Source organism: Rhinoderma darwinii, chromosome 3, assembly GCF_050947455.1.
Source record: "Rhinoderma darwinii isolate aRhiDar2 chromosome 3, aRhiDar2.hap1, whole genome shotgun sequence".
NCBI classification, from domain to species: Eukaryota; Metazoa; Chordata; class Amphibia; order Anura; family Rhinodermatidae; genus Rhinoderma; species Rhinoderma darwinii.
The window spans coordinates 257,185,861-257,307,713 of NC_134689.1; the positions used below are offsets into that span (position 1 = coordinate 257,185,861).

The following is a 121,853-nucleotide window of genomic DNA, read 5'->3' on the forward strand; positions in this document are numbered from 1 at the left end:
AGTACTTTATGTCATTCTAGAAGAAAAATGTACAAGGGTAATTGCAAGCAGTACAATCTTACACATGCACAAATACTGAACGCATTCAATTCTGTGATTTGATCAGTGGTATATATATATATATATATATATATATATATATATATATATATATATATACACATTAAAATATATGGCACTACAATACTCGTGTCGTGTTCCAAATTATATTGTTAATAATTCTGCCTCAATGTAGAACAGTGGTGACCTGCCTGAAGCTGCAAAAGTACCAAACATTGCAGGACTATAAGGGTATGTTCACACGCTTAGCAAAAAACGTCTGAAAATACGGAGCTGTTTTCAAGCGATAACAGCTCCTGATTTTCATACGTTTTTGTAGCAACTCGCGTTTTTCGCGGCGTATTTTACGGCCGTTATTGGAGCTGTTTTTCAATGGAGTCAATGAAAAACGCCTCCAAAAACGTCCCAAGAAATGACCTGTACTTCTTTTGACGCGGCGTCATTTTACGTGCCGTATTTTGACGACGCGTAAAATTATGCATTGTGGGAACAGAACACCGTAAAACCCATTGCAAGCAATGGTCAGATGTTTGGAGGCGTAATGGTGCCGTCTTTTCAGGCGTAATTCGAGGCGTAAATGGCCCGAATTACATCTGAAACCACTGCGTGTGAACATACCCTAATAGTCAATAGTCAAGAGACTTGCCATATTTATTGTTCAGGTGAGTCTCGTGAGTGTTCCCAAACACTTCTCTACACCATAAATTGGGACAGGGCACTGACTTTTGCAGCATCCGTGGACTCCTACCAATTAGATCATTATGGCATATCCAGTCACTCTGCCATAAAAGTCAGTAGTGGGGAAACCCTCTCAACTACAATTAAACACTGGATTGAAGTTACAGATTGGCACAAAGACTTGACCTGGTTAAGTAGAGTCTTGTGTTGAATGCGTCACTTACCTCTATTCTAAAAACCCCCCCCTTAACTCCCAGAAAAACACACAGGAAACGTGGTTTGATTTAATGGCCACAGCAGCCGTTTATTTATAAATAACCTGAAAAGGTAAATATATCCAAACATTATAAAACCTTGGGAATTCTCCACACTAGAATTCCCTATAATAAATCACCTGACCCTAGCTGGGTCAGGATGTTTATAAACATAAATAATAAACATCAATAATAAATAACAAATGTAAATAACCCATATTAACACACACTAAGGCCTCATGCACACGACCGTATTTTTTCCCACCCGTAAATACTGGCGTAAATACGGGTCCGGTGTCACACGTATTCCACCCGTTTTGCACCAGTATTTACGAACCCGTGCCCGTAAATATGGGTCCGGTGTCACCCGTATTCCACCCGTATTTACGGGCACGTTTTTGGCGGCAAAATAGCACTGCACTAATCGGCAGCCCCTTCTCTCTATCAGTGCAGGATAGAGAGAAGGGACAGCCTTTTCTGTAATAAAAGTTAAAGAAATTCATACTTACCCGGCCGTTGTCTTGGTGACGCTTCCCTCTCTTCACATCCAGCGCGACATCCCTGGACCGCTGCAGCCTGTGATTGACCTGTGATTGGCTGCAGCGGTCACATGGCCTGAAACGTCATCCAGGACGTCGGGCCGGATGTCGAGAGGGACGCGTCACCAAGGCAACGGGCGGGAGACCGGACTGGAGGAAGCAGGAAGTTGTCGGTAAGTATGAAAGTCTTTTATTTTTATTTTTTACAGGTTTATACTGATCGGTAGTCACTGTCCAGGGTGCTGAAAGAGTTACTGCCGATCAGTTAACTCTTTCAGCTCCCTGGACAGTGACTATTTACTGACGTCGCTTAGCAACGCTGCCGTAATGACGGGTGCACACATGTAGCCACCCGTCATTACGAGAGCTCCATAGACTTCTATGGACTGTCCGTGCCGTTATTACGGCCTGAAATAGGACATGTTCTATCTTTTTCAACGGCACGGGCACCTTCCCGTGAGAAAACGGGAAGGCACCCGTCGCCAATAGAAGTCTATGGGCCCGTTATTACGGGTCGTAATTACGACCCGTAATAACGGGAGTTTTTACGGTCGTGTGCATGAGGCCTAAGACAGGGGAAGTCCTTGAAGTTATTCCTTTTGTTTAATTGAGATAGCCATCTGCAAACCACCACCTTTTTTTTTACCTCCAGCCATAACCAGGCTCGGAGGCACCGCTCACCTCTGCAGATGGCTCTGACCAAAAACCCACTTTAAAGGGATAACACCCTAAAAAGTCTTCCACCATTATTCCTTTTTTGGGGGACGCATACCCCCGATGCGACCCCCCCACCAGTTTGTACTGACCAACCTCAAGGACTCCCCCCGCCACAGCGAAACAGGCCCTTGACCACCTCAAGCCTGTGAGTCCCGCCAAACGACCACTGCTCTTTCAATACCTTCCACCAGCGCCAGACTCCACAGATCCATACCAACCTCGTTGAGGTGCACCCCGTCTCCCCTCCAATACTCCAATAATTGCCCTCACCACACTCTAAATCCCTGTGGCGAACGCAAACACCCCCGTTCCTGGCTACAAAAGCCGAAACAGCCCTGTTGACCTTTATACAAGCCTTATTAATCCAGTCAACGGACCGCGCCAAATGCCAGTGCTTCCTGGGAACAATGTCTGACCATACCATGACCAGGCCCGGGTGGACACCCACAAACAAAGTAAATCGTGCCGATTATCCTGGACCAGTTCGCGAAAAAGGCGGACACCCAAATCATTCCCGCCCACATGTAAGGCCAGAATCTCAGAAACCCGGTCTAACTGGGAATACCGTTGGAACTCAAACAATACCCCGCTCCATAGCAAACCTCAGAATCCCAGCCAATGCAGTACTGCGTCGACACTTGGGATCCTCAGTTGACAGCCGTCAGTGCGAACATCCGCCCTCAGGATCTATAATGAAAAGAAACATACACGCACATCCATCAGCAAACACTCCGGTAACCAACACATCAGAACCCACCGCCACACAAACTCAAATACAATTTGTCAAGTCATTAATTACAACAAATGAGGCCGAACATAAGACCTAAACCTATTACATTCCCATCTCCCAAAGCGTTGGACTCCCGCTTCATCCAAACCCCAGCATGATGCCTCAGTTGCTGCGCCAATGCGGAAAGAATGCAACGCATAGCCATCCGGGCTAAACCCTGCCGCCGACAAACATTTTTTAAAAACTGCGCCAAACTGGAATCTGGAAAGAAAAGTACCATCCTCGTGGCGTAGCAAAGGGAAATCCGACACGCCGCCAGTAAGCCTGAAATCGCCAATGCACCGCACCGTGCAAACCGTAACCGCTGAGATAGCAAACAATACTACGCACTTACTCCTGCCCAGTTGATCAGTTTTTGACCGACGCAAGAAAATTTCCAACCTGTCCTCGTACAAATCCACGTCATCCTGCCTAAGCCCCCCGCGCGCGAAGCGCTAGGAGAGACGGGCTCACCCAGCCGGAAAGCTCAACAAAACGCCAGAGAAAAAGCAAGCCTAAACAACCGTACTTCAAAACTTGAGCAACACACCACTTCAACTGCCGATTCGAGCGAGCAAAGGAGGGAAAAAGAAACAGGCCGCCTAGAGTCTAACTCTGCCCTGCCCCGCCGTAAGCCTTTCAACGCCTGCCGAACTAGAAAATCCTTAGTGACGTCCACTAACCCCGCAATTTTAAACCAAATGCTAACGCCGAGACAAATTTATTAACCTTTGCCACCAAATATCCTGCCTCATACGCCTCCCCTAACCAATACAAGAGAGATACCATCCCGTCCCTATCCGTATTGACATCGCCTAAACCTCTCACCCACTCTTCCCACTGACTCCAGCTGGCTGAGTAAGAGGACCAGGTGGACCCAGCCAAAGACCTCTCAATCAACCTGCCTGCTGAACGGAAACCAGCTCCCAAAGGTGATCCGGGCAGACCGTGCCGATCGGTTCCACACCCGGTGCCAGCTGACGAAAACGGTCCCACTGTGAGTGAGAAAGAGCATCAGCAATACAGTTATCTACCCCCGGCACATGAGCAGCCACCACCCACACATTCAATGACAAACATAACAACACCAAATGCCTTAACAATTGTACCACAGGTGGAGAAGATGCCGTAATGTTGTTAATTGCCAACACGACCCCGAGATTGTCGCAGTGGAATCGAACCTTCTTGTCCCTGAGCCCCTCCCCCCAAATGGTCATGGTGACCACAATAGGGAACAACTCGAGCAGGGCCAGATTCTTTGTCAGACCGCCAACCACCCAACTCGATGGCCAGCCGCCCGCACACCAGGAACCCCCTCAGTAAGCACCAAAACCCCCTGCCGCATCCGTGAAGAGATCCAAATCAAACGTGTTTAACACCTGTGACATCCACAGGGACCGGCCATTGTATGTCTCAACAAATTCCTCCCACAAATCGGCCCTATGATCCGCACTCAAGCGCACAAAATGGTGTGGCTCCCGCACGCCTGCAGTAGCAGCCGCCAACCTCATACAAAACACCCTGCCCATTGGCATGATCCGGCAGGCAAAGTTCAACTTTCCCAACAGGGACAGTAAACTCTGCAAAGTAATTTTTTGCAAATGACACGCCCGCCTAACCTGCCCCTCGAGATCCCGCAACTTATCCTCAGGGAGTCTACATTCCATTGCAACAGATTCTATCTCAATCCCTAAGAAACATATGGTTGAAACCGGGCCCTCCGTCTTTCCGGGTGCTAAAGGAACCCCGAAATCCCTCGTGACCTTTTCCAATGTAAACAACAAATTACCGCACACGGGAGATCCCCGGGGGCCCACACACAAAAAATCATCGAGATAGTGAATCAAGGAGTCCACCCCCGCTACTGCTCTAGTGACCCAGTCAATGAAGGTACTAAAAGCTTCAAAATATGCACAGGACAAGGAGCAACCCATAGGCAAGCAACGATCACTGTCAGGACGCACTTGCAACAGTCGAAAAGCCGCTTCTATATCGGTTTTCGCCAAAAGAGCACCGCGCCCCGCCCGCCTCACGATCTCCACTGCTTTTTCAAACGACGTGTAAACTACTGAACTCAACTCCGGAGCGATACCGTCGTTAACTGACAAACCTTTTGGGAAAGACAAGTGCTGAATTAAGCGAAACTTATTATGCTCCCGCTTTGGCACGACTCCTAATGGGGAAACTACCAAATCCCCTACCGGGGGAACAAGAAAGGGGCCCGCCATCCGACCCAACAATACTTCTTTCTTAAGTTTAGAAGAAACCACCTCGGAATGCTGGTAAGCAGACCTAAGATTACGGCGCGTACTTGGCACTACATGCGGGGGGCGGGAATAACAAAACCAAAACTAAAACCCTCGTAAATCAACTTAGCCGCGGCCCTATCTGGATAATCATTTAGATAGGGGGCCATCTTTTCCAGCCTCACTCGTGTTACTCCCTTGACTAGCTGAACCAAGTTGTGTACCTGCCTGCTTTCCCTTGCGCAAACACTTAGAAGCTCCGTGGGAGGACCCGTTACAGTGCGAGCAAACATGCTTAAATTTACAATTGGAACCGAACTTGCACTGGCCATCATTAAATTGCCAACAGAATCCAAGTTTTGACCCTGCACCTGTGCCTGACTGACTGACCTGCCCGGATGAGCCGCCGCTCCCGGGAAAGGACTGACCCTGTTTTACCGGAGCAGTAACCCGCAACCACAAGGCGATATCCTTTTGATCCCACCTAATGGTTCGACACTAGCGAGAATACCAAAGGCCTGGAGCCAATTCACAAACGTCTGCGGTATAAGCTTATACCGCCGACGTTCCTCTTCCTCTTTCTTACTCTCATCCCGCTTGCTTTTGTCCAAATTAAACCTCGCAAGCGGCAGAAGAGAAAAGATTTCCACATACTCGTCCTTCCATATGCGCTCACGTACTTCCTGTTTGAGATGAGCCCCCAAAGCAGACATAAACCTCGCCACGAGCCCGATCATCCAATCGAATCCTATCCCCCTCCCTCATCTAATTCGTCTGGACTGATGCCTCAACCGCCCCCGCAGGAGTTGTCACCGTTTGGACAGAAAGCGTGGAACCCTGCGTAATTCCCGCCCTGTTCCCTTCCCAAACCACCGCCGGAGACACCACCGTCACGACAGGAGCAGGAGCCCTGTCCAACCGCCCGACTAACTCGCGCAAGCAGCCCACTAAATCCGCCAACCCCTGGCACTCTGCTCTAGCCGGACAAGTCTCAGTTGCAGATGAAGGCACGCCAGTTACCCCCCCCCCCCCCATTACACCCAACATAAAAATAGCAGGATACGGTAAAGAAGGAGAACCATACTCACCGGGCTACTCAGGTGCTGTACTCCCGCCAGCCGGAACCTCCTGCCCACGATGGAACTCAATCACCTCGCCTTCCTCCACTTCTGCCGCGTCCTGTGGCTGCCTTTCACATTGGCAACGACGGCAGGGCGATCTGGAACAATTGCCCATCCCGACAGATGGCAGCGTCCCCGCCCTGGCACGGGCCATGCGGTGGGAGGGGTCCTGTGAGGTGGCCAGGCCAGCGACCTGCTGCCCGCCAGTTATGGCATAGACTTCAGACTGCAGACAGTGGGTTGTTGCTGACGCATCTCCAGAAGATCCTCTCTGCCGAGAAGCATGCCCCCTGGCCGGAACATCACCAAGCGAGGCTGCAGACGTCATCAAACCAGGCCTGGAACTGGATGGAGGGGGAGTGGCCATAAATCCAGGCCGAGATGCCTTATTCACCGCCAAACCCCACCGCGGTTGAGGATTCCTGCCAGACCGAGGCCTCAGAGGAGGAGTAGTCCCCGCCGAAGCCCGACCTGCAGCGTCCCGTGAGGGGCTCCTCCTGTGCCGCCTGGCCCGCGGGATAACATCCGGGCTGAGTCTTTCCGGTGGGCGAGAGCGCCGTGGCTGGCGAGTCCCGCCGGCTACACGAGCCACCGACCCAGCTGTGCCAGGAGAAGCACAAGCAGAAGAAGAAGCAACAGGCGGCAGCTGCGCTCCAGTCACCGTGCCTCCGGAAGTGGAAGGAGAGCCGGGAGACTGCACCGCGGCGCAACCCGGGCCTGTAACCGCATGCCGGTACCTCCGAGGCAACACGTCCGAGGAAGCAGGGCTTTCCGATTGTCTTTAATGTTGCTCTTCTCCCTGCTTCCCTCAGAATGAGGAAAGCAGGAAGAAGGCAAAGGATATAACGTCCCACCCACATGCCTCCACCCTGCCTCTAACCACAACACTGACCCCCTCCATTTGACTGCTCATTGAACCCCACGATGAACTCTTAACCTACTCCCTCCTAAGCCTGTCATGGAGGCCTCCCCTTACTGTCTTTTTGGCGGCAGTGCGGCCTCTGCTAGAACTCCACAACTACTTTTGTTTGTGCAATGGTTGCATTAAAATCACAGGATTATTGGGACATCACACAACCTAAACGTTTCCCTGTGGGGAGTTCCAGCTATATGAAAAGTTTGTGGTTATTCAAGGGATACCATTTTACTGCAAAGCACTCGGAAACACGGACATATAAACAATTACTGGTAATAACCATCTTTTAGGTCTGAATGGATTTTCAAAAGTTTCCAGTTTTGCAGTTAAAGTGTAACTGTAATTTAATTATTTTCTCATAAATCAATAGTACAAGTGTTTATAATAAACTGTGTAATAAAGCTTATTATAGATAAATAAATATAAATTCTTTTTGCACTTATCAGACTTCTTCATCCTTCCTTCTGCCTCATGCACTGATCATTCACTCTCAATTCCCTAGTAAAATCTGTATTCAGTGAGGCAGAGATGAAGACAGACTATTAGCTCACTAAAAAATTAGGTTACATTTGCCCATGATAATTTATGGAGAGGGGGGGGGGACAAAGTGAAAGATAGACACACAGAGACGTTGCTGCAGCTTCTAGTGAGGCCAGATTCACACGACCGTGTGCGTTTCGCGCGCGCAAAAAAATGCGGTGTTTTGCGCACGCAAAAGGTCCATAAAAGCTCCGTGTGTCAGCAGCATATGATGCGTGGCTGCGTGATCATTATGACACTGTTTTTATGTTTGTAAAAAGAAAAGCATGTGGTGCTTTTCTGTTTTCATTCATAGTTTTGACTACTGTAGCGCGCATCACGCGCGGCACCCGGAAGTGCGCGGTTTTCACACACCCACTGACTTCAATGGGTGCGTGATGCGCGAAAAACGGGCAAATATAGGACATGTCGTGAGTTTTATGCAGCGGACATACGCTGCGTGAAAATCACTGACAGTCTGAACGGCCCCATTGACTAACATAGGTCCGTGCGATGCGCGTGAAAATCACGCGTGTTGCACGGACATATTATACGTTCGTCTGAATAAGCCCTAAGTGATATATTTTACCCCAGTGCTGGATTTATAGCTATATTGCTCATTACTGCTGTATGATGTCATCCATGCTGTTGTCTATATATGTGATACATAGAGATAGACAGTGGCGTAACTATAGGCGTCGCAGGGGTCGCACTTGCACCACATCAATGAAAAGTTACTGTAGTAACTGGGACCTATGTAATAAACTACACGGCCTCCCGTTACTATAGTAACTGACAGTACATACATTCCTCCTTCCGGAGCACAGAAGCTGTCCTGACATGATATGCGCTGCGTACAACATCCCGACCCTGGATGGAGTCAGGACCTCCGCTGCGGCCGAAGAGGAGGGTAAGTTTAATACCACTGTCTGCTGGAGCTGATAGGTCGGAGTCCGACAATCAGCTGTTTTGAAGGGGGTGCAGTGCTTGTACGAGCGCTACTTCTCCTTCATTCCGGTCACTTTCTCACACTTTGAATCGCCGACACCCACGTGACAGCGACTCAGAGTCTGAGCAAGTAAGGAAAATTAAGGGGAAGCAGTGCATGTATGAGCGCTGCACTCCATTCAAAACAACTGATTGTTGGGGGTCCCGGGAGTCGGACCCCGACCCATCAGCTATTTATGGCCTATCCTGAGGACAGGCCATCAATGTTTAGGGACTGGACAACCCCTTCTAAGCCTACCATGTGGTAGGCTTAGCTACAGGGCGTCTCCGCAGACAGTAATCTTATACTGTATAAGATTACTGTCTGCTGGACCCTGTATCTAAGCCTACCTTAGGCTTAGATACAGGGTCCAACAAACAGTATCACACATACACATGGGTCCTGTATCTAAACCTACCATATGTGTTTGGTTGAGTTCACATCACCGTTGCCCTTCCATTGAGGGGTTCTGTTGGAGGTTTCTGTCGGGTAACCCCTCAACGGAATGGCAAACTGAAACCTCAGCTTCCATTTCCCTCACCGTTGATCTCCATGGTGATGGAAACGTTGCTAAAGGTTTATGTTTGCCATCGTTGAACAGGGTTCCGTTGTTCTTGGCGCAAGCAATAGCGCAGTCGACTGGATCGTACCCGGCTCTTCCCGGTACCCCTGGTGGCGGTGGCTACCAGGGTAATAATGGGGGTTAGTGTTAGCCTCTTCATGTCTAACATTAAGCCTCGCCTTAGTAATGGATGTTGTCAATCAGCCAGCGGCCATTACTAAGGGGGTAGTAATAAAATTTAGAACAATACAAAGACATAGAAAAAATATTTTATTGAAATAAAAACCCCACAAACAACCCTCGTTATCCAATGTATTGAGAATTTTAAAAAAATGCGGTTATCGAAGTAGTCCTCGAAACCGAAGTAGTCCAACAACCGAACTTGTAAAAAAACACAAACATAAAAATAATTAGTAACACATACAAAAGCAAAACAATTATTATTATATCATATTATAAACCTAGAAACGGAGTCCGACACACCAAGGTTATTGAAAAATAACAAGTTTTATTAGAACACATAACAAAACAAACATTTAAAAATTAAAGATGATGGCCACAGTATGGAAAGGATGGCAGACAGTGATATATGCAATGTTATAGTTAAATGCATTAAATAACAAAGTGACAAAAGGAAAAAATGACAATTCCTAGTTCATGAATGATTAAATAAATGAGTAAGTAATGAGTAAACGCGCGTCGGGGTTGATGCCAGACAGTGCTGATTGTGACATGGGTAAGACGTCCTACTTCATCTTTGAGCTTTCAATTGATTTGTTTTGCTGTTACTTTCATGCATATATCTATTGATGTCTATATGTGTGTGAGTGGATTGGTGCTGTACTTAAACTCCTGCATCTGGCTGTGACCAACATGCACCGTTTGGTGTGGTCTTTACCCACTATACTGGATGCAGGACTCCGTGCACTATGACTACACTCACATATATTTACTCATTACTTACTCATTTATTTAATCATTCATGAACTAGGAATTGTCATTTTTTCTTTTTGTCACTTTGTTATTTAATGCATTTAACTATAACATTGCATATATCACTGTCTGCCATCCTTTCCATACTGTGGCCATCATCTTTAATTTTTAAATGTTTGTTTTGTTATGTGTTCTAATAAAACTTGTTATTTTTCAATAACCTTGGTGTGTCGGACTCCGTTTCTAGGTTTATAATTCATTTAGTGTGTATCCCCACCGATACCATCATGTTCATTCAGGGCTTGTAAGTCCAGCCCCCCTTTTTGCTTGTCCCCTCAATTATTTTATATGTATACAAAAGATATTTATCTTATTAACGGTTTATTTTTGGGACTTGGGTTTGGCTGGCACTGTTCCTTTGGTGCTCTCCACATAGGTATAGTACAATTATTATTATATCGCCTCATGCACATGACCGTGTGCGCCGGCCGAGTCCCGTCAGTGATCCGAGGAAAGATAGAACATGTCCTATCTTTCCTCGGATCGAAGACTCGGATCATTTTTCTCAGACCCGATTGACCTGCTAAAGTGAATGGGTTCATGAAGACTATCGGGTGCCACTCGGATAGCGTCAAAAACGGCCCGAGTGGCACAACGGTCGTGTGCATGAAGCATTACCTTTCCTGGGTCCAGCGCTGGAGCCGCAATGTCAGTGAGCTGGGCCCTATATCTAATCCTATCATGTGTGATACTGTCTGCTGAGCCACTGTATCTAATCCCATCAGGTGTGATACGGTCTGCTGGGCCTTATATCTAATCCTGTCGTATGTGATACTGTCTGCTGAGTCACTGTATCTAATCCCATCATGTGTAATAATGTCTACTGAGCCACTGTATCTAATCCTATCAATAGCTGTAGGGTCGTTTTGGGGGGGGTATATGTATTTGGGCTATTTTCCCTGGCGTTTCAAGACCTTAGCGACACCCCTGGCTGCTAGTGCTGCATCGTTGGGTTACTTAGGAGACCCAGCGATGCAGCTGAAAGCTGCGGGCCGTCGGCCTTGAGAAGTTTTGGGGGTTGGCCCAAGATAAACCTTTGCACTGGGGCCCATGAACATTTATCTATGCCCCTGGAGATAGGATAGCAGGATTCTCCTCTTTTCTTTGTGCTGTGTATGGGAGACATCTTCGTATCTAGTCTCCCCCTACTTGAGCTGAGTTCAGAGAAAACTGACAATTAGAAATAGAGCCTGGTCATCAATGTAGATAGAAGTCACATTATGGCCGGAAATAGTGTTATTCCCCATGTACACACATGCGACTGCTTATTCTGAAAAATCACCTAAAACAGCAATTACACTTTAAACACATTTACATAAAGCATTTAGCTATAAGTAAACACAAAGATGTAATATTGTGCTTTTTGGTAAATGTCTGTGTATATACCTAATAAAGTTCCATGGACGGGACATTATTATAATTTATATAACTGGATGCAGATGTGTAGCTATAGGAGGTGCAGTGGTAGCAGTTGCACCCGAGCACTGGTGCCTGAGGTGGCTGGAAGGGCCCTCTGCCATGTAAGAGGACATTAGCATTATAAATGGCACATGGTAAGTGTAACATCCATGACCACGGACCGTCAGGTTTACTCACCCCCTGACGGCCGCAGCCATGGTCCTGTGAGCGCTGGCCCGCATCTCCTTCTCAGGAGACGCCACTGCTCACATCCGCTTCACTCTGATGTGTCCCATAAGGTGCGCGCGCACGTTCGTGTCCAGTCTTAAAGGGCCAGCGCGCGCACCTGAGTCTGTTAATTAATTAGCCCATGATCCTGGACTATAAGAAGGGCCCTGCCCCTTTCTGCCTTGCCTGAGCTTTGTTGTCATTACCTATGTTCGTCTATGCAAATTGTCCCTTAAGTGTCTTCCAGTTCCCAGTGTTCCCGTTCCTGAGTCTACACCTGCTCCGCTACACCAAGCCTGGTGCCTGCCTTCTGCCAAAGTCCCGTCTGAGCCTATCCAGCTACTGTCTGAAAGTTACAACAGGTACACCTATTGAACAATAGACTTTGTCCTGTGTCCTGTTGGCCAGCTGCCATACCGTCAAGGTGGTATGACCCAGTGGGTCCAGGTACTCAACGTGACAGTAAGTAAGTAACCCTGTTATAGATTTTGCATTGGGGCGCAGAAACTTACCCTTCTGACGTACCCAATGTGACAGTAAGCTCAGGCCATGGACGCCGCTGGTCCGCCTAAGACTATGTCGTTGTCTCAAGCGTTGCAGGCAGACCTACGAGATCTGCGTTCATAACAAGACCAACTCCTTCTGGCAGTGAATTCCATTGCACAGCGACTGGCTGCACAAGATGCAGCCGCCTCAGCTCCTGTTCCGACTGATCCTCCTGCAACACCTCATGTCAGCACCAGTGTTGATCCCCGATTCTCGCTACCACTACCACCTAGTTATAACTGACACTCAAGTACCTGCAGAGGGTTTCTCAATCAATGCCAGATCCACTTCTCTCTACATGCCAGAGCGTTTCCATCTGATGGCGCCAAGATTGCCTTTATTATTCCTCTCCCGGTGCCCGTTATGTCCGAGGTACCAGCAACTGATTCTGCTGTTAGGGACTTCCTGCATATCTGGCAGCAGACTCGATCCTCCATTCTGCTGGTGGTCGACCGCATGAAACGGAAGGCAGATACAAGGAGAAGAGAACCTCCTCAATTTCTCCCAGGTTCTGTCTGAAAGTTACCACAGGTACGCCTATTGAACTATAGACTTTGTCCTGTGTCCTGTTGGCCAGCTCCCATACCGTCAAGGCGGTACGGCCCAGTGGGTCCAGGTACTCAACGTGACAGTAAGTAACCCTGTTATAGATTTTGCATTGGGGCGCAGAAACTTACCCTTCTGACTGGATGATGAATTTAATACGGTTATCAGTGCTAGTAATGGTTGAGTTCTAAACAATAATCACTCTGGGTCTTGTGCATAACAATTGTTCTAAAGAAAATGTGTCAGCAACCAATCAAATTCCAACTTTTTTTTTTTCAGACTAGAATTGAAGATTTGAAGATAAAGAAGTGATCTGATTGGTTGTTATGGTCAACATTGATCTTAGAATTATTTTTATGCAGGAGCCTTTGTGTAAACAGGTGTTCAACTACTAGACTGTGCTTTATGAATAATTATTTGTGCATTAACTTGATGATGTAGCAAGGTCATAACAAGATGCATTCCTAGAAATATTCATGTGTATGCTGGCTTAACTGCACGTAGGTTACAGGTGAACCATAAACATATTTACAATGTAATACATTTCAATACAAAACGCTGTCTATGGAGTGACAAAAAAAGGTTTGCTAGGAAAAATAAAGTCTATTGTACAGTAAATGTAGTTATATGGCCATATACTTCTTCTTTATATCATTGTGCCCAAGTGTTTACCTTGTAGCTAAATACCATCTCAGCTATGGTTGTCAAAACTTACAATGGCATTTCTTTAAAAAATCTAGATGTGATAAATTACAATTGGATCCTGTGTGTCAGAGACAAGTAGGACCCGCTTTCACTGAATCCGTCAGTCCCACAGACTTGACGGGAGCAGAATTTAGCGAACGATACAGCTGCTCTATATAGAGAAAAAAGTGAAAATAAAATTATTATTCAGGAAGTAATTTATATAACATATACATACAGGTGTTTGTGATATCTCGTTGACTTTACAGTACAATATAACTTCTGATCAGTGGCCTGTTTTTGGAACTTCACTATATTCTATAGTCCCCTTATTATATGAGGGAACCAGGATTAGTAGCTCAAATGTACCTCATCAGTAACTGAATGTTCCATATTTAAAGGGTAACTAACATTTCATAAAACATATATTATCATAGAGAAGTTTTGATTGGTGGGAGATGGGGTGCTGCAGCCTCCACCAATGGCTTGAAGAAAAGAGGTAAAAGACCCCTGATTCTTCGGCACCCATGAGAATTTGTTGGCACTCTTCGGAGTGCTGTATAGAAATTTGCTCTTTTGTCCAGCTCAAACTAGGTTCACACTTTGTGAAAACACATGCCCTTCAAATTGATACACATGGATGCATTTTGGCAATATTTTGTATTTTTTGGAAATTAATGAGATCCATTAAAGATAACTTTCATTTCCCTTTTTCTTTCTTACAAAATGCTCATCAATATAAAGAATAATGCTACTGTGAATCAAGTCTAAAGCCTGCCATTTCACATGCAGTAGCTGTCAGCCGAACGCTCTGTTTGCCGACAGCTATTTCACCCGACTCCTCCATAAACATGCATGCTTAGCTCTGCCTAGCTCCGCTTCCACTTCATTCTAGCAATTGCTTGGGGTCAATTGGATCACCACCGATCGGACATTGGTGGCATATTCTGAATGTCTATTCACTGTCAAGACACTTCAGTAACGTTAATGTGTCAGTATATGACAGCACATAGTGAACAACGCAGTGTCTCTATGCGCTGTGTAAATGAATGGAGAGAAGTGTATGACGCTGATTGGTCAGCGTCATACACTCCTCCGTACAACGCCCACTTGGTCTAAAGTAAAAACACGCCCAGTTGGGCATTAAGAAAGTAATTAGCATAAAGCTAAAATTGCTAATAACGTGGTAAAAATAGATCATTTTTCAAAATAAAAAGCACTGTTGTCACTTACATTATAGCGCCGATCTCCTTATGTAGGAGATGGGGCACTTATAATGTGGTGACAGAGCCTCTTTAAGTCTGGTCTGGGCACCCTGGTGGTCACTGCGGAACAGGACGGCCATATGTGCAGACATCTCTGTAGAGAAGGGCGTCGACTGGATGGAAGGAGTTCGTGGTCAGCGACCACGGACGTTACTTATACTAATTTGGCTATACTTGCCAAATGGGAGGTAACTCTTTGTTTTCTCTGTGGGCGGTGTATTATTTTCTGTATGACACTGTCCAATCAGCGTCATGCAGTTCTCCACTTCCCAGCCCAGCGTGATCTCAGCTTCAATTGCGAGATCACGCTGTGTTGTCACTTCGGGCAGCAGGTCCTTCAACACAGTGACTCATCGTTCCTCCAGGAAGACGGTCCCTGAATCGCCTCCAGCTGTGCCAGGACAACTCTCATCCACAGCAGCAGGTGTGACCGTCTTTTTGGAGGAGCGTTGAGTCGCTGTGTTGAAGTACCTGCGAAATATTCAGCAACTCGGAAAGATTTCTCAATTTCTTACGTTGCAAAATATTTTTCTCATAGACTTACATTGTTCAGTTTTCCATAGCTTATTTTATGCTGCATAAATACAAGGCAAAAATGCCACATGTGACTGTACCCTAGGGGCGATTTCACATTCGCAGACTCACCCAATCATCGCCCCATGTAACAGGGCCTTAACTGTACATGGATGTACATAGGAGCACATGAGCAGTTGTTCTGAGCATGATGCAGTCACATGACTATATTACATGACCACATAGATATGATGTCACAATGTCAATGTTGTATATAACTAGCCAACTATCCATATTACTATCCGAGCTCATGGATGGATGGATAGATGGACGGATTGATTGATTGATGGATAGATGGATGCATGAATAGATGGACAGAAAGATGATGATAGATAGATTAGATAGATAGATAGATAGATAGATAGATAGATAGATAGATAGATAGATAGATAGATAGATAGATAGATAGATAGATAGATAGATAGATAGATAGATAGATAGATAGATAGATAGATAGAATATCCAAAAATGGTGACAGTGTAGGGACCCACCTTACAGAGGTTACCTTATCGTGATCTGCAGCCTTTCTGTCCGGTGTGAATCCAGCCTAAATCTTAGACAGCATTAGTCAATCTGCCCCACAATCTTTACCTTATGAAAAATGTACCCTAGTTTACTTAGCACTTATTATCACCACTAGAATTTGCCAAAGCAAAGTATTTGTTGATAGATACTATTCATTTCTATAAGATGTAACAATTGATGAGTTTGCATCAATTTGGAATAGTTTAGTCAAGACCTGTTTTTTTTTATAAGATCCAAAACACTGAAGCCCCTTCCCATATATTCGGCGATCTGGCATAGTTTCCCTCCGATGTGGTACAGAAACTATGGAGGAAATCTGATCCCATGCTTTCCTGTGGAATCCTTGCATCCATTTTAACGCCAGTTGTATATCTTTGCCGGACAGAAAAACGTTGTATGCATCGTTTTTCCGTCCGTCTATAGCCTGGCTATGGTAGCCAAAAACGTCATCAGTTCTGTCTGGCTCAAGCTAAAAACAACTGGTCGGACGCAACTGATACATGTGAACCTGCCCTTATTTTATATTTATGGGTCCTGTCAACATGATAAAAACAAAACTGATGGAAGCAATTATGCAAACTAATATCATTTTAGACATATTTTTAATCAGTTGCAAAAAAAATACAAAAAAGAAAAACACAGTAAAACAACCCTAATATGAATGTGCCCAGTGACTGCATTTTGTAGATGCTGTATTTTTTCCTAGTAAATCCTGGGAGAAACCCCCATGAACTGTGCCATTCATCTGAATAGGGTTTTCACACAAATTCATGCACATTCAGAGGTTTGGAAGGGATTTTCAGTCGCCAACATTTTTGCAACATACCTACCGCTTAAACATACCGTAAGGGCACGTTCAGATGTGGCGGAATTTTTCCGCTGCAGATGTTGGTGCAGATTTGGGGCAATTACGCAACGAATCTGAACCAACATTTGCATATTTGCCAGGTAATTCAGACGTTGCAGATATCACAGCGGACTTGCCACAGATTTCAGTTTTTGCATTGCAAAGGCTGAAATCTGCAGTGAAATTCCGCTTCTTCTCTGCAACATAATGTGCATGCTGCGGAGGGGAAATTCTGCACCGCAGCCTGATTTCCGCACAGTTATTTTCTGCAACGTCTGAACTAACTTTCCCAAAAATGTATAGAAACAAATGTAAAAAACGGCTGCTGCAGAATTCCACTGCGGACTGTCCGCAGCGGAATTCAACAGCAATTCCGCCACGTGTGAATGTGCCCTTAAAGAGGCTCTGTCACCAGATTTTGCAACCCCTATCTCCTATTGCAGCAGATCGGCGCTGCAATGTATATAAGAGTAACGTTTTTTGTTTTTTTTTAAATGAGCATTTTGGGCCAAGTTATGACCATTTTTATATTTATGCAAATAAGGTTTGCAAAAGTACAACTGGGCATGTTTAAAGTAAAAGTACAACTGGGCGTGTATTATGTGCGTACATCGGGGCTTTTTTACTTCTTTTACTAGCTGGGCGTTGTGAATGGGAGTGTATGATGCTGACGAATCAGCATCATCCACTTCTCTTCGTTAACACCCAGCTTCTGGCAGTGCACAGACACAGCGTGTTCTCGAGAGATCACGCTGTGACGTCACTCACTTCCTGCCCCAGGTCCTGCATTGTGTCGGCCACATCGGCACCAGAGGCTACAGTTGATTCTGCAGCAGCATCAGCGTTTGCAGGTAAGTAGCTACATTGACTTACCTGCAAACGCCGATGCTGCTGCTGAATCAACTGTAGCCTCTGGTGCCGATGTGTCCTCGCTCGTCCAACACGATGCAGGACCTGGGGCAGGAAGTGAGTGACGTCACAGCGTGATCTCTCGAGAACACGCTGTGTCTGTGCACTGCCAGAAGCTGGGTGTTAACGAAGAGAAGTGGATGATGCTGATTCGTCAGCATCATACACTCCCATTCACAACGCCCAGCTAGTAAAAGAAGTAAAAACGCCCCGATGTACGCACACAATACATGCCCAGTTGTACTTTTACTTTAAACACGCCCAGTTGTACTTTTGCAAGCCTCATTTACATAAATATAAAAATGGTCATAACTTGGCCAAAAATGCTCGTTTTAAAAAAAACAAAAACGTTACTCTTATCTACATTGCAGCGCCGATCTGCTGCAATAGGAGATAGGGGTTGCAAAATCTGGTGACAGAGCCTCTTTAAGGTAATTTGTTGATTGACCAATTATATTTCTATTTTGAAATTTTATTAAATACTAATAGCAGGGTGATTTTATATCCTGTTGTTCTTTTGAAAGATGGTGATTCCACGGTGAATTTTTTTTTTTTTTTAACTAGAGCTGAAAAATGTAATAAAAATCGAATAGCAAGGCCACTTTCACACGTGGCAGAACTTTTCCGCTGTAAATGTTGGCGCAGATTCTGGGAAATTACGCAACGAATCTGCACCAACATTTGCATATTTGACAGGTAATTCAGACGTTGCAGATATCACAGCGGACTTGTAAAAAAACGGCTGCTGCAGAATTCCACTGTGGACTGTCCGCAGCGGAATTCAACAGCAATTCCACTACTTCTGAACGTGGCCTTAAAGGGGTTGTCCAACTTATGACAATTAATGACTTATCCACCGGATAGCTCATCTGTATGTCATCGGTGCAGGTCCGACACCCGGACCCAGTGGCGGATTAAGTAGACCATGGGCCCTGGGCTGTTACCCAAACTTGGGCCCCCCTTCCTCACCGCCGCCCTGCCGCGCTGTAACTATTTTTAACACTACCTTTTTGGGCAAGCATTAACAGTGTTACGATTTCCCTTGTCACAGGGCTATGTCCGTACATACTGACAGTATCACACTGTGCAGGGACACATCCTCCTGACAAGGGGAATTGTCTATCAGTCCTGGACTGCAGAAATACTTTTTGTGAAATACAAGGATTCCTATAATAAACATGTCAGGAGAGGTGACAGATTCTCTATAAATCTAGTGACTCACAGGTGACGACGTCTCAGATTCTAGTAGTTTTTTTCCTCTTTTCTTCTCCATCCGGTCCAGCGCTCATGACGACTTCTCCCGGCCATGACTCATTTCTGCAGAATTTGCCACTCAGACGTCTCCTCACTTTTCCAACATTTCCACACCTATAAACGAAAATAAAGTTATCATGGTGCCACATACTGTGCCCCTAAATATAATAGCACCAAACACTGCGCGCCTGAATATAATAATACCACACACTGTAAAACGCCACATACACACAGCCCCCTGTACATAGTGCCACACATAGCCCCTGTAGATATTACACACCCCCATAGATATCCCCATACACAGCCCCCTCTATATATCACACATCCCCCCCGTAGAGAGCGTTACACACAGCCCCCTATAGTGGCATACAGCCCCCCTGTAGAGAGCGCCACACAGCCCTCCCCCTCTTGTAAATAGCACCAAAAAGCCCCCCCTATAAAGAGCGCCACACACATACCACTGTGGATAGCACTACACAGCCCCCCCTTGTATATAGTGCCACACAGCGCTCCCCCTTGTATATAGTGCCACACAGCGCTCCCCCTTGTATATAGTGCCACAGGGTTATGTACACATTCAAAAACTTTATAATATATATATATATATATATATATATATACATATATATATATATATATTAGTATGTGTGTGTATCAGTGTGATTGATTGATTTTATTAAAAAATATTTTTACTTTTTGAGATACAGGTGCTTTCTTTCTGACAGGATTAGTGACACGCAGGATCCACCTCAAATCTATCACATCTAAGATTATAATTTAGCGCAGGGCCTGTTTCACTGATCCCGTCAGTCCTGCTGACCTGACGGATACAGGATACAAAGCAGCTGTATCTCAAAAAGTGGAAATATTTTTTAATAAAACGTAATTACAAAGTAGCACCAAACACACATTTTTATTTAAAAAAAATAAAACCAACGTGATTTTTGCAACGTTTTTCCGTAGACAATGCAGGTTTCATTTTTTATCGTTTTTATACACACCTTTTTTGCAATTTTAGAATTTTTATTCATAAAGTTTGAAAATAATAGTAAAAAAATAAGCTTTTTTACATTTTAGCTATTTTTTTTTTTGGTAATATAGTTTTACCCTAAAATAGACCTTTTATTTGTAATCGTCATTGTGTACCGTAAATGTTTATATATTACATGTCTATATTAGGGTAATTGGGTCAGCGCTAGCGTTTCAACAATGATTGGCGGGGGGGGAATGTTTTTTTTTTGGGGTGGGTATTTTGTGTATTTATTATTTAATTTTTTTTTGCACTTTACTTTACAATTTTTTTATTACTATGGTCTGATCCTCAAAGGTCAAAAAAGACCTTTGGGGAACTTTATATATACTTTTTCTTTCTTTTACACCATGTTTTTCCACTGTAACTGGGGCTGCACAGCAGCCCCAGTTACAGGGGAAATCAGCCCTCTCATAGTGATGATTGTCACTAATAGGGCTGTGCTGGGTCTAGTAAGACCCAGCAACAGTCTGCCACTAACGGCACCCGGCGATCATGTGACCAGTCACATGATCACCGGGAGGAATAGAGACAGCGCCGCTGCTGCTGTCTCTATTCCTGTACACAGCGCGCATTCAGCGCTGTGTACAAGTGATCAGAGAAGACAGAAGCTGTGAAAGCTGATTCTATCTTCTCCTCAGGGACCCCGGCAGTCACTGACAGCCGGAGACCCGACATTCAGCTGCCCGATCGCGCGGGCAGCAAGTTAAAACCCGAGCCATAGAAAGTCTATGGCTCGGGTTTTAACGACCCGTTCCTGACCCCTGGCCGTAAAAATACAGCCAGCGGTCGGGAACCAGTTGGGCAGGAGGTTAAGCAAACTAACCTCAGCGCCGGTGACCGCCCGGCTCTTCTCTTGCTGCTTTGGAGTAACAGAACAGCCGTCCATCGCTGTTCTGTTACTCAATGGCAGCGGCCCGCACTTGTCAGGGAGGCGTGTCCTACCCCTTTCCCGGCCAATTCCCTGCTCCTCCTCCTCATCTTCGGCAGTTAGCAGCGCTAGCGCGCTGAATATATTTATAAGATGATGTGCGGTTCGGGCTGCCATGGGCCCCCTGGAAGCCTCGGGCCCCGGGCGGCCGCCCGAACCGCCCATATGATAATCCGCCACTGCCCGGACCCCGCACCGATTAGCCGCTCCGGTGGCCTGCAGGCACCGGATGTTGTGGCACATAATGCTATGTACGGAGCCCGGAAGCAGTTGGCTCTGTACATAGCGTAGCGGCCATGCTACAGAACTGCAGGTCTGCTCCTATTCACTTGAATAGGAGCAGCGCTGCAGTACTGCAGCTCGGCCGCTATTCTGTGGCCGAAGCTAACTGCTTCCGGCTTGTACGTCCGGTGCATGGAGGCACCAGACCAGCTGATCTGTGCGGGGCCCGGATGTCGGACCCCGCAGATCATTTACTGATGACCTATCCGGTGGATAGGTCATTAGTTGTCAAAAGCTAGAAAACAGGTTACATGTCCCTGATATTAATTCTTATCATAAAAACTTTGCAAAACATTCTACATATTGTATGTCACCACAAAATAAACAAATTATATATAAGTAAAAATTATTGTAATCTTAATTAACAAAACTTTCTATATGATCATTAGCAAATTACTGGAGTACACGAAAGGTGTTTGCACAATTGACAACAGGTCCATTTACACGAGCATATATTCACATCTTCAATACGACCGTTGTAAGCCATCTCATAGCCATTCCAGACAAGTATTTGCACACAACCTTTAGTTTCAATAATCGTTACAAATTTGTTGGTTGAGTATATAATAATGTCACATGTCAGCTATCTATCAAACGATTCATGTTTACGTACCACAATGTCAGAACGACCAACGATTATTTTTTTGTTTGCATAATTGAATATTTGCACATTCAACAGATGTTTTATCGCTAGTTAATCAGTCGTTACATCTATTTCCATTAAACAATTATCGTGCACACTCGCTCATTAGCGCTGGAATCTGACCGATTATCTGCTCGTCTAAATAGGCCTTTACATCCACATTGTAAAACAAATTTCAAGGACTGCACACAATAAATGAAAAACTGATGCAAGCCCATTATTTTATAACTGTTTAGATCTGTCGCTAATGAAAAGGTACTCTTGGGTTGTGTCATGAAGACAAAGTAGAAATATTATATATATATTTTCAGTAAGGAAAAAAATTTAGAATTATGTTTAGATACTGTGATACTTTTATTTAACACCAGCAATAGCAGAAAATGGCTAAATAAATAATATATATAATAAATAACTAAATAAATATAAGTATATATATATACTTGCATCCAGTCTGCAAAAATCTGAATCGTTATTCTGGACATTACAGGTTAAATTATTACCCATCCATATCCATTAAGATCATTTATATTTTCACAGAATGTAATATTGTCTAGGCATTTACAATATGTACCATTATTATGGAATGTCTCTTATTTATTAGCAATATTAGGAATAATAAAATGTGCAGGCATTTTACAACGTTTTATTATTGTCATGGAGATTATGACAATTATTAATAATATTTTTCAGGGATTTACATGTACCTTTATTATCATGGACTGCCTCGCAAATATTACACTATGGGTGTAAACACAGCAGTGGCCACAAGTGGACATGGCATATTACCGTATACTAGTGTAACTTCATAATCTCAATCCATCTGTATGGATTAACATCATTAAAGTGATAAAGCACAGCAAAATTACCCACCATAGTCGGTACCAGCATCGGGTTCCATACCACCTTAAACAGTTAAGGTGGAGCTCGACGTACAAAAAGTGTAATCTCCTCCTTTGCTGCACTGTCTCTTTAAGTCCGCCCATTGCGTGACTGACCCAGGAAAGTTTGGCAAGTTTTGTCCTGAGAGTTAAACCATCTCCCAGTCCCCTTGTCACGCAATGCCCCAAACACAGTGACCTCTCCCCTTTCCCTGCCAGCACCTGGAGGGAGCCCTCTCCCATCCCCCATCTAATGCAATGCAGAGACACAGCTGCAGGCACAGGGGCTTCATATACACTCACACACATAGATATTAAAATAAAGCTATGTAACCTATTAGTAACCTAATACCATCAGACCAGTAAGAACAACGATACATTGTATTCACAAGCAGACAAGAAGGAATCAATAGAGAATCCAATATAACTGCAAAAATGAATCAGAAATATGTGTGATTTATATTTTAATAATTAAATGTATTCTTATTAATAACTACAATAATAATAATTCATGATGATAATCATATTAATACTACCATCACTACTACTACTACTACTACTACTACTAACAATAATAATAATAATTCATGATGATAATCATATTAATACTACCATCACTACTACTACTACTACTACTACTACTACTACTACTACTACCAATAATAATAATAATTCATGATGATAATCATATTAATACTACCATCACTACTACTACTACTACTACTACTACTACTACTAACAATAATAATTATTATTATTACTATTATTATTTCTTCCTTTTTTGTAAACCTTTTTCCCTGCATAATATTTGATCTTCGTCTAAGAAGCTGTGAAAGATGTAATATACATGACATATATTTATTTCTGGAGAGATATAATACAGTAGAGACTACACACATAGTAAAATGTGCTGAAGCAATGAATATAAAGGGTAGGAGGTATCATTTCTATATACAGGCAGTAGGATAAGCAGGAGATTGCTATGTACAGGTAATGCTCAGCTGAAGGAATGTAAAGAAGTAACTGGCATTGATGTATTGTTAATAGATTTATTATACAGAGAGCTTGTATTATACCTTTTTAATTATTAACGGTATGTATGTAGCATGTCATATTTATTTGCATTGTCACTTGCTATCTTCAACTAAACGTTTGTTCAGTAATATTGTCGGCAATTTTTTTCATTTACATTTGGGGGGGGGTGGGCAAATAAATAATAATATACTTGTATATTGTCACGGCACAATTTGTCTATCAAAGTTCAGTTGTATGATTAAATTCTATATATCATGTTGTTACACTTTGTCAGGCAGGCTGGCAGTGCCGCACTCATACACGTGTGCCACTCAGGAGTAGTTTACGTAAAGCAGATGATAGTGAGTGTTTCTGACAATGAGTGGTGCCAGGTCTGTGCCCCCTGTGCCATACAGTGCGGTTAACTGGCTGCAGTAACGAAATGCGTGCTACTCACTGCTTATACCCTATTCCATAAGTTTTACATTAAACCCTTTCCCCTATGCGAGACCCTCTCCCCCTTTTCTAATATCTTGGATACTCCCATACCTCCATGCCAGGACACCAGACCCTTATCAGACCTTAACTTGGCACTGCTGGACCCTCAGCTAAGTTTCCCTGTCACGCATATTGGCCAATCTTTAGCAGGGTAAACGTTAACCAGGATGCCTCTGGCTCTGATACTGGAATAACTATCACTGGCCACCTATTGCCCAGAGCCCCACAGCCACTACTGCCACTTCAACCACCTGCAGTACTGGAGAATAGAAGGAAGCCAGTTCTCAGAACACTGTACATGAGGCATATAGAACCACACCAGCACAATACACCACAACACACATGCTGTTCATAAAGGGGTTCCCAATATTCCAGTACAGCAGTAAAGACAGGAGTGTTGGGGAGAACTATGAAGTAAGGAGACTAAAGGTGAAGAGAGGAAAATGTGTTCAGAACCCAGCTCAATGATCTCTAGCCAGTATTACTATAATTAGTTGTATAGTATACTATTAAAGTGATAAAGAAATAGTATGGTATAGTATGGTATTGTAGTATAACATAGTAATATAAAATTGAATAGTATAGTAATAGTATTTTATAGTGTATTAGGAAGTATAGTACAGTACGGTATAGTATAGGGTAATGTAGTATGGTAAAGCAAGATGATAATAATAATAATAATAATAATAATAATCTTCTGGTAGTATGCTATAATGTAGCATATTGTGCAGTATAGTACAGAGTTTTATAGTATGATATAGTAGTAGAGTATGGTATAGTAGTACAATATAGTAGTATAGTATGGTATGGTATAGTAGTAGACTTTAGTATATTATAGTACTATAGTATACTATGTTGTGCTGAATAGTACTAAGGTATTGTATATGGTCTAGTATAGTACAGTAAAGTATGGTATGGTATAGAGTAGTATAGTAGTAGAATATAGAATTATATAATACAGCTAAGTATGATTTAGAATAGTATAGCAGAAGAAAATAGCATTATGGTATATTATAACAAGTTGTGCAGCATAGTACAGTATAGTATAGCAGTATATTATTTTAGCATTGTATAATGTATTATATTATTAGCAGCATTATTATGACAACAGCAGCAGTATAATATAGTGTAGAATAGTCGTTTTTATAGTGGTATAGCTCAGTATATAGTACAATATAAAAGTACAGCAGTGTTGTGTATGGTCCAGTATAGTATAGCCTGATATGGGGTCCTCATTGTGACCCAATGTTCATGGTCATATACTTTAGATAGAGGTCAACTGTGCTTCATATAATCCCAACAACATTTTGCAGGAATCGATTCAGCGGTTATCCATATACCTCTTATATGTACGGTTCATCTTCTTTAAGAAATCAAAATTATAAGTAGTGGGCAGACTAATAATAATGATAATAATAATATTATTATTATTATTAATAATAATAATTATAATAGTAAAGACAATGTAAAACAGGAAAATATAATCTGTCATTCGTTCCTGGGATCACACACACACTAATGTATAACTATTTAACTGCGTTTTAAATGGAAACCTTTGGGAACATTGACTAATTCGTTATCACACTGTGCTTGTTGTGCTGTATGGCAGCTTATTGACGTTAATTTGGTAAAATTATCTGTAACGTAAACGAAACAATCCATAGCAAATCGTTTATTTCGTTATGGAACGAATAAATATAGAAGTAACTCATGGAAAGGCAATACCAAATTATATTAATAAATAAAAAAATGTGCTTATTATAACTACAGGAGAATATTGGTGGGAGAAATAGTTTTTGGCAAGTGATTTATAGTTTTACATTACTAGAATATTGGTGGAACAAGAGAATGTTAACAACATTAATGAAGGAGGAACCACAAGCAAAGTCCCAACGTCTTGAAACATTATCCCGACATACATGGGGAAGCTGATAACACAGGGATCTGCCCTTATACAGTCTATACATTGATGGGATGAAACTCCACAGGAAATAATGTTTCCTGTTTATTACTGAATAATGAATATACAATATTGAATGTTGTTATTAATATAGAATGAGGAAACGGAGTCCTGTAATTATAAGCAGCAAAGAACTCTGCCCTGTACCAGAGGGATGAGGTGGATGCTGATATCACATTTTGATGTCATTCTTACATTAGGTGACATTATAGGATATGAAGGTGTTCTGACCATTATAGAGTATATACTGACACTACAGAGCTGCATATGTCCCCTGTTCAGTACTGTTGACGAATATTAAGCATAACAGATGTGAAGGTGTCCTTATCATAAAGAGGTATGTGTACTGATCATACAAAGCCGCATACGGGTCAGCATGACGTCATCATTTTTAGGGATTATAGGGGAGAAAGAAGGATATATGCTATTGTTCGGGGCTATCTCCAGCTACGTATTAGTTCTGCAGGTATTCTGACCATCCAGCGGAATATGTGCTTACATATGTCCAAGTGTTTAGCATTACATTCTTATATTAGTGTTTCTATTCTTCTATTAGGGACTATAGGACTGAAGATGCCCAGGAGAATGTATATTACTAAAGCGATGAAGTCATTTTCCTACAATAGAGCAATATATTCTACAATCTAACAGAGGACTGCGTGCTGATATTACTGCGATGAATCATTACATAACAGAATCATAGTATCTATATGACATCTGGTTGTTGATTACAAACATGACATCTTCCACTATTGCATAGAAGTATAATAAAGAACTATAGTATCATTATCTTTCTGTTTTCAGCATCAGATTAGGATTATACAATCTAATATTACATATAATATGTATATAATTACACATATGTCGTGTCTTCTGTAATGTAGGCTACAGAAAGTTGTTATTATAATGATGATGACTATAGTAGATGCGTGCTCTACCTCTGATCCTTGAGCTGTATTTCCTAGCACGGTATAATAATAATAATAATAATACGCCTAGCCTGTAATAAGTATTAGAAGTAATTGTGTACTTGGTAGGCTCCCTGTGTGCAGGATGTCAGTAGCTGGCAGCCTGTACGTTATCTGGCTATTAGATCTTTGCTGGGAATAGTTGGCTCCAGGTTCTTCACGCAACCCTCTGCACTGGTGCCAGGAATTTCGGTGAGCGCAAGCAGCAATTCTGCACTGTTGTCACATGAAGAGGAGCTCTGGCCAATCAGGAGTCAGGGAGGAGTATATAAGAGAGTGCAGGGAGCGCACACACGATGGTACTCCTGTGGGTACTCTCTAGCGCTGACTCCTGTCCACACACAAGTGCGTTATCTCACATCTTACAAGGGATATCATATACTGAAGGTATGTACTGAATGCTGCTATTCATTATTTTATCCGATCAGGAATTGTGAGGCATTCATCATGCATGGTACATTATAGCTGTCTATGTCTTGGCTTGTAGTGATGTATGTCATAAGCATAATGTGCATTATTCTGTACTGTCCTGCTGTATTAGCTTGTTTAATGAAATCTAAAAATATCTATCTATAGCTATGCAACAGAAATGACAGTACAGTATACAAATAGCACATGTCTAATGTATGTCCATGACTGTAAGGCAATGTTAAAACTAATTGTTGCTTACATACATTGATATTGGCTTTACTTATTTATTTTTTGTCTTATAGCTGCTTCCATGGGGCATGAATATGTGGCTAAATTATTAACTGCATTCTATTTATTAAGCAAATCTGCATACATCCCTTGGCAATAAAATATCAGTTTAAAGCATAAATTCCACACAGCCTGAAGTGCAAGTAAACCCAATGTTTTGTGCATTTCATGCCACACTCAGGTACGGGCATAGGGAAGATGAGATATGGCAAGTTCTCTGGAGATTTTTCTTCCCTATGACTTCTGAGTCTGTTTAGGATTATCTTTGCTAACTTCAGTCATTATAACACAATAACTGATTCAGAAGATTAACTACCTTATTTTTTACTATTGCAATTTTAGTTGTAGTGCTTGCAATCATTATTGTGCCTATATATATATATATATATATATATATATATATATATATCTATAATGTCTTATAATATGCAACCTATTCACTAATTGCATTGAATAATATATTGCAGAATCCTATATACTGGTGTTTTCTGCTCAATTACACAATTATTAAAAGTGTTAATGTCATAATCTCATTAGCTTAGTTACCTAGTAGGTATAATGTAAGAATGGTCTATTATTTACAGTAAGTTTTCATTTATGGAAAGGTTATCCCAAAGACATGGATACCGTGGCAATCACATTGTCTTCTGCACCCACTCCAGCAGCTGGGTGTGGCATGGCTACTGTTAGTGTAAGACTAGGTGCGTTCAAAGTATATAGGGTGGTGTATCCCCTTCAGAAAATCACATGAATATACCGCTACTTCATTTTTTTTTTTTATTTTTTTTTTAAGGATCGTGCAGTATATTTCACTGTATAATAGTTGCATTCTGATATTATTTACAGGTGATAACAGATATTTAATTGATTAAATTGCTCTGATCGTGGGCAATCACGATTGGCATATATAAATTCAAATTATAGCACACAATATGGGTCAAATGCCATGATTAAAGAAAAAAGGAAATATGTATGGCAGACTGTCTACACTAGTTACTAGTCATTTAGAAAATTCTTGTATACCAACATGGTGGCCATTGACCAAGACACACATTTCTCTATTTCTTACTGGAGATTACGCACACACACACACACGTATATGTATATGTGTGTCATTGAAGAACCAATGATTACAGAAAAATACATCTTTGTGTAAACATCAAAGGCCTGAAAAGCTAATAATGCTATAAGGCTTGGGAATGGGCTTCACATTACTTCATAGGATTTCCTGTCTTTGATGAATGTACTTTTCATGGCTTTACAACCGTAAACTATAAAGTCCTATTGCAATTAAAGTAACATGTATTAAACGACCCACCTTGTCCAGTTACAACTAGCAGAACCATAAAATACCAACATCTGAAACGACTAGCATTTGTATGAATGACTGTAATATTATTGAAATGACTTAGGTGAAATAAACAACATTCTTTATAATCCGGTATGGCTTTGAAATTACACTGCCAACTTGATTTCATTCCAAACCTGAGGCTATTACTACATAGATTAAAGTTATGTCATAATCAAAATCACTTAATTGACTGATGGCTGCATGTTTAACAAATACTGTATAACATGTATTCTATAAAAAATCATATGTTTCCCTTAATCATACTTTTTAATATGGGTATTTGTTTTTATTTTTTTAGACAAAATGATTGATTTGGTCAGCTCCTTTGCTGGTATATCTGCCACAGAGGTACTTGTTGCCTCTGTGGTCTTCTCAATTGTCTTTCTGCTTATCAAGACCTCCAGAAAGAATGTCCCAAAAGGAACAATGCCAGTGCCTGGGCCAATGCCTTTGCCACTAATAGGAAATTTGCTTTCACTAAGCAAGAATCCGCACCTTAGCCTAACCAAGATGAGTGAGACCTATGGAGATGTGCTTCAAATCCAGATTGGCACAAAGCCTGTTTTAGTGTTAAGTGGACTGGAAACACTCCGACAGGCCCTGTTGAAGCAAGGTGAAGTGTTTTCTGCACGTCCCGACCTCTTTACCTTTCGTCATGTCGGTGATGGGCAGAGTCTGACATTCAGTCACGATTCTGGTGAAGTATGGAAAGCACGTCGTAGACTGGCACACAATGCCCTTAAGGCCTTTGCCATCTCTCCCTCCTTGGCATCTTCAGGAACAACTCTAGTGGAAGACCATATATCAAAAGAAGTTGAGTATCTAATAAGGAAATTTGCAGAGCTAATTGAAGAGAAAGGTGAATTTGACCATTATAGGTATGTGGTTGTTTCAGTGGCCAATGTCATCTGTGCAATGTGCTTTGGAAAACGATACAGCCACGATGACCAAGAGTTCCTGGACTTAGTCAACTTGACTGATGAGTTTGGAGCAGCGGCTGCATCAGGAAATCCAGCTGATTTCATCCCTATACTTCAGTATCTACCAAGTCGCACCATGAAGAACTTTATCAATATCAATAAGAAGTTTACATCCTTCACACAGAAAATTGTTCATGAACACTACAGAACATTGGATAATGTAAGTACTTGTAAATGCCAGCTTATGATGTGGAGCTTCTACATTTATTTAGTACATTAATATGCAGTACACAAGCTCTGCTAGATGTGGCTACTAAAATAGTCTATTACAGTTCAGGAAATGTATCATAAAATAGACTGTAGCAGCATAAAGTTCCAGGTTTTTTTTTAATACTAAATGCTTTGGTTTTTTTGGGGTTTTTTTAGAACGTAATTCGGGATATTACTGACTCCCTTATTCAACATTCTCAAGAAAAAAAACTGGATGAAAACTCCAATGTCAAGTTATCAGAACAGAAAATTGTGAACATTGCAAATGACCTTTTTGGAGCTGGTGAGTGTAAAGTCATAGTATGTCATACAATTTGCCATAGAATAATTCTTCCATAAGTATCATTGTAGTACCGGATTAATACTAGGTCAATTTTAATATGGTGTGATATCTCATTTATGCTCTATCACAATTTCCAAAAGTTGAGTTTGGAAACAGATGTTAAATAACATATTTACTTGCTTAGATACATTACAAAACTTTGAGCAGTGTATTGTTTCCTCATAGCCTTACACTTCTATAGCTACTAGACCATGGTGGCTTGCTTATTCTAGGTAATGGTGTATATATATGGTGAATTTATGCAATTTCACTAAGTCAGTTGTCCTAATTTGTTCTGCAAAGTACTTTATTTAGTTGTGATATGTTTTATAATGATCATCCTAAGAGATATTTTTCTTACAAGCTAAGATTTTTAAGACCTATTTTAATGTTTTTGTAGGCTTTGATACAATTACAACTGCTTTGTCATGGAGTCTCATGTACCTGGTGGCCTACCCAGAAATACAAGAAAAGATTCAGATAGAACTTGGTGAGTAATTCTCAGCTAAATGACTCGTGTTACTAAAAAAAAAGAGCAATGTAAAATCATTATTAATTTAGCATATGAAATAGTTCCAGAAGTCACATAGTGGCACATTTATAAAATGTATAGATTAGAACATTCAAACGGAGAATAATTTTCATGGCCCCCCATGCATAAATTGTTCTTAAACACTTGTAACAATAACTAATAGTGAGGCTGTTAAGCTTTTCCATTGTTCAGTAACGACAACTTGGTCACCATACAAACAGTCATTAATATAAGTGTCAATATTGATCACATTGTCTAGGCCCCTTTAGAAGATTAAAGGGGTTTTCCTATCAGAGACATTTATGATATATCCACAAGATATGTCATAAATGTCAGATAGATGCGGGCCCCACCTCTGGGACCCGCACCTATCTCTAGAACGCGGCCCCCTAAACCCCGTTCTAGCTTTGTCTGTCTGATCTCGATAACTCCCAGCCACTTCCTGGTTATATGGTCGGGAGTTACAAAAAAAGTGTAGCTCGCTGAGCTTCGCTGTTTCCGTAGCTACCATAGTAGTGAATGGCAGTTATGGAAGCAGCGCTACCATTCAGTTCTATGGGACTTACGGAAACAATGTAGCTCAGCGAGCTACACTGTCTTCGTAACTCACGACCATATAACCTTTTTCATGGTCGGAATTCATCTCATTCAGCCGTAACACAGAATGGTGTTTAGGTGGCCCCGTTCTGGAGATAGGTGCAGGTCCCAAAGGTGGGACCCGCATCTATCTGACATATCCTGTGGATATGTAATAAATGTCTCTCATGGGAAAACCCCTTTAAGGAAACTTTGAGCATGTAATTACTTTATCTAAAGATATTGTTGTTGTATAATAGATCAGGTCGTTGGTAGAGAGAGAAGGCCAAAGTTATCAGACAGAGCTCAGCTGCCTTACACCGAAGCCTTCATCTTTGAGATGTTCCGCCATTCATCTTTCCTTCCCTTCACAATTCCGCACTGGTAAGTGCTGATGTCAATTACATTATGATGTTTAGATATGCTGCATTACAATGACATGTAGAACATATGTGTTAACTATATATTCACGTCTACGGTTTATATTAAATATTTGTTTTGACATCTCCAAAAAATTACTTTCTTAAATAATTTAATGTGATAATTGAAATTGTTTAATTTATTATGAAACCTCTACAGATATATTAGTATACTTAAAAGCTCTGCTGCCCATGGATTTTCACTATACTGGAGTAAAACATTTGTATTCATGTTACAGCACAACTTCTGATACCGTACTCAATGGTTACTTCATCCCTAAGGACATATGTGTGCTGATCAACCAGTGGCAAGTGAATCATGACCCGTAAGTATCTGGATATGCAAAAGTATATTAACATACTTTGAAGAATAACTCCACTAAAATTCTAAGAAGAAAATAATATGTATAAAGAGGATGACCACTGTTAAAACCCCTTATAAAAAGTCCTGTGAGAATGTGGTTACCTAAAAAGAGTAAGTTCGAGAGCCATTGGTTAACTGAAGCAAACCGGCTTAATCATTGTCCAATTATGGAGGTCACACTAAAATGTGTGAATATCAACAGATTTGTTGACTGTCCTTGATGTCTTACAGTATTTCATAATGATTTAGAACATTTTTTGTAACTATATATAGTTTAAAAGTTTACATGATGTTATCTACTTACTCTTCTTTATGATTATTTAATTGCCTAACAGAATGTCATGGATTTAATATGAATGTATTATGATAATTCCATCATATTAAAACATCAGAGTCTCCTGTTAGGCCTCATGCACACGGCCGTGCCCGTAATCACAGTGACTACGTGTACGGCCGACCGCGACCCGCATTTTTGGCCCGCGCTCCCATATAAAGTATGGGAGCACAGTCCGTAAAAAGCAAAAGATGGGACATGGTCTATATTTTGCGAAGGCTTTCTAAGGCCTGGACACCTTCATGCAAATATACGGGAAGGTGTCCGTGATCAATGGAAATAAATGGGTCTGTAATTATGGATGAAATCTTTGGTCATGTGTATGGGGCCCTAGAGTGAGAAAATGTTAAATTGTTCTTTCTGGTTACGTATATTTTAGGTATTTGTGGTGTTGGCTGTAGTTCTGAGAATCTAAAGGCAATTTTATAATTCCAGGAAACTATGGAAAGACCCATTCTGTTTCTGCCCAGAACGTTTCATGACTAAAGATGGCATGTCAGTAAACAAAGAAGAGTCTGAAAAAGTCATGGTATTTGGTTTGGGCAAGAGAAGATGCCTTGGTGAGGCCATTGGGAGAATAGAAGTGTTCCTATTCCTCACCACCATGCTTCAGCAAATGCAGTTCTCCAAGCAAGAGGGAGAGAAACTGGACATGTCCCCACAGTATGGGCTGACAATGAAACATAAGCGGTGTCATCTTAATGCCAAACTCCGTTTCCCTATGATGGCTACCGATTAGAAATTCTATTACTGTCTACCTGGACGGGCTCAGAATTGAATTCATATGAATATCCTGAAATATGATTTTATTTTTTTTTACTTGACTTTAAAGTCAAATACGGAAAAAACACAACATTTAAGCTATAGTCTCTGGATGACACATCAACACACAACGTTGTACAGATACACGAAACATTGTGTGCGACCTTGCAGAACTGAACAGAAACGTCCTTATATTACAGATAGGGAGAATCCTCTGAGAAGTAAAGTTTGTGCTAATTGTCATATATATGAAGGAACCTATACATTTGAACAAGCTAATTTTTTTTATTAAGCTATATAATGTGCTTGGGTATTCTTGCATAGATGCCCAACCATGCATATTAACCAAATATTACACAGTACTTGCCTTTGTTGTAGAACATTCCTAAGGCGTCCAAGAGCTTAAGAACAAAGCAATAAATTGTTATATATATATATATATATATATATATATATATATATATATAAAGCTATCTAACTGGCACCAGCTACATAACTAGTAATAAGTGAGTCCCAAAACTTGGAATGGGTCCTCCCAACTCACTCTCTGCCATTTGCCATCCAAGCCGATCACTTGCCTCCCTTCCAGTTCTGGCCCCATGCACCGGGACCACTCACCATTCCTTACAGCAGTATCTGGTGTGCATCCAATTTTTTTTATTTTTTTTTAGGCAGGCTATGTATATAAAGATGCATTATTTAATACTATTGTAGGGTCTCCTACTGATAAGAATCCTTGAAGCACGAGTACAACTGAATGCTTATTAACCATTGTATATGAAAATCATGTGAAATCTTGCCATATATGCTTGAGACAAAAAGTGAACCTTTTATGGACTTGTATACTCGCAGATCCAATGTAGCTAAGGCTAAAGGTCTCCTAGTCGAAGTACCCAGGCTAGTTAGGTATTAAATACAAGTCACACATAATAGCACATTTATGCTCTGTTCACACCTGCGTTCCTTTCTGTCAGGCTTCAGTTGCTTTTGACGGTCAGAATAGCGTGGCATGCTGCAGTATTGTATCCAGCAAAAAAACTGATACCTGACAAACATGATTCATCTAAGTCAATGGAGAAGAAAACGGATCAATCCTAACTAATCATCATGGAGCCATCATATCAGTCATGGCTCCTATAAAAACGAAAATCATAACGCAAGTGTGAACAAAGCCTTAGTTGATTGTTTGTTTTGTCCTTTTTGTAAAATACTGAAAAACAAGCTTTATTTGAATGGTATTTTCGTGTAATATAATGAAATACTTTGTAAATATCTGTATAATTGTATGATCTCTGTGAGATAATAAAACATGTACAATAATAACAGTTCTTTCTGATGCAGTCGTGTGTGTGTGCTTTGTCAAATGATTTTTTTTTATATTTTAGGGAGCTCTGCAGTATAAAATCAGAGGCATACAGAGTTTTCAGTGGATTTCGTAGGAATCCGACAAATAGAAATTGGGGCATGTTCCATCAGATGCCATATTAAAGAGGCTCTGTCATCAGATTATAACTTGACTATCTCCTACATAATCTGATCGGCGCTGGAATGTAGATACCAGCATTGGTTTTTATTTTGAAAAACGATAATTTTTGAGCAAGTTATGAGCTAGTTTAGATTTATGCTAATGAGTTTCTCAATGGACAAATGGGCGTGTTTTTACTTTTTACCAACTGGGTGTTGTACAGAGGAGTGTATGAGGCTGACCAATCAGTGACTAATCATACACTTCTCATTGTTCCAGCCCAGCATGATCCACAGCACAGTGTGATTGTGCAGTGAAAGAAGTAAACACGCCCAGTTGCTAAAAACACAAGACACGCCCAGTTGGAAATAAGAGAAAACACGCCCAGTTGTCCATTAGAAAGGCTCATTTGCATAAATATAAAATTGCTCATAACTTAGCCAAAAATGATCGTTTTTAAAAAAAAAAAAAAAATGTTTACTGTTCTCTACATTGCAGCGCCGATCACATGCAATAGGAGATAGGGATATGATAATCTGGTGACAGAGCCTCTTTAAAGAGCTATTCTGTAAAGGATCTGCCAGGCACTGCTTCGGGGTTAACTCCCAGAATTAATCAGTCAACACCTGAGTGTACATCCCTGAGACAGACACCAGCTTCCTCCACTCAGGCTGGCAGGCTTAGGAGTGGGAGAGCCTATCGCAACCTGGCCAGACTCAGCTAGCTCCCGCCCTCGGCCTATTTAAGCCTGCTCTTCCTGTCCATCTGTGCTTGTGAATTCTTTCCTTGAGGTTTCCTGGCCCAGCTACAGCTCCTGCTACTTTTTGATCCTGCTCCATACAGACCCCGGCTTACCGACTACTCTTCTGCTTTTCGCTTTGTACCTCGCACTCTCCTGGCTTGACTCGGCTCGTTCACTACTCTGTTGCTCACGGTGTTTCCGCGAGCAACTGCCCATTTCCCTTGCTTGTATTCCCTTGTTTGTTTGTCGTGTTTGTCATGCACTTACTGAGCGCAGGGACCGCCGCCCAGTTGTACCCCGTCGCCTAGGGCGGGTCGTTGCAAGTAGGCAGGGACAGAGTGGCGGGTAGATTAGGGCTCACTTGTCCGTTTCCCTACCCCCCCCACCATTACAAATTCACAAGCCGTATACCTAGTCTACCCTGGTCCCTGACACCATTATGGAACCCCGTGAAACCCTGGCTCAGCAAATGCAGGGTCTCTCCCTACAGGTCCAGGCCCTGGCTCAGAGGGTCAACCAGCCTGATGCTACCTTGGTAGTTCCCCTCACCGCACCCCTTGAACCCCACCTCAAGTTGCCCGACCGGTTCTCAGGTGACCGGAGGGCTTTTCTCTCCTTTCGGGAGAGTTGTAGGCTTTACTTTCGCTTAAAGCCTCACTCCTCAGGTTCTGAGAGCCAGCGGGTGGGTATAATTATGTCCCGGCTCCAGGAAGGGCCCCAAGAGTGGGCCTTCTCCTTGGCTCCTGGCGCCCCTGAACTTTCCTCCGTTGATTGTTTCTTTTCTGCCCTCGGACTTATTTATGACGAGACTGACAGAACTGCCTTTGCCGAGAGTCAGCTGGTGACCTTACGTCAGGGTAAGAGACCTGTTGAGGAGTATTGCTCTGACTTTAGGAAGTGGTGCGTAGCTTCTCGGTGGAATGACCCTGCCTTAAGGTGCCAGTTTAGGTTGGGTCTGTCGAATGCCCTGAAAGACCTGCTAGTTAGTTATCCCTCTTCTGACTCCTTAGACCAGGTTATGGCTTTAGTGGTACGACTTGACCGACGTCTCAGGGAACGACAACGTGAACGTTTATGTGTTTTTTCCTCCGACTCCCCCATGATGCCTCCCGAAGTCCCGTTGCTTCGTTTCTCCCCTAAAGACTCAGAAATACCTATGCAACTCGGGGCCTCCGTGTCCCCTCAACAACGTAGAGAATTCCGCAGGAAGAATGGTCTCTGCTTCTACTGTGGGGATGTCAAGCATCAAGTAAACAACTGTCCCAAGCGTAAGAATGCTGTCAGAGAGCTCCCGCGTCTAAGTGATCATCGGGGAGGTCACTTGGGCGCACAGGTATTTCCCGTAAATATGAAACGTACTAAGATATTGCTTCCCTTTCAGGTCTCTTTTGGTGGTAGGTCTGCTACCGGCAGTGCCTTCGTGGATTCAGGGTCCTCTACTAATATCATGTCTGTGGAATTTGCTATGTCTCTCGCTATGCCTCTGATTGATTTGCCTAAACCTGTTCCGGTAGTGGGTATCGACTCCACTCCTCTTGCTAATGGTTATTTTACACAGCATACCCCTGTTTTTGAACTCCTTGTTGGCTCCATGCATTTGGAGCAATGCTCTGTACTATTGATGCAGGGATTATCGTACGATTTGGTTCTAGGTCTTCCCTGGTTGCAGTTGCATAATCCTACGTTTGACTGGAATACTGGGGAGCTAACCAAATGGGGTAATGAATGTTGTACGTCATGTTTTTCTGTTAATTCTATTTCTCCCCCTAAGGAGGTGAATACGCTACCCGAGTTTGTTCAGGACTTCGCTGATGTTTTCTCTAAAGAGGCCTCCGAAGTATTACCGCCTCATAGAGAATACGATTGCGCTATCGAATTGGTACCAGGAGCTAAGCTTCCTAAGGGTAGGATATTTAACCTTTCTTGTCCCGAACGTGAAGCCATGAGGGAGTATATCCAGGAATCCCTGGCCAAGGGTTACATTCGTCCCTCTTCTTCTCCGGTAGGTGCTGGCTTCTTCTTCGTAGGGAAGAAGGATGGGGGTCTTAGGCCATGCATTGACTACCGTGGCCTGAATAAGGTCACGGTAAGGAACCAGTATCCCCTTCCTTTGATTCCTGATCTCTTTAATCAGGTTCAGGGGGCCCAATGGTTCTCTAAATTGGACCTACGGGGGGCGTATAACCTTATTCGCATCAAAGAGGGGGATGAGTGGAAGACTGCGTTTAACACGCCCGAAGGCCATTTCGAATACCTCGTCATGCCCTTTGGGTTGTGCAATGCCCCTGCGGTCTTCCAGAACTTCATAAATGAGATTTTGAGAAATTACCTGGGGATATTTCTTGTAGTGTACCTTGATGACATATTGGTGTTTTCCAGGGACTGGTCCTCCCACATAGAGCATGTCAGGAAAGTGCTCCAGGTCCTTCGAGAAAACAAACTGTTTGCCAAAATCGAAAAATGTGTATTTGGGGTACAGGAGATACCATTTTTAGGTCAAATCCTCACTCCTCATGATTTCCGCATGGACCCTGCCAAGGTTCAGGCTGTGGCTGAATGGGTCCAACCTGCCTCCCTGAAAGCGCTACAGTGTTTTTTGGGGTTCGCTAACTATTACAGGAGATTTATTGCTAACTTCTCGGTCGTCGCTAAGCCTCTTACGGACCTCACTCGCAAGGGTGCTGATGTCCTCCATTGGCCCCCTGAGGCCGTCCAGGCTTTTGAGACCCTCAAGAAGTGCTTTATCTCGGCCCCCGTGCTGGTTCAGCCCAACCAAAGGGAGCCATTTATTGTGGAGGTTGACGCGTCCGAGGTGGGAGTGGGGGCCGTCTTGTCCCAGGGTACCAGCTCCCTCACCCATCTCCGCCCCTGTGCTTACTTTTCTAGGAAGTTTTCGCCCACGGAGTGTAACTATGATATTGGCAACCGCGAACTTTTAGCCATTAAATGGGCATTTGAAGAGTGGCGCCACTTCCTGGAGGGGGCTAGGCACCAGGTAACGGTCCTTACCGACCACAAGAATCTGGTTTTCCTAGAATCTGCCCGGAGGCTAAACCCGAGACAAGCTCGATGGGCGTTGTTTTTTACCAGATTCAATTTTTTGGTTACCTATAGGGCCGGGTCTAAAAATATTAAGGCGGATGCACTGTCGCGTAGCTTCATGGCCAGCCCTCCTTCGGAGGAAGATCCTGTTTGTATTTTGCCTCCAGGTATAGTCATTTCCTCTATCGAGTCCGATTTAGTCTCTGAAATTGCTGCTGATCAAGGTTCAGCTCCTGGGAACCTTCCTGAGAACAAGCTGTTTGTTCCCCTGCAATTCCGGCTAAGGGTACTTAGGGAAAATCACGACTCCGCACTATCTGGCCATCCAGGCATCCTGGGTACCAAACACCTCATTACCAGAAATTATTGGTGGCCTGGTTTGCCTAAAGACGTTAAGGCCTACGTCGCCGCCTGTGAGGTTTGTGCCAGGTCCAAGACTCCCAGGTCCCGACCAGCGGGCTTACTGCGTTCGTTGCCCATTCCCCAGAGACCTTGGACACATATCTCCATGGATTTTATCACCGATTTGCCTCCATCCCAAGGCAAGTCGGTGGTGTGGGTGGTGGTAGACCGCTTCAGTAAAATGTGCCACTTTGTGCCCCTCAAGAAACTACCCAACGCCAAGACGTTGGCTACCTTGTTTATCAAACACATCCTGCGTCTCCATGGGGTCCCCGTCAATATTGTTTCTGACAGAGGGGTACAATTTGTTTCATTGTTTTGGAGAGCCTTCTGTAATAAGTTGGGGATTGATCTGTCCTTCTCCTCTGCTTTCCATCCCGAAACCAATGGCCAAACGGAGAGGACTAATCAGTCTCTAGAACAATACTTAAGATGTTTTGTCTCTGACTGTCAATTTGATTGGGTTTCTTTCATTCCCCTCGCCGAATTTTCCCTTAATAACCGGGTCAGTAACTCGTCAGGGGTCTCTCCCTTTTTCTGTAATTTTGGGTTTAATCCACGGTTCTCCTCCGTTTCACCTGGTTGTTCCAACAATCCCGAGGTGGAGGTCGTTCATCGGGATCTGTGCACAGTCTGGGCCCAGGTTCAGAAGAACCTAGAGGCGTCCCAGAGCATACAGAAGGCTCAGGCCGATAGAAGACGTTCTGCTAACCCCCTGTTTGTGGTCGGGGATCTGGTGTGGTTGTCATCCAGGAACTTGCGTCTCAAGGTTCCGTCCAAAAAGTTTGCTCCCCGGTTTATTGGGCCGTATAAGGTCATTGAGGTCCTCAGTCCTGTCTCTTTCCGGCTGGAGTTACCCCCGTCTTTTCGTATACACAACGTGTTTCATGCCTCCCTCCTGAAACGCTGCTCCCCGTCCTTGGCCCCCTCGAGGAAACCTCCTGTTCCCGTCCTCACCCCTGAGGGGGTGGAATTTGAGGTGGCCAGGATCGTGGACAGCAAGATGGTCCAAGGCTCCCTCCAGTACCTGGTCCATTGGAGAGGATACGGGCCCGAGGAGAGGACTTGGGTACCCGCCCGGGATGTTCACGCTGGGGTACTGGTCAGGAGGTTCCACCTGCGTTTCCCCAGTAAGCCAGGTCCACTTAGAAAGGGTCCGGTGGCCCCTCATAAAAGGGGAGGTACTGTAAAGGATCTGCCAGGCACTGCTTCGGGGTTAACTCCCAGAATTAATCAGTCAACACCTGAGTGTACATCCCTGAGACAGACACCAGCTTCCTCCACTCAGGCTGGCAGGCTTAGGAGTGGGAGAGCCTATCGCAACCTGGCCAGACTCAGCTAGCTCCCGCCCTCGGTCTATTTAAGCCTGCTCTTCCTGTCCATCTGTGCTTGTGAATTCTTTCCTTGAGGTTTCCTGGCCCAGCTACAGCTCCTGCTACTTTTTGATCCTGCTCCATACAGACCCCGGCTTACCGACTACTCTTCTGCTTTTCGCTTTGTACCTCGCACTCTCCTGGCTTGACTCGGCTCGTTCACTACTCTGTTGCTCACGGTGTTTCCGCGAGCAACTGCCCATTTCCCTTGCTTGTATTCCCTTGTTTGTTTGTCGTGTTTGTCATGCACTTACTGAGCGCAGGGACCGCCGCCCAGTTGTACCCCGTCGCCTAGGGCGGGTCGTTGCAAGTAGGCAGGGACAGAGTGGCGGGTAGATTAGGGCTCACTTGTCCGTTTCCCTACCCCCCCCACCATTACATATTCTTTCTAACAATAATTGCTTCTAGGGTAGAATAACCCCATAATAAAGTAGCAAACAAAGTGCCTATAACTCCATGTTACACTGCCGTGTACGTGAGACCAAATGTGTGCCATCTCGACCGGTTAGGCTACGTTCACACAGGGCAGATACGCTAAGTAAAGGTACACAGCGTATCCACTCTGGCAGCCGCAGGGAATTCCAGACGAAAAACCGCACCAAATTGTGGTGCAGTTTATTTTAACTGGTATGTCTGTTGCGAAAAACTGCGCGTTTAACAAAGAAAAAAAAAAGAGGACCACAGACTTACCTTCTGACATCCTGCAGACGGGCCTCCTGGGATGATGTTTTATCCCATGTGACCGCTGCAGCCTGTGACAGGAGGCTGACCTGGATGAAGAAGCAGGGAGTTCTAGATAAGTAAGATTTTTAGTTTTTCTGAGTTGCGTTTTTTTTTACGGTGTAATAGCAGTTTTCCTCTGCAAATAACCCAACATCTGCTATTTGTTGCGGGTTTTACCTCCCATTGACTTCAGCGATTACGCAACTACAATTAACATGCTGCGGATTCATGCACCGCAGGTCAAATTCTGAGCATTTTTTCCCGCTCAGCATTTACACAGCGTGTGGATGGGAATTGTTCAACGCTCATCCACTTTGCTGCTACTACATGTATTATGCTGCGGATTTTTGAGTGAACTTAACCTTATACTTACTTAAAATTTGACTCCTGAGCTAAGTACAACAGGTTAAGAACTTCTGGTGTAGGGACTAGTCAGTAGTACAGCCGGGATCTAGAAAACCAGTGTTGATTACATATAAAAAAGTGTCACTATTGTAATAAACATAGTTACAATACAATAATTGGCATACTTGTAAAGCAAAATATTAACATTTAAAAAAAATTCCAGCCGTCAGGCAATTTTCCAAATAGATGTTAATTTTCCATGCCTTGTGCTCTAGATAAGCAGGCCCAAACCATTATTCCTACCCTACCAAATTGTTACTGTGCATCGGGGCACGAATCTTTCTCTTAGGATCTGCCAAACGTAAAGCCTGAGGGTATGTTCACACGACCTATTTTCAGACGTAATTCGGGCGTTTTACGCCTGAAAAGACGGCTCCACTACGCCTGCAAACATCTGCCCATTGCTTGCAATGGGTTTTACGATGTTCTGTTCAGACGAGGTGTCATTTTACGCGTCGCTGTCAAAAGACAGCGCGTAAAAAGACGCCCGCGTCAAAGAATTGCATGTCACTACTTTGGACGTTTTTGGAGCCGTTTTTCATTGACTCCATTGAAAAACAGCTTCTATTACGTCCGTAATGGACGCCACGAAAAACGCGAGTACTTGCAAAAAACGTCTGAAATTCAGAAGCTGTTTTTGTAACGGCTCCGTAATTTCAAACTTAATTTGTTAAGACGTGTGAACATACCCTGATTCACTTGTCTGATGGTAAAATACTATATAATATTCCAGTCCAAGATTGGCATTGTGCATGGTGATCTCAGACTTGGGTGTGGCTACTTCGCTATGGAGACTCCCAGAAGGCGCCAATGAACCGTTCTTGTGCTGACATTACTTCTACAGGCAGTCTTGCTTTAGAAAGGTCCTACTGGGACTTTAATGTAGCAGTCCTGCCTTATATTTTAGAGCTCACGTAGTGTTTGTGCTTCATGCAGCATAAATATTTCCACTGCACAGCAGTAAGGCCATTACATACAATCAAATTAAGGATCTGTGCAGGAGAGGTATATTTAGGAAAGGATCCCATTGGGATGAGCCTTTTTTTTTTTTTTTTAAGAAATGGCTTGAAATGTGTCAGCAATGTATTAGTCACGGAGCTCCTTAGGCTGGCCATAAAATAGTGATTTTGGAAAGCCGTTCTTTGAACAACTTGTAGTTCATGGTTGGTCTGTGATGTTTTTTGTGTTAAAACAACAAATCGCCGATCGATCTCTGCCTTGATATATGGCTTGCCTGGGCTTCTATTGATGGGATGCAGATCTGTTGTTTGCCATAAACCATTTTCCAAGGACTGCACCCAACTTGACCAAAAAAAATCCAACATGGCACATCAGCTTTTCCAGATATATGCCTTGGTTAGTGTCTGTCATACTCGTTAATGTCACAGAATGGTGCCTTAAGTTGCCAGCGAATGGTCTAGATTGGCCGTCCAACATCTCTAGTGTATGATCAGCTTAAGGCTATATTAACACGAGCGTGTCCGATTTGCGTGGATAGGAAAACACAGCGTATTTCACGTCTGTGTGCCATCAGTGTATGTTGCGTATGGCATCAGTGTGCTTTGCGTATTGCATGCGTTTTTCACGTCCGTGCAAGCACTTTATTTTTTTAATTTTTCTGCATTTGATGCGTAACAAACGGACAGAACACGGATGTCGTCTGTGTGCTGGACGTGCTTTTCACACTCCCATACACTTGAATGGGCGCCCACGTCCGCAAAAATGCACCAATAAAGGACTTGCAGTGAGTTTCATGCAACGGACACTCGCTGCGTGAAAACGTACGCATGTCTGCATAGCCCCATTGAAATTAATGGGTCCGTGTGCTGTCAGTTATTTCAACGAACAGCACACGAACGAGGAATACGCTCATCTGAATGAGCCCTTAGTAAGACCTATTCTCCTGCTTCCATGTATCTAGGCTGTATGCTTATACACCGCATTCCAAATTATTATGCAAATGTTACTTTTCGCTGATTTTCCTAAATAGTCGATGCAAATGACAGTCAGTATAATCTTCAAGCCATCAACCGTTGGAGTATAATGCAAATTTTATTGAACAAATCTCCTGATAACAGATTTTTTTTTAGAAGTAAAAAACTCAAAATGCACTGTTTCAAATTATTATGCACAACAGAGATCAAAACATTATAACTGGTTCCCGACCACTGGCTGTATTTTTACAGCCAGCGGTCAGGGTCCTTAAAACCCGAGCCATAGACTTTTTACGGCTCGGGTTTTAACTTGCTGCCCGCGCGATCAGGCAGCTGAATGTCGGGTCTCCGGCTGTCAGTGACTGCCGGGGACCCTGAGGAGAGGATAGAAGCAGCTTTAGCTGCTTCTGTCTTCTCCGATGTCTTTTTACACAGCGCTCAATGAACGCTGTGTATAGGAATAGAGGCAGCAGCCGCGCCGCTGTCTCTATTCCTCCCGGTGATCATGTGACTGGTCACATGATCGCGGGTTGCCGTTAGTGGCAGGCTGCTGCTGGGTCTTACTAGACCCAGCACAGCCCTATTAGTGACAATCATCACTATGAGAGGGCTGATTTCCCCTGTAACTGGGGCTGCTGTGCAGCCCCAGTTACAGTGGAAAAACATGGTGTAAAAGAAAGAAAAAAAATATATAAAGTTCCCCAAAGGTCTTTTTTGGCCTTTTGAGGGACAGACCATAGTAATAAAAAAATAATAAAGTAAAGTGCAAAAAAAAATGAAATAATAAATACACATAAAATACCCACCCCCAAAAAAACAGTTCCCCCCCGCCAATCATTGTCGTAACGCTAGCGCTGACCCAATTACCCTAATATAGACATGTAATAGATTAAAATTTACGGTAGACAATGATGATCACAAATAAAAGGTCTATTTTAGGCTATGTTCACACGGGGTCTTTTGCCGAGTTTTTTGACGCGGAAACCGCGTCGCAAAACTCGGCATAAACGGCCCGAGAACGCCTCCCATTGATTTCAATGGGAGGCGTCGGCGTCTTTTTCCCGCGAGCAGTAAAACTGCCTCGCGGGGAAAAGAAGCGACATGCCCTATCTTCGGGCGCTTCCGCCTCCGACCTCCCATTGACTTCAATGGGAGGCAGGAGAAAGCGTGTTTTCTGCCCGCGGCGCTCAATGGCCGCGGGCGAAAAACGGCGCGATCATTGCTATTCACACGGAGTATTTTGGGGGAGGAATATCTGCCTCAAAATTCCGTTTGGAGCTTTGAGGCAGATATTCCTCCCCCAAAATACTCCGTGTGAACATAGCCTTAGGGTAAAACTATGTTATTACCAAAAAAAATAGCTGAAACGTAAAAAAGCTTATTTTTTTACTATTATTTTCAAACTTTATGAATAAAAATTCTAAAATAGCAAAAAAGGTGTGTATAAAAACGATAAAAAATGAAACCTGCATTGTCTACGGAAAAAACGTCGCAAAAATCACGTCGTTAGCCCAACAAATAAAAAAGTTATAGCCATTTAACTATCGCGTGCTAAAAAGGGCTAAACGGTGTCTGGTCCTGAAGGCGCAAAATAGCCCGGTCCTGAACTGGTTAAAGATTGTAAAGAAAACTAAAATGGTAATTTGTTGAATTTGCAGCATCAGAAGGTCATATTTACAGAAATCTAAAGCTCTTTCAATCAAAAAAAACTTATCAGGCCAAGTTACATGTTAACATAGGACCCCTTCTTTGATATCACCTTCACAATCATTGAATTTGTGAGTATTTGGACAGTTTCTGCTTGAATATCTTTGCAGGATGTCAGAATAGCCTCCCAGGGCTTCTGTTTTCATGTGAACTGCCTCCCACCCTCATAGATATTTTGCTTGAGGATGCTCCAAAGGTTCTCAATAGGGTTGAGGTCAGGGGAACATGGGGGCCACACCATGAGTTTCTCTCCTTTTATGCCCATAGCAGCCAATGACACAGAGGTATTCTTTGCAGCATGAGATGGTGCATTGTCATGCATGAAGATAATTTTGCTACGGAAGGCACGGTTCTTCTTTTTGTACCACGGAAGAAAGAGGTCAGTCATAAACTCTACGTACTTTGCAGAGGTCATTTTCACACCGTCAGTGACCCTAAATGGGCCTACCAGCTCTCTCCCCATGATTCCAGCCCAAAACATAACTCTGCCACCTCCTTGCTGACGTCGCAGCCTTGTTGGAACATGGTGGCCATTCACCAACCATCCACTACTCCATCCATCTGGACCATCCAGGGTTGCACAGCACTCATCAGTAAACAACACGGTTTGAAAATTAGTCTTTATGTATTTCTGAGTCCACTGCAACCGTTTCTGCTTGTGAGCATTGTTTAGGGGTGGCCGAATAATAGCTTTATGCACACTGGCAAACCTCTGGAGGATCCTACACCTTGAGGTTCGCAGGACTCTAGTGGCACCAGCAGCTTCAAATACCTGTTTGCTGTTTTGCAATGGCATTTTAGCAGCTGCTCTCCTAATCCTATTAATTTGTCTGGCAGAAACCTTCCTCATTATGCCTTTATCTGAACGAACCCGTCTGTGCTCTGAATCAGCCACAAATCTTTTCACAGTACGATGATCACGCCTAAGTTTTCTTGAAATATCCAATGTTTTCATACCTTGTCCAAGGTATTGCAGTATTTCACGCTTTTCGGCAGCAGAGAGATCTTTTTTTCTTTCCCATATTGCTTGAAACCTGTGGCCTGCTTAATAATGTGGAACGTCCTTCTTAAGTAGTTTTCCTTTGATTGGGCACACCTGGCAAACTAATTATCACAGGTGTCTGAGATTGATTACAATGATCCAAAGAGCCCTAAGACACAATACCATCCATGAGTTTAATTGAAAAACTAATAATTAAATGTTTATGACACTAAAATCCAATGTGCATAATAATTTGGAACACGGTGTATAGCCTATGTAGCTGCAATGGCCAAAATCACCAATTACTAGCAGTTTCCACATAATTTAAGCCATGCAGTATATAGGTATGTGGACATACATGTGTGCGACTTGAGCTGAAAATTGGAAGCATATTTTTATTTATATTAATAAGACAGCATATACAGTTTGCTCACTGTGTCCTATTATGCACACGAGCAAGAACAAATTCACATGAGGCTCAAAGTGCATGCAATACTGGCAGTCCATACTAGCAATACTGCCAATTTTTACAAAATGCGTGCAAAATTGTGCAACATTTTGTTAACGTGGACATTTTTCGGAGCCATATACTGTACTTTGGTTTCAAAATTAAATGAGCAAAAGTCACTTTTTAAACATGAACACAGCGTTCATACCCTCCAACATTTGAAAACAGGCACAGCAAACCCCGACCTGAGCAACTGAATGGAGGAAGTTATGTGGCAAGTGCAGGGCACAGGATCAAGTCTCAAAGTAAGCTTCTGGATGATATCTATATATTGTGTGGTCATAATGCATATAAATGGGAGCAGAAGGAGCCTGTACATTAGCTAGACTCCAGTCAGCCACATGGGTATGGGAGGATAATAATTTTCCTTACAGTAACTTACCAAATCATATGTTGTTCAAGAGGGAAGCTGACTCGAGTAAGGCTAAATCCATAGTACATGTTCCCTGGCAAGAAAAGTTTGGCCTATTACTCCCACTAGTAGGGCTATCTGTAAGAAATGCACATAATATTGAAAAGCTTGCTGGCTTATGTGACAATATTACAGAATATGTCTTTGATGCTTTACATATAACTAGCACACTTACCAGTCAGCTTATCTTAGTAACTATCCAGCATGCTGTAGTCCTGGACTAACTCATAACATCCCAAGGTGGTATGTGTCAGATAGTAGGTCCTGCCTGCTGCCATTATATAGAACTCTCTCGCCTGTTGCATGTCACATATGATATCGAGCAGGCTAAGAAGGTAAAGGAAGAGTTCAGGAAAGTTAAAACTCTCAGGAAAACTGGAATTCAGATTTGCTTAGTTGGCTAAACCCAGTTGACTGGTTTAAGGGTATAGGTGGTTCAGTTTTATGGAATATTACATGTAGCTTTGTAGGTATTTATTATAGGAATACTTATTTATTTGATTGTCAAACTAATTTTTTTATGCTGAAGACGAAGTGTTTGGTTATAAAAACCCAACGCAGAATAAAGTTCTATGTGTAGAAAAAGGAGAAACATTGGGACATAAAATAACTTCTACATCCTTTCTTCCAGTAAGAGTTCACATGCCTCAATTCATCAAGGATGATGGATGGATATGCGCCTACTGTGATGGATGAAACCCCTCTCAAGTCGACATATGTGTCCATCGTGGTGGTGTTAGGAAAGAATCAGATAATTAGGGATAGATTTGTGTGGCCAGGAACAGCCCACTCTAAGGCCTTATTTACACGAACGTATCATACGTCCGTGCTATGCGCGTGGAAATCACGCGCGTCGCACGGACCTATGTTACTGAATGGGGCCGTTCAGACTGTCAGTGAATTTCACGGACATTACAAGCGTATGTACGTTGCGTGAAACGAACGACATGTCCTATATTTGGCCGTGTTTCGCGCTGCACGCACCCATTGAAGTCAATGGGTGCGTGCAAATCGCGCTCGGCACACGGAAGAACTTCCGGGTGCCGCGCGTGATTCGCGCAACAGCAGAAAAATAAATGAATGAAAACAGTAAAGCACCTCGTGCTTTTCTGTTTGCAAACATAAAAACAGAGTGTCATCATGATGCCGGCTGCGTGAAAATCAATCAGCCACTCATCAATCAGCCACTCATCATCAGCCAATCAATGAAAATCACGCAGCCACTCATCATATGCTGATGACACACGGACCTTTTGCGCGCGCAAAACGCAGTGTTTTTTGCGCGCGCAAAACGGACACGTCCGTGTGAATAAGGCCTTTGGTAAATGATTTATAGATGATCTTTGGGAAATGATCTCAAGGCAAGTTTGATGATCCCACTGTTTATATGGCTACTCGTGTAATCCGTGATATACCACAGTTTCAGCTGTAACTCATGATAGGTAGATTCCCCAATCTAATGGCCACTATACTAGGTTAGGAAGGGATAGGAGGATCCGAGTTTTCACCTTCAGAGGATATAGGTTCCCATAGGAATAGAATAGTTGGATGCAGTATTTTGTCAAAAAGAGCGGAACTGTCAGAGTAATTCTATAAATATAATAACTGTGATTGTAATTCATATAAATATTATCAAAATGACTGCATTATATTGTTTGGGATATGTATTAGATATGCTTTTAACCTTCTCTTAAATGAATGTATTGCCTATCATCAAATATAGGGTAAAGATGACATAATCTGGCATTCCAAACTGATGAGTACCAGGATTTATATACATTAGGCAGAAAGTCATTACTTTATATGGAAATATATTTGGGTGTATACCTATATGTACTTGGCATCATCTGATTGGTTAATGTGTGTTAAGTGAAGGCATGAACCTATAAATAAAAGCTCCGCCCACAACCATTTTAGATTTCTGTACATCAAACCATTGTATGTGCAATCTCTCCATCGGTCATTTTTGGAAATATGAATGAATCCTGGGAAAATTCTGTTATGGAGAAAAGGAACTCAAGAGTGATGGAGTTTAATCTCACAACCTTATATGCACCGCAAAAATATGACACATCACCAGTGTTCCCTTAACAGTGGGTGCCAGCCAACGGTGTGCACACTTAAAAGGTAACTGAAATGTAAAAAAAACTTGTCTTAAAGTCTTGTCAGAAGTTTTGTTCGGTGGGGATCCAGGTGCTGAGAGCCTGGCCGTTTGCTAGAATGAAATGGTAAAAGTGCTCTGCCCATTTGTTTCCCTTCGGCATGCACAAACTATAGAAAGGACATAATCTAATAGCACGTATAACGCTCTCTGAGGAAAGATGAAAATGCTAACGGTAAATCCTGCTCCACAGGATAGGTCATCAGTATATGATCGGTGGGGTCCGACACCCGGACCCCGCATTGGATGTCCGTGCCGGAAGCAGACTGGCCACTGCATAACATCCGATGCCCGGGTGCACACGAAACAGCTGATCAGTGCAGGGTCCGGGTGTCGGACCTCAACCGATCATATACTGATGACTTATCCTGTGGATAGGTCATCAGTATGAAAAATCATCATGTGCCTGGACAACCCCTTTAAAGGGGTTTTCCAGCCAGTAAAAATGTATGGCCTATCCTCAGGATAAGACATCAATAGCTGATGGGTCGGGGTCTGACTCCCAGGATCCCACCTCTCAGCTGTTTTGAAGGGGGTCCAGTGCTCGTACGAGTATTGCAGCCTTTTCTCCCATTCACTTCAATGGAGAAAAGGCTGCATTACCTGTGAATCGCGGCTAAATTTATGTCGAATATGTACAGTGAGCAAGTAGAAATGAAGGGGAAGCAGCGCTCGTACGAGTGCTGCACCCCCTTCAAAACAGCTGATCGACGGGGGTCCCGGGAGTCGGACCCCGACACATCAGCTATTGATGGCCTATCCTGAGGATAGGCCGTACATTTTTACTGGCTGGAAAACCCCTTTAACATACAGACCACCACTGATAAAGGTTTTTTAAATCGTATACTCCTCCTCAATTCACACCGCATTCATTGGGACTGTTTGAAGCAGTCACACCAAATATATGGCCAAACTCAGGCAACTGTATACCTATACAGTTGCATAGTCTGGCATTAAAAAAATCCATGCGGAAAACTTTCTTTTTTTAAATTTAGTTCTATAGTAAAGCGCAGCCCACTTTCAATACAGTTGGCACTGCGACATTCTGACGTATCCTGGCCAAAAGGACACCCAGATGCCTACTAAAAGTGTATGTGCAAGTCTATATATATATGTTGGTAGATTGTTTTGCCGTGTACACCGATAGTGTATGACAGACGGTGACCCCCTATAACTGACACCGATGTCAAATACAATTAATTGACTCCGATGTCAAATACAATTAATTGACCAGGGAGCAGGCCACGACTGGTCATTCCTAGCTTCTTCCCTGGATTTTCGTCAATGCAATGGATGGATCTGAAAGAAAAGTTGGTAAAAGCGGTACCGGGCTTTTTGGTGATAAAGACTGAAAATCAGTCCTTTGATATTAAAGGGATTTTGCCATGAGGGACATTTAGGGTATATACACAGGATATGGCATAAATGTCAGATAGATGCGGGTCCCAAGTCTGGGACCCGCACTTATCTCTAGAACGTGGGCCCCCTAAACCCTGTTCTACCTTTTGTCTTTTCCCGCTGCCACTTGTAGTTTCCGACCATGTAATCAGAAAACAGTCTAGCTTGTTGAGCTACTCTGTTTTCGTAACTGCCATTCATTTCTATGGGAGTTACAAAAACAGCGTAGCTCAGTGAGTTACGCTGTTTTACGATTACATGGTTGGAAATTACAAGTGGCAGCAGGAACAGAGAAAGGTAGAACATGGTTAAGGAGGCCCCGTTCTAGAGATAGGTGCGGGTCCCAGAGGTGGGTCCCGCATCTATCTGATATTTATGGCATATCATGTGAATATGTCATAAATGTCCCTGATCGGCAAACCCCTTTAATTAATGGTCTATCCTTCAGCAATAAATGGGTCTAAGCTGCAATACCAGGCACAGCCACTATCAAATGTATGGCGCTGCTTCTGTAAAACAATGAAGGCGATTGACAAGCATGGTGGCAGTGTCAAAATCAAAGTCCCAGGAAAACCCTTTTTAATGGACAGTGCAATTTAAAAAATAAAAGTTCAAATGGGAGACTATGCCACTTTGAAAACATGAGGCCCAATGTTTTTCCACACAATGAAGAAGCTACAATACTGTATACAAATGATTACCGTCCATGTGGACCACGGCACACCATTGAAATTGGAGACACATTTTGCCGCTTGTTTCCATAGCAACCACTCACACGATTTAGAAGCCGGCAGTGACGCCGTCAGGCGGGCGCCTTGAACCGGAAGTTATTGTTGGAGACTTCTGTGTAGCGAAAGGTGGGTTATAGTCATTTAAAAAGAAAAATCTATCTTTTTTTTTTTTCTTTGTGCGCCGTTACTGACTAGTTATCGCGGTGTTTGAAGATGTGCGACGCGTTATCTGCAGGGTTTACGTGCGCGCTATGCCATATGTATCCAGTATTTAATTCCTTAACTACCTCAGCAATAAGATCTGTGACCACGCATTTGGGGGATTCCTCGATACGGACTTGCGGTTTCAGTCACGTTCCTGTCCTCCACGTTTATTGATGTCCCCGCCCCCGGAGGAGCGTCATATAAATGTAGATCGCTCGTGGTTTACATGTCACAGAAGTAGAGGGACAATCTTCTTACCCCTTGTAATGTAAATATGAACGTCCTAGATTCCATTGTGTCTACTACAAACTAGGGACTGAGGAAGAACTCAATGCGCGTTCATTCACTGCACAGTGGTTCGTAATTGTCAATGTTTTCTCCTTTATTTTAATAAATTGGCCTCATTTATCAACCCTCTAATAGTAAAGCTGTCCTTGTTACCCAGAACAACCAAGCTGAGCTCAGGTTTGTTTTTTTAACTGCTCAGAAAAAGTGAAAGCTGAGCTCTGATTGGTTGCTATAGACAACAAAGACAGGCAGTTTATGTAAAGTACTTTAATATCCAGCTCTTTCTTAGGTCCTGTTTACATTGTGTTTATGGACTACGTTTATCATGTAAGTCGGGAAAGGTCCTGATGAACCCGATAAATGTGTCCATAGGGCAACGTTAGCAGACTGAGGTCAAAACTGTGTACTTTTGACCTCCGTCTCCTAGTTGGTATACGTCGGTATACCATTTTTTTCCCTGAAGGATGGAATCGTGCAGTAGACTATGCTATGTCATCCTGAGGGAACCTGCAAAAAAAAAAAAGTATACCTCGCAGTATATTTTTTTTTTTGTTTTTGTTTTTTTACATGGGAGCCTATGGGTGACGGATGCCACTGTATGGCATCCGTCACAGGTATAGGCTTAAAGTATATGGACGGTTATGTTACGGGAGCTGCCTGCACAGTCGCTCTACCCGGGACTTTGACCATGGGGAACTCCTGTTGTCACGGTCCATATATGGACTGTGACTTCAGAAGCTTTCCCAGGGCTGGAGTCCCATGGTGACGTATACACCTTTTATGTTGCGGCTTTCCGTTGGGAGTCCGCAGCCTAGCTATTAAGGCGGGGAGATCGCTGGGTGTCCGGTGGTGCCAACAAGCCACTTTGCTTTGGCCAGGATGTTTAGATAGAGGGATGGGGGCTGCAAGCTGAAAACTGACAGGAATAATAATCTGCGATACATAAGTATTGCATTGTATTATACCAACGATTAGGAAGCTGGATCTTCAAGTCTCCTTGTGGGACTAAAAAAAAGAGGTTTCAAATTCAAAAAACAAAAATCGCCTTTTTCCCATGATAAGTATTTTATTACTGGAAAAAATAAAATAATAAAACTATACATAATTGAAACAGCAGTGTACGTAACAACACAAACTATCATGTTATTTATACCTCACGGTGAACGGCATAAAAAAAATATTGCCAGAATCGCTGTTTTTTTTGGTCATCTTGCCTCGCAAAAAATTTAATAAAAAGTGATAAAAAACATCCTGATATGCCAGCCAGAGGGAAAAATTTCTTCAGTTTCTAGAAGGTTATCAAGGCCCTATTATTTAAGACCCAGGAATGAGACGGCCACAGCACGTCTGCTGGAAGTGAGGGTGCCCGTATTATATCAGGGTAACACTTTCCCAGCAAAGTTCCCAAAACTGCAAAAAAGGAAATGTCCAAAAACAAAGGGTGTTCTAAAAGGGGGATAAAAATGGATACCATTTGCTTCAGAGTGTACCACATATCTATGGATTATTGTTTATTCACCCCATTAACATACCACCTTATTATGCCCTGATGTACTCCGCACAGCTTGCATATGCTACCTCATACTAAATTGTAATACCAGTAAAACCCCAAACAAATCCGTTCTTCAAAAGAAAAATGGTGGTCCCTCCCTTTTAAGCCCTATACTACCCAAACAGCAGTTTACGTCCACATATATGGCGTTGCCATGCCCTGGAGAGCAATGGTGTAATTTCCAAAATGGGGTCACTTCTTGTGGGCTTTCCAATGTACTAATATCTCAAGGGCTCTGCAAATGCGACATAACGCCAAGAAACCAATCCAGTAGAATCTGAGCTCCAAGAGCAAAATTACACACCTTCCCTTCAGAGCCCTGCTGTGCGCCCAAACAGCAGTTTATGACCACATATGGGGTATTGCTGTATTAAGAAGAAGTTGTGTAATAATTTGTGGAGTGTTTTTTTCCCCCCCTAATTACCCCTTGGGAAAATGAAAAATGTTGAACTCAAACTACATATTATTTGAAAAAATTTAGTTTGTAATGTTTACGGCCAAATTCTAACAAAATCTATAAAACTCTTGTGGAGTCAAAATGCTCACTACACCTGTAGATTAATTCCTCAGGGGGTGTAGCTTCCAAAATGAGGTCACTTTCTAGAGGCTTTGCAAATGCGACATGGTGCCCAGAAAACCAATCCATCTGCGCTCCAAAAGCCAAATGGCAGTCCTTTCCTTCAGAGCCCTGTCGTGTGGCCAAGCAGCATATATGGACAAAAAAATTTAACTGCCATAAAAAAACAAATGATAAACGGCCATTAAAAACGGACTGGAAATTGTATGGAAATTTGGAGACACACTGATGCAAAATGGCCATGAAAAACTGACCGCTGATCTGTTTTTAATGGCCGTTTTTTTTCACTGTCGTGTAAATGTAGCCTGAATATTATCTCTTTTATTCTCTTCTAGGCATATCGCTTGGGATCATTCAAGCCTATATCATGGCAGGAGATTGGTTGGGTAGCATTGTATCCATAAATTGCGGAGACACCCTTGGAGTGTACCAAGGCCGTGTATCTGCTGTAGATCAGCTCAATCAGACAATATCACTCACACACCCCTTCCACAATGGCGTTAAGTGCCTCGTTCCAGAGGTTACATTCAGGTTTGTTGACTACTCCTTTTCTCATGGGTCTGTACCATTGGTAACCATACTCACTAGGATTTGTGGGCCAGCCAAGTGGTTTCATATCTAAGGGTATGTTTCCACAAGGTGGTAATGGTTTGCAGAGAGCCACACATTCACTACAACTTGGAAAAAAATGTGATAGACCCATATTATAAACATATTCTAGTTTTTCTGCGGTTTTATCTCATTTGTGGTATTGGGCACCATCACAGCCCCATGCGAATATATTCTTAAACAATCACCTCTCCTGACATGTCTGCTTTAGTAAATGTTTGTATTCCCGATGAAATAACATTTCTTGAGAACCTTTTCTTGCATTCCTGTTATTCTTCCTAGAAATTTCAGAATAAATTGGCACAGACTGACCATGTCCAGTCAGTGCTGACAGAGTGAGACTGTGTAGGGACACACTCCTTTCATAAGGGGAATGTAACACCCAGTTATCAATTAATTCAGAATTTTCGTGGCCAAATAACAAAGGAATGGCACAGTGAAGAGTTCTAAGAACTTATGTTCCAGGATTATTTCATGAGGAGTACAAGTCTTTGCAAAAAAAGACATGTCAGGAGAGGTGACAGGTCCTCTTTAAAGAGAACCTTTCACCTCCCCATACGTATGCAGCATGTAATGGGGAGGGCTGCACAAACCCTGGGGCACTTTACATCTTTTATCTACACCCCTCCGTTATTTAGATATCGGTGCCGTTATATTTGGCGCCCGATATTTAAATAGCCCCCTGAACTGGCAAGGGGGTGTGTTACTATGGCTGCGACACTGTCCAATCAGATATGGGCAGTGTTACATCAAGAGTGTGGGGGGGGGGGCAGAGAGAGACACAGAACGCGCACGCTCTCATTCTTCAGCTTTCAAGATTTGTCTTCTGCCGAACTGGCAAGGGGGCATGTCACTGCTACGGACAGTGCAAGCGCTTCCGAGTTCTTACACTGTCCGTAGCAGTGTTACACGCCCCCTTGCCAGTTCGGCAGAAAACTGATCTTGAAAGCTGTTACGCTGTTTTTTTTCTTCATAGTCGGAAATCACAGGCTTCAGCTAGAACTGTAGAACTGGGTTTAGGGGGCCCCGTTCTAGAGATAGGTTCGGGTCCCAGGGGTGGGACCCGCGTCTATCTGACATTTATGACATATCCTGTGGATATTAAGCCAAAGTAAGAGAAAATAAAGCAGCACAAGTCCCGAGTTTCTGGTGCGGTGCACGCTGTCAAGCGAGGCAAACCCACTCTGGCATAATGCAAATTCCAAACGTATAGGACAACCGCACATGTCTTCAAGTCTTCAAAAAGGTTTTATTGTCAAAACATCGTACGACAAACAGGGCTGTTTGTCGTGGGCTGTTTGTCGTGGGCTGTTTGTCGTGGGCTGTTTGTCGTGGGCTGTTTGGACAATAAAACCTTTTTGAAGATTTGGAGACGTGTGCTGTTGTCCTACTACTTCGTTTGGAATATCCTGTGGATATGTCATAAATGTCCCTGATGGGGAAAGCACCTTTATGGCCATTTGCACTGAGAAGATGGCCTGAAATCTATGGCAAATCAACCCAGAATACATCATGATAATGATTTTAAAATCTATAGCATTCTCTTAAAGGCTATGTACACCTTTTGAATTCTTTTTATTTATTTATTTATTTTTATATATATATATATATATATATATATATATCAGTGTGTTTTGTGCAACTTTCTAAATACTTTTTATTAAACATTATTTTTACTTTTTGAGATACAGCTGCTTTTATGTCCTGTATACAGAGCAGCTGTATCTAGCATAGGGTTGTCACGATACCAGAATTTGGACCTCGATACCGATACTTAGAGTAGTATTACGATACTCGATACCAAAACGATACTTTGCCAACAATAAAAAAAAACACCTCAAAAAGATAAAGTCCTTCGATTTTCTGATTTAAGGCACAAGATGTTATCAATTTTGAACCTCCATGTACCTCACATTAATGCTAATTAACCCCATCATGTGCCTCACATTAACCCAATGTTGCCCATTACAGCTGCGAGCGAGGTACTTGATGGGATTGCTTACTATAATAATTATAATGGGCACCATTGGGTTAATGTGTGAGGGAAATTATGTGGTTAATTCACATGGCTGTGTTCGGTGCGTGCGATACAGACCGTATGTCACCCGCTTTTCCTGTATCCAACATAGTTCAGAAAGCCGGGCTCCCGTACTGTAAGCATAATTTCACTATGAGACGGTATTCCCGTGGGGAGGCAGTGACTCACAGCAGTATAGATGACTATGATGCTAGGAGCCCGGCTTTCTGAACTATGTTGGATCCAGGAAAAGTGGGTGAAATACGGTCTGAATCTCACGCACCGAGCACAGCCATGTGAATTAACCACATAATTTCCCTCACACATTAACCCAATGGTGCCCAATAAAAATCAATATAGTAAGTGATCCCATCAAGTACCTCGCTCACAGTTGTATTGGGCAACATTGAGTTAATGTGGGAGGTACATGATGGGGTTAATTACTATTAATGTGAGGTACATGGAGGTACTAAATTCATAACACCATGTGCCTGACATTAATAATAAGTGACTTCATCATTTCAATCACATAATGGTAACATTGGGATTAATGTGGGTCACATTAACCCCAATGTTCCTCAATGCTGACTGCCTTTATTTCAAGCTTGTGCTGTAATACCTGCCTGGGGCCGATCTGTCACTACACTGCAGCGCGAACGACACAGGCACGTCATCAGGAAACCTTTGCCGCTCGTGACAGTCTCCTCCGTGCCCCTTTCTTACATTCTTAGATTAGTATTGATGGCTGTAGAGAAAGGAAGGAGGAGCGTTGCTCCCTCCTACTGTGACGTGGCCAGCACTAAATGACGAGTGCGGCGTCAAGGTAGGAGGGAGGAACGCTTCTCTTTTCTCTATTGAAACCAATGATAATCTGGGAATGTGAGAGATGGGCAGGGAAAGGGTCACTGTAAGGCCTTATTCACACGAACGTGTTATACGTCCGTGTGACGGCCGTCAAAACAACGGCCGTCACACGGACCTATGTAATTCAATGTGGCTGTTTACACGGGTCGTTTTTTCAATGGACCGTGTGAAGGGTCCGTGAGAATATAGGACATGTCCTATTTTTTCACGCTTCACGCATCCCTCCATAGGCTCTAGTATATGGCGGATGTGTGATAACGCGTCCCGCAGTGCAGAGCACAGATGCATCTCAGACGTGAAAAACTATCGTTTTTCAGGTCCGAGATGCGCAACCCTGGTGTGAATCTAGCCTAAGAAGAGAACATCGCGGGCGCTTTACACTGCACGTGCGCCATGTTGTCTTAATTTATTTCAATACTAAGCTGTGCGGCCACACAGGTTAGTATCGAAATACATAAATTGACGGTATTGAACCGTTTGCTCCCGCACAGCATCGAAATGGTATCGAAATTTCGAAGCATCCTTAATCTAGCGCTGAAACCCGTATCCTTCAGGACAGCGGGACTGACGGGTTCAGTGTCAGCGGGTACTGCGTGTCTCTGACATGCAGGATCGAGCTGTTACCGATCACATTGAAGTTCATAACTATTAATCCATAATTAGTTCATAATTATTTTAAAAAAAATTGTTCAAAGTTTTACATATCCTTTAATTACAACATCATTGTTTTCTTATCTATTTATATATTTTTTGTCTTTATTTTATTCTCATCTAGGGCAGGGGACATTGTAGAGCTGAAGATTTTGGAGATACCTGTAGATAGCAGACGGCAGACAAATAACCAGTTCCCTGAAAACACAACAGGTATGACTACAGACTACGTAAATGGTACAGCAAAGCAAAGGCCAGCAGAGACAAGTAATGCACAGAACATCCCCCATAGATCAGATGCAAGGAGCAATGAGTCTGTAGGCACTTCTCCGCAGCCATGCTCAAAAAGTTACGTTGACAGACAAAGTGAAGGCCTCAACCAGCCCAAGAACTTTCGCCGTAGACATAACTCATGTGAGTACTTACTTCAATTTGAATAATGTACTTTAACCATGAGCAGATACATATTTTAATGCAGGTTAATCAAAACCCCGCTTTTAAATTCTCTACTTTCCACTTTGGTAAATAAATGGCAAAGGTTGTTTGTATTTAACTGTATTCAGTGTAATATAATTACATAGTTAGTACGGCTGAAAAATGACACATGTCCATCAAGTTCAACCAAGGGACGGGAAAAGGGAAGGGAAACATTTCTACACATAGCAGCTGATAGTTTTTTGTTCTAGGAAATGATCTAACCCTTTTATAAAGCCATCTACTGTCCCTGCTGTGACGGCTCCTGCGGTGGCTATTCCATAGAGTCACAGTAAAGAAGGCTTGTCAGATCTGCAGGTTGAACCTTTTTTTCTCCAGACGGAGGGAGTGCCCCCTTGTTTTTTGAGGGGGTTTCACAAGGAACAGGATTTCACCATATTTTTTGTATGTGCCATTAATATATTTATATAAGTTAATCATGTCCCCCCTTAGTTGTCTTTTTTCAAGGCTAAATAGGTTTAATTCTTTTAATCTTTCCTCATAACTTAAATTCTCCATGCCCCTTATTAGCTTCGTTGCTCTTCTTTGTATTTTTTCCAACTCCAGGGCATCCTTTCTATGAACTGGAGCCCAGAACTGAACTGCATATTCTAGATGAGGCCTCACTAATGCTTTGTAAAGTGGCATTATTACATCCCTGTCCCGCGAGTCCATGCCTCTTTTAATACACGGCAATATCCTGCTGGCCTTTGAAGCAGCTGATTGACACTGCATGCTGTTATTGAGTTTATGATTTACAAGTACACCCAGATACTTCTCAACAAGTGAATCCGCCAGTGTAGCGCCCCCTAGGACATATGATGCATGCAGGTTGTTGGTACCCAGGTGCATAACTTTACATTTATCTACATTAAACTTCATCTGCCAAGTGGACGCCCAAACACTTAGTTTGTTTAAATCCGCTTGCAATTCATGAACATCTTCCATAGTCTGAACTATATTACATAGCTTGGTGTCATCTGCAAAAATAGAAATAGTGCTATTAATCCCATCTTCTATATCATTAATAAATAAGTTGAATAATAGTGGTCCCAGCACTGAACCCTGGGGTACACCACTTATTACCGGGGACCATTCAGAGTAGGAATCATTGACCACAACTCTCTGGATACGGTCCATGAGCCAATTCTCAATCCAATTACACACTATATTTTCTAAACCTATAGTCCTTAATTTACCCATTAGACGTCTATGAGGGACCGAGTCAAATGCCTTTGCAAAGTCCAAAAACACTAAATCCACAGCGGCCCCCTCTGTCTAGACTTCTGCTCACCTCTTCATAAAAACAAATCAAATAACATTTCATATATTGATGCAGAGAAAACAATTTTTTTTTTAATTATTCCATATATGTTTTCTTCATATATTTTCTGGCCTTGATTACACTTGATATCGTTAGTTACAGTTTTCTGTCCACATTTATGTTTAGAAATTCTTATGCATATAACTACGATCTTTTATCTCTGATTACTAAACGGATATTCAATCTACATCTGAACTCTTCTCCCCTGTTAATGATGGCTAAAATACCATAACATATTTTTATTATTCCATGATAAATAGCCTTAGTGAATGGCATAACTGATTTCACCTTATGCTTTAGTTATGTCTTCTATTCCTTTATGGAGCGCACGCATGACGTACCTTCGACTAGTGTGAACATTGTAGATGTACACCCCCATCCCCCCGCAAATAAAATGTAACCACAAGATAAAAATCTTTAAAACGGCTGTTAACAGAATAGGTTAAAAATAGACCGCATCCTTAAGGGGATAAAAATACAGAATTATAATTAAATTTATTATTATTGAGTAAATATAAACAGAAAAACACAAAAAGACTAAAACACCTGCCCACTGATAACTTTTTGTCATCACTACACTGTCTCCATACATATGTTGTTTTTTGTATAATGAAAAGTTATACAATTTTCCAATTTACTTTTCTGTATCAGTTCCTCGCAGTTTTCAAGATCTTTGCTTGCTGCCTTTCAGTAGGAACCTTCATTGTTTACTCTAAGGATAAATCTGCCCTGGTCATGTTATGGGCACACAAGTGTAGGACTGTACCGTAACCGTAATGAGCCAAGCAGCTGTGTCTTTCAGATGACTTGAAGTGAACAATGAAGGTTTCTATTGAATTAATGCAAGCAGAGATCTTGAAAACCACTAGGAACTGATACAGAAAGTAAAATGGAAAATTGTATAACTTTACATTATACAAATAATATTTATTTGCTGACACCAGAATACCCCTTTTATCAAAGATCTGAGCCAGATCTGCAATACCTTTCAGTGAACTGTAGAACAGACAGGAAGTATACCTGAAGATTTCTATTGATTAAACATGCATCCACAGTTTGCCATTAACAGTCTTGTTAAAGAGTAACTGCAATTTCAGAAAACTTTTGATATGTTATAGAGATATATCAGAAGTTTTGATCGGTGTGCTGAGATCCCCACCATCGCTGAAACAAAGGTGCAAAAGTGCTCAGCTGAGCGCTCTGCATCTTCGGCTGTGAACGGCTCTTTTCATCACCTGAAGAATAGGACGTCTATGTGCCCATCTTCAGCCTAACGAGGAGCGCCAGTTACAGACGAGGATGCAAGGCACTCAGCTGAGCGCTTGTGCAGCTTCGACTCATTGATGGTGGGGATCTCTGCACTCAGCCCCCACTGATAAAAACTTCTGATATGACTCTATGACATATCAAAAGATTTCTGAAAGTACAGTTACTCTTTGAAGCTAAACAAAAGTCACGATTTACTAAGTGGTGGACACAGTGGTGATAGGTGGTACTACCAGCACATGACATTGTCCCTATGAAAGTGCAAGTGTAATGCAATCCATTGGTTTTAGAAAGACTCAGTATTTTTTTCCCCTTATTTCATTTGTTTTCTCCCTATTCCTTGCTGGCAGCCCCTCCCAAATGCCATGGACATACTGTGGGGAGGAACCAGGAAACGGATTCATCAGGTATTTTAGCTATTTAGGTGAATTCCCATTAACTGTAACTTTTGGATGATATAAATATGTATGATACTCTAGAAGTTTATGTACCTTTGTACAGTAGAAGCTCAGTGATTTTCATGTGTACATATCCGGCTAATGTGTATTAGGTTTTTGTAGAGAATCAACTACTGTCTTATGCTAGAATGGCGCTTCGAGTTATGAAGTTTAACTTTGTTCCTACTGAAAATATTATCAGACACTGAATACAGAACTTTCTTTGCTGACCTTTTCTTTCCATTGCTTCCTGTAAACTTTCCAATACTCTTATCTCCTTGACATTATCTATAACTTGTGCATTTATTGCTCAGTATATTGTCTTGGATATATGATACATACGTGCTTGAATTCCAGTAGTGTAAGTGTTTATTAATGATGCTGAACTTATCCACCAAGGTAGATCAATATGGCACTGCAATGGCTGGTAAAGGAAAGCTCAGCTCTGTGGGCTAAACAGCCTGAACTCCGAACTGATACATTGGAGCAAACTACCAGAGAGATTGGTGCAGCTGCTGCTGATTTATTTAGCTCACAGAGCATTGCCTAGACGGGATACAATTGTATCCACCTTTCAGCTGAGAGCAGGAATAGCTACACTATATGCTTTTGACATCCCATTGTAAATCCATAGGCATTAATATGGAGTTGGTCCCCCCTTTTGCAGCTAAAACAGCCTCGACTTCTGAGAAGGCTATTTACAAGATTTTGGAGTGGGTATATTTGCCCATTCATCCAGAAGAGCATTTGTAAAGGACAGACACTGATGTTGAACGAGAGGGCCTGACTTGCAATCTCCATTCTAGTTCATCCCAAAAGGTGTTTGATGGTGTTGAGGTCAGAGCTCTGTGCGGGCCAGTCAAGTTCTTCCTCACCAAACTCACCCAGCCATGCCTTTATGGACCATGCTTTGTGCACTGTGGCGCTGGAACAGAAAAGTGCTTTTCCAAAACTGTTCCCACAAAGTTGGAAGTATACAATTGTCCAAAATGTCTTGATATGCTGACGTTTTAAGATTCCTCTCCATTGGTACTAAAGGGGCATAAGACAACCCCTAAAAAACAACCCCTAAAAAACAACCCCATAGCATTATCCCTCCTCCACCCAAATTTACAGTTGGCACAGTGCCTTCGGGCAGGTAACGTTCTTCTGGCATTTGCCAAACCCAGACTCGTCCATCAGACTGCTAGATAGATTAGGGCGAGCCCTTCCATGAAGCTCCCGGTGCACACTTTTGTGCACTATGCGCCTCAGCGCCTGTAACTTTGCACAGTCTGCCACTTTTGTAGCTGAGTTGCTGTGGTTCGTAAATCCTCCCATTTTGCAAAAATAGCAATCACCAGTGGCGTAACTGCCACTGTAGCAGCCCTAGCGCCTGCTACGGGACCAGCGTCATGAGGGGGCCCGTGCCGCCCGCCGACATGGCCCCCACCCCCATGCCAGGTGGCGCCAATAGCAGCCGCTATGGGGCTTGCGACGTCTGGCCCCTAAAATGTATGGGTCGGGTGGCACGGGCCCCCTCATGCCCGGTGGCCACATTCACTTGTATCTGCCTCCTCAGGACGCAGATACAAATGGATACTATGGGCTGCAGGCCACGTTAGGAGTGCAGCCTATAAGGCGCCGGGAAGACTTCCTGCGCAGGCCGGCGTGATGATGTAATTGCATGCGTCCCGCCCTGAGGCTGTGCAGTGCTATATACAAGGGGGTAAGCAGGGTCTCATTATATACAAGGGGAGGAGCAGGGTGGCACTATATACAAGGTGGGCTGTGTGGCGCTATCTACAGGTTGGGCTATGTGTGGCGCTATCTACAGGGGTCTGTGTGGCGCTACCTACAGGGGTCTCTGTGGCATTATATACAAGGGAGGGAGGCTGTGTGGCACTATATACAAGGGAGGAGGCTGTGTGGCACTATATACAAGGGAGGGGGGCTGTGTGGCACTATATACAGGGGGGCTTTATGGCGATATCTACAGGGGGGGCTGTGTGCCACTATCTACAAGGGTGGGAGTGGGGCGCTATCTACATGTGGGGTGTGACACTGTCTACAGATGGGGCAGTATAGCACTGTCTACAGGGGGCCTGTGTCTACAGGGGGCACTATCTGTAAGGGGGGCTGCGTGTGGCACCTAGGGGGGCAGTCAAAAGTTTGCTATGTGGCCCAGTATTTCCTAGTTATGCCCCTGCCACTCACAGTTGATCTTGGAATAAATAGGAGGGAAGACATTTCACAAACTGATTTGCAACCGTGGCATCCTATTACAGTACCACGCTGGAATTCAGTGAGCTCTTTAGAAGGATCCATTCTTTCACAATTGTTTGTAAAGACAGACTGCATGGCTTCGTGCTCGATTTTATACACCTGTGGCAATGGGACTGAATGAAATCATTGAATTCAGGTGTGACAATACAGGTATTTTACCTACAACCATCCAATCCAATTGTTTCCTATTGGAAAAAGATCCTTATCTGAGACAGTCAGACCTCAAAAAGAAAATTAGAAAATGTGCTACCTGTGGGAAAAAACGGCAGGATACACATAAGAAGCAATTGACAGGATTGCATAGTAAAATTGTTGAAGGAGGAACAACCTTCATTTATGTCCGAACTGAGGACTATTATTCGAGAGGAAGTGAAACTGTCAGTGACCTCCCTTACACCACCTCAAGAGACTCCAACTAGGTCCCAAGCAAAAAGACCTAGGATAGAAGTAGATAAAAAGGGGGGCCCCCTGCTCAAGATTCAGCCTCCGAGCAGGAATGCTTTTATCTTTCTGAATGCGAATTAGAAGAGGGGGAAGAACCAATACTTTCAGCCTCATCTTCACAGGAAAATAAATTCTATTTCTCTTCAGAAATGTTGGATATCCTGATACAGGCAATTAGAGAAACCATGGGTATTCAGGATGAAGATCAGCCCCATTCTATCCAAGACTAAAATTTCTTGGGAGGCCTTACGGAAACAAAAGTTTTTCCTATAAATGAGAACCTCATGAAAATAATTTTTTCAGAATGGGAAGATTCAGAAAAGAGGCTATTTATCTCACGAAAATGTAAAAATAGACTTCTCTTTGACGCCGAAGATACAAGTCCTTGGGATGAAATTCCAAAGGTAGATATCCCGGTTGCAAGAGTAGCAAAAAAGACAGCAATCCCCTTTGAGGATTCCTTGCAGCTGAAGGATCCTATGGACCGCAAGGCAGACTGTCTTCTGAAGAGAACGTGGGAGTCTTCATCCGCTTTAGTCTCAACCAACATTGTGGCTACATCAGTCGCGAGATCAATGTTCATATGGTTAACTCAATTAGAAAACCATTTGATAATGAGGACTTCTAGAGAAGCTATTCTTGAAACTCTTCCTCTACTTAACCCCTTCCCGCTCCTTGACGTACTATTACGTCATGGCAGCTGTATCGTTCGCGCTCCATGACGTAATAGTACGTCACGGGAGTAACGGCCGTTTCGGCCGTCCTCCCGACACATACAGGAGCTGTGACGCTGCTGTCTTGTTCAGCAGCTGTCACAGCTCCTACAGCGGGGACCGATCGCTGTGTCCCCGCTGATTAACCCCTTAAAAGCCGCGTTCTATAGAGATCGCGGCTTTTTAGGGGTTAAGCTGCCATCGCCAGCCTGCTACGCGATAGCGGCCGGCGATGGTGACTATGGCAACCGGACACCAAACAATGGCGTCCGGCTATGCCATAGACGGAAGCCTAGTGGGTCCTGACAACGTCAGGACCCACTATGCTTGCTGTCAGTGAGTAGCTGACAGTTCTAATACACTGCACTACGCATGTAGTGCAGTGTATTAGAATAGCGATCAGGGCCTCCTGCCCTCAAGTCCCCTAGTGGGACAAAGTAATAAAGTAAAAAAAAAGTTAAAAAAAGATGTGTAAAAATAAGAAAATAAAAGTTTTAAAAGTAATAAAAGTAAAAGTCCCACTTTTTCCCTTATCAGTCCTTTATTATTAATAAAAATATATAAACAAACAAATAAACTATACATAATTGGTATCGCCGCGTCCGTAACGGCCTGAACTACAAAATTATTTTGTTATTTATCCCGCACGGTGAACGCCGTAAAAAAAAATATTAATAAACCGTACCACAATCACAATTGTTTGGTCACTTCACCTCCCAAAAAATGGAATAAAAAGAGATCAAAAAGTCGCATGTACCTAAAAATGGTCCTGATGGAAAATACAGTTCGTTACGCAAAAAATAAGTCCTCGCACGGCTTTATTGATTGAAAAATAAAAACGTTCTGGCTCTTAGAATAAGGTAACACCAAAAGTGAATGATTGTTTACAAAACGTATTTTATTGTGCAAACGCCATAAGACATAAAAAAAAACTATAAACATCTGGTATCGCCGTGATCGTATCGCCCCGCAGAATAAAGTTAATATATCATTTATAGCGCACGGTGAACGCTGTAAAAAAAAAAGTATACAAAAACAATAGTAGAATTGCTGTTTATTAGTCACCACGCCACCTAAAAATGGAATAAAAACTGATCAAAAAGCCGCATGCACCCCATGAAAACTACAATGGATTCCTCAAGGGGTCTAGTTTCCAAATTGGGGTCACTTTTGGGGGGTTTCCAATGTTTTGGCACCACAAGACCTCTTCAAACCGGACATGGTGCCTAATAAAAAAGAGGGCTCAAAATCCGCTAGGTGCTCCTTTGCTTCGGAGGCCGGTGCTTCAGTCCATTACCGCACTAGGGCCACATGTGGGATATTTCTCAAAACTGCAGAATCTGGGTAATAAGTATTGAGTTGCGTTTCTCTGATAAATCCTTTTGTGTTATAAAAAAAATGGTATAAAAAGAGTAAATTTCACCTCTACTTTGCTCTAAATTTCTGTGAAACACCTAAAGGGTTCATAAACTTTCTAAATGCTGTTGTGAATACTTTGAGGGGTCTAGTTTCTAAAATGGGGTGTTTGATAGGGGTTTCTAATATATGGGCCCCTCAAAGCAACTTCAGAAATGAACTGGAACCTAAAAAAATAAATAAATGAGGCAATACTTCGCTTCTTACATTATACTGATAATGAGCCGTGCCCACTCCGAGATGACCCCAGTTTTGACCGTTTGTATAAACGGAGACCCCTATTAGACCGTTCCAGTGCCCGGTTTTCCCAAGCATACACCCCCGAGAAGTGTTTTTCTATTGATGAGTCCCTGGTACATTTTAAAGGGAGGGTTCAATTCCGCCAGTACCTGCCAGGTAAGAGGGCAAGGTATGGCGTGAAGATGTATAAGCTGTGCGAGAGTGCATCAGGGTATACCTACAGGTTTAGGATATATGAAGGAAAGGCCACCCCCAAACCAGACTGCATCCTGGACTACAATAGGTACATGGGAGGGATGGACTTGTCAAATCAAGTCCTGAAGCCCTACAGCGCCATGCGGTGTGGTATAAGAAGCTGGCCGGGCACATCATACAGATGGCTTTGTACAATGCGTATGTGCTACGTCGATGTGCAGGCCAGAGGGGAACTTTCCTGGAATTTCAAGATCTAATCTTTAGGGACCAGGAAGGGGGGGCACCCAGTACTTCTGGAAGCGAGGCCACACGCATCGTACCAGGGCAACACTTTCCAGGAGAAGGTCCCCAAACCGGTGGAAAGGGAAAGAGTCAAAAGAGGTGCAGAGTCTGCTATAAGAGGGGGATAAGGAAGAACACAATATACCAATGTGACACGTGTCCCGAAAAACCAGGGCTCTGTATAAAAGATTGTTTTAAAATGTATCATACATCCCTTGATTTTTAATTTACCCTGATGCACTCCGCACAGCTTACCCCCCTCATCTTTCCCTTCTGAGCCCTGCCGTATGCCCAGGCAGCTGATAACAGCCACATGTAGGGTATTGTCGTACCCAGGAGAACCCACATTACAATTTAAGGGGTGTATATCTCTGGTGGCGCATGCTGGGCACACTATATTGGACACTGAAATGGCATATACATATATAAAATTGCAAATCTCACACTGCACCATCTGCTGCGCATTATCTTTTACACAGTACCTGTGGGGTCAAAATGCTCACTACACCTCTAGATGAATGTCTTAAGGGGTGTAGTTTTTAAAATGGGGTCACTTCTCGGGGGTTTCAACTGTACTGGTACCTCAGGGGCTTCTGCACACATGACTTAGCACCAGAAAAGCTCCAGTAGGCCAAATGGTGGTCCTTTCCTTCTGAGCCCTCCCATGGGCCCAAAGGGCAGTTTATCACCACAAATGGGGTATTGCCGCACTAAGGAAAAATTGGGCAACAAAATGGGGTATGTTGTTCCTTGTGAAAATAAGAAATTTTGATCAAAAATGACATCTTATTGGAAAAAATATCATTTTTTTCATTTCACAGCCCAATTCAAATAGGTGCTGTGAAAAAACTGTGCGGTCAAAATGATAACAAAAACCATAAATGAATTCCTTGAGGGGTGTAGTTTCCAAAATGGGGTCACTTCTGGTGGGTTTCCATTGCTTTGATACCTCTGGGGCTCTGCAAATGCAACATGGCACCCGAAAACCAATCCAGCAAAATCTGGACTCCAACAAACACATAGCGCTCCTTTCCTTCTGAGCCCTCCCATGGGCCCAAACGGCAGTTTATCACCACAAATGGGGTATTGCCGCACTAAGGACAAATTGGGCAACAAAATGGGGTATGTTGTTCCCTGTGAAAATAAGAAAATTTGATCAAAAATGACATTTTATTGGAAAAAATATCATTTTTTTCATTTCACAGCCCAATTCAAATAGGTGCTGTGAAAAAACTGTGCGGTCAAAATGATAACAAAAACCATAAATGAATTCCTTGAGGGGTGTAATTTCCAAAATGGGGTCACTTCTGGTGGGTTTCCATTGTTTTGATACCTCAACGCCTCTTCAAACCTGGCATGCTGCCTAAAATATATTCTAATAAAAAAGAGGCCTCAAAATGCACTAGGTGCTTCTTTGCTTCTAGGGCTTGTGTTTTAGTCCACGAGCGCAGTAGGGCCACATGTGGGACATTTCTAAAAACTGCAGAATCTGGACAATACATATTTAGTAGTGTTTCTCTGGTAAAACCTTCTCTGTTACTAAAAAAAAATTGAATAAAATTGAAATTCAGCAGAAAAAATGAAATTTGCAAATTTCATTTCCACTTTGCTTTAATTCCTGTGAAATGCCTGAAGGGTTAAAAAACTTTCTATATGCTGTTTTGAATACTTTGAGGAGTCTAGTTTTTAAAATGGGGTGTTTTATGGGGGTTTCTAATACATAGGCCCCTCAAATCCACTTCAGAACTGAACTGGCACCTTCAAAAAAAGGCTTTTGCAATTTTCTTAAGAATATGAGAAATTGCTGTTTATGTTCTAAGCCTTGTAACGTCCAAGAAAAATAAAATAATGTTCAAAAAACGATGCCAATCTAAAGTAGACATATGGGAAATGTGAACTAGTAACTATTTTGGGTGGTATAACCGTCTGTTTTACAAGCAGATTCATTTAAATTCTGAAAAATGCTATTTTTTGTAAATTTTCTCTAAATTTTGCAATTTTTCACAAATAAAGACTGAATATATCGACCAAATTTTACCACGAACATGAAGCCCAAAGTGTCACGAGAAAACAATCTCAGAATCGCTTGGATAGGTTTAAGCATTCCGACGTTATTACCACATAAAGTGAAATATGTCAGATTTGAAAAATGGGCTCTGAGCCTTAAGGCCCAAACTAGGCTGCGTCCTTAAGGGGTTAAAATGGCTACGGGTTTTTGGGCAGATGCATCAGCGGAGTCGGTCAGGTTTTCTGCCAGAAATTGGGCCCTATCCAACACCGCCAGAAGAGCATTGTGGCTCAAGACATGGTCGGGAGACACAAAATCCAAAAATAAATTGTGTTCTATTCCTTTTTTTGGGATCCTTGATGTTCGGTCCACTCCTTGATAATATGTTGGAGAACGCATCTAATAAAAAAAGAAGAGGTTTTCAGAAGAGAAACCAAAAAAGACGCCTCAGTTTCAGAGATTTCATCAACAACCGAGCTATAGAGCTAAAGGGAAGTCTGGTCACTGGAGTAACCCCAAAGGGGGAAGAGGTCACGGATTTCTTCTCAACCCCAACAATTCTTTCCAACCCACAAAACAATGACATCAGGAGTGTGGGGGGGAAGACTACCACACTTTCATTCAGAGTGGAACAAAATAACCCAGAATCCTTGGATGCTACGAATTATAGAACAGGGATACAGGATAGCATTTCAGGTAACTTCATACCAATAGACAGATCTTCAACAGGTCCTCATCAACGATAACCATAAACTTCCATAAAATGAAGGTGATATCTCCCGTACCTCACAATGAGGAAAAAAACGGCCATTATTCAAAAAATTTCTTAATAAAGAAGCCAGACCGATCCTACAGGATGATCATCAACCTCAAAGGTTTAAACAAAGGGATAAAATATCGGAGTCTACCTGAACTGCTACTCCACTAATAATTTAAGGGGCATCTATGTGTATAATAGATCTAAAAGATGAGAAATATCACATCCCGATTCACCCATTATATAAAAAATATCTGAGATTTGCAATCCAGGATGGTCCCTCCATCCTTCATTATCAATTTGTTTGTCTCCCTTTCAGAATCTCTTCAGCACCCGGGGTTTTTACAAAGATTATTGCAGAAATGATGGCGTCTCTAAGGAAGCAAAATGTGATGATCATCCCATACCTAGATGACTTTCTTCTAGTGTCAGATACACCTTCCATCTTAAGAATCCATCGAACCCAAGTCCTGACCCTTCTACAAAGTTTGGGTTGGTTGTAAACTTTGAGAAGTCAAATCTTTCTCCCCAAAATCGAATAATATTTCTAGGGGTGCTCCCTTCAATATTCCTTTCTACCAGAGGGAAAACAACTTCACCTACAAAACGAGATCAGGAATTTTTTGAGGAAGAACAGCTGTTCGATAAGGGAGGAGATGTGGATGCTAGGATTGATGACTTCTTGTATCCAATCCATCCTGTGATGTCCGTTCCACTCACGGAATTTACAAAATCTCATTCTATCCCAGTGGGATCACAAACAGGAGTCACTAAATTCACAGATATTGATTCCCGTGTCATTGAAGACATCCCTCCTCTGGTGGGTGTCTCTAAACAACCTAAACAGAGGAGTTTCATGGAAGTTATCTCCATACGTGGTAATCACCACAGACGCTAGCAAACCAGGTAGGGGGGGGGGGCTATAATTCAAGACAAACCCTTCCAAGACATCTGGTCTCCTCAAATAGGAAAAATGTCTTCGAACTACAGGGAACTGCGTGCAGTTTTAGAAACACTCAAGCAAGCTCTTCCACTAGTAAAAGGGAAACATATATAAGGATATTGTCAGACAACATCACAGCGGTATCCTTTCTTCGTCACCAAGGGGGAACAAGACATGATCATTTCCAAGCTCTCTCCGCTGAAATTTTCATCTGGGCAGAGGAAAATGTCCTGTCCGTATCAGCAGTCCACTTAAAGGGCACAGAAAACATATCCGCCGAATTTCTGAGCTGGATGAAAATAGATCCAGGAGAATGGTATTTGAACAAACAAATCTTTCAATCTCTAACCCAAAAATGGGGTCTTCCTCAAGTGGATCTATTTGCCACAAAACAAAATGCTACGGTAAATACGTTTTTCTCCCTAAACTCCAGAGACAACCCGGTAGGATTAGGTGCGTTTTCCCATCAGTGGGAGATGAAGCTAGCTTATGTGTTTCCTCCATTCCCTCTAATTCCGGCGGTATTAAGGAAGGCTCAAGCGGAACCTAACGAACCTAATTATAATTCTTCCATACTAGCCAAAGACGAGCCGGTTCCCAATCCTGAGCCGGTTGGCATTGTAAGACACGATCATACTCCCGAAAAAAATGGACCTTCTCTGCCAGGGCCCCTTATTTTATCAAGATGTGGAGACTCTAAATTTATCAGCATGGATCCTGAAAGGAAAATCCTAAGAAACCATGGGCTTTTAGAAGAGGTAATCTCAACTATTCTTTTAAGCCAGAAAGAGGTCACTTGAAATATATACCGCAAAATCTAGAAGAAATTCTGCTCCTGGCATGGAAATCCAGGACCAGACCCTTTTTTCAGCAAATCTAGCAAAAGTCCTAGATTTTCTACAAGCAGGGTTCAAAAGGGGACTTAGTCCAAGTACCCTAAAAGTACAAATTTCAGCTCTGAGTAATTTTTTCAACACTCCCCTAGTTGAACATGGGTGGATCAAAAGATTTACACAGGCTGTTTCTAAATTAAGACCATCCCTAAAAAAAAATCTGTATCTTCCTGTAGTTTTGACGGCTCTTTGTGATCCTCCCTTTGAGCCCATCAACTCTATATCCATAAAAGCTCTAACTTTAAATACAGCATTTTTAGTCGCCATCACATCAGCAAGAAGGATTGGAGAAATTCGATCTCTTTCCATCATAGAACCTTACTTGAAAATCGCGGAGGACAAAATCGTTCTAAAAGTAGACCCCTCCTTTATCCCTAAGGTGCCTACTTCCTTTCACAGGGATCAGAAAATAATTTAGTATCTCTGAAGAGGAATATTGACTGCATATCACATGCCGAAGAATAGACATCACCCCCAGCTAGGACGCGATGTCTATTTACTCTCAAGACACTTCAGTAAAGTTAAAGAGGCTCTGTCACCACATTATAAGTGCCCTGTCTCCTACATAAGGAGATGGGCGCTGTAATGTAGGTGACAGTAATGCTTTTTATTTAAAAAAAAACGATCTTTTTTCACAACGTTAGGAGCGATTTTAGTTTATGCTAATGAGCTTTCTTAATGCCCAAGTGGGCGTATTTTTACTTTTGACCAAGTGGGCGTTGTACAGAGGAGTGTATGATGCTGACCAATCAGCATCATGCACTCCTCTCCATTCATTTACACTGCACTAGCGATATAGTTATATCACTATGTGCAGCCTCATACACAAGCCCTAACATTACTACAGTGTCCTGATAATGAATACACATGACCATCCAGCCTGGACGTCATGTGTACTCAGAATCCTGACACTTCTGAATCTTTCCTGTGAGATTTACAGCAAATATTTTCTGTGAGATTTACAGCAAATATTTTCTGTGAGATTTACTAGTGATATAACTATATCGCTAGTGCAGTGTAAATGAATGGAGAGGAGTGCATGATGCCGATTGGTCAGCGTCATGCACTCCTCTGTACAACGCCCACTTGGTCGAAAGTAAAAGTACGCCCACTTGGGCATTAAGAAAGCTCATTAGCATAAACCAAAATCGCTCCAAAGGTGTTAAAAAAAGATCGTTTTTTTTTAAATAAAAAGCATTACTGTCACCTACATTACAGCGCCGATCACATTATGTAGGAGATGGGGCACTTATAATGTGGTGACAGAGTCTCTTTAATGTGGGTGTATGTGACAGCACAGTGTGATCTCGCGAGATCACGCTATGGAGAGATTGGTCAGCGTCATACACTCCTATGTACAGCGTCCAGCTGTCTTTTAAGAAACGAATTAGCATTAATCTAAAATTGGTCATAACTTGCTCAAAAATGATCGTTTTTAAAATTAAAAACCACTGTTCTCTACATTACAGCGCCGATCACATTATGTAGGAGATAGGGCACATAATGTGGTGACAGAGCCTCTTTAACTCCTGCTTCAAGTAGAATTCATTAGTAGTAGCGCCTCTGAAAATCCCACTTTTTTTTTTTCTCTACAAATATATACCAAGTAAGGTACGGGGAGGAACCCATTGTTACAGACGTCAACAGCTCCCAATAAACATTTACATCACAAAAAATATGGCAACAGGTCCCGTGTAATTTTCAGCTGTCAAAGTTAGGATAGTAAGAGGCATAGAGAGAGTCTGATCCCTTCTTATAATTGGATGTTAGGCATTTAATTAAAGGCTATGTAAACTTTTGAAAGGCAACATTGTTGTTTTTTTATTTGTTTTAATGAAAAGGGGTATCAGTGTGTTTTGTGTAACTTTGTAAATACTTACTAAAAATTATTTTAACTTTTTTGATACAGCTGCTCTGTATTCTCTATACAGAGCAGCAGTATCTAGCACTATTCACTGAATCCATGAGTCCCGTGGACCTGATCACTTCAGTGACTGTGGGTCCTACATGTCTGTGAGAGTTATGAACTTAGATATAATAGATTACAGGTGGATCCTGCGTGTCCGATACACGAAGGACCCGCTCTCACTGAACCAGTCAGGTCCGCGAGACTGACGGATTCAGTGAATAGTTCTAGACACTGCTGAGAATACAGAGCAGCTGTATCTAAAAAAGTGAAAATAATTTTTAGTAAGTATTTACAAAGTTACACAAAACACACTGATACACCTTTTTATTAAAAAAAATTATAATTTGCCTTTCAAAGCCTTTAAAGGGAACCTGTCATCAGCATTTCACCTATTAAACCGGCAATACCTGGTGGTAGTGGGTGAAAAATCATTTCTATATAACCTACAATTGTCTTCTTAGTCGGCTCCGTAGCTTTAGTATTCAGTGTTTTAGTGTTCCCGTGCCGTATGCTAATGAGCATAAAAGACTCATATCTTCGTCTGAGAAGAGTCGTATCTTCATTCGTCAAGTCTTTCCGAGTTTACCCCCCTCCTTACTTTTGATTGACAGCTCCACTCCTTCCCCCAGCACACAAAATCCTGCACTTGTGCATTGATGTCCACTTCTGGTGTATGCGCACATAGGGACACCGAATTATTACGAAATGTTCGCAGACAGTTATTTACAGTCGGAGGAGGAGTTTAGGAGAGGGGATAACGTCAATTAACTTTTTATAGCAGCGGCCAGTGAGGGATAAGTAAAGTTCAATAGGTGAAATGCTGGTGACAGGTTCCCTTTAAGATCCACAATCCCATAAGAAGGCCGTTTTCGCATATGGTCCAAACCACGGGCGTATATTTACAGAAGTAACAGTCACCTAACAGAGATATGCAGCAAAGGAAGTGAAACTAAAGTCAGGTGCCTGAAATAAGAATGAGATGTTCCGCAATATGTCAGGGTATGTTCACATGCTTAACAAAAACCGGCTGTAAAATACGGTGCTGTTTTCAAGGGAAAACCGCTCCTTATTTTCAGCCATTTTTTAAGCATCAAGTGTTTTTTGATGCGTTTGTTACGGACATTTTTGGTGCTGTTATTCTATTGACCCAATGAAAAACGGCTCCAAAAACGGCTCAAGAAGTGACATGCACTTCTTTTTTACAGGGCGTTTTTTTATGCGCCGGTTTTAAAAACGGCCGTTTTAAAAGCCCCCCCCCCCCGCGTGGGAACGGAACGCCGTTTTTCCCATTTGAAATCAATGGACAGATGTTTTGAGGTGTTCAGCCCCCGTATTTTCAGCCATTTTTTGGGGCGTTTACGGCCTGAAAAAGGATGAAACTAGGCCGTGTGAACATACCCTCGAGGGTACACAGGCTGCATATCGCTCCCCTGCCATCAAAAACTCCAGGCATTGAGACCACATTCTGGAGGTACGTTACCAGCAGCTTAATGATCCGTCGCAACAAGGTTCTCTTCGACGACTCACCGCTCGACAGCCTCTTGGAGAGATGTGAAGTAAAGAGAGCGTTCACCGTCAACTACTCGTAGTTATGCAGAATAAGCCATGGAATAGGAGACGTTGCGGTCCCTCAGATGTCTATTCAAAGCTTAAAATTCAGGGATTATAGAGATTACTGCCCCATTAAATTTGATGTCAGGTAGTCTGTGGGCCAAGCAGAGAAATAAGTCTCTTTCATTGCAATTCAGAAGACTGGCTAGTAGCGGCCTTGGAGGTGCCCAGGTGGCAGTGGCCTCGCCGGCACGCTGAGTGCATTCTATAGCAAATGCCTGGGAGAATGTCGCATCAGAGAGTAATTTGTGAATCCATTTTGCAACAAATTCACCCAGATTCTGGCCCTCCGCTATTTCTGGTAGGCCCATCACTCAGATATTATTCCGACGTAGTCCGTTTTCCAAGTCGTCAGATTTTTTTCTACAGTTCAGCAGCAGATTCTAAAGTTGTAATATCGTTCTGGCATGGGCGCAACTCTATCAACCGTGCTGAATATTTGGTCCTTAGCATGAGTTGCAATAAAAAATAAAATGTATTCTGCTATTTTTTTTTTTTTACATATTGCTATATACATGTCTTCTTTGAGATGCATTGTGCCCATATTTGGGAGCCTTTTGCAACGTGTGCATCATCCCTAAGGCTGGGAAAGTGTTATCACACTGCCATAATGGTTCTGTTCCATTGCTCCTTACGAGCAGAATAGCTTAGTCTGTTACAAAATGGATCTTGTGAAATTGGAGCCAATGACACCAGCATAAATAGAGATCTTATTATATTTTATAGTTGAAGCAGAAAGGGAGAAGAATGTAAGTGGATTGTGGTCAGATAGCGGGGACAGGGGAGTTGGAGAGGTTAGATAGGGAACCGAGGCCTGTGAAAATAAGGTCTAGTGTGTGGCCCTCTTTGTGAGGGCCTGTGGACTACCACTGTGAGGGGCCAGTATTGCATTAAATCTTTCTATACATGTTGGGGATTTAAGAAAAAAAAAAAAAACTGCCGCAAAAAACGTGATGTGAACAGATATTACGTTTAAGGATTTCCTAAGCTGATGACCTTATTTTACCTGTACAGTAAGCTGTTCCCTCTCCAAAAAATTGGTTGGTCTTTGCTCCTAAAAACGTTACATTCCGTTCACATATAAGTTTTCAAAGTTCTGTTTTTAATCTCTTTATTCTACAAAATAAGGTGACTCGTTCGAAATTGAAAAAAAAATATCTAAATTTAAGCTAAATGTTATATGTGCATGAAGTGGTTTTGCTGTTCTGTTTTCAAACTCCTATCTCTCTAGATAAGGGATTTCCAGGGCATTTCAGGCTTTAAGATGGTTTCCCACCACTGAAAATGAGCAAATCCTTGCACGCACCCTTCCTGTAGGAGTGAAGGCAATGTTTGTTTTCTCTTTTTCTTCAGGGATTCATTGAAGACCTATTTCTGCCAAAAAGAGAATGCTGCTTAATAAGCTCTACACATACACAATTAGATTAAACGTTGCCTGGGCTGGGGTAGATAGAGTTCATGTCTCAATGCGTGCGCTGCCTCCCAGCTCACTCGTACAGTCACGGAGATACAGCGCTGCAGCTTATCCCCCAGGAGGTGGGAATTCCTTCCTCAGCACGAGATGTGAACAGGTTGTTATCTACAGGCACGTACGCTGTCACTCGAAAGTAGGACACTGCTGTACTTTTTCTGTATACATGAAATTCCTTACCTTAGAGTGAAGAGCGGGGAAACAAATTGCTGCATGCTATATTACATAAATATTACTGTACAGCACGCAAGGCACCGCACATTTTTCTTCAAACCAGTCGCCATTCTTTCTGCACAGTTTTGAATTGTTTTTTTATTTTTAGTTTTTTTTAATTGGCGCTTTCTGATATTATTTAAGGGTGAGAACATTTTTCGTTCTCTCGTTTTATATATATATATATAAATGTGTGTGTGTATGTATATATAGCAACACATGTTCTTTTGTGAGAATGCTATATTTTGCAAAATCTGTATGTCCAATGACCGTTTTGGATGTGCAATCCGTCTTTCACAATTGTATCACAATCAGGGTGAGTACCACAGAAACGTTAACGAAGTGCCGGGATTGTGAATAGACATCCCGTCCTGGCTGGAAGGAATGTCTAGTCACTGTCTAAACACTTCAGTAACGTTAATATCTCAGTATAAGACAGCACATAGTGAACAACGCATTGTCACTATGCGCTGAGTAAGTGAATGGAGAGAAGTGCATGATGCTGATAGGTCAGCCTCATACACTCCTCTGTGCAACGCCCACTTGGTCTAAAGTAAAAACACGCCCACTTGGGCATTAAAAAATGAATTTGCATAAAGCTAAAAATCGCTCCTAACGTGGTAAAAATAGATTGTTTTTCTAAATAAAAAGCACTGCTGTCACCTACATTATAGCGCCGATCCCCTTATATAGGAGATAGGGCACTTATAATGTAGTGACAGAGCCTCTTTAAGCTGCCCACACTACTAAAATAAAAGTTGGCTGAACCTGCAAATTTTGGTGGGATCAGCTGACGATGCTATGTATATGTGAGACTCCCAACTCTCCTCAAATGGCAGATGTCAGGGAAAAGAGCGAGTGGGCATGCTCAGCAGTTGGGATCCAGATACCGATCCTCAGAACAAACGTGCCCTTCAGCTGGCTTTCATAGAGATGAGAATACATGCAGGTCCCGCTTTCCTTTATAATCTCTGGGAGTTATGTAAACCTATGAGTGTTCTCACTTTAACAAATTACCGACATTTCTTTAACCCCTTAAGGACGCAGCCTAGTTTTGGCCTTAAGGCTCAGAGCCCATTTTCAAATCTGACATATTTCACTTTATGTGGTAATAACGTCGGAATGCTTAAACCTACCCAAGCGATTCTGAGATTGTTTTCTCGTGACACATTGGGCTTCATGTTCGTGGTAAAATTTGGTCGATATATTCAGTGTTTATTGGTGAAAAATTGCAAAATTTAGAGAAAATTTTGAAAAAATTGCATTTTTCTGAATTTAAATGCATCTGCTTGTAAAACAGACTATTATACCACCCAAAATAGTTACTACTTCACATTTCCGATATGTCTACTTTAGATTGGCATCGTTTTTTGAACATTCTTTTATTTTTCTTGGACGTTACAAGGCTTAGAACATAAACAGCAATTTCTCATATTTTTAAGAAAATTTCAAATGCCTTTTTTTTAAGGTACCTCTTGAGTTCTGAAGTGGCTTTGTGGGGCCTATGTATTAGAAACCCTGATAAAACACCCCATTTTAAAAACTAGACCCCTCAAAGTATTCAAAACAGCAGTTAGAAAGTTTTTTAACCCTTCAGGCATTTCACAGGAATTAAAGCAAAGTGGAGGTGAAATTTGCAAATTTCATTTTTCTTGCTGAATTTCAATTTTATTCATTTTTTTTTCTGTAACACAGAAGGTTTTACCAGAGAAACACTACTAAATATGTATTGTCCAGATTCTGCAGTTTTTAGAAATGTCCCACATGTGGCCCTACTGCGCTCGTGGACTAAAACACAAGCCCTAGAAGCAAAGAAGCACCTAGTGCATTTTGAGGCCTCTTTTTTATTACAATATATTTTAGGCAGCATGCCGGGTTTGGAGAGGTGTTGAGGTGCCAAAACAGTAGGAATCCCCCAATAGTGACCCCATTTTGGAAACTACACCCCTCGAGGAATTCATTTATGGTTGTTGTTACCATTTTGACCGCACAGTTTTTTCACAGCACATATTTGAATTGGGCTGTGAAATGAAAAAAATGTCATTTTTTCCAATAAAATGTCATTTGTGATCAAAATTTCTTCTTTTCACAGGGAACAAAATACCCCATTTGGTTGCCCAATTTGTCCTTAGTGTGGCAATACCCCATTTGTGGTGATAAACTGCAGTTTGGGCCCATGGGAGGGCTCAGAAGGAAAGGAGCGCTATATGTTTGTTGGAGTCCAGATTTTGCTGGATTGGTTTTCGGGTGCCATGTCGCATTTGCAGAGCCTCAGGGGCATCAAAGCAATGGAAACCCACCAAAAGTGACCCCATTTTGGAAACTACACCCCTCAAGGAATTCATTTATGGTTGTTGTTAGCATTTTGAGCACACAGTTTTTTCACAGCACCTATTTCAATTGGGCTGTGACATTAAAAAAATAAAAAATTACATCTTATTGGAAAAAATTTCATCAAAATTTCTTATTTTCACAGGGAACAAAATGCTCAATTTTGTTGCCCAATTTCTCCTGAGTGCAGCAATACCCCATTTATGGCAATAAACTGCCGTTTGGGCCCATGGGAGGCCTCAGAAGGGAAGGAGCGCTGTGTGTTCTTTGGAGTACAGATTTTGCTGGTTTGGTTTTCGGGTGCCATGTCGCATTTGCAGAGCCCCAGAGGTATCAAAGCAATGGAAACCCACCAGAAGTGACCCCATTTTGGAAACTACACCCCTCAAGGAAATCATTTATGGGTAATGTGACCATTTAGACCACATAGTTTCTTCACAGAACTTATTTGAATTGGGCTGGGAATTAAAAAAATATATATTTTTTCCAATAATATGTCATTTTAGCTCAAAAATTCTTATTTTCACAAGAAATAAAATACTCCATTTTGTTGCCCAATTTGTCCTGAGTGCGGCAATACCCCATTTGTGGTGATAAACTGCCGTTTGGGCCCATGGGAGGGCTCAGAAGGAAAGGACCACCATTTGGCCTACTGGGGATTTTCTAGTGCGAAGTCATGTATGCAGAAGCACCTGAGGTACCAATACAGTTGAAACCCGCAAGAAGTGACCCCATTTTAAAAACTACACCCTTAAGGCATTCATCTAGAGGTGTAGTGAGCATTTTGACCGGAGACCTACACCCCATAAACTGTAATGTGGGTTCTCCCGGGTATGGCAATACCCTACATGTGGCTGTTATCAGCTGCCTGGGCACACAGCAGGGCTCAGAGGGGAAAGACGAGGGGGATAAGCTGTGCGGAGTGCATCAGGGTAAGTAAAATTGGGGTAAATTATAAACCAAGGGATGTATGATAAATTTTAAAACACTCTTTCATACAGAGCTCTGGTTATTCGGGACACGTGTCACATTGATATATTGTGTCATCCCTTATCGCCCTCTTATAGCAGACTTTGCACCTCTGTTGACTATTTCCCTTCTTGCCAGTTTGGTGAACTTCTCCTGGAAAGTGTTGCCCTGGTACGATGCGTGTGGGCTCGCTTCCAGAAGTACTGGGTGCCCCCCCTTCTTGGTCCCTAAAGATTAGGTTCTTGATAATCACCTCTTGAAATTCCAGGAAAGTTCCCGTCTGGCCTGCACATCGATGCAGCACGTACGCATTGTACAAAGCCATCTGTATGATGTGCACGGCCAGCTTCTTATACCACACCGCATGGCGCTGTAGGGCTTCAGGACTTGATCTGACAAGTCCATCCTTCCCATGTACCTATTGTAGTCCAGGATGCAGTTTGTTTTGGGGGTGGCCTTTCCTTCATATATCCTAAATCTGTAGGTATACCCTGATGCACTCTCGCACAGCTTATACATCTTCACGCCATACCTTGCCCTCTTACCCGGCAGGTACTGGCGGAATTGAACCCTCCCTTTAAAATGTACCAGGGACTCATCAATAGTAATACACTTCTCGGGGGTGTATGCTTGGGAAAACCGGGCACTGAAACGGTCTAATAGGGGTCTCCGTTTATACAAACGGTCAAAACTGGGGTCCTCTCAGGGTGGGCACGGCTCATTATCAGTATAATGTAAGAAGCGAAGTATTGCCTCATTTTATTTATTTTTTTAGGTTCCAGTTCAGTTCTGAAGTTGCTTTGAGGGGCCCATATATTAGAAACCCCTATCAAACACCCCATTTTAGAAACTAGACCCCTCAAAGTATTCACAACAGCATTTAGAAAGTTTATGAACCCTTTAGGTGTTTCACAGAAATTTAGAGCAAAGTAGAGGTGAAATGTAAATTTTTTTTTTGTCAGAAAATCCTCTTTATACCATTTTTTTTATAACACAAAAGGATTTATCAGAGAAACGCAACTCAATACTTATTGCCCAGATTCTGCAGCTTTGAGAAATATCCCACATGTGGCCCTCGGGCGGTAATGGACTGAAGCAGCGGCCTCCGAAGCAAAGGAGCACCTAGTGGATTTTGAGGCCTCTTTTTTTATTAGGCACCATGTCCGGTTTGAAGAGGTCTTGTGGTGCCAAAACATTGGGAACCCCCCAAAAGTGACCCCAATTTGGAAACTAGACCCCTTGAGGAATCCATTGTAGTTTTCTTGGGGTGCATGCGACTTTTTGATCAGTTTTTATTCTATTTTTAGGTGGCGTGGTGACTAAAAAACAGCAATTGTACGATTGTTTTTTTTTTCGTTTTTTTTTACAGCGTTCACCGTGCACTATAAATGACATATTCACTTTATTCTGCGGGGCGATACGATTACGGCGATACCAGATGTTTATAGTTTTTTTTTATGTCTTATGGCGTTTGCACAATAAAATACGTTTTGTAAACAATCATTCACTTTTGGTGTTACCTTATTCTAAGAGCCAGAACGTTTTTATTTTTCAATCAATAACGCCGTGCGAGGACTTATTTTTTGCGTTACGAACTGTAGTTTCGATCAGTACCATTTTTAGGTACATGCGACTTTTTGATCTCTTTTTATTCCATTTTTTGGGAGGTGAAGTGACCAAAGAATTGTGATTCTGGTACGGTTTATTATTATTTTATTTTACGGCGTTCACCGTGCGGGATAAATAATGAAATAATTTTGTAGTTCAGGCCGTTACGGACGCGGCGATACCAATTATGTATAGTTTATTTGTTTGTTTATATGTTTTTATTAATAATGAATGACTGATAAGGGAAAAAGTGGGACTTTTACTTTTATTACTTTTAAATCTTTTATTTTCTTATTTTTACACATCTTTTTTTAACTTTTTTTTTACTTTATTACTTTGTCCCACTAGGGGACTTGAGGGCAGGAGGCCCTGATCGCTATTCTAATACACTGCACTACATGCGTAGTGCAGTGTATTAGAACTGTCAGCTACTCACAGACAGCAAGCATAGTGGGTCCTGACGTTGTCAGGACCCACTAGGCTTCCGTCTATGGCATAGCCGGACGCCATTGTTTGGTGTCCGGTTGCCATAGTCACCATCGCCGGCCGCTATCGTGTAGCAGGCCGGCGATGGCAGCTTAACCCCTAAAAAGCTGCGATCTCTATAGAACGCGGCTTTTAAGGGGTTAATCAGCGGGGACACAGCGATCGGTCCCCGCTGTAGGAGCTGTGACAGCTGCTGAACAAGACAGCAGCGTCACAGCTCCTGTATGTGTCGGGAGGATGGCCGAAACGGCCGTTACTCCCGTGACGTACTATTACGGCATGGAGCGCGAACGATACAGCTGCCATGCCGTAATAGTACGTCAAGGAGCGGGAAGGGGTTAAAAAAATGTAAACCTGGGGAAAAAAAATTCTCAGGTTCGAGATGGCATTGAGGTGCATATTATGGCAACATGACCAAACATGTAACCGTTTTTATACTGCAATTTTATGTAAAGTTTGTGTAATTTAGAATTTCTATTCTATTGTACGTAGTGTGACTCAGCACATGACCTTACTTACTGTAGGTCCCCTGAGGACACCAGTTTGTGTGTTTGCTACTGGGCTCTGCTTGAAAGACAGATTTGTTTGTAGGAAATGTGTTTTAAAAGAACAGTTAAAGGGGTACATTGAATCCATGTAAGTCATGTCAATATCAAGTATATAATGTGCTATTTACATTTCTAATATATATCTTAAAATTCAGTTTCTCATAATCTGTATACTATAAATCCATTATGAAGTATTCTGTTTAACATCAGCAGTTTGCTATTCAATGTTCCTTTGTTCCTTTTTTCACTTAGGGTCATCAAGTAGTCGATATCCTAACCAAGTAACCCCTAAGAAGAGTGGCCCCAAGAATGGACAACTGAAGGCCCGAGATGATGAGTGCTTTGGAGAAGACTTGGAGGAGGTTCCAGATACAGATTTTGATTTTGAAGGAAATCTTGCTCTCTTTGACAAAGCAGCTGTCTTTGAAGAGATAGGTGCTCGTGAGAGGAAGGGTGGAGGAGGCGGTGCTGGTGGTGGGCCAAAGTCTCGTGGAACCCCCAGTGAAAGAGCCCCAACATACAGACATGATGAAAACATACTTGAATCTGAGGCGATTGTATACAGGAGAATTATAGTTCCACAGCCAGGTGGCACGGAGTACTGCACAGGTAAGAAACTGGTCACATTTGTGTCAGCCTGAGATGAGAATGAAAATCCAAGAAATTTACTTTAATACAAATTAGCGTGATTGGCCTAAATTATAGCATATCTACGCCAGCTCGCAGCTGGCGTAGATTTGGCTTTCTGGTGCATGGACGGCCCCTTATTTTAAAAGAAGCGTGCGCCTCTTAATAATTTAATCACATCTTGCTCTAGCGTTTGTTTTGTATTAACCCCTTAATTACCAGGCCTATTTTGGCCTTAATGACCTAACATTCTGTTAGGAAACATCTGTCACTTTAAGGTTGTCATGACTACTAGCCTAACTTCTGGGTGGGCCTGGTTTGAGATGCTGAGCCAATCTCATTTCTCTGTCTGCAACCTATCAGGGCCAAGAGTGTAGTATTTGAATCTGTTCCGTTTTCTCATTTGTTGCTTGTGATTCTCTTGTGTATGCATGTTTCTGATCAAGCTCCTGGTTACACCCTGTATCACCTTGACTGTTTGGACTCAGCTTGTCTATGAATTTACACTCTGCTCACTGGTTTGGACTTTTAGTATCTCCTGGTTTTGTACTCTGCTTGCTGATTACCCCTCTGGCTTGTCTGGTTATCCGTTCTGGTATTGCCTGCAGTTGCACCTCCTGTCCAACACCATATTCTGTAAAAGCAACCTGGGTTCTATGCAGCCAAATTCAACCTGCCAGTGGGCTCTGGTGAGGACTATAGACTCTGCTGACCAGAGTGGTAACGGACTTGAGGTAGCTGATTTACCTGCACGCTTGATCCAGTCTCCAGCTGTCTTTAGGGAATTGCTCGTATAGCAATTACATAAATTTGCACTCTGGGAATTGCTCAAGTAGTGATTCCCTGACACATTATTTTTCTTTTTTTTTTTTTTATTGTTGCGTTCCAAAAGTCATAACTAGGCTGTTTTTTGCAGAACGAGTTGAGTTTTTCATTGGCACCTTTTTTGGGAATATATATATATATATGTGTGTGTATATGTATATATATATATATATATATATATATCTTATTACCTTTTCTTAACTTGTTTTTTTGGGAGGGAATTGAAAAAAAAATAAAACTATTCCAGCATTGTTTTTCGCGTTTTCCATTTATGCTGCTCGCAGTGCGCCGTACATGACATGTTACCTTTATTATATTGGTCAATAACCCAAGCAGGAGATAAACCCTGCTAAAAGTATATACGGTCGATACCACTCTTGGTCAGATATAACACCAATAAGGAAAGTAGTGCAAGACCAAAATATCATAAAAAATAGGATTCAAAGGCTTTATTAAGTTTGACAAAATCTTTACAAAAAATGTATACTAATGGCAACCAAAAAAAAAGGTGGGTGAAGCAGGACTGAGTAATCTATGTCATAAACATTCCAAAGATAATTGTTGTTAATATATCTTGTATACTCCAATAAATCTGCCAGAGACTGCTATTGCACACCAGTTAAATAGGACCTGTTACTAAGTTGAACTGGTTTGCTGACCTGAACAGCGCTTTCTCCCTGATTCCAGGCCTGTCTTTTCTAAACCCCCCCTGGCTTCACAGATACGGCCCACTGTTGTGTTGGCTCCCTACATGTAATTTGCTGTAGTTAGCTAACAGTGTCCACTACCTTCAAGCTGCCTCACACTGATTAACTACAGTAAATTAGCATATAGGGATCCAACACAACAGTGGGCCATATCTCTGCCCCCCCTCCCTCGAAAAACCGCACTGGACTCAGGGAGACAGCGCTATTCAGGTCAGTTAACCAGTTTAAGAGCATATATGTGTATAAATAGAGGCTGCTATTGCACACCAGTTAAAGTGCAAGTGCATGTATTCATATAAACACAAAGCCGCTATTGCACATCGATTATAGTGCAAGGGCAAACTGCCTATTACCAGACTTATAAGAAACATGTTACACCGAACAGAATGCTCACAGTCTATGGGTGTGTACGATTACCGCGATAGCAAATATGCATAGGTTTTACAACTTTTGCACATGAAAAACTTTTTTTAACAAAAATTATAACTTTTGGATATGTATATGTCGATGTAGCCATATTTGGGCTTGTTTTTTGCGGGACAAGGTGTTCCGCCGTTGTTTCTTGTATGGCGTTCACTATGCGGTTTAAATAACTTGTTATTTTTTTTTTGTTCGGGTCATTACCATCGAGGCAATACCATGCCTGTGTTTTTTATTTTCATTTTACACTTTTACAAAATAAAACCACTTTTTATAGAAAAAAATTGTTTTACTTTATTTTTACTGTGCACTTTTTAGATTTTTTTTTTATAAACTTTATTTAAAGAGGCTCTGTCACCAGATTCTCAAGTTATGAGCTATTTTATATATATATGCAAATGAGCTTTGAAATGGACAACTGGGCGTGTTTTTATTCGTATGTCCAACTAGGCGTGTATTGTGTTTTTAACTGGGCGTGTTTACTTGTTTTACTAACTGGGCGTTGTGGAGAGAATTGTATGATGCTGACGAATCAGTGACCAATCAGCATCATGCACTCCTCTCCATTCATTTACACAGCAGCATCGTTCTTACTAGAACGATGTGCAGCCACATACACAAGTGTCCTGATAATGAATGCACATGACATCCAGCCTGGACGTCATGTGTATTCAGAATCCTGACACTTCTGAATCTTTTCTGTGAGATTCCAGCAATCCGCGCGTAATCTCGCGAGATTACCAGGTAAACGAGATTTCGTTTCCCTTGCTGGAAATCTCAGAGAAAAGATTGAGAAGTGTCAGGATTCTGAATACACATGACGTCCAGGCTGGATGTCATGTGCATTCATTATCAGGACACTTGTGTATGTGGCTGCACATCGTTCTAGTAAGAACGATGCTGCTGTGTAAATGAATGGAGAGGAGTGCATGATGCTGATTGGTCACTGATTCGTCAGCATCATACAATTCTCTCCACAACGCCCAGTTAGTAAAACAAGTAAACACGCCCAGTTAAAAACACAATACACGCCTAGTTGGACATACGAATAAAAACACGCCCAGTTGTCCATTTCACAGCTCATTTGCATATATATATAAAATAGCTCATAACTTGGCCAAAAATGAACGTTTAAAAAAAAACAAAAAACAACACGTTACTGTTATCTACATTGCAGCGCCGATCACATGCAATAGGAGAAAGGGACTTGAGAATCTGGTGACAGAGCCTCTTTAACTGTATTTCATTATTTATTTTTTCTTTGTCCCACTAGAGGACTCCACAGTGAGATCTTCTGATCACTGATATAATGTGTGTATGTGTGTATGTATATATATATATATATATATATATATAGCAATGCATTATGACTCTGGCACGGCCTAATAGGCATATAGTCATGGCAGGCCTGGGGGCCTTTATTAGACCCACAGCTGCCATAACAAACCATTGACGGCTGTTGATCTCATTCGTGGACCACCCATGAGTGACATCGGGAGCCCCCCCCTCTGTCAAACCACTTAAATGTCACGCCCACTATGGACCGCCGCATTTAATTGGCTAAACAGTTGCAATCAGAGTTTTACTGTCCTTCACATCAAGGCTTTCACGGTAAACTGCCGTGCTCGTGATCACAATCGCGTACGTGCACATCAGGATGCGGGAAGTGGAACCATCCCTTGAAGTACGTGATAATGTGGGAAGGGGTTATTAGAAAATGACCTATTTAAATCAACTTTTTACCTTTTAAGAAACATTTTTTGGGTGATTTGTATTTTCATTTTGTTTTTTCCTTATTTATTACTACTTTTGTCATCTCATTATCATCACAGGCCAGATTACAATGAAAGGTAACACATACATATAGATACTACAGGATTCACAATAGACTGACACTTCCTGTGCTGTAGAGATCACTTCTCAGCAGTCATCTCATTATCATCACAGGCCGGATTACAATGAAATAAAACACCTACATATACATAACATAGGATCCACCATTCACAATAGACTGACACTTCCTGTGCTGTAGAGATCACTTCTCAGCAGTCATCTCATTATCATCACAGGCAGGATTACAATGACAGGTAACACATACATATAGATAATACAGGGTCCACCATTCACAATAGACTGACCCTTCCTGTTCTGTAGAGATCACGTCTCAGCAGTCATCTCATTATCATCACAGGCAGGATTTCAATGAAAGGTAACTCCTCTTTTACTAAAAAGGTGTTAAAATGTAAACGTTTACCATATGCAAACGTAAAGTTTACATACAATAAGGGAAAAAAACGTATTCGTCAAGTAAACGTTTTCTTTCATTAAAGGAAAATGTATGTCGACATAAAGGCGGTCAAACGTAGTCAATAGTGTACTTTTTTTTTAGTTTTTTTTTTTACGAAGTTTGGCCCATTAGAGTCAATTGGTACGCCAAGGTATCCGTTTGAATACCTTTTTGTGATGTTCAAGCATATACGCCTGGTGGAGAGCATATATGTGATGTGAACAGTGCCTGAGAAAAAAAACCTCCGTGTAAAATTGGAGGCACACGGGTGTACAATATGGGCCCTAATACAGATGTGTGCATGAGGATTTGGGCTGATTTAATCTAAAATGTCTAAATCCATGTGATTGTTGCAGGCAGAAATGGGTTCCTAGAGTATTGTATGTATTACAAGTGACCCTTGCCCCTTCCCACAGTGTGAATGATTGCCTTGCATGTGGTGCGTGTTAAGAGTGCTGCTCAATCAGTATCTGCCTAGCTTCACTACCAGCTGTAAAATCTCATAGTAAAACTTTTCAAACTGCTCCCCCTCCCTCCTCCTCCTTTCTGGGCCTCTTTAATTGCTTGGCTTCCTGAGCAGCCAAGCCTCCCCCCAGCTTCCTATCTACAGCATGCCCCATTGTCCCGGAGGTTCAGCTTGATTAGAAGAACATTTAGTTCTTTGCCCAAACTCCATATTTTATGTTTAACTTCACCTTCCAGCTTTTTCTTCTCCCTGAGGAGTCTGTGTTTCCTCTCTTTACCCCACTGTAAAGTTTATATTACATCCCTTATGTGGTTTGACTAGAATTGCCTCGCGTGTGTGTGAGACAGGAGGTGTTCCTTCTTCACTCGCACATATGTCATTCAGTAATTAAAAGTGTAAACATTAGCTTTAGATTCTCCCTCATTGCGTGACTGGAGTTCCTCATTCACTCTCTCGGCGCTCCATTAGGTTAAATGCAATGGACTGGTTCACTTTGGCAAAAGTTAATAAGTTAAATACTATGCCTGCCAGTTCCGGGAAGTGTCCATCCTGTTATAGTGTGAGCATGCAGCAGAATAGTGCTGTATGGCACGCAAGGTGTTATACATGATGTAATTACACTTAATAACAGATTCCTATTTTGTTTGCTATCATTAAGCCCTTCACGCGGCCAATCTGTAGATTCACGTCCTAGCCGCATATGCCCCATGCAGCCAGGGCGTGAATCTACAGTTCTCTGCTTCTGCCGGCATAGCGCTGGGGAGAGCGCTCTGACGCCGGGGGTGTGCGTGTCCCCAGCAACCTGCTCACTGATAGCCGAACCAATTGGTTCGGCTTCTGAGCATGTGATCATCATAATGAATGAATCATGGTGATCTCTGAGAAGTTTGTTTGTAAATAAACTTTTCACGCCTGTCCTCTACTCTCAGCCTCCTTCACTGTGTCACTGTTTCAGAGAGAAGGCGACTGATTGAGAGAAGGCAAGAGAAAAGTATAATATATATATATATATATATATATATATATATATATATATATATATATATATATATATATATATATACGCTTGACAAAGATCACATTGAGACGGATCGAAACGTTGCCTGCCTGGGGGGTGAATATCACCTTTTTTCACCAATTTCCCTGGAGTGCTGCCTCTTCATTTGAACTTTTGTATTCTCAAGGGTCCCTAGTCTCAACCCAGGAGGTTTGCACCCACTGCTGTAGCTGTGCTGCTTTTCACTTTTTTTCTTCTATATATATATATATATATATATATATATATATATATATATATATTTCCGCACAATAACTGAACCAAAGGACACCCTCGGTTGCCGATGGAACCCATTGACTTTACTACAGTGGCGGACACAGACTGCAAAAGGCCCCTGTGCAGATAATGTGCCAGGGCCCCCCCGCCCCCCCCCCCCAATACCGACAAAGTTACCTAAACATATATATGCATATAAAAATAAACCTTACTAATAAAAATTATGAAGGAAGATTTATATTGTACATTTTATTACCAGTTTAGAACACAAGTAACACATTTTTTTCCGGGTTAAATTCTTATCTAAACTAAGTCCCTAAATGTGGGCAAAGAAAATGAAAAACCTATACTCACCTCCTCCGGCGCCTCCGTTCCCCCTCCGCAGCCCCTATCCCTTTCTGTGTTTACAAAGCTGCTGTGGTGACGCGCGGTCGATGGCACATGACCGCTGCAGCCAATCAATGCCCTCAACAGCGATTTGCTGTGGAACTACTGTCCTCAGCAGCACACCAATGAGGAGTTATTGGCAGCAGCGGTCACGTGCCATCGGCAGCGCGTCACCAGTGCAGCCTTGTACACTTGTAACACAGACCGAGACAGGAGGATGGGGGCTGCGGCGGGTGAACGGAGGCGAGGGAGGAGGTGAGTATAGTTTTTTTATTTTCTTTGCCCACATTTAGAGACTTAGGTTAAATTGAATCATTGAATATAACACAAAGCACTCATGCAACTGAGATGCAATAATTTAGATGATCTTATCATGCTTAGCTTACTGCACTGTTACCTATCAAGCAGGACTGAATCTCAAGATATCTACAGAGGGGGCTGTATGGCGTTATCTACAGGGGGGACTGTATGGCGCTATCAACAGAGGGGGCTGTATGGCGTTATCTACAGGGGGGACTGTATGGCGCTATCTACAGAGGGGTCTGTATGGCGCTATCTACAGGGGGGTCTGTATGGCGCTATCTACAGGGGGGACTGTATGGCGCTATCTACAGGGGGGACTGTATGGCGCTATCTACAGGGGGGACTGTATGGCGCTATCTACAGGGGGGACTGTATGGCGCTATCTACAGGGGGGACTGTATGGCGCTATCTACAGGGGGGACTGTATGGCGCTATCTACAGAGGGGGCTGTATGGCGTTATCTACAGGGGGGCTGTATGGCGTTATCTACAGGGGGCTGTATGGTGTTATCTACAGGGGGGACTTTATGGCGTTATCTACAGTGGGGTCTGTATGGCGTTATCTACAGGGGTTCTGTATGGCGTTCCCTACAGGGGGGGTCTGTAGGGAAAGTCATACAGCCCCCCCCTGTAGGGAACGCCATACAGACCCCCCTTTAGGGAACGCCATACAGACCCCCCTGTAGGGAACGCTATACAGCCCCCCCTGTAGGGAACGCTATACAGCCCCCCCTGTAGGGAACGCCTTACAGCCCCCCCTGTAGGGAACGCTATACAGCCCCCCCCCTGTAGGGAACGCCATACACCCCCAATCACTCAAAAAAATGCGACCTACAGTGTGAAAAGACAAAAGACATGTATCCCCTATCCACAGGATAGGGGATACATGTGTGATCGCTGGCATTGATAGGGAGAGCGGGGGACCGAAAGTCCCCCGAAGTTCTCCATCACTCACCTCTGACTTCCGGTGTCTGCGCAGCTCAAGTGTGACCGGCGCTCCATTCATTTCTACGGAGCTGCCGACACAGACCCCGGAAGTCCGAGGTTTGTGATGGAGAACTTCAGGGGACTTTCGGTCCCCCGTTCTCCCTATCAATGCCAGCGATCACACACGTATCCCCTATCCTGTGGATAGGGGATACATGTCTTATGTTTAATGGCAGAGCGGGGAGATACTCCCTGCTCTGCCGTAGTGTTCCGTGGCATCGCGCTGTAGCAGCCATAGCGGCAGCTAGCGGAGATTCCGGCCAAGGTGGGGGCCCGTGCCGGCAGGTGACGCGGGCCCCCTCATGCCGCGGCCCCGTAGCAGCCGCTACGGCTGCTATAGCAGTAGTTACGCCCCTGTGTTAGGGGGAGTTCACACTGAGGTTTTTTTCGCGAAAAACGTCAGAAAGTGCCTCCCATTGAAATCCATGAAATTTTTCCTGCGAGCAGTAAAAACCGCATGCGGGAAAAAGAAGCGCAATGCCCTTTCTTCGGGCGTTTCTGTCTCTGACTTCCCATTGACAACAATGGCAGGCAGAAAATGCGTTTTTTGCTGCGTTTCCCTGCCCACGGCCCGATGGCCGAAAAACGCCACAAAAAAACGCAATGAAAAACGCGGGAAGTGTTCTACCGGCAGGTCAAAATATGCCTCAAAATTCCGGAAGGAATTATGAGGCAGATTTTTCTACATAAAAACTTCTCCCTTCTGACATGAACTTTTTAACTTCATCTACCTGTCCTCTGCAGTCTGCACGTCCTCCACTCGTCCTGTGTCTGTCCTCCGCTCATCCTATGAGTTCTCCGGCAGTCCTGACTGTACTGTCCAGCCGCCCGAAGTCTTACGTCGCACCGCCCCCTGTCCTCTCCCCTGCCTGAGCGCTCCTCCTACCACCAGCATCGCCGTCCTGTCCTATTCATCTGTGCCAGATTGGCAGTGCAGTGTAGCGGCTATCACCGGGCCCGGGCACCCGCCCCCTCCCTCCCGATTGGTAGTGCAGTGTGGCGGCTATCACCGGGCCCCCGCCCCCTCCCTCCCCTCATGCCTAGTGTTGTGATGCTACTAGGCATGAGGGGGCCCGTGCCGCCAGGCCTGGTACATAAAATGTAATGTGCCTGTCAGGGCGACACGTGCCCCCACATGCCGCGGGCCCCGTAGCAGCTGCTACGGCTGCTACTGTGGTAGTTACGCCACTGAACGGGCCCCCTTCCCACGCGGGGCCCTTGTGCAGCTGCACCGGCTGCACATGCGGTATGTCCGCCCCTGCTTTACTAGGTTCCGTTGGCTTTCCGTCGTGGTGTGTGTGATTTTACAGGACACAATAGTGCAGCATGCTGCGCATTTTTCTCCGGTAAAACCTGCTGGATCTCCTTTTGCGCACGCAAAATGCTGCGTTTTTTGCGTGCGCAAAACGCACACGCTCGTGTGAGTCCGGCCTCAGCCTGTAAAGAATTTTTTTGCAGTTTCCCAGTACATTTTATGCCACTTTAAATGGTGTCAATAGAAACTACAATTCCTCCCGCAAGAAATAAGCCCTCACATCACTCTACTGACGGAAAAAGAAAAAAGTTATGGCTCTTGGAAGGCGGGGAGTGAAAAACGAAAATAAGAAAGCAAAAAATGGATCAGTCCTGAAAGGGTTAATTCATTGTTTTGGCACCCACAAGACCTCTTCAAACCTGACAAGGTGCCTAAAATATATTTTTAAAAAAAGGAGGCCCAAAATCCACAGGGTGCTCCTTTTTGATTCTGAGGCCTGTGTTTATCCGTTAGTGCACTGGGGCCACATGTGGGATATTTCTAAAAACTGCAGAATCTGGGCAATAAAATATTGAGTTGCAAATGTACTAGAAATTAATTTCGGCAAAAAAAATAAATTTTGTAAATTTCACCTCTACTTTGCTTTAATTCCTGTGAAACGCCTAAAGAGCTAAAACACTTTGTGAATGCTGATTCGAATACCTTGAGGGTGCAGTTTTCAAAATGGGGTGACTGCTGGGGATTTTCTAATATATAAGGACCTCAAAGCCACTTCAGAACTGAACTGGTCCCTAAAAAAATGGCCTTTTGAAATTTTCTTTCAAATATGAGAAATTGCTGCTAAAGTTCTAAGCCTTGTAACGTCCTAGAAAAATAAAAGGACGTTCAAAAAACGATGCAAATGTAAAGTAGACGTATGGGAAATGTTAACTAGTAACTATTTTGCGTGGTATTACTATCAGTTTTACAAGCAGATACGTTTAAATTTAGAAAAATCCACATTTTTGCTAATTTTTTCCAAAATTGTTGTGTTTTTCAGAAATAAATACCAAAATTATCAACCAAATTTTTTCACTAACAAAGTACAACGTGTCACGAGAAAACAATCTCAGAATCGCTTGGATAGGTAAAAGCATTCCGATGTTATTACCACATAAAGTACCATATGTCCGATTTGAAATAATAGGCTGTGTCCTGAAGGCCAAAACAGGCTGGGTCCTGAATGGGTTAATGGATGCAGAATGTTAGTGGATTTGAAAGGGATTTAGGTGTGGAATCAGGGACTTCGTCCTAATCAAATCCTGATTGCATGACCATGGCCTAAGGCCGGATTCACACGAGCGTGTGCATTTTGTGCGCGCAAAAAACACTGCGTTTTGCGCGCGCAAAAAACGCCCGTGTGTTATCAGCCTATGATGCGTGGCTGCGTGATTTTCACGCAGCCGGCATCATTGACACGTAGTGCTTTTCTGTTTTTATTCATAGTTTTGACAGCTGTAGCGCGCATCACGCGCGGCACACGAAAGTGCCTCTGTGTCCCGTGCCATTGGTAATACATTACGCCGTAATGGATTAAAATCCTGCAGTGCCCGCAAGGTCCCCCTGCTCAGGAAGGCACATGTACAGGCCCGTCTGAAGTTTGCAAATGTACATCTGGATGATTCTGGGGGTGATTGGGAGAAGGTGCTGTGGTCCGATGAGACTAAAATTGAGCTCTTTGGCATTAACTCAACTCGCCGTGTTTGGAGGAAGAGAAATGCTGCCTATGACCCAAAGAACACCGTCCCCACTGTCAAGCATGGAGGTGGAAACATTATGTTTTGGGGGTGTTTCTCTGCTAAGGGCACAGGACTACTTCACCGCATCAATGGGGGAATGGATGGAGCCATGTACCGTCAAATCCTGAGTGACAACCTCCTTCCCTCCACCAGGACATTAAAACTGGCTCGTGGCTGGGTCTTCAAGCACGACAATGACCCGAAACATACAGCCAAGGAAACAAAGGAGTGGCTCAAAAAGAAGCACATTAAGGTCATGGAGTGGCCTAGCCAGTCTCCAGACCTTAATCCCATCGAAAACTTATGGAGGGAGCTGAAGATCCAAGTTGCCAAGCGACAGCCTCGAAACCTTAATGATTTACAGATGATCTGCAAAGAGGAGTGGGCCAAAATTCCATCTAACATGTGTGCAAACCTCATCATCAACTACAAAAAACGTCTGACTGCTGTGCTTGCCAACAAGGGTTTTGCCACCAAGTATTAGGTCTTGTTTGCCAAAGGGATCAAATACTTATTTCTCTGTGCACAATGCAAATAAATATATATAATTTTGACAATGTGATTTTCTTCTTTTTTTTATTTTATATAATCTATCTCTCACTGGTAAAATTAACCGAGCCTAAAAATTCTAGACTGTTCATGTCTTTGACAGTGGGCAAACTTACAAAATCAGCAAGGGATCAAATACTTATTTCCGTCACTGTAGGTCAGTGCGACTCGCGTGAAAATATCCCGTGTAGCACGGACGTATTATACGTTCGTCTGAATAAGCCCTAATACCGACGTATAAAGATTGCAAATTATACCAGTATACAATGCTAGAATATCACCATACTGTAACGAAATAATATGATTTCAATTTTATATTCATCCAATTTTTTATTGACACTCAGATGCTGAACACATGTCGCACAGATGCAACCCACAAGCTGGACACATGCTGCATTCGTGCCACTCACACCTAGGACACATGCGCACGCACACCACTCACACTTATGACTAATGCACAGTACATATATATACACGAGAACCAAGCTCGGTACATATATACAGCACCAGAACAAAGCTCAGTACATATATACAGCATCAGAACCAAGCTCAGCACATAAATATAGCACCAGCACAAATACAGCTCAATTTAGTGCAACCCCTGACGTACAGGTTTGTACGGCATAAAACTTCACCTCCCAGCATGGACCGAACAATGGTAAGGATATGCTGGGTTTTGCTGTTTCACAAAAAATAAACATACAACCCCTCATCTCGCTGCAGATCATACATAGTCACTACAGTACTGATTAGAGACCGAACAAAACATTTATATTAAGTGACTCACTGGTGACTATCTCAGATTCTAGTTGTTCTTTTTCTCTTTTCTTCTCCATCCGGTCCAGACCTCTATGATGACTTCTCCCGGCCACGACCCATTTCTGCAGAGTTTGCTGCTCAGATGTCTTCAGCTACTCACTGTTCAAACATTTCTGCACCTATAAACGAAGATAAAATTCTCATGGTGACACACACTGTACCCCTAAATATAATAGATCCATACACTACACCTCTAATTATAATAGCACCATACAGTGGGTCCCTGATTATAATAGCACCATACACTGTCCCACACACACACACACACTGCTGCCCATAGATAGTGCCCCCATAGAGCCCCTGTATATTATGCCCCACATATAGCCCCCCTGTAGATGATGTCCCACATGACATCGCGCCACTAGCATCGTTGAAAGGCGCTGATTGGTGGGGCAAGTCATTGTAAGGCAGGTACAATTAGTGCATGAGGTGGTGGCGGCGGCTGGTTTCAGAGGCGCCTCCACCCAGGGCCGATTCTAGCTTTTCTGCTGCCTGAGGTGAAAATTGAAATGGCGCCCCCCAGATCTTGATTGGCATCCCCCTGACTGGTCTACATTACTACCAGCCTGCTCCATTGCCTTGTACTCCCTTGGCATGCGCGGTGCAGCGATGAAGCCGGTCAGAGTACACCTCGCTGAATGGTGCGTGCTCATGGAGTACAAGGCAATGGTGCATCCAAGAAAGTTGGAAGAGACTGGTAGTGATGTATAACAGTCAGGGGGATGTCAACCAAGCATGGAAAGGTGGGTTTGCAGTTAGGACTATGTGACTCTAAAGGATAGCGGCACCGACCCATGACCCTTAATAGAGTAGCATATCCTGCACTATTTTAAAAGTTGATTTTATGGATTTTACTGTATCTGAAAGAAACATACAGGGGAATATTTGGAAATCTTGTCAGGTCATGTATTACTGAATGGTGGCGGTTCAAGGAGTTAAAACTGCTTGACAGGTTCACATTAAATATACAATGAATTGCAACAATGCCATCTGCTCTGCAATTTTGTATTCTAAATATATTATATATATATATATATATATATATATATATATATATATATATATACACAGAACCAAGCTCATTACATAAATACGGTCCCAGAATCAAGCTTAGTACATATATACATCACCAGAACAGAGATCGGTACATAAATCCAGAACCAAGCTCAGTAAATAAATGCAGCACCACAACCAGGCTCAGTACATATATACAGACCGAAACTAAGCTCAGTACATATATACAGCACCAGAACAAAGCTCAGTGTACACACACACACACACACACACACACACACACACACACACACACGAACTGAGCTCATACATCTATTCACAGTACCAGAACCAAGCTCAGTACATAAATACAATACAAGAAACAAGCTCAGTACTTAAATACAGCACCAGAACCAAGCTCAGTACAAATACATTTCAGTACAGAGATCATTTGCAAAGTCAGGTTAGCAGCTTCCAGTATGACCGGAACAATGGTAATGATATACTGGGAGTTGCTTACACCCCAAAAAATAGTACCCTCCACCATCTGTACAGATCATACAGTAATAATTAGGCTTCGTTCTCACCTGCGTCGGGGTTCCGTTCATGGGTTCAGTCAGACCTTTCAGTCAGGGGAACCCACGAACAGAAACCAAACGGAAACCATAGCTTTCCGTTTGCATTACCATTGATTTCAATGGTAACGCTTCCGTTTCTTATGGTTTCCGTTTGTCTCCGTTTCGCAAGGCTTCCGTTTTTTAGGCGGAATAGAGTAGTCGACTGTATCCACATGTAATCTATCACATCTAAGTAACATAGATGTGATCTATTACAGGTGGATCCTGGGTGTCAGAGACACACAGGACCCGCTGACACTGAACCCATCAGTTCCACAGACCTGACGTGTTCAGTATCAAGCGTAAGTTACAGCTGCTCTGTATACAGGATACAGAGCAGCTCTATCTCAAAAAGTAAAGAGATTTTTTTAATAAAATCGAATTATAAAGTTGCACAAAATACACTGACTGACATTTTTACATATATCTATATATAGATATATCTCTATATATATATATATATATATATATATATATATATATTTAAAAAAAATCCCTTTCAAAGGTGTACATAATCTTTAGGCTGGATTCACACGAGCACATTACGTCCGTAATGGACAGACTGTATTTCGGCCGCAAGTCTCGGACCGAACACACTGCAGGGAGCCGGGCTCCTAGCATCATAGTTATGTACGATGCTAGGAGTCCCTGCCTCTCCGTGGAACTACTATCCCGTACTGAAAACATGATTACAGTACGGGACAGTTGTCCTGCACCGAGGCAGGGACTCCTAGCATCATACATAACTATGATGCTAGGAGCCCGAATCCCTGCAGTGTGTTCGGTCCGGGACATGCGGCCGAAATACGTTCCATCCATTACGAACGTAATGTGCTTGCGTGAATCCAGTCTTAATGCAAACAATCAGATCATAACGACCATTGTCCAGTAAAACACGTAGCACATGCAGTTTTACCAAAAGTCGGTGCAGTTTTTAAATTATTGTTAACGTCTGCCAAAAAACTGCATGGACATACTGTAAAAGCACACAGCGTATCCGCCCTGTGCGCCACAGGGAATTCAAGCTGAAAAACCGCACCAAATTGTGGTGCAGTTTTTCGGCCAGTAATGGCCGCTGCGGAAAACTGAGCAGAAAAAAAAATGGATACTTGCCAGGACGATGCTTCCCTCCTACATCCTGCAGCCCTGGGATGGCCGGCCCGGACGAAGAAACAGATTTCTGAGCTGCGTTTTTGTGCAGCGGAATTGCTGCTCCCCCCCCCCCCCCCAAAAAAAAAATCTGCTATTTGTTGTTGGTTTTACCTCCCCATTGAATTAAATGGGGAAAACCTGAAACAAATAAGCAGCATTTACACAAATACAATTGATATGCTGCGGAATAAAAAACTGCACCGCAGGTAAATTTCTGAGCGTTTGTTCTGCTTATACATTACGCAGCGTGTGGATGAGATTTGTTCAAATCTCATCCACTCTGTTGCTACTGTAATAGGGCTTGTCCACACGTAACGGAATTGCTGCGTATTTTCCATCCCGAATTGCGGACTGAAAATACGCAGCAGAACACAGTAGCAGCAAAGTGGGGGAGATTTAACAAATCTCATCCACACGCTGCGTAAAATTTCCGAACATAAATTGACCTGCGGTGCATATATTTCGACACACACACACACACACACACACACACACACACACACACACACACACACACACACACACACGTGACTATCTCAGATTCTAGTTGTTACAGCCGGACATTAGTTCTTAGCTTCTATACCGCCCCTTAGAAATGTTGTACCATGCCGTCTGAGACACTGACCGTTTGGGCGGCCAGCAGGCGGCCCACTGTTCACCGGCCCATCTGGCATCTGCCAGATGGCCAGTCCGGCCCTGATTCGGCCTCTCCTGTACCTCCGGAGGCACATGGAGTTTTTTTTCTGTCAAATTCCGTATGAATCGGTCTGTTTTTTCGATTAACATTAAAGCACATCCGTTAATCAGGATTTTGCGGCAATCCTGGCAATAAACCACGATTTGACTGCACCTTCTGAATTAAGTGGCTATACACATTAGACTTACGTTGGCTGATTTCAGCAGGTCTGGCCGACCATCTGATATGGATTAGATTGTTCGGCCGACGTTTACTTAGCATATATGAAGGAAAAAAGGATTGGGCATGTTGAATTTTAACATGCCCTATCATTTGTTCTCAAGGGGGACAAGCTTCTGCCAGAGGTGTCTGACAGTGACTTATTCCCCTCTAGATATAGCTGTTTGCCAAATGAGCGTTCTGCTGACTGCTAATGATGGTTTTATAGTCTAGACTAAATCAAAAATAGGAATCTTCGCAAAAAAACATGTAAAAAAAAAAGTTAACACTAAAAGCCTGATGGTAGTAGAATTCATTTCTTTATTTTATTCTATGTGGCCCTACTATCATTTTCATGTTTTTGAAGGACCTGCTATAACCTTGAACCTTTTTAGACTGGTTGCCATTTTCAGGGTATATTCCAACATTGTCATGTCATTAGGTCATGTTGCATTTTTTGCCGCAACTATCTCGACTTTGCAACAAAATGCAGTGGTTTGGCAGTGATTTCACAAAAGAAATGCAATGTTTTGTCACGATTTTGTGGTAGTCATGGCAGTAAACTGACACAACAGCTTTGTATAAATGTATCCTAAATTTTTCTGTACTTGGGAGCGTTTTTTTTTTACATTTATTTTTTTTATTTTAACTGAGCGACGGAACAAATAAAGCATATGTGCAAGAAGACAGGATTCAAAAAGCCTCTTAAGTCTCAGACAAAAAGTCAACTTTGTTGCCCATAGCAACCAAAGTCTAGATTAAATTTTCTAAAGTGCTGAAAAAAATGTGATACGATCTGATTGATCGCCTTGGTCACTCTGAGACACTGGCTATTCAAAATGGGAATGTCTGGCAGATTGACCATAATAAACTATGAGATCAAATTAAGCTGCACTGTCATAAGTGGGTTAACCTAGAGGTTTAGCTTCTCTAAGGAACATGGTGGATGAATGAGCATTCGTTTGAATGGAGTGTATGTTGCGTGTGACTAGAGAACAGCTGGGGAAAGCAGGTGCAGCTGGAGTAACCTGTCTGACAGCTCATTATCCTTTTTCCCATTCATTTACCGTGTCAAGGAAGTCATTATTTGGCCATGGTTTTTTTTACATGTGGGATGTCAAGATTATTGGTTTGATATTGTGAATCAATATCCAGAGGTGCCATGGCTCAACAAAAGTACAGAGAATTTCTAAAGCAACTCATACAGAAACCATTGGCAGTATTAACGCTTATTTTTATTCTTTTTTTTTTTTTTTGTTCTCGAGGAAGTATGCAATCTGTGCTGGGCAATTCCAAGTAGTCTCAGAATTTGCTACTGGTACTGAACTTTTTCTCTATTGGCTCCAGGATTGGTTTAAATTAGTTTTTCAACACATTTTTAGTACAGCGATCAGCCATAACATTGAAACGTCTCGTAAGGATTTGACCGACTTTGACAAGGGCCAATTTGTGATGGCTAGACTACTGGGTCAGAGCACCTTCAATTTGTGATGACTAGCCCGCCTGTTCTGATCCCACAGAGGAGCTACTGTAGCACAAATTGCTGAAAAAGTGAATGCTGGCTATGATGGATGTAAAGTCACAGCGTCCATGCTGACCCCTGTCCAACCCTGAAAAGCGCCTACAATGGGTGCATAATCATGAGATCTGGACTATGGAACAATGGAAGCATGTGGCCTGGTCAGATGAATCATGTTCTCTTCTGCATCATGTGCATGGAGGGGTGCGTCGCTTACCTGAGGAAGAGGTGGCACCAGAATGCACTATAGAAAGAAGGCGAGCTGGTGAGGGCAGTGTGATGCTCTGGGCAATGTTCTGCTGGGAAACCTTGGACCCTGGAATTCATGTGGATGTTACTTTAACACGTACCACTTACCTAAACATTGTTGTATACGGAGTACACCCCTTCGTGGCTACAGTATTCCCTAATGGCAGTGGCCTCTTTCAGCAGGATAATGCATCCTGCCACACTGCAACCATTGTTCAGGAACAAGACAAAGATTTCAAGGTGTTGACTTGGCCTCCAAATTCCCAAAATCTCAATCCAATTGACCATCTGTGGGATGTGCTGTAAAAACAAGTCTGATCCATGTAGGCCCAACCTCGTAACTTACAGGACTTAATGGATCTTTTGCTAATGTCTTGGTTCCAGACACCACTGGACACCTTCAGATGTCTTGTGGAGTCCTTGCCTTGACGGCTCAGAGCTGTTTTGGTAGCGTGATGGGGACCTACACAATATTAGGCAGGTGGTTTTAATGTTAAGACTAAATGGTGTATATTCTAATGGCAATTGTTAAATCCTTGTTTGCATTTTGTCTTTTTTCTGTGCTACTTTTTTACCCTTTTCCATCTTGGTTACTTGAGAAATAGTGCAGGGCATAAGGGCACAGGGCAAAAGGGCATATTTTAGCTGATGGTCAATTCCACGTACATAACGTGACAGGGAGATATACTCGTGCCAGAAGTCGCCAGCTGCCTCTTACTGAGGTGAGAGGCTTGGCTGCATGCCTTGACTCCTGTGCCAATTTCTAATAACAGCTGCCAGGCTTTCGTGCAGTAGAACAACAGACTCTGATCCCCATGTGACATGGGTGGCACCCATAGTCAAGTTAGTCTACAATGTGTTGCACGCAACTCTGTTAAGTGTGTGAGGGAACACATGGTCTGCTGTTGCAAGATCTTCTCTTATCAGAATGCTGGCTCTTTTGAACTCTACCCTTTGCCCCCTTAGTTTATATACATAATAATTTTTCTGACTGCTATATTTAAATTAAGTTCAAGTTCACCTTTTAACAACTTTTGGTTAGATTCATAAAACGTTCATACATGCACGGCCACGTCTTCATTGAAATCAATGGGTATGACGTACTTTTATTTAGTAGATCATCTTTATGAGCACCCGCTTGGCATTTGGAGAAACTCTGCCATTTTACAATTTGACTATTGACCCAAATGTCCTCTAAATCCCCTTTCTCTTGTATACTCTGTAGTCCAGGGTTATGGGTAAGCACAAGATTCGTGGGACACATTGGTGTTTGTAGCTTGTGAACACCACATTGAACTGCAAAAGGCTAAAGAGTAAGACTCCTCTCAGATACCCTATTAAAAAAAAATAAATACGGACAAAATATAAGTAAACAAAGTGGGATAATTCCCTTTTGGTTATGTCAAACTGTCAAAGTGGAGAAATGCTGTAACCAAGTTATTTATTTTACATCAATTGTTCCCTTACCATTCTTCATTTAACCTACACATTTTTACCATACACAGATTACCATAATCTGGAACTGCGGTTTTCAAGCACGCGGCTAGCGGGCCGCATGCGTCCCCTGAGGCTGTCATCTGCGGCCCGCGGGACACAGAGCCGCTAGTATAGACTGTGCTCCGGGACTCTGGAATTCCCTGACATCGCTCTCCACATATGGACAGCGATGTCAGGAGCACAGCTGGAGTCCCAGTAGGAGCGCTACTAGCGTTCTGCCCGGGACTCAAGCTCTGGGGTTGCCCCTGACATCTCTGTCCATATTTGAACAGTGATGTCAGGAGCAGAGCTGGAATCCCAGGCAGAGTACTAGAAGCGGTTCTGCTCCGGGACTCCATATATGGACACTGATATCAGGGGCTTCCCCAGAGTTCCGGAGCAGAGCCTATACTAGTGGTCCGCTCTGGGAACCCGGGTCTGGGGTTGCCCCTGACAGCACATTCTGGTCCAGGAGGATCACCTGACGTCCCTGTATATGGACAGTGACGTCAGGGGCTCCTCCAGCAGAGAAATCCCTGGTCAAAGCGTCGACAACGCTCTGGCTGGGGATTCCACTCCTAGGGAGAGCCCCAATAGAGCTATCTACTGGGGTTGAGAGGGCACTGTGGCAGTTTCTGCAGAGGGCACTGTGGCAGTTTCTGCAGAGGGCACTGTGACACTATCTAAAAAGGGGCTGCCCAATCTTGGCATTTGTGTGTCTGCCAAACGCTGCCAACTGAGTTGCCGGACTGCATTTAGCAACACTTAAGCTGGAAAACTGGATTGTTGAAATAAGCACGTGGAGAAAACTCACAAATTTGCGTTAAGTTTAAACCTAGCGTTATTATAGTAATGTAGTATTATAGTAATGTAGTATTGTTATAGTAGTTCAAATAACTAATTGATTAACAATAATTTTGTATTGTATCAAATTTTAAAGTAATGCGGCCCTTCAACGTTCCATTTTTTCTATATGCGGCCCACTTACCCGGCCGAGTTTGAGACCCCTGATCTAGAACTACCATAAGGGCTTATTCACATGGTGTGTTCAAATCGTGGTTTATTGCCACAATTGCTGTACAGTCACATCAAAATGCCACGATTTAGGAAAAAATACACCAGCGTTTTGCTTTGAATTTGGGGCAATAAACGGCAATTTGACAGTACCGTGTAAAAAAAAAAAAAAAAGCCCTGAATGTGCTTTTTATTTCCTTACTTGAAAATGCCTTCAATGGGAAGGTGAAACGTTGCCTGTATGTTGGGTGAATACATTTTGGATTTTTCTATACCATTTGGAGTGCTGCCTATTCTTTTGGATTGTGGTCTTATCTTTGCTTAAGGTCTTTTGTCAAGATTCCTCGGAGGATAGCACCCACAACTTTATACTGCAGTGCAGCTCCTATATATCGATTGTTCCTTTTTATTTCCCTATAACCTGCTTCTCAAGTGTTGCTTTTCTTCTACTTTTCATTAAAACTTACTTTCCTCATTCTCCAACTTCTTTTTATTCCACAGATTCAGGTCTGGTGGTGCCCAGCATCTCCTATGTATTGCACAAGAAGCTCTTAAGTGTGGCAGAAAAGCATGGCTTATCAGTTGAGAGACGCTTGGAAATGTCGGGTGTTTGTGCCAGTCAGATGGCATTGACACTACTTGGTGGACCCAACAGGTGAACTCATAATGAACTGCTTGGCTTGTTGTATAGCAAGTGGGATAACTTGTTTTCGCACTACACACATCTGGTAAATGTGATTTCTATTACATGTGGTTTGTAAAGTTTTAAAACTACTAAAATAAGTCCTTTGTCACGCTGATGTCACTAGTTCTTTTATTACTAGCAGGCTTCATTCTGATACATTTTAATTTAGTCAGTATTTTACTGAACCAGCAGCTTTTCTAAATTGAAAGTTCTTTGTATAGAACAATAGTGCCAGAATGCCGCTTCATTCGGATGGCATTTCCTACGCTGTTACCATGGGTAACAGTACCCAGCTACTCCCTGGGTACTGGATAGGGGTAAAAAACAAAAAAAATCTGTTCAGTGCAATGTATTAGGTCAAGACTAGCAACATCTGCTTCATGCGCCTTATTGTTATGCCAAAGTTGGAGTTGACTGCAACTTTGGCTTGACTTGGCACAGTTGTGTGGCATTTGCCATTCACCTCTGTTGAAGTGCTACTTAAGGAGAATGGGAAGGCTTAAGTGTGGCTTAAATCTTGCAAAAAAAAACCAACCCATCATACAATTTGTTTCATGCAACCAAATTACATGACTGAAGCTGCAATTTCCTTTTAAGTTGGATATGTCCTGACTAGATCTAGAAAATGTGGACTCCATAGAAAAAGATTGAAACTATAGTTCCTGCAGACGAGTATCTCGCTGATACCAGTTATTGGAAACGATACCACTGGGCACTGAGACCTCCTCGATCTCACCACAGGTGTCAAAGAGTTAGCACCATCCTACTCTTTTTCTCCACGAAAGAATAATGTCCTTGTATCAAGCACTTCAAACATTGGATTCACCTGATCTACTTCTTACATAGTCCAGTTCTTGCCCACTTGGCATAAGGTCTAGCCCACCATCAGTCTTGGAGTTTTAGACATGCCAGTTTTCCTTTATGCAGCACAAGGCCACGAGTTAAAGGCAAGTTTTACAAAACCTTAAGGCCCCATGCACACGAACGTGTTTTTGCGTCCGCAATTCCCCCGCAAATCCACGGGAGAATTGCGGACCCATTAATTTCTATGGGCCCATACACACTATCCGTGTTTTCACGGGTCTCCGCATGTCCGCAAATCCGTGCCGCAGAAACTCAGGACATGTCTTATTACGGGCCGCAAATTCGATGCGGACATGCCAATAGAAGTCAATGGGCCCGTGGAAATTGCGGATACACCTCCGTGTGTCATCCGCAGTTTGCGGATTTGCGGAAATGTTGCTAGGCGACGACCGGGAATGAGTTCTGTCGTCATCCTGTTTTACCTAGGCTTTTTTTTTTTCATCCGCATTTTGCGGATTACATATGGATGAACTGCGGATTACATACGGATGAACTGCGGATGACATTTCACGGAACACGGTCCTGGAATTTGCGGACCAAAAAAACACTACGGTCGTGTGCATGAGGCCTAACTGTATCAATATTAGAGTTGCCAAACCAATGTCTAGTCTTAAAACTGGGAACTGGGCCACCAGGCGTGCGAGATAAGGAGAGGAATGAAGCCAGTTCTACAGCCAGGCCTCTATTTCCCACTGTTAAAGTGATACGAGACTGCCTGGAATGTTCTTCTCACACGCGATGCAGATCTTCTGCCCTCCTCTCTTTTTGCTGTCACAACACTCCGGTAATACCAGTTCTGCTCAGGACTTCAGAGTACAATCCAATTTAGCAAGGTCGTGCTTAGCAAGCCTTGCGTGTGTATAAACAAGCACAAATAAATGACTAGGTGTGGGTTGGTCTTCAGAGTGCGAATAAACCGGATATCATTACTGCTGCATGAAACAAACCGACATCTCCTGGAACTTAACCCTTTGAGGAGCTCGCCTGGTTTTAGTCTTTTCATCATTGCATTCAAAGCCACATTCTTCCCTGATGTAGCTGTAAGAGGGCTTATTTTTTGTGGCATGAGTTTTATTTATCAATAGCATTATTTCAGGGTAGATATTACTTATTGACCAACTTTTAGTAACTTTTTTTTGGGGGGGTGGGTGTTGGAAAAAGCTCTGCAATTCCGCCATTGTCTTTTTACATATTAAATTTATTCCATTCACTGTTCGTCATAAATAACGTATTACCTTTTATTCCATGGGTCCGTACGATTACGGCAATAACAAATATGTATAGCTTTTTCTTATAGATAAAAATAGTTCTGTTGCTGCACTCCAGAAGCCATACATTTTTATTTTTTATTTTTCATCAATCTAGCCATATATGGGCGTGTTTGTTGCGGGGCGAGTCATATTTCTTAAAATAACCATTTTGTGGTACATATAGAACATTGATTAACTTTTATTTAAATTTTATTTAGGGGGGCGGAAAAAAAACAATCCCATAGTTTCTTTTTTTTATTTCTTGTTCACTGCATGGTTTAAATAACGTTTTAACTATTATAATTGTTGTTACGATCGCGGTGACACCGTGTATGTGAATTTTTATTCTTTTAACACTTTTACAAAATAAAACCTTTTTTATGAAAAGTTTTTTTTAATGAACGTTACTAAAATTAATAAATTTTTTAGTCCCACTAGGGGACTTCACAATTTGGATAATGTGATCACTTATATAATGCTTTGGTATACTCTGTATACAGATGCATTATTACCTGTTAGGCCCCGTGCGCACAAACTTATTTTTGCGGCCGCAATGGCCCAGGAGCCTGGACCGCAAAAAGAACGGACATGTCTTATTACGGCCGTGTTTTGCAGTCCAGGCTCATAGAAAATAATGCAAGCGGCCATGTGCACGGCCTGCAATGTGCGGCCGGCCCGCAGGTGACACTCGCCGGCCGACCCGAAAATCATGGCCGTGCACATGGCTACAGTCGTGTGCATGAGTCCTAAGTCTAAACCCGACAGGAAATCTATTAGGCCAGGCCTTTGGCATAAATAGGCATATAGTCTTGGCAAGCCTGGGGTCCTTTTTTAGACCCCCGGCTACCATGGCAACCCATAGGAGATCGTGTCGCAGGGTGCCGATGGGCTGACGGAGGGAACCCACTACCCCTGTCAAACACCTTAGATGCCTTAAATGATATAATTTAAGGGACTTAAATTTCTCTCCGATCCTGGCAGATGCAGCAGTATAAGGGCTGCAGAAACTAGCACCCTGATGTACACTTTACCCATGAGTCATTAACCCCTTCCCGATATCCACCGTACATATACGACTCCGGTCGATTGGGAGAGTATGAAGCAGGCTCACGGGCTGAGCTTGCTCTATGGAGAGATCGTGTCAGCTGTATCTTACAGCCAACACTTTAGTGTAACGAGCGGGATCTCGCTTGTTTAACCCCTTAGAAGCAGCATTTGCTATTGACCACTGCATCTAAGTGGTAAGAAACAGGGGGGCGGCCCACTGTAACGTTGCAACAGCACCCCCACGACACGATCGTGGGGTACGGATGGTTGGCATGGGAGCCTGATGAAGGCCCTCAGGTCTGCCATCTTTGTACTACTGTGAAGACCTGCTTCTGGCAGGGCTTCATAGGAGACTGTCTGTGAAACGATCTACTGCAATACATTAGTCACGCAACCGATCCAACGATCGCTGGTTCAAGTCCCCTAGGGGTACTAGTAAAAAATAAAAAAAAAAGTTTAAGTACAGTAAAATAATGTTTTTTAATATATAAAAATGTTAAGTTAAAAAAAAAAAAAACTTTTCTCATTTTCCCCCCAAGCACAATGTAAAAAAATTAACATAACTGGTCCGTAAAAGTCTGAACTATTACAATATATCGTTATTTAACCCACATTTTGAAAGCTGTAAAAAAATAAAGAATTAAAACTCCAGAATCGCTGTTGTTTGGTCACTTCATCTCCCACAAAAAATGGAATAGAAAGTGATCAAAAAGTCTCATGTACCCTAAAATGGAACCAATATAAACTACAGCTCGCCCCGCAATTAATAAGCCCTCATACTGCTCAATCATGGTGAACGTTATAAAAACAAAACCCCACAAAACATTGAGGAATTACTGTCTTTTTCCTGTTCCACACCAAAAGGATTTGTTTTTTCCAGTTTCCCACTACATTATATGGTACAATAAATGGTGCCGTGAAAATCTACAACTCGTCCCGCAAAAAAACAAGCCTTCGTACGGCAATATCGGCAGAAAAATAAAAATGTTCTGGCTTTTGGGATGTGGGGATAAAAAAAAACAAAATTGAAAATCAAAAAAATGGCTGCTGCATAAGGGGTTAACAATCAATGCTTGTTTACTGTCTCAACATAATCTTTACATAATTTTACTAGTGAAATGTCCTCATTTGCTATGCAAATTATTTTCTTCACTATTGTGTAGTTAATTGTATGCATTGTATAGCAGTGTCATGAAGACTGATGGGATTTTTAAAAAATGTTTTCTTGTATCACTTGCTAATAATACAACGTTGTACAGAGTTCCTTTTTCTACATAGGCAAATTAGATTGTGAGCCCCATTGGAAAAAGGACTAATGTAAGAGATACAGCGCTGCAGAATATGTTGGTGCTATGTATACACGATGGCAATTGTATAAATGCCCCTGTAGTAGTCAATCTAACCCTAATTTGATAACCCACTTAAAAATGTACATGATGGATGATGTGTATCAAGAAAATATAACTATCTGCCTTATTACGACCTTAGGACTGTAATTGTTGCCTTGAATTGATCATAAAACGAGATGTGTGCTGTATAGATGTAGCCATTGTTGTCTTGGCTCTTAACGCATTAAATACACAGTGGCAAGAAACTTTAACTTAAAGGCAATGTGTTGCCAGAAAAACATGTTTTTTTTTTTTAAATTAAACATTTAGTGTGTGGGTGATTAAACATTGTTCAAATTTTTTTTATTTTTTTCACGAGTCAGGAAATATTATAAATTAATTCTAATTTATAATACTACCCATTTTTGGTCACTAGATGGAGCTATTCCCAAAATTGCAGCTTTGCAAAATTGGGTAAAAAGCCCTCGCTCTAGTGAGCTCTCAGCATCCCCCCCTCCTTTATCCTGGCTAGTGCCGGGATAAACGAGGGGTTTGAACGGTGTAACCTCCTACACTGTGTGTCGCCATTTTTTGAGCTAACACACAGTGTAGTAGGTTTACATACAGTAGTAAACACACACAAACACGAACATATATTGAAATCTCTTACCTGCTCCTGCCGCCGCGGCTCCCTCCGGCCCGTCCGCTCCGTTTGCTGCCGCTGGTCCAAGTGCACAAATCCGGAAGCCGCGACCGGAAGTAGTAATATTACTGTCCGGCCGCGACTTCCGGTCCACAGGAAAATGGCGCCGGACGGCGCCAATTTCGAATTGGACTGTGTGGGAGCGGCGCATGCGCAGTTCCCACACAGACGCCGTACACTGAAGTCAATGGGACGGGAGCCGTTCGCAGTCCCTATGGGACTGTGGCTGCCGTATTCCATGTCTGTATGTGTCGTTAATCGACACATACAGAAATGGAACAAAAAATGGCAGCCCCCATAGGGAAGAAAAAGTGTAAAAATAAGAAAAAGTAAAACACAAATGAATATATGTTTTCAATAGTTTTTTATTAAACAGTTTTTTGTAATATAATAATAACACAGACTCGCAGAGTCTCAACTTTTGCATATCAATAATACAATTAAACAAAGTATTAGACCAACATGGTCTCCAATAAATCTCACATTATATATCATTCATGATGTCAACACTTCTGCCAAATATATAGTATATAAATGCCTTCATTACTAACATAGGTAACCAATCTTGACATCACATTGCTTTATAGAGTCACAAATGAATATAAACGTTTTTAATAAAGCACTAACATTTTTAACATATAAAAAAATAATTTGTGATGACACTGTTCCTTTAACTTTTTCAATGACTTTTCAATGGCTTTTGTTGTGTGATCTCACGTTGCAGCAAGTTATCAGTCAAGATAAACTTGGCTACATCTGTATATTACTGATGCAAATGTGAGTGCAAATTAGCTGAGCAACCAAAATGATCAGTTCAGAGGGCAAAATCAAAGATGATAGTTTAAGATTGTGCCTATACTATACTTAATAGACCTCATTTATCACATCGAAGAGAAAAACTGGCCTTGTTGCCCATAGCAACCAATCGTAGTGCGGCTTTCATTTTTACTAAGTAGTTTAACAAATGAAAGCTGAGCTCTGATTGGTTGATATGGGTAACCAGGACAGTTTTTATGTTAAATTGAATTTACCAAAACCATCTAATACATCGGGGATAGACAAATCCCAGGAGACAGGTAACCAATGGCACTAGAAATTTGCTGCAGGCACTTTTTTTTTTTTTTTCTATTGATATCTATGTAAGTTCCTGCATATATTTATATATTTACATTCCGTATCATTTAGAATGGTACATGGTATTATAGCCACAAATACTAAAAAAAATCAAAGTTACTGCTATATCAATACTACTACTACTACACAAGTGTAGCAGTTACACGCTTCTCTTGGTTAGTGTGTTTCACCCGGTCACACCATAGACCAGTTCGTAAGCCTGAGTGTAAACAGAAACATATAAATAGCTGTTAACATTATTCTGCTTTTGTGCTTACTCAGTTAAGATTTGGACTTCAGTATTTATATAGCAGGACATAAGCTGATTTCTTAAATTCCATTATAATAGTATGTGTAGTTATTTGTGTAATTTTATATATATATATTTTTTCAAATTTATAATATATATTCCTATATATTTGTAGGCTTAATCCTAAGAATGTTCACCAACGACCTACTGTTGCCCTTTTGTGTGGGCCGCACATCAAAGGTGCTCAGGGAATAAGCTGTGGTCGGCACTTGGCCAATCATGATGTAGATATTATCCTCTTCCTACCGAATTTTGTGAAGATGTTGGAGCCTGTTACCAATGAGCTAAATCTGTTTTGTCGGACCGAGGGCAAGCAGGTGTCAAATGTAAAAGGTCAGTGCTTTACTAGCCTCGTGGGGTCGGATTGTATTTTAACCCCTTAATGACTGGGCCTGAAAAGGCCTTAATGACCAGCTACATTTTTTAGTTTTCACCCCTTCGTTTCAGCAGCCATAACTTTTTTATTTTATTTTATTGACGTGGCCGTATGAGGCCTTTTTTTTATGCGGGAGAAATTGTATTAGTTTTTTTTTCATAGCTGTATTCAGCAGGCTTCTCTAAGATCAGGAGCTGTTAGTTACAGCTCCTGCTTAGACGATGAGCGCTCTTCAGCCTCTTCTACAGCAACGCCAAAAGACGTCGCTGTAGACTAAGCACCTGCACAGCCAGCCGTCAAAAGACGTCTTTAAGGGGCTAATAGTGCTTGTTTTCTAAATTCATGTCGGGAACTAATTTATCCTACCTTTCTTAAGTACCAGTAAAGACATTGATCATTTTCTGTACTATTTCTTTTCAATCCTCATTACACCAATTCAGATTTGCCAGTAATCTCCACCACTTCAAATTATATTTAGCCGCAGGGTGGGCAAACTTAGGCGGCATCTTTTTACATTCATCTGCTCATAGCCAAAGGCTTCCGTAGTCCTACTGCACACTGGCAACTACATAGCTCGGATCTTTACGGTTCAATACAAAACCTCAAGAGATGTTGGACTGCACAGTAAAGCATTGTGTGAAAGCACCACAGCCTCCCAGCAATAGCGCCTCTTCTGACCGACAATTGCTTAGCATGCATAAATGTTCAGCTTGTCTATGCCTAAATGCAAAGATTTACACCTAATAAGAACATTTTGACCTTAAAGCAGGTTTTCTTTAATGTATGCTGACATGACCAAATTGCAATAGTTCGGTAGGAAAATAGGGGTTTTCTACCTAATTTTACAAAAAATATGGTAAAAGCGGATGTGAGAGTTGGAGAAAGGCGTAATTTAAGACATGGGAAACCTACTTCTGCACTATATGAACTAGGCCTTAGAGCTAAGCTGTTAGGTCACATGTCTAACAGACCAGTATAGGTAACCTGCTGACTGTTTCTATGGGCAACCGGTAGAATGTTGAAAAAAAACAATGTAAATTAATGGAGAAAGACCTCAAAAAGCTCCACTTTTTATGTAGATTTAAACTGTGAAAATATTGGTGAAATTATGCCTTACATGAGCAGTGAACTTGTGTCCCAGATTCTTTGCTGATCAATTTCAGAATATATCTTTATTAGGGCTCTTGCACTTGACCCGTTTTCCATTTTGTGGACTGCAAAACACTGCTCCTAATGGCTTCCGTGTGCTGTCCGTTTTTTTTTGTGGACCCATACACTAGAATGGGCGAGTCGGACTATTAATACAGACAAGAACAGGACCTGTTCTATAATTAGTGAAACGGATACGGGGAATATTATTTCATTTTATGGCTCTTTGCATTGGAGATTTGACAATTGCGCTTCCCCTTGAGCCCTATACAGATGTATTATGATTCTGCGTTTAAGTAGCTCCATAACGAAGAAGGAAAGGATATTTATAAAAGTGTTCCTGGAAGTTGTCAGAAGTGGTTATATGTGAGATGGTCGCGATCATGAGTGGAGACTTTCTGGACTCCTGTCAGTAATCCCACTGAAGAACAATACAGTAAACCTCTCCTCATCCTGTGATTGCTGCTTACTGGGAACAATAGATGGTCTCGAACGCCACGTTATCTGCAGATAAGTCAATCTTTAGGCTTTGCGTTCCAGTAATGCAGAATTATCAGCCCCTTGTCATTTCCACTCCTCTTAATTGTAGCGGTTGAGAGTGATTAAAAGCTCTTCGTGTGAGGAGGGAGGTGAAAAAACACTGTAAACTATAAGGAAGTTTTTGTTTTCTTCAAAATGATACCTGCTGATTTATAATTTATATGCATATAAAACGTTCGCACAAATACTTTTAAGCACCATTTAAAGAGGACCTGTCATATACCCAGAGGTTACCCCCTCCCCCCCCCCCCCCCATAGTTCTGGTCTGTGTGCCTCCTTAATTGTACCTTTCTGCGGTTTTTTTATATTACTTTGGTACATAAGTAATACGATGAATATGGAGAGAAACCATCCAGTCTTTGCACGCACTATATGCACTTTACTATAGAGGCTGAGGGACCCGACCTATGTGGGGATCCTTTTTCTATGGGTAATGTTACTGCCAATGTTCTTATTTTTAATGATTTTGTCTTTCACTAAAATATTGTCTATTTTTCGCTAATAATGGTTCGTGTGTGATTTCTTATATAGGTGTTCATATACCCAGAAATGTTAATCTGCTGCCATTCCTGCATTGCTCCCTTTCCTCCGATTCTAGCGCTTAATTAAGTATTTGTAGGTGCCACATTTCTTCTGCAAACCGCCTTCATTCCCCCTGCATGCCACTCGTTCATGTCATTGGCTGACATGCTGATTTATGACGCTACCCAGTTGTCAATGGGGCCTGAACCTAAACCGCTCTGGAAACTGGGCAAAGGAGCACTGGAGGAATGGCAGCAGAATAACATCTCTGGGGACATGACCGGTCCTCTTTTTTTAGCTTTGTCTTCAGACAATATTCAGTTTTTTTCGGTTTTTTTTTGTTCAAAACAGGCGTTTTGAAATTCTATACTATTTCATTTATTTAAATGCTCCAGATATTGAGCAAAAAGCCCTTTAAAAGTGAAACTTCACTAAGCAAGTCTCATCTTATTAATTAAAAGGTACATAAAAGAAATAGCACTGCTCTATGTGTATATACATATAATACATGAATATATACTTGGCCAATCCCTTATTATAAAAGTAGATTGGACAGAGATCTGTAAAATTGGTCTTTAAAGAAGCAACTTCTGGTTTTGCCAAAAAGGCCATTTTTATAGGCACATTGGTCAGAGACATTTTTTAGGGAATATAACAAGAATCCTATTCTGTTCCTCCCAGTGCAGTACCGCCATCTTGTGGCTTTTATGGGGAATGTCATACATTTAACCAATTTTTATGTCTGCGTACATTTTGGAACTCCAACGCAAATGTTTACATTTTTGATGCATTATGTAACAGATGTATATATTCTTATGAAATATTTTTTTTACATTTTCATTTGTCTGTTATGTCTTTGCCAGATCTTCCGAATTGTCCTGTAGACCTGGTTATTAATTGTCTGGACTGCCATGAAAATGCCTTCCTGCGTGACCAACCATGGTACAGAGCAGCTGTGGACTGGGCCAATCAGAACCGAGCCCCAGTGCTTAACATTGACCCTCCAGTGACAGACCAGGAGCAGGGTATCCATGCCAAGTGGTCACTAGAGCTGGGTCTTCCATTGGCACTTGGCGAGCAGGCTGGGCGAGTTTACCTGTGTGACATTGGTATTCCCCAAAAGGTTTTCAGAGAGGTTGGAATCAGCTATCATTCACCATTTGGCTGCAAATTTGTTATTCCTCTGCATTCCATGTAGGAATAATATGACCAGCAAGTCTGTAATAACCACAAACCCCCTTCAGAACGGTGCCTTGATATGGGCACAAAACTGCCAGAGCTTTCCCTCTCCATCCAAAAGTAATAGATTTGTGTAGAACATCGTATTTCTGGCCACAGTCCGTGGTTGTTCAGGAAACATTTTTTTACTTTTTGATTTGTGTCATATCCTCCCACACCAGCAAGGTAAAACAATTTCTCAAGTTCACTTCCCTTAAACAAATGAAGGAAGTTGTGTTGTTTTTTTTTTGTACTAGAAATACTGAGTTAAACAGTTTTTGAATTTACACTGCTTGGACAACACAATCCTGTTACTGGGTAGCGTTGCCAGCCGTTCATTGCCTATGCCATGTTATCACTTAAGCAATGTGGTATGTACCAAATGAATCACTTGGTGTTCTGTGTATGTATGGTGTGGTTTGTTTTTATTTTTTGGGTGGCAATATATTTTCTATTGGATACCTCACATTCAATCTGCTCCGTTCAACTATAGAAACAACTCGATGATTCTTCTTTTTTAATCAAATTCTTTTTATTGAAGAAGAAAACATACATTATAAATACATAGAAAACACAGATCCGACTATCCCATACAGAAACAAATCTACCCCACCCCTTGAGAGACTGCCAGATGTATGTTTATACTATAATATCATATATAACACTTACCATTATTGTCAGAAACCATATATTATATACATACCTAGAGCCAGTATTTACACTATGCCAAGTATATATGAAAAATAACCTTATAGAGGCCACGAGTTAGCCATATTTAGTGGGCCGATCATTGACCTAAATGCTAGTGTTTGAATGATGTGCAGCAAACCAATTTAATCAACTCTATTTAGAAGAAATGGCATTTTGTTCATGCGGTTATCTAGTAAGGCCTGAGTAGGTAGATTGGGAGTGTCTTTTCTTCTCCCCATATGGGCTCAAATTTGGATATACCTTTGCCTGTCCTGTTTATCCCCCTATCTAATCTAATAGTATCATTAGGTTGTTTTTTTTTATCCTGGATCGAAAGCACTTTCACCAAGAGAGAATGTATCTATATAATTCCAAGTTCAAAGTAGGGGGTTTAGGTTGTGTCCAATGTGATGCAATATTGCCTTAGACTAGAGGCTTTTTTTTTGGTCAGCTTGATGTTTCTATGGTGCACCCACAATCTGCTTTCTGCATCACAAGCATGAGACATGGGCTTCCCTAGATATTCACCAACATTCACAAGTGATGGAGAGGTTGTATATAAAAAATAATGAAAACCAGCAGTTCTCTCGTGTGATTCAGGGTCGGTTGAGGGCACACTATATTGAGACGAGCCAATCAAATTGCAGGAACCTGGTAGCCACAGGGGTGTAGCTAGGCTTTTCTTCACCCAGGGCAAATATTCAGTTCTGCGCCCCTTTCCCCTAAAATTTAAAGGAAGCCTGTTACTACATTTCCTGTCACTAAATTGCCACCTTGACGTTGTACCTGGTGGTAACGGGTTTCTAAAGATGCCCTGTCTAAACTGCCATTTGCAGTATAAAGTTAAGTAATAAAGTAGTGTGCGCTGTTTGTAAATTACCTGTTAAGAGTCATGTGGGTGGTCCCGGTATTCTGAGGAGTGATGCAGTACTGGCTTGACTGAGGTCCCATGGGCCAGGATTCATCATTACAAGCCAGCTCCAGAGGTATCTGGTGCAGGTGCTGTTCCCTCATATTAAATGTAAAATTACTTTTTTTTTAATTTTATTTCCTTTATGGAAAGTGGTTGTCCATTTAGTTAGAAGGGTCTTCAAAAATATGCTGATCACAAGTTGCTTTTTGTAATTGCTCTGAATGAGGGACCTCTTCTATTAACTCAGAATGCATAGGGCATTTGAAAATGGACTATCTAAACCCTTTTAACTTAAAATGTAGCTAAACGTTCGACAAACTTCTGACATGTCATAGTGACGTGTTAGAAGTTTGGATTGGTGGGGGTCTGAGCACGGTGACCCCCACCAATCGCTAGAACGAAGCAGCTGAAGCGCTTGTGTGAGCGCTCAGCTGCCTCGTGTGTGTTCGGCTTTTTCTGGAAATAAATGTATCGTGTATGGACTCAATAGAAAGTCTATGAGCCCGTATTCCGATACATCGGCTTTCCGGAAAAAGACGAACAGACACGAAGCGGCTGAGCGCTCACACGAGCGCTTCAGGTGCTTCATTCTAGCGATTGGTGGGGGTCTCCATGCTTGGACCCCCACCAATCCAAACTTCTGACATGTCACTATGACATGTCAGAAGTCTGTCGAACATGTAGCTACACTTTAATGAGTTCATCCAATCTTATAAAGTGGTGGCATATTGCTAGGATAGGCCATCACTTTATGATTGGATCTCTGAGAACCCCCACTGCAAGCAGAATGCTGCACAGGGAAGAGACTATAGGTGTGGCAGATGAGGGCTAGAACACAGGGGGGGCCCTGGGGACAGATATCCACTGCATCTAACAATTTAGTTGCCACTAACCAGCCATGGACTACGTTCTAAGAGGGAACAGAGTCCAAGAAAACTGAGGCTGGCGATACAGTAGATATGTTACGTTCTCATACAAACCCTCGCGGGCTTCCGCTAGAGAAGTGGCTGCATTACTAAAGTCAACATCCATCCTGCAATGGGCGTACACTAATTGAGAGGCAAGGAAACACAAGTACATGTTTGGTGCTGCCAGGCCATCATGGTGTTTGGGTGCCTGCAAAGTAGCCAGACTTAATCTTGGCATCTTCCCCTGCCAGTAAAAGGAGCGACGCATCCCATGTAAGAGTCTAAAGAAACCCTTAGAAAGCAAGATTTTGGTAGGTAAATCATTTTAAATATATTTATACGTCCCATAAGTGTTCACGACATGTGTTGTCTCGATTTGAATTTGGTCTCTGTGGTTGCTGACAAAGGTTACAAATTAAGAGAAAAGTCATTAATGCGCCTGGACACCAGTACGAAGTATTTTAATTGTGTAGCTACCGAGAGCGCCACCGGTAAAGTGGAGTCAGGTTAATAGTTATTGGATGGGGATAACGGGGCTAATTTGGATCAATTCACCTTTAATCCAAAGAAGGAACCAAATTCCTTTATTAACGTAAGACGAGAAGCCAGGTATCCCAACGTCTCGTCTGCATTCAGAGACACCTTTTCAATTAGGGAACCGCTGCGTAGACCTTATATATGATTCAATTGGCCATTCGCCAGCACCAAGGACTCTATCACCAGAGCAAAGAGAAGTGGAGAGGGGGCAGCACTGTCTTGTACCCCTCCCTATTGGAAACTGGGAGGGAAGTAGATATCAAGATTAGATCATATCCAAGCTTTGGGAGAGTCATAAAGGAGTCGGGCCCACTTTCCAAAATAAGGGTCAAAATATAAATCGGATAAGAGCTCTCACAAATACAACCTTTCAATGGAGTCAAAAGTCTTGCACGTTTTCAAAGATAGCACGAAACCAGGGGAAGGCTCCCTACAGGCAGCAGCCATGTTCAGATACAGATGTTAAACATTGTCTGTTGCCTTCCCCAGCATAAATCCAGTCTGGTCAGGGTGCACTAAAAAAAAAAAAAGGATGATTTTATTCAGCTTCACTGCAAGTATCATAGCCAAGATATTAATGTCCAAATTCAGAAGGGAGATAGGGCAGTAAGAATCTGGCATCAGGGGATACCTCTCTGGTTTCAGTACAACATCAATAAGGGCCTCTCGCATGGATTGGGGGAGAGAACCCTGTTTAAAAGCTGTGTCAGAGTACCTGTAAATGTGGGGCCCCCTGTTCAAAATTTTTCTTTTACCATTTACCCCATAAGCCTCTCAACCCAGAGATTTTCTAGCTGGCAGATAATGAATGGCATCTGCAATCTCCTCATTGGTAATATGGCTGTGTAAGCATGAGGCTTGGTCAACCAACAATTTACATAAGGGTAGGGCAGAGAGGAAGAGTAAATTAATTGTTCCGAGGCCGTGTACTTGGGACTGTACAAATTACAATAGAAATTCCTAAAAACATTGTTAACCCCTCAAAGACCGAGCCATTTTTCAGGTTTTTGTTTTTTACTCCCCACGTTCCAAGAGCCATAACTTTATTTTTCCAGCAAGAGCGGTGTGAGGGCTTATTGTTTGAAGGAGGTGTAGTGTCTAATGGCACCATATAATGTACTGGGAGGCTGCAAAAAAAACTCTTTGCAGGCTGAAATTGGAAAAAACTGATTCCTACATTGTTTTTCGTTTTTACGGTTTTCACCGTGCGGTTAAAAACGATAACTTAACTTTATTCTGCGTCTCAATAAGATTACGGTGATACAAAATGTATTACTTTAAAAAAAAAAAAAACTTTGTTAAAGAAAATAGTTTCGTTTCATCACATTGAGAGCTCTTATTTTCCTGTGGATTGAGTGATGAGGGTTTTTTTATTATTGGTACCGTTTTTTGATCACTTAAAAAAACAAAGCAACGATTTTCGCAGTTTACATTTTTTGTTTTTTGACTGCGTTCACCGTTCAAGTTAAATGGTATATTGTCATAGTTCAGATTTTTATGGATGCAGCGATACCAATTTTGTTACATTACTTTAGATGGGAAAAGGTTGTTTTTTTTTCATTTATATATATTTTTTTCTCCACTACTAATAAACAACTTTTTTTTTTTTTACACATTTTATTAATCCCCCTAGAGGACTTCAACCAGCGATAGTATTGCAGTATATTGTACCAGCGATCTAACTAATGCAATATTGTCATTTGTACAGGCTTCTGTTAAGCTGTGCCAGAGACACGGCTTAACAGAGGCAGACCTGGGAGCCTTAAAGAGGCTCTGTCACCAGATTTTGCTACCCCTATCTGCTATTGCAGCAGATCGGCGCTGCAATGTAGATTACAGTAACGTTTTTATTTTTAAAAAACGAGCATTTTTGGCCAAGTTATGACCATTTTCGTATTTATGCAAATGAGGCTTGCAAAAGTACAACTGGGCGTGTTGAAAAGTAAAAGTACAACTGGGCGTGTATTATGTGCGTACATCGGGGCGTGTTTACTACTTTTACTAGCTGGGCGTTGTGTATAGAAGTGTCATCCACTTCTCTTCACAACGCCCAGCTTCTGGCAGTGCAGCACTGTGACGTCACTCACAGGTCCTGCATCGTGTCGGCACCAGAGGCTACAGATGATTCTGCAGCAGCATCGGCGTTTGCAGGTAAGTCGATGTAGCTACTTACCTGCAAATGCTGATGCTGCTGCAGAATCAACTGTAGCCTCTGGTGCCGACACGATGCAGGACCTGTGAGTGACGTCACAGTGCTGCACTGCCAGAAGCTGGGCGTTGTGAAGAGAAGTGGATGACACTTCTATACACAACGCCCAGCTAGTAATAGTAGTAAACACGCCCCGATGTACGCACATAATACACGCCCAGTTGTACTTTTACTTTTCAACACGCCCAGTTGTACTTTTGCAAGCCTCATTTGCATAAATACGAAAATGGTCATAACTTGGCCAAAAATGCTCGTTTTTTAAAAATAAAAACGTTACTGTAATCTACATTGCAGCGCCGATCTGCTGCAATAGCAGATAGGGGTTGCAAAATCTGGTGACAGAGCCTCTTTAATTAAAGAGGCTCTGTCACCAGATTTTGCAGCCCCTATCTGCAGCGCCTATCTGCTGCAATAGCAATGTAGATGACAGTAACGGTTTTATTTTTAAAAAACGAGCATTTTTGGCCAAGTTATGGCCATTTTTGTATTTATGCAAATGAGGCTTGCAAAAGTACAACTGGCGTGTATTATGTGCGTACATCGGGGCGTTTTTACTACTTTTACTAGCTGGGCGTTCTGATGAGAAGTATCATCCACTTCTCTTCAGAACGCCCAGCTTCTGGCAGTGCAGACACACAGCGTGTTCTCGAGAGATCACGCTGTGACGTCACTCACAGATCCTGCATCGTGTCGGCCACATCGGCACCAGAGGCTACAGTTGATTCTGCAGCAGCATCAGCGTTTGCAGGTAAGTAGCTACATCGACTTACCTGCTAACGCCGATGCTGCTGCAGAATCAACTGTAGCCTCTGGTGCCGATGTGTCCTCGCTCGTCTGACACGATGCAGGACCTGGGAGTGACGTCACAGCGTGATCTCTCGAGAACACGCTGTGTCTGCACTGCCAGAAGCTGGGTGTTCTGAAGAGAAGTGGATGATACTTCTCGTCAGAACGCCCACCTAGTAAAAGTAGTAAAAACACCCCGATGTACGCACATAATACACGCCCAGTTGTACTTTTACTTTTTAACACGCCCAGTTGTACTTTTGCAAGCCTCATTTGCATAAATACAAAAATGGTCATAACTTGGCCAAAAATGCTCGTTTTTTAAAAATAAAAACGTTACTGTAATCTACATTGCAGCGCCGATCACATGCAATAGCAGATAGGGGTTGCAAAATGTGGTGACAGAGCCTCTTTAAGCCCCTGGGCTGCCCTGACAAACACAGGCACCCCCCGATTGCGGTGTGGGTGCGGCAATGAGCTGTCGGAGGGGGCCGCCTCCCTCTTTTCAATGCTTCAAATGCAGTCCCAATTGACCACAGAATTTGAGGGGTTAAACAGCCAGGAACAGCACAATTAGCCCATGAGCGCCCTCCATACTTCCCTGTGACGCTTATCGCATACATGTACGTGATAATACGTCAAGGGTTTAATGTTTATTTAATTGGTAT

The 121,853-nt window shown here is 42.4% G+C and overlaps 2 protein-coding genes across 9 annotated transcripts; both read left to right on the top strand.

Annotated features, from left to right (window-relative positions):
- Nucleotides 1-27,622: 27,622 nt before the first annotated feature.
- On the top strand, nucleotides 27,623-35,215 carry CYP1A1 (cytochrome P450 family 1 subfamily A member 1). The gene is made up of 7 exons (XM_075857806.1): nucleotides 27,623-27,728; nucleotides 29,690-30,531; nucleotides 30,738-30,864; nucleotides 31,304-31,393; nucleotides 32,272-32,395; nucleotides 32,670-32,756; nucleotides 33,564-35,215. The coding sequence occupies exons 1-7, from the start codon at nucleotides 27,638-27,640 to the stop codon at nucleotides 33,865-33,867; spliced, it is 1,665 nt and encodes a 554-aa protein (XP_075713921.1). The 5' UTR covers nucleotides 27,623-27,637; the 3' UTR covers nucleotides 33,868-35,215.
- A 12,992-nt stretch (nucleotides 35,216-48,207) lies between these two features.
- On the top strand, nucleotides 48,208-115,548 carry EDC3 (enhancer of mRNA decapping 3). 8 transcript variants are annotated; one of them, XM_075857808.1, is made up of 10 exons: nucleotides 48,208-49,712; nucleotides 51,909-52,001; nucleotides 54,832-55,027; nucleotides 58,762-59,051; nucleotides 62,052-62,108; nucleotides 83,693-84,049; nucleotides 94,016-94,102; nucleotides 104,539-104,692; nucleotides 111,453-111,670; nucleotides 114,788-115,548. In XM_075857808.1, exons 3-10 carry the CDS (start codon nucleotides 54,864-54,866, stop codon nucleotides 115,120-115,122), a joined length of 1,662 nt encoding a protein of 553 aa, XP_075713923.1. In that variant the 5' UTR covers nucleotides 48,208-49,712; nucleotides 51,909-52,001; nucleotides 54,832-54,863; the 3' UTR covers nucleotides 115,123-115,548. The 8 variants fall into 8 exon arrangements, with proteins under 8 accessions (XP_075713923.1, XP_075713924.1, XP_075713922.1 ...); XM_075857809.1 differs by lacking the exons at nucleotides 48,208-49,712; nucleotides 51,909-52,001 and adding an exon at nucleotides 52,083-52,347; XM_075857807.1 differs by lacking the exons at nucleotides 48,208-49,712; nucleotides 51,909-52,001 and adding an exon at nucleotides 52,354-52,435.
- The last annotated feature ends 6,305 nt before the right edge of the window (nucleotides 115,549-121,853 follow it).

Coding starts and splice junctions, on each gene's coding strand:
- CYP1A1 (XM_075857806.1), top strand. CDS start 27,638: ATGGTACTCCTGTGGGTACTCTCTAGCGCTGACTCCTGTCCACACACA. Junction 31,394..32,271: donor AAAGATTCAGATAGAACTTG/GTGAGTAATTCT, acceptor GTTGTATAATAG/ATCAGGTCGTTGGTAGAGAG. Junction 32,757..33,563: donor TGGCAAGTGAATCATGACCC/GTAAGTATCTGG, acceptor TTATAATTCCAG/GAAACTATGGAAAGACCCAT.
- EDC3 (XM_075857807.1), top strand. CDS start 52,411: ATGCGCGTTCATTCACTGCACAGTG. Junction 84,050..94,015: donor TGGCACGGAGTACTGCACAG/GTAAGAAACTGG, acceptor TGTGTTTTTCAG/AAATAAATACCAAAATTATC. Junction 94,103..104,538: donor TCTCAGAATCGCTTGGATAG/GTAAAAGCATTC, acceptor TTTATTCCACAG/ATTCAGGTCTGGTGGTGCCC.